The sequence below is a fragment of the Tenrec ecaudatus genome, chromosome 13 (assembly GCF_050624435.1).
Source record: "Tenrec ecaudatus isolate mTenEca1 chromosome 13, mTenEca1.hap1, whole genome shotgun sequence".
NCBI lineage: Eukaryota > Metazoa > Chordata > Mammalia > Afrosoricida > Tenrecidae > Tenrec > Tenrec ecaudatus.
The window spans coordinates 41,686,610-41,830,788 of record NC_134542.1 but is presented as its reverse complement, the minus strand read 5'-3'; the positions used below and the strand labels follow the sequence as shown (position 1 = coordinate 41,830,788).

Sequence of the window (144,179 nt, the reverse complement as noted above, 5' to 3'; positions counted from 1 at the left end):
CCTCATACCTAGTCCCTTAGCACCAACTTGTAAGATTTCCTGTCCAAAATCCTTTATCAGTAGTCATTAAAAATATTTTGTCCAACAAAATATCAAGACAAGTCCTTTTGTAATTCTGTGCTTTATAAACTCTAGAATAAATCTGAAGTTGTGTGAGCATGAGCACACAAGATATGACCCACCCTCTAAGACAGTGGTTCTCGACCTTCCTCATGCTGCGTCCCTTTCACACAGTTCATGTTGTGTTGGCCCCCAGCCATAGCATTATTTTCATTGCTAATTCATAACTAATTTTGCTGTTATGAACCACCATATAAATATCTCATATGCAGGATATATTCTCATTGTTACAAATTGAACATAATAAAAGCATAGTGATTAATCACAAACAATACATAATTATATATTGTGAAATATTTCTAATTACAAATAAATGAAATTTTGTCTTGAAGCATGGTGTAGCATGGGTAACAGTCTTAATATAAAAGTGAACTGCATTGCTACATTTTGCGATGGTATGCGTAAAAAAAACAGTGTCGGTGTGAAGGTTGAGGTAGGTTCTTTCTCACCAGATCATAAGTTATTGGGGCAGTCTGCAAGAGCACAATGAAGATCATCTGTATTTAAGACTTGATAAACAACAAGCTGGAAAACCGTTTCACAGCTACACGTTGGAAATGGAAGAAGGCACAAGACAGTCTCAGAACAGGATATGACTGCAAACTCTTGATCCAGAAGTTTGTAACTCACATGGTAGAGAAATCGGTTCTCGCTGCATTGCTATCATTTTAAGTTCAATGAACTCTTGTGCTGTTTCAGGTACACCTTCAATTTTGACTGTGAATGGGCTTCTAGCAAGTGCAAATGGGGTGTGTCAGATAGATTTGGAAAATACAGTGAAATTTTGCCTGCAAGCATGTGCAAGTGTTCTTTCACAGAAATGATCATCATAATCCTTATCTAGTTCAATGTCATGTGTTGGGGGAAGCCAGCCCCTAACACATCATTACAGGTCCAGTAGGCGCAATTGTACAGCGGTAATAAATAAAGATAATAAAGTTAGAGTATGAGAAATAGGAGTATTGAAATAAATGGATCCAGACACAATTCATGGTAGCATGCTCACCCCTGCTTGATGGTCCATGTGGAGGGAGAGTTTAATGCTAGCCCAGGCTTTTTATCTTCTCTGGGGACATGCAAGCCCCCTAATTACAGGTGAGGACATACATCACAGGAAGGGGTTGTGCTGTAGGTAATACAGTAATGAGAAGGGGTGGTCTAGGGAAATACACACAAAAGAGGGATTGGGGGTATACATGTGACAAGATGGGCGAACCCTAGATTCAAGATGGCGGCCTAACCTTGGTCACCCTTGGGTGGGTTTGACCTCTCTGGGGTCTTCTACAAGGAAATAGACAATTACTCTCCTTATCAGAAGGGAGTGGGCCCTATTTGTTGTGGGATAAACAGTGGTGGCTGCTTGCTCTAGATGACTGATAGCTCTTACAGAGAATAACCCCTGACATACTTCTGATAACCTCCAAGCAAGCAGCTGTTTGGCATATATTTGGGGGAGAGCTTGGGAGAAATCCTTCTGTGTCCCACAATCATGTTCTTCAAAGAAAGTCGATAAGGTAGGCAACATGTAGGTTTTATTTTCATCCAAATTTTTTTTTTTTGCCAAAGCTTAAGTTTCATTTCAATGATCAGATCTTTTCACATAAATTGAGGCATATTGCATTTGGTCCTTGCAGTGATAAATTTAACTCATTCAAATGGCAAAGATATGAATCAAGTAAGCTATTTTCTGCAGTTCACTTTTATCACTGAAAAGTGTTTTGAACTGCAGTCTTGCTTTATGATTAAAAAACGTTTTGAGTTCATCACAAAGCTCAAAACACATTTAAAAATGTTTCCTCTGGACAGCCATCTCACTTCAGTGTGAAACAGCAGAGCATTATTCGGTGCATCCAACCCGTTGCAATTGCGGATAGTCGACTGTTCAAACTGCTCACCTTCACAAAATTGACAAAACTTATGACGCTTTTCATTACTTCTTGTAACTCTTGTGGCAATGTCTTCATTGCTAATATTTGCCGATAAATCATACATTGAGTTCCGATGACTTTTGGTGACTCATTCAGTATCAAACGTTCAAATCCAGATAGACATCCTAGCATAGCTGGAGCACCATCTGTGCAAGTACCACAAGCCTTTTCCCAAGAGATCTTATGCTCTTTTAGAAATTAACCAACTGCAACAGATACATCATGTGCTGTAGTTACTTCAAGAGGTTTGCCAAAAAGAAACTCATCTTTAAAGTTGCCATCATTAATATACCTCACAAAAACCAGTCACTGTGAACAGTTTGCCACATCTGTAGATTCATCAAGCTGGAAGCTAAATATTGGAAATGGAGATTTAATTTCCTGGATTACCTAATCAAGAATATCAGCAGGCATGTCATCTATTCTTCTGCAGTGTCATTAGATAAGGAAATTGCACTCAATTTTGTAACAATTTTGTCTCTGATCATAACCCGAATGTCTTTGGTCAGTGGCAACAGTCAATCCTCAGCAGAGGTGTGAGTTTTCATAGCTCTGCCAATTCTATATGCCAGCAAATATGGAGCTTCAACAGCGGCTACGTTTTGTTTGTGTCAAGTCTGGCTTTCTTGAGCCCATCAGCTTTGCTTCTAAAACAGTTGGTATCCTTGCCGGCAAAGCTCAGATATTTGCTATCAAAATGGTGTTTTAGTTTGTTCAGCTTCATAGATTCAGCTGATAGAACTTCACAACAAGTAAACACATAATGGTTTCTTAATTCCTGCTGTAATTATTGAGGTAAAACCATACTGTAAAAAGTCCTCACTTGGAGAAAAAAAAAGTCCTCACTCTATTTCCTTTTAACATCCTTCTCTACACGATTGTCATGGGATGGTTTGCTAATGAAAATAATATATAACAATAGCCTTAATAATATACAAGATGATACATGACCTAGTTCAATCAATACAGTTCATTAAAGTTTCCTATGATTTATCATTTTTGTATATACCTGTTACTATCACAAGGGGTCAGTATTCACATAAACCACAGCGGAATATAAAGACCAATCAGCATCCAGATTAAGTTCCCATTATACAGATATAAATTTTTTTGCAGTTGACGATTTTACATTTATCCAGTAATTATAATTCATGAAGTGTCACTTTACCTCCAATACTGCTGTTTTTTAACACAGTAGCTGCTTTCAACCCTGTCACATACACGTTATCTGCATGTGGCACCAACCCTGTCACATACACACTATCTGTATGTGAGCAGACCCACCTGGAGACAGAGAAAGCGGTGTCTCGGTTCCTAAGACCAATGTTTTCCAATGATCTCAGGCAACCCTCCAAAGGGGTTGGACCCACAGGTTGAGAACCGCTGTTCTAAGGTTACTCACACCCGCGTCTTTGTCATACTACACATTTTCCTCTCGTGGAGAGGCTGGGGGGTGGTGTGTGTGTGTGTGTGTGTGTGGTGTGCATGTGGTATGCGTGTGTGGTGTGCGTGTGGTGTGTGTGTTAAACCACACTTCTGGCTTGCAGCTGTTTGTAGTCAGCAGCCATGCACTCAGCAACTGTGCTCGTTCCATTAGCCATCAGGGCTCTTTCAATTCCCTAAGAATCACCTTCCAGGAGGGTAAGGGGAAGGTGGGCAAGAAAGGAGGAACAGATCACAATGATCTACGTATAACCCCCTCCCTGGGGGATGGACAACAGAAAAAGTGGAAAAAAGGGGGACAGGTCAGTGTAAGACAAGAAAAAAAATTATAAATGATCAAAGGTTCATGAGCATCGTTCTCACCCTTTGTGGGTGGAACAACCCTTTCACAGGGGTCATCTAAGACCTTCAGAAAACACGTATTTCCGATGGTCTTAGGGAGACACCGCTCCTCTATCCGCCCACATGCAGATACACCCACATCAGAGTACCTGGCGTGAAGGCTGTTACCCATGCGATACCATGCTTCAAGACAAAATTTATTTATTTGTAATTAGAAATAAGTATTTCACAATATATAATAGCTTTTGTGACTAATCACTAGGCTTTATGTTCAATTTCTAACAATGAAAGTACATCCATCCTGCATCAGACACTTACAATTCTTAACAGTAGCAAAATTACAGCTATGAAGTAGCAACAAAAATCGTCTTATGGTTGGGGGGGCACCACAACCTGAGGAACTGTATGAAAGGGTCACAGCATTAGGAAGGTTGAGAACCACTGTTCATGGAGGGAGGGAGGGGGAAAAACGAACTGAGACCAACCAAGGGCTGATGTAAAAAGAAAATGTTTTGAAAATGATGGCAACAAATGTACAAATGTGCTTGACACAATTGATGGATATTATGTATTGTGATAAGCTCTGAGCCCCTAGTAAAATATTATTTTAAATCACCTTAAATTCTCCTTATAGCTTCTCAATTGCATAAAGCCCAAATTTCTTAAAAGGGATAAAAGAAGTTCTCCTTGACCTTTCTGGCTGCCGCCTCCTATACACTACACGTCAGCTAAGGACCCTAAAGACCAGCAACCTTGCCCCTGCTTGGCGCAGCCTGCTCCCTGAATTGTGTACACAAGATGCTCTGAAGCCCAGGGAGGGCTAAATGTCTTAGTAGCTTCCTGGATTTGTGCTAAGCTGTATACAAGGTAGACAGTTAAGTATTTCTAGTTCACTCCCTCAAGTGCTTCCTCAAGTGAACAGCCTTATTAGACAGGAGAATGCTCCTCAAAAGTGGGGTGACAGCACAGTGGTTCCCACCAAGGGTAACTGCTCCCCAAGGGGCGAATGAACTGTCCGGAGGCATTTGGGATTGCCATGAGGGGAGGGGGCACGCCACTGGCACTGCTCACACCCTGCCATGCTCAGGGCCCAACAATGAGCACGCCCAGATGCTCCTCATGCTGATGCTGAGAACCTGGGGTAGCTGCAGTTTCAGCGCTCACCGGATTAGAATTGAAGAAGCACTAGAAACCAAACAACTGGACCTACATGGCTACGTTTGCATTTTTTTCAGTGTTTTATTTAATGAAGAACTTCTTTGGCTCCAGTCAACATTACATTTCCTTATTTGGGAAACCACCCAAAGAATTCATTGCTATGGAAGGGGGCTAACCACACAGTGTGAACGGTACGGAGTCAACAAGATTAAAAATCCGTCTACTGAAACTTTAGATAGAGTAACTTTATTCATCCGGTGGTACTTGATGCTCACGGCACCGTACAACAACTTTAAAAAATACAGTATGAAAAAAATCCACAGCCAGAGATCAATTCCATTAGAGGGCAATGGCCCACAGAAAAACAAACAAAAGCCCACAGAAACCCTCCCACCCTTCCCTAAGAACATAAATTTCTTCCTGTTTAACTCTGGCTTTAAGAAACACTGAAAGTGCAAAAGAATAGGTCTTTGAAAGATAGTTAAAACTTCACATAGCGTCTTTCATGTGTTATCACAAAATGCTTTCCTATTTAATGGCATATAAAATAATTGGTGTGTTTCTCTGAATTTGGTCCCCATTTTTTAAGATCAAAAGACCTCAGCATTTTCCTCACTTTTCTATCCTCAAATTACTTGAGGTCACTCATAATTAAAGTGGTCTCTTTTGCTTCATTCTGCCATAATAAAGCATAATTCTCATTTACAACAAGAGGCCAAGCAAACTAGTTATCCAAGCACTAAAATGGAAAATACAACTACATTTTCCTGGGACTGATTTAAAAATCAAATTCTGACTTTGAAATGTAATTATATCCTTCATGATTATCTATTACTGAAGGTCACTGGTCACCAACTGTGGAGAGTAGCAAGATGTAAAGTTACAAGGGGTCTAGAGAGTTTCTGGATTTGTGTTTATTTCACACGTTGTCAGAAAGTGACACTACTCAAGCAGAAAATGACAACTTCTGCTTGGAGTCCAGCGAGTGCTCAGTACCAAGTTTCTAAAAGGCAGTCAATTCCAGGCTGCTTCTCATCAGATTCCCACACAGAGAGCCCAAGTGTTAACCATCTAAGTCCCAAGCTTCCTAGTCCCAGTAAAAAGAGGCTTCTTTATAGTGGCTGAACCATCCAATGCTAACAGAATGCAGCCGACTCTTAATTTTCCACGAGAGCTCAGAATACTAAGATAGGAAGACAATTACACGTAGAAGGACTAAAAGCAAAGACACTGTTGTCCATAAACTGAAATTTGGAAAAGCTAAAAGTAGATTTAAAATATCTGCCAGAAAAGTGCTACCTTAATGTTTGGCTGTTCTAGCATTAAATGACAATTTGAATTTATGCTTGAAATCAGAGGTTTATTATCTAACTGCTAGATGCAAAATAGCACAATATGTAATGAGAAAGGTCTCGCCCTTTCCTGTTACACTTGGATGCTCAAAGGCAGGAAGCAGGCCACACACACCTGTGCATCCCTGCACCTAAGCGGAGCAGCTGGTACTAGGTAGGTATTCAAATGGTACTTATTTGGCTGGCTTGTATATGAAATAGCAAAAACCCCAACACCTGTCTTACTCGATGAGCCTTACTTAAGCAGCCTTACTCCCAGTATGTAGAAAGCAGCTTTATATCAGACATGCAAGAGGTGGACAGACATGAGTCACTTAAGCCAACGTGTTTGTGAAGCACTTTGAGAAACCAAGAGATGAAAGGCGCTCTGTGAAGTGCAAACTAATGTTTTAACAGTTCAACAAAAGTGCTGCGACTTTTCTAAGGAAACACAGTTGTGCTAGTTCGAAATGAAGCGCCCCAAAGCTACCCTTCTCATTCACTGTCACTATCAACACAACAATGGGGTCCGGTGCCTTCTGACGAAGGTGCCATCAGTTTATGGCATTTGCATTCTGTTAACTACTTTCTATAAACCTGGTAACAAGGAAATTAAGCAAGGTATTCTACACAAACCAATACTTTATCAAATCTCAATTTACAAGTCATGTTCAAAAAACACACACCAATTAGCATTTTGTACACAAATGTTTATTTCTCAATTAAACATTCCCTTTGAACACAAGGAATGGATTCTAAATCTTCATAAAGATGAATTAAAAATGAAGTCCCTCCAGTAAGTGTGTGTAAGTAGCTGTGTTCCTGGCCACTACTGGCATTTACTACCACAAACAAAGACGGGCATTTAGCAAGCATGCTACTGGGCTTCTAGCTCTTCTTCTGTGACCAGCTCTGCCCTGATCTGCAATGCCCAGAAGTTTACACCACCAAATCGAAGCAAGTTTAAGGTGTGAAACAGCTGTGCATTGAACATAAAAGAAAGAAAAATTATAAGATATAGTCAAGTTCATAACGAATGTAGGTATTCTTATCGTCATTGTAGATCCTTGGGTAATGTGCTATGAGAGCGTCCTGTGACCCAATGTAGATGGAGTTGTAAATTTTCCAGTACACATCTCTGACTTTTCTGGCTGGGTGAAACAAACCCTAGGACAATAGAAAGGTTACATTAGTTAAATATGAAAACGTATATACAACCATACCAATTATGAAGCCCCAAACTGACAACTGTACAGAAAATGCAGGGAGCAGCCAAAATCTAATCCCCACCTCAACTCCCACAAGTGTTCATAGCTGGACGAGAACCCTTTCACTGTAGGTCAGTGACTTTAACTCAACACATTTAATTACATATTTCATTGAGAAACCAAAAATCTTTAACTTACCTGTAAACAATATTGCAACATTCTACATGGTCCAATAGCAACTCTCAGGCCCTCCAGGGCTCCCATAACTGCCTGAATTACATGAGGAGATGTCTCAAACACATTGGGCCACACGTAGTTCAACAAGTGATTCAGTGAGTCTTCGCAACCAAATCCATAAACCCCAAGTGACATGTGCTGTACCACAGCACTAGCTGTCTGTCTGTGTACAAGGTCCCTGTGAATTTTTGGAAAAGAAGCCCCGTTAGGATATGGCATTCATTTTACAGGAGACACTCATCTGTCTACTAGAATGTAGATTACTAATTCACTATACAGAGCCAATAGGAAGTCATCCAAACTATCTCTTTGAGAATGACTCGTTGCACTGGAGAACCATTGCTTTAATGACTCAAACCTCACTGCAGCACAAACATAAGCCACCTGTAAAGATGGGTAAGCAAAAAGAATCGGCACACTGCACGTTTTACCGTGCCAGTAAAGAGGGAATTTGTGACTCGTACAAGGAATGATTTGCAGTAACCATCTCATTTTAAACTATAATCTCAAAATATATGAAAGTAATTCAGATGCTAGTTATGTAATAAGTAAACTAAAATTAAATCCTTTACCTTGTCAATTTTATATTCATTCAAAAAGAAAACTGAATTTGGGAAGAGGAAACAGCAATACTTTTTCTCAATTCTACAGACACAAGAACTGAAATTTATGTCACGCAACTGAGTTATGCATTCTACAACTACTACCGGACCAGAAAACACACTCAGAGGTGTATGATGGCTCTTAAAATGAGTTCACAGTCTATGCTCTCAAAAGTGTATTAAGAAAACCAGACAGATGAACCCCTCAGGACCAATGGTGAGAGTGGCAATACAGGGAGGGAAGGGGGGTAGAGAGGGGAACCGATCTCAGGGATATACATATAACCTCCCCTCTCTGGACGATGAGCAACAGGAAAAGTGGGTGAAGGGAGACACCGGGAAATGTAAGATAAGATAAAATAATAATTTATCAATTAAGGGTTCATGAGGGAGGGGGGAGCAGGAGAGAAAAAAGGAAAATGAGCTGATTCCAGGAACCCAAGCGGAAGGCGAATTTTGAGAATGATGAGGGCAGTGAATATATAAGGGTGCTTTACTCAATTGATGTATGTATAGATTGTGGTAAGAGTTGTATGAGCCACAATAAAATGATTTTTTTTAAAAAAAGAAAATCAACTTGAAAAACAAACAAAAGAAAGAAAAATGAACAAAGTCAACTTGCACATACTCTCCTGTTCGTGTCTACTTTCCTCAGCACTGTAATCAAACAGGTTCTGCACTAATAAACTTTGCAAATCAAGTTTTGTTTTCATTTAGGAAGCTCCAGTGGATACACTTCCTTACTATATTAAAATGTAGTAATCTGAATGCAAACGAATAGATCAGTGACGTCACTGTAGGGCTTGGGCTACAGAAGACCACGCTTACCATTACGTTCTCTGCTTCAATTGGACCGATTAATACAGAAACAAGTTAACCAATTCCTGCTCTCTGTAATAAGCTCAGTCTAACAAATACCAAGGCATAAAAAGAATGGAATTTGGAAAAGTCTGGCAATCACGACAATATAAACTTTGACTTTGTCTCAATTTTTAACAAACATTTTAAGTGAAGATGGGTAAGAGTCATATATGTAAATTAATAAAAAACCCAGTCTAGGAGAATTATTAGATGGGTTCTCTAAATCATTACTTAGAATAAACTCTAAAAAAAGTAGAACTGAAATTCTTTTCTTTTGTTTAGTTCAAAGGCACTTACCTATCCATTAAAGCATCTTCAAGTAACGGTGTTACAGCATAAATGTAGTCTTTGCCCATTTCACCAATATATTCAAACAAGAAGGAAAGGGATTTTAAGACTCCATTCTGAACATTCAGTTCAGGAACTCTGTACTCATTCATTAAGGCAGGCAGTACTGTGAAGGGTGAACACGTTTCTGCAACAATAGCTATTGCTACCGTGGTGCACACTCGGTTCTGCCTTTCCTGAACTTTGAGGTTGTTTAAAAGTGTAGCCAATACATCATGAGGTCTGGTGAAGAAAACAGAAAAAGAACTCAATAAACATTCAGAATTTGATCTAAACTGTGGGTTTAAAAAACTTATTTAATTCTAATGGATTCCTTTTCAAGTGCAATGTCCAAGCCTGTAGTTAATTTCCTGAAACCCGAGCACCTGTGTGGGTGGTTGTTGCCTCCTGTCTTCCTCTTTCATGATCCCCCATCGCCCACATCCTCCCTGGGTCTACTCTCCCCCACTTCATTAAGTTCGGTAAGCATTCATTTTGTCCCAAGTTCTTGTTTGTATCACCACTGAAATACACCTTCATCACTGAGGAGCCCAAAATAGGGAGGAGGGAAGGTAAGCATCTACGAGTTCCACCCAACTTTCAGAGATGGCATGAAAATAAGTTCGTAGTTACTAAGTCAGATCTCACTTTCTGTAACTGTTTCTCATAATTTGTTTCTGAAGAAGTGTAAGCAAAAACCCATGGTCTCAGTTATAAATAAACTGACCCTGTGGGTGACTCTTAAGACTATTTCTATTAGATGAAACTTGAATTGTGCTAGTTGTGACAACTGGTTTTAGAGGATTTAAGCAATACTCTAATAAAAATCTGGATCAAAAATATGTGTGGTATTTTAACAATAAATAATACAAAAAATACTTAATACTTTAATCTCTCAATGTACGTCAGTGTAATTTCAAAAAAACAGATGTTCTAATTGTTTCACTTCAACTTAAAATTTGAATAGACATTCTGAAAATTGGAAGTCCAGTGGTTCAGTGCTGTTTCAACTGCCTTACTTCTACCACAGCACAGGGATTACATATGGACACAGATTGAACTGGGAATGGAAAGATGCAAGTACATAGAACTCACCCAATGGCCTTTGCAATGTAGCCGAATGTGTTGACTGTGGCTCTACGGATAGCTTTCTTGTGGGCTTTTAAAAGCTCTAAAAGCTCAAAGCAAATCCTCATCCACTCTCTCGCAGAAACATATTCAGCTCCCCTAAAAAAAAAAAAGGTAAAATATTATGACCTTACACTACACTGTCAACCCCAATAACACGGAACTGAAATCACTACAACTTTAAGACTGAAAAAGATACTAAGTAATTATTTACCTGTCAGCAATACGTCCAACAAGATCAATACAATTCTCTTGTACTTTTTCATGTCTGTTCTTTAAGATGGGGGTGAGTCTAGGCAGCAGATCTTTAATTGGTGGGGTCATCTTATGCATACCTATTAAATAAAAGTTAATAAACGATCTATTAATATTTGAATTGCATTCAAACCTTGGCTCACTTTCCTTAGCAATGTAATACATGACCAGGCATAAATATGAACTTACATCTCCTATAAAAGAGACCCCAGATTCTGACCAGACTCAGAATTGTTCGTAACTTAATTTATTAACAACTTCTGATTATGCATAGAAATGAAACAAATAGTGACGTGAATTAAAGAATGATGGATATTCAAAAAACAACAAAAAATTTTTATTTGTTTTGGAAATGTAGTTGTACACTGACATTTGAATATGGGGACAGCTTGTGTTCTGGCCATACGTAACAGTGTCAGCCAGAGATAAACATGTAAAATTAAAGCAAAATTTTCCAAAAAGGGCCCCCTTACCCTTTAACTGCAAAACAAACAGATCTCCAGTCTCCCTGCAATGCAGGGCATACTTGGATGGTAATTACACCTATGAAGAGAGAAAAAAGGAGGCAGCTGGCAGGGGCTCTTGCTCTACCTGGACTGAACTGCTTGCTCTGCATCTCTCTCCATTGTCTTTCCCATGTTCCCTGACAAAATGGTTTACAATTCCCTGCAAAGCAGAGACCCACTCGTAGCCATGTAACTGATTTGGGGCAAGTAGCTTTCTTTATGCATAAATGAATGGGCTGAACAAGGGTTTATATGTAAATGAAATAGTTCAAAGATCTCCTTTACCCCATTAAAAACCTCTTACTAAAAATGAGAAAAACAGTGGCCGTCAAAACTCGTTGGCTATACTGAACTCTGCCTAAGTAATTCCAGCCCATCTTAAACCCCACAAGTTGCTTGCGGCAGTGGGAGTGAATACAGAAACCTTTTGTTTGCTCCATCTTAATGTTCTTAAATAATAAAATAAGCTTTGCTTTCAACACCCATAAGCATTTTCTAACATGCTGTTTTCACACTGGTCTACAAAACTAAATGGATTGCTTGTTTGTTTGTTTTTTAATGGATAGTTTAAAGAGTTGAATTTAAGTACAGGTAATAATCCGCTGGATTAATTTTTCTCCCTATCTTTCAATCTTAAACCAAGCCAAAAACTTGCCAAAATCAACTTACTACATATTTAGAGTCTAAAAAAAAACACAGCAAACTATATTCCATTCCATGTTATATACACAATTGTTCGTAGGGTCTTGTAGCTCACGACTTCAATGTTTTTTGAGGTACTACTTCAATTTCGTTCTTTTTTTATTTTTTACCACTCCAGTTTCTCTTGCAGATTCTAACCTTGACCTTTTAATTCCACTTAAAGTACAATATACTAGTAAATGGGTTTTGGGAAATGTTCGTGACTTCCTAACTATAATCTTGAAGTGGTTAAAAAATATTTCTATATAGCTCAGAAACCATAACCCAATTCCTAAATGATTCTATTGCTTCATTTAAAAACAAAAGAAAACAACACAGTTAAAAACAAAAACTGTCTTACGTGACCAACAAATTCCATACCTATTACATTTACAATGGCCTTCAGTGCTCCAAGAATGCTGCCCAGCACTTCAGGGTACTCTTCACCCAAATACTCATACAAAACAACACCCAAGTGTCCCATCAGTTTTTCCTGTAAGAGAAGAAATGGAAGTTACAATGGTGCCACGCATTAAGCTTTTAGATGAAACATTAAGTAATCGGCTACAACATTTACCTCTTGACAAGTCTTCATAACAACAGCAGTTCGTGAGATCAAGTCAGCTGCCTGTTGCCTAACTTTTGCTGATTTGTTATTTAAACGCCACAAAACGGTACCACAGATCTGAGGCAAATATGGTTTGACTCGCTTGCCAAGAGCATTAACCACTGTGCCAAAGCCATTCAACATTACTGAGTCCTACAAAGAAAAGAGAGGCGAGGCTAAATGAACTCCAGTCACTGCGAACTAGAATTTAGTCTCTGTAACTGCACAATCAAGAAAGTTGAACATTCAAACTTTCCCAATCATGAAAACATCAATTAAAAAAGAATAAGCATCCTGCCCCAATTCTTATCTTTAGGGATAATATTGGTTTGAAAAGTAATGTTTTTTTAGTCAATGGCAATACATCGTAAAAAAGTTATTTTTACCTCTGTAGTCTGTTCTTGGAAAGCATAAAGGATACCATCAATCAGTTGTTCTTCAAGTTTATGATCAATATCTGCTGCTCCCAAGTTACCCATAATTTTCTCAATGGTCTCCATCACCATTTTTCTGTACTGTTCAGCTTCGTCTTTCAGATCATCCACAATCCTAGATATGATTTCTGCGGCACCTACTTTGTTTGCCAACTCCACAGTAGTATCAACTAACTATAGTGCAGAAAACAAAATTTTAATTTATTGCTCTTGTATGGAAATAGGCATCAAATAGCTATCCTGGAGACCCTATCAAGCTAGTAAATATGTTCAACACCACTAACTTCCATTTATTAAACTTCTAGAGCAAAGGTGAGCAGAAATTTTAAACATGAGTCTAAATCAAGGTGATATGAGGTAAAAAAAAAAAAAAACCTATCCATGATTCTCTAAGAGAGGTATTTCATTACCTAGACAAAGCCATCAATTTTGGGTGGACTTATTTAATTGGTTGACTAACAGCAACCACCTTTCACAGTCAAGCACATGTCAACTCTGAGATTATCAGGACACACACAAAAAAGCTTAACAGCAAAACTGGCTTAAAATTAGCCAAACCTATGCTTCAATACCCACACATACACAATGAATGATGTGAAGTAAGCAATTACCTGCCGATAATTTCTTCTATCCAAAGCCATTCTGTGTTGCCAAAAATGTTTAAAAAAAGGAGGAAGAATCTCTGTTTTAATATAGTTTGCTTCTACACCATCTGTTCCACAACACTGTTTTACCACCTGAAATTAAAAATAAATAAATCAAAATACAGTATGGTGATCTCTAAAGGAATACATTGAAATAATTTTTAAAATCTCCCCAAGGGGGGAGAGGGAAGGGAAAAAGAGGAGCTGATACCAAGGGCTCAAACAGAGAGTAAATGTTTAAAAAATGATGAGGGCAACATATGTACAAATGTTTAATACAACTTATGTATGTAGTTAGAGCTATAATCAGGAGGGTGAAGGGAAGTCGGATACAAAGGGGGACCCGATTACAAAGATCGACATATAACCTCCTCCCTGGGGGATGGACAACAGAAAAGTGGGTGAAGGGAGATGTCGGACAGCATAAAACATGACAAAATAATAATAATAATCTATAAATTATCAAGGGTTCGTGAGAGAGGAGGTCGGGAAAGGAGGGGAAAAATGAGGAGCTGATACCAAGGGCTCAAGCAGAAAGCAAATGTTTTGAGAATGAAGATGGCAACAAATGTACAAATGTGCCTGACACAATGGGTGGATGCATGTATGGGACTGTGATGAGTTGTACGAGCTCCCAATTAAATGATTTAAAAAGTTAAATAAATAAGAGCTGTAAGACCCCCCAAAAAATTACAACAAAAAGCAAACCAAATTTATATGAACAAACCTACAACAACGGGCTAGAACAATTACCTTCAGCACAATTTTTTTCATTTCTTCGTCAGGAGATTGAAATTCTCGGATAAGGATTAACATCACTTCCCTAGTATAGTAGTTGGCATATTCTGCATCCATGAGAGGAATCAGGTACCCAATAGCTTTTAAGAAAGCAGCCAGACCCTATTTTAAAATAAGAAATATCCATATTGGTAAATTAGACTTTCATTGCTTTAACATTAAAGAGTAGAAATCACAAGAAATATCAAATGGACTGTGAGGATTTACCTTCCCTCTGTGTTGACGGATACCCTTCCACAGAGGCTTCAGCACAGAATCAAAAGACTCGATGCCGTAAGGAGTTGCTGCTTCAGCCAAGGCAGCAATAGCCAAAGCACTGATGGTCCGCACTTTCTGCTGCTCATCCACAAGACCTAGAAAACCAGACAGAGACTTGACCCAAGCACCATCCAGACCCTATCAGCATGCCCCAGCCTGCGCTCAAAAGGTCCCAACTGTAGGACCTGTTCACATTACACAGAGGTCGGTTTGAGCTGTAATGACTGTTGAAGAGGGTAGGAGTAGAAACCCAACATGAAATACACCTGATTATGTAGCTAGAGCCCTTCTTCCTGTCTTCCCCAACTGGAAGGGCCCTAAGTGCAGGACAGTTGTTTTACTCAACTTACCGTGTTCAATGATTTCAACTAAACTCCTGAGGTGGGGCAAGATGGCACAGCCCATAAGGATAGCTATCTGCTGCACAATCTTAATACCGGTGTGTCTTGCTTGCCAGGACTTCTTGCTTTTACACACAGCTTTTAAGAAAGGCAATAAAGAAGGAATGCCCAGGGCAGATGCCACCACAGCAAAGGCTCTCGCAGTGGTGTTACGGACATACTCGTCCATGTTGTCTATGTCGGGTCTCATGGTGGAGATCATAGTAGCCAGACCAGCAGCCTAAAAACACAAGAAAAACGCTGAGTTGCTAACCCGAACCTCCCAGCATAGAACACCCACAGACATAAAACCCTCTCCTCTAGAAATTTCACATACGTACCTTCGCCAAATTAGAAATGATCTCCCGACCTTCCACTCTAGCATAATAGTCTTCATCAATCAACAGTGGTTCAATAACCACAAGAATCTGGAGGGAAGGAGGAAAGTGTCATTTTCCAGCAATTACTGATGCCATCTATGCTCATGCAGTAGAATTAAATACATACAGGGAATTCAAAATTTTAATGACCACTTTAACCACGCTGTTGACTAATTTTGTTGTTGTCTACTAATTTTAATTACAGAATTTCAGACCCCAGATGAAGGTGACAAGTTATGGGAACCACTAACTGCACTTTGCAATTCTAAACCGTAATTACCATCAGCATGACAAGGCAGGACAAGGTAGCGTTTTTTTCTCACACTACTTTACCAAGCAAATGAAAGAGGAAAAAAAAGCAGTGACTCCTCACTATCCTTCTTCAACACTTCCCATTTATGACTACGGTTAAAAAATCTAATATCCTACTATCATGTGCACTGAGGATGTACTGCTGGCATAAGGACAATCTAGCAACGATGAGCTCTGAAGTACAATGGCACAGTAACCCTGGCTGTGCTGCTTAAAGGGTGTTCTTGTCAATTAGGGTGAGTCGTAATGATGTGATCTGCTCACTGTGTAATGATGTGTTAACTTTCCATTCAGTGATCTGATGTGGTCATTCACCAACTTTGCATAATGCTGATTTTGGCAATAAAGTCACACCTATAAACACACAGCCCTAGTAAGGCTTATGCAAAGAGAAAGGCCTGGAAGAGTATGAGAGTAGCTTCCAAAGGCAGAAATTCTCTCTTCCTATCATGAACTTATAAGATCAGCTTCAGAATTTATAAATTTCACAAACTAGCAAAAAATGGCATGAATTCCTTGTAAATTAAAAAATAAAAACATCAAATCAGAACAAAAACATGGGGGAAGGGAGACAGTGGTGAGTATGAGATGAAAACAACAATGTACAATTGATCAGAGGGTTGTGAGGGGTCGAGGGAGAAGAGGAGCTGATACCAAGGGCTCAGTAGAAAGTAAATGTCTAGAAAAGAGTGAAGGCAACATATGTACAAACATGCCTGATTCATTCAATATATGGACTGTGATAAGAGTAGTACAAGCCCCCAATAAAATGAAAAAAGAAAAAAACCTAACATCAAATCATTAGAAAAACTACTTGAAAAATACCTTGTGTACATATGGTCGAACTAAGTCATCAAGTTTATATAATATTCTATCAATGACTTTAACAAGTAAATGACGTTCTTGATCCTCAAGTGTAGGAGACATCAACAGAGGAAGAATCTGGTTAAACAAAGGACCAGCTCCAAATTCACGAGCTTTATCAGTAATCTGACGCAATGCAGCCTAAAAATAAAACAAAACCCACAAGATTTAAGAAAAGGTGCCTTCTTTATAATCAAAGATTTTAACAAACAAGTTATTTCATGATTTCCTATAGCTTAATAAACAGCACAAAGAGTCTGCGTTTTACCCATCAAAAGTAAAATAAAGTTTGACCTGCTCTGACAAAAACTCAACCTTCTTCAAACTCCAAGAAAAGTAATTTAGCGCAACAATGAAACCAGAGGGTAAAATATCCTAATTCCTCCTAAACAATCCACCTTTTTCAAGAAACATACAATGCTAACAAAGAGCCATGGAGTGGCTAATACAATTCCCCATGTAATTCTTTCCACGCATTACCTCAAAATCTTAGTATTTTAAAGGCCTCCGAGGCAAAAGGGAGAACATTTTCCAGAACGCTTACCCGCAAAAACATAATGAGTGTAATGAGCCGATGCCCTGCTTCTCACCTTTCTCATTGGAGGAGTTCCGTTCTTTATCTTTAAGAGTAATTTCATTATTTTTCTCTCTTTTTGCTCTTCAGGACTAAGTGTTGACTCATCAACATCAACCTGATAGTATACAGAAAAAAATCCCAGGGTGAGTTACTGCAATTTGTAACTGCCAAATAAAGTCTACATTTTCATTTCTGCCATCATCACTTACCAATAGTTTATCAAAGTACTGAATATCATCAGGTTTCAAAAATGGAAGATTTCCAGATGGCTGGTCATTAACACTCTTCATAGTCCTATCTTCAGTTTGCATGTGGAAACCGGTCATACCACCTAAAGGTGTTGGGGTCGCTGTCAGTTTCCGAGCTGGAGTTCGAATAGGAACATAACCAGCTGGAGGTGGAAGTACCTAATAAAGATAAAAAAAGGCAGTTGTGAATGTTCACAGCTGCTTAAATTAGGGGCCGCAACCACCCGTCCCGTTACCCAGTCAATTCGGACTCAAAGCAGCACTATCCGTACTGCCAATGAATTGATTCTGACTGATCTAGGACCTACAGAGACCTACACAGACCTTGTAAGACAAAGTAGATTTGCTCCGTAGGGTACACTGATATGAAAGCAGGTGGTCTCTTCTTCATCTTTCTCCTGCAATTGGTGGCTTCAAACCACAGACCTTTCAGCAGTTAAGCACTTTAAGGAACCTAATAGCTAGTATTTGCACCTATTCCATACTCCCAAAATAATTCTCACCTACCTAGTAGTTTAAAGAAGAAAATTAAATTCACATGAAATGCTAGCAGTTATTACCTTATAGCCTTCTGGGAACATAGCATCTAGTTCTTCATCAGAAAGTGGACGGTTTCTTTCATCAATTTCCCTCTCCCACCGCCAAGCCTGAAGCTGTTCAGGAGTCATACTCATTATGTGACCTAGCAAAAACATGACACTGCTTCAAAAATCTAGACTACAAATTTGTATCACTAAACAGATCTTTAGATATAAGACGTTTGACATGAACTCTAATACTTGATTGACTTTATAGTATAAACTCCAACCACCGCTCTCATGATGCTAACCAACAGCATTACTAGCACACAGAGAACCAGGAAGACGTCTTCAAACTACTGTCGGAAGAGGAAACAATGACTTCCCATCAGAGCTTCTACCTGGAGTAGGAGTCGCCATGTTCATGGCTGGTGTGCCAATCGGTGTTTTTCCGGGGGTCAAAACAGGAGTGCTTCCACCCATCTGACTAGCTGGTGTTTCATCCCAACGGGACTTTCTTTTACTGGCTCCTGGAGTTGGTGTTTCACCGATGGAATCTCCACCTCTATCTGTTCGAGGGGTCTCAGCCCATCCACTTCCATGCCCAGGAGTATCTTTAAAGAGAGAAGCAAAAGAATTTAGACTACAGTTCCAATGACTGTTGAAACAAGGGTGCTTTTTAAAAAAAATCATTTTATTGGGGGCTTGTACAGCTCTTATCACAATCCACACACATACATCCACTGTGTCAAGCACATTTGTTCCCACCATTTTCCAAACATTTTCTTTCTATTTGAACCCTTGGTATTTCCCGCCTCCCCTTCCCTCCCTCATGAACCACTGATAACTTATAGTTTTTTTTTTCATGTCTTTACTGACTGCTATCTCCCTTCACCTACTTTTCTGTTGTCCGCCCCTCTGGGAGGGGATGTATATCATTGCGATCAGTTTCCCCTTCCTCCCTCTACTGTCCCCTTATCCTCCTGGTATCACTACTCTCATTATTGGTCCTGAGGGCTTTATCTGCCCCGGATGCCCTGTGTTTCCAGCTCTATCTGTACTGTGCACATGCTCGGGTCTAGCTGGATTTTTAAGGTAGAACTGGGGTCATGATAGTTGGGGGGAGGGGTCATTAAAGAAGCAGAGGAAAGTTCTACGTTTCATTAGTGCTATACTGCACCCCGACTGACCCTTCTGTAAGGAGATGTCCAATTGTCTAAAGATAGGCTTTGGATATCCACTCTGCATTTACCCTCATTCACACTGATAGGATATTTTGTTCTGGGTCTTTGATGCCTGATACCTGATCTCATCAACACCTCATGATCACACAGGCTGGTGCGCTTCTTCCATGTGGGCTTTGCTGCTTCTCAACTAGATGGGTGCCTGTTTACCTTCAAGCCTTTAAGACCACAGACACTCTATCTTTTGATAGCCAGGCCCCATCAGCTTTCTTCACATTTGCTTATAATGACGTCGTTTTCAAACTGCTTAAATGCTTAGTATGTTCTTGTTAAGAAACAGGACATTCCTAAGAGGGTCTCCACTTTGAGTTTTCATGTTCCATTTCACATTTATCCACCTTTTAATTGTTTAGTGTTGTTTCTATCCCCACTCAACACAACACCAATATACAACAATAACCATGTATAATACCAGAACCCTCCTAGCCTTGATTCATTTCCTTTATTTCTCCACACAGCTGAGCCAATCTGCAGTTCAACCTGTAATCGCTTTTCTCTTTTATTACATGAGAAGTACTCTTCGATTCAGTAATATTTACACAACTTTAATCAAGCAGATTTACAACTGCATTTTAACTTGCCACGGTGATTTTATTTTTCAAAAGCAGCTAATAAAAGCTCAGCTTCATACTACCTACACAAAAAGCAAGATGCTATAGTCTACAAACTTTACTCCCCCTAAAGGTCTTCCCAATAGTAATAACCTTAACCCATTTCAAGGCAAAATACGAAAGGGGGGGTTCAAAAGTTTGTGGACATTTTTCAGGATCCTTTAATTCCATTTTTCAAACACTTTTTGAAGTCCCCCTCTATTAGGCATATAAAAAACAAAAAGCCAAACTCTAGGCTATCAAGTTGATGCTGACTCACAGCGCCATGAAAACTCGAGTTTTCCAGACTCAACTTTATGTTAGAAGAAAACCCTGTCTTTCTCCTATTTAACAAAACCCTGTTCCCTATGTCCCAAAGCAACTAGTCAGTTGCTTGTTAAACCAAGGCTACAAAGGACAGATCTTGAAACACCCGGTTTATCAAGTCAACATTTAACCAAAACAAACAGCCAGGCTCCACACTAGAAGTACCTCGCTCTGTTTTGGGAGTCTCGTCCCATCTGTTTTTACGAGCACTGGAAGTCGCGCCCCCGTGGCCTGGTGTCGCATGGCCTGGAGTATCGCCTCGCCCAGGAGTAGCAGCTCCTGCTGGCGTATGACTGGGTGTAGGGTCCCATATTTTTGAGCCTGGGGTTGCTCCAGGAGTCTCACTTCCCTTCGCACGACCTGGTGTCTCATCCCATCTTAAGGAAGGGGTATGCCCAGGAGTCTTAAAAAAGAAAGAAGAAAAAAGGTCACATATCAACACAGAAATAACTGAAAATTTTGTTTAAAACTCTTTTAAACAAATCTACTTCTATGCACTATAACTAAAAGTTAGAGTATATTTCTATATGAAAGATAACTACTTTCTAACAATTAGGTTTATGATTAAATACAAACTTTAAATTTGAAGCTGCAAAAAGCCCTAATCACCCCCCTCCCAAAAAAAAAACAAAAACAAATTATGGAGAAAAGTTTTGGACACGCCACTAATAGCTATGTCATGGAGAAGACTAACAATGATGCCTCTATTTAGCTCTGCAATTGACAAATTTCAGCTCTAATTATAGCAGCGCTTCTTAAAGTGGGGCTTGAAGGAAGGAGGACGCAGGCGCTGCAATAGCATTTTTGTGGTTTTGGTTAAACATGTCTAGAGAGGATTCCCTGGGTAGTAACAAATGGCTAATGCACTACGCTTCAAACTAAAAAGCGGAAGGCTCAAATCCACCCAGGGGTACCTTGTAAGAAAGGTGTGGCAATTTACTTCTGGAAACATAACAAAACATCAGCTCAGTCCAGTTACTGACATGTAATGTAGTGTCATCATGAATAAAAATAAGATCAACTCTAATTTTTATTGTGTACAGGTGTTTAAGCATTTTTGATCATGAACCGATCACAATGATCTACATATAACCCCCTCCCTGGGGGATGGACAACAGAAAAGTGGGTAATGGGAGACATCGGACAGTGTTAGACATGACAAAATACTAGTAATTTATAAATTATCAAGGGTTCATGAGGGAGGGAGGGGGAAAATGAGGAGCTAATACCAAGAGCTCAAGTAGAAAGAAAATGTTTTGAGAATGATGATGTCAACAAATGTACACATGTGCTTGACACAAGGGATGTATGAATGGATTGTGATGAGTTGTATGAGCCCCCAATAAAATGATTTTTAAAAACCCCACGAGATTATACAGGGGGAAAAAATAATTTTTGGACCACCTTAGTAATTGTAACCAGGCAGTACTACATAATCTTAACCTTTTACTTAAGTTTACATTAGTGCAAGGGGGGATAACAGCAGGCCGAAGTGGTCAAAGGTTCCATAGTAGTTAAAAGGAAGTTAGGTAACAAGTAGTGTAGAGCATCGGTAGCAATGATATATTAAAAAAGGCACAGCATAGAAATATCCTATCAACTCAGCAGGTGGTTTAGTGTAAACAAAATAAAACGTCTAATTCTGACTCACATGTTTTCTACAAATTTTATAGTACCTCACACATTTGTTTTAACATTAGATGGCTAGTACAAACAAGACTTTCACCTAGCTTTGTGAGTTAGCAAATCTGCAGAATAACACGGAAAACTTTAAGGCAGAACACACTGTTCTTTTAAAAAAAAATCATGAGGCAGGCTTTAAAACTTTGTGGAAAAATTGAACAGAATTTCTATGATTTTTTTTAAAGCATCCTATATATATTGCTACAGACTGAAATTGAGGAATTCTGGTTTAGCTGTGTATAGATTGTACAAAAACCCATCTGGGAAGATAAGCTATTCTTTCCTGGCATTAAAAACTCAATGCTAGATGTTGCTCTCAATTCAAATTATCAGCAAGCAAAAGGGAATTCCTAAATTAAGAATTGTATATTAGGTTACTGTATTTCAATTTCTAGTTTAGGAAAATATGCGGTAGGACTTGAGCATTGTTTTGCTTTTCTTGATCTGTGAATAAATCTATATTAGGCTCAGCTAGTGTTGTTTTCAGGCTAGTGTGGTAGAGACAGTAAGTCACTGAAATGGCTAGAGCATAGGTTCCCAAACTTATTTGGTCTATTGTTCTATCAGCAGGAAAAAAAACAAACTTACTCAGCACCTAGCCCCCCCCCCACGCTGTCCCCCCCTGCACTTCAAAGGCTTTTGGACTACAGCCCAAGGTAAAAGTGTAGAGCAGCGGTTCCCAACCTTCCTCATGCCACCACTCTTTCACAGTCCCTCATGTGGTGGGGACCCCCCCAACCATCACATTATTTTCATTGCTACTTCATCACTGTCATTTTGCTACTGTGATGAATCGGGTGACCCCTGTGAAAGGGCTGTGGGACCCCCAAAGGGGTCATGACCCACAGGTTGAGAATCACTGGTGTAGCATGTGCTTTAGCAGCATCCCTGGGATGTCCAGCAGCCACCGGGGGTGTTATTGCCCATTTTGGGCAACAGTATGTTAGAACTTGAATATATGGTATTATTAAAGCTAGGATATGGTGTCAGGGAAAAAGTTAATGTAGGATGACTTCTAAATGACTGTGTGTGGTAGTTACATAATCTGGGGACAATTTGCGAGGATTATGAGTGAAGGGGTGGAGTCTAGTCTGTCAATCAGACACAGCCAATGAGGCCTGTGTGTGGGCATTGTCTTTCCCTGAGAATTCTGGGAAATCCCGTATTCCTTCTTGGAGGAGGGAGACACTATCTCTCACTCTGCCCACTTCCTGGGAGACACTGCAGCTGACAAGACACATGGAACTACACTAGTGCCCTCAGCTGGAGAAGTCACAAGGACATAGTCTGTTAAACCAGACCTCTGAAGCTGGAAAAGCCAGAGACCCTTGCCATCGCTGAGATGCTGACACCACAACTGGATCGAAAGACGGTCTACCCACTGGCCAGTGATCACCCTGCATCTGGCGTCATTGCATGTGTTTCCTGAGTCTAAAGAGGACTTCTTATCGGTATCAGACATATGGGCGAGTATCAGACTTACGGGCTTGGACCAGACTGGGTTGGGATGCTTTCTTCATGTACTATTACCCTTCATATAAAACTCTCTCTTATACAAATAAGAGTTTCTATGGATTTGTTTCTCTAATCTACCTGGACTAACACTCTGTCATAAATGTTTGGTTTGAACCGGACACGAGACAGACCAGATGAGCAAGTGAAAGGAAGTGGGTTAGTAGAGGAAGTCAGCAATTTTACTATAGAAATACTGACTTTGAAATGCATAAATTGGACTTTCACATAAAAAGTCAGGCTGTACAGATTAACCATTTGAGAGAAGAAAAAAAGCTAGATTTAGAAAAATTGGGGAATTGTGTGTATAACGGGTTCCAAAAGTTAATGGAAAACAACAGAATTGAAAGATAATGGACTTTTCCGAGCACTTGGGAGCCCCCTTGTTCATAGAACAGGATTCTCTGGGCAGAAACAAAATCCTGGGAAGCGGGTGTAGAAGGAAAAGAGGTCCTCATACAGCGCACTAGCGCACTCACTTCTAACACTCCGAGAGGTAAGGAAGACAGAGGACTGAGAGGGAATAGCCAGGAGAGTAAGGAGAGAACCAAGAGTGCACAGCCTAAAAGAAAATGCGGCTTCAAGTCAGAGCTAACAGGAAGACTGACGACGTGGTACCGGCAAACAAGGGGAGACGGCAAGAATATGCACCCAATTCAAGGCATTCTGCAGTAGAGAGAGAAATGGGATGGTAGGTGAAAGGGGGTGTGAGAGCCAAGGGATGATTTTCTGTAGGATTATTTTAGAGAGTGGAGTAACAGAAGGTATTGAGTGATGGAAAAAGGGGAAAACTGATATTACATATGAATTTCTAAGCAAGCGTGAGGAAATGGGAACTGGAGCTTAGGCAGGTACTCAGTATCAGGTGGTCCATTTGCACGAACAGTTCATATGCAAACATGTAGAAAAGCAGGGTGGATGAGGACAGAGGTGAAAAACTCCATGGTGGGAAATGAGATTTTCTTTGGTTGTTTTTCTTTTGAGGGGAAAATGAGTAAAATCAGCTGAAGAGGTCTGTCAGGGTAAATAAAGTCTAATGATTCAAGGAATGTAGCAGCACTACACACCTGAGGGGTTAAATCAGATGCATAATTATTCATCTAGTAAATGAGGACCACCATCATCCTGTATCCAACCTGCACACGGGATGCATCTGTTATGTCTGAAACATCTGTTATGACAGAGAACATCCTCCCTGTCTCCACCTCAATCACAATGTTTCACTTTTTAAAACCAGGACCATCCTTCCTCTACAACAGAGAAAATCCTTGTCAATATAAAAAAAATACCTCTGCCTGATCCCAACTCGACAGCTTTTTGGGAGTGGCACCAGGAGTTTGGTCAGCTGTCTGATCCCAACGCCGCTTCCTTTTTGATGGGGGCTGGGATGCTGCTGCCCCATTGACGACTTTTAGTTCTCCAGCTTTAGCTTTTTCTGCTAACTGTTGTCTAATTTCTCTCTGGAAAATATTTGAATAAACAGTGAGTATTTGTCCTTCACACGTCTTCTACATAGTAACTTCTTTGTTAATACTACAGCGATTTCCGCTTAATACTTTATTGTATGCTGCACCAACTCTTCTTTCTACACGATTCTCCTTTTCTAGATTCTCACTTTCTCACAATGTCTTTCTGCTCAATAAACAAGAACCTGTAACACAGGTGACCCAAATGTGTGTGTGTGTGTCAAGTAAACCACCTTCATGTTTTCAACACTGAATACTTAAGTCCCTTTGAATAAATTTCCTTTAAAACTCACTTAAGTAGCAAGTACAAAAAAGTTAAGATAAAAAGTGGAACTAAAATTATGGATTACAATCATGTAAACCCGTACAAGGGTTAAGTAAAGAAATTATAGCTGTAAAAATTCATAGAAACAAAACAAAAAATCAAAATACAAAGCTCGTTTCTCAGCGTACCCTCCCACCTAGGTCTCCACAGTTCTTAAGACAGTGAGTGTTTGCACTCCTCCAACCTCCCTGGTCTCCGTCTCTTTAAGCCTTCCTTGTCTTTCAAGGAATAATTTTGGGGAGGTGATAGAAATTTGGAAGAGGTTCTTAATTTCTACTAATATTATACCACTATGTGTACAATAACAGAAAGGGAAAGAAATGTGACAGTCTTTGAAGTCTCAATTTTCTTTACATTCTTTCACAACCATTAAAATGAGCAGATTCATATCTGTAGGAGCCCCCAATAAAATTAAAAAAAAAAAAAGGTTCACACCTCTTCTTTAGTCAAATGCTGTTCTCGCATTACATCCATGTAAGTCCTGGCATTCATTTTAGGATCAGGGGTCTTCCCTCCTGCAGAAAAGAACAGCAATAGGACAAGAGTACAATAAATAAAAGATAATTAAATTCAGTTGATTTATCTGCCCTGCTCTAATATTAAAGTTATTTTGTAATCAATTAATTTACTTTTGATGGAAAACTTTAATAATTATACATCTTACTTTTTTATTGAGTTTTGCTGATCAATTTAACCTGTTTGAACACAAACATATCTACAGCAGTTTAAAACAAATATTTTAATGCATATAAAAACAAAATGACAGCACAGTTTAGTCTTCAGAAGTGATGGGTTCCTGGGTTGCTAATCCGGAATACGTACACTTTCGTGCCTTTGTCTCCACCAGCAGTTCTGACTTCAAGCAGCAGAATAGAAGCCTAGAAAATTATCTCTTTACCATTAGTAACACTTTGGAAAGATATTTATATTCAAAACATTACCTGTTTCAAGCTGTTAAAATCCTGACTCGAAATAACTATGCTTAGGTAAGCTCTTTATACAATTTTCTAAAATAGTGCATAGTTCAGAAAATCTTTTAAAAATATGCCTAGCATCTTACTTCTGTTGTCACTAAAAAGGGCTTCATGTTTTTTTTTTCCTTAAGTTTTGACCCAGAAACATACTATATTTAATCTTAAGGCAGTATAAATTACAACTGGAAACATATTGTGTGAAATACATTACTTCTACCATTAAGATGCACACAGAAGAAAAGTGATGTACAAAGAGATGTGTTATAGTCTCTTGGATGAAGTTTCAGTATTTGCTTTACAAACTTCAAAATATTTTAAAGAAGCCCGAACAATATATAACAAGATTCACAGAAGCACACTATGCTTTAGAAGTGTGGAAATTAGCTATACACATAGTATAGCATCATTGTGATTTAGGAAAATAAAATAAAATACTAAGACATTTCCTAGACTGAAGATCATGCCCAATTGGCAGTGTCATTCTTTCTGACACTAGCTCTGATAAAGACTTCCTTTGGAATACTTTTTCACCATAATCTAGAGAGGATGTGTTGAACTGCACCCTTAAGAATGCAGACAGGACTGGCATATAGCAGTACTGCTGTAGGAAAGAAATTAAGGACAGTTAGTATGGGCCTGTGAATTCTGACATACATGTTTAAATCAATTACAATTAAGCAAGTAAAAAAAAAGAATATCCCTACTAATTCATGCAGGCTGAAAGTCTAATTTGTATACCTGCAGCAGAAGCTAATTTTAAGAAACAGGCACCTAAATTTTGATTGTGAAACTCACTCACCTGAGGAAAGCTTCCATCAGGCTCACTATTGCCCCTTGTGCTGACCTGCACACTAAAATTAGCAAAACAGATTCCAACTATGAAAACTATCATAATCTTTGTCTATATAACTTGGGTTTCCCTTTAACTATGCTTAGAGCAAAGTAGGTGCATTTACTAAGCTATATTTAGAGCAACATGGGAGGGGCACTACTGTCAGGAAGTTTCTCAAAAACAACATTCCTAAAAGTCTAGGAATTTGAATGAAAACTTTCAATAATCTGAAAGTATTTTTGAGCAGAAACAGACATTTGTCAAAGTATAGAAAGCGTACCCAAAACAAAAGTAAAAGAAAAACCTTTAACCCTTTGCGTTTCTATGGCATTGGCTCATTATTTTCTTGTCCTTCTACCTGGAAAGAAAACTTGCATTATAAAGATGAAGAATACGGCATCTGTGACTTCAACCCAATCTATACAAATCTATGTAGTAAGGGGGAGTTTTTAAATAAAAGTAAAAATTCATAAGCATGCCAAAAAAAATCAAAGGGCTAAAGACAACTTAATACAAATAAATTTCTGAATACTTATAGAAAAGTGGGAAAGAATTACCATCTGCAAACGGATCAAGACGCTCTGGGGAAATTATCATGGTGCGCCTATGCTTTTTGTATTCATCTTCCCGGTCTGCAATCTTGGGAGGTCGGTGCTCAGCAAATGGGTCATACTGAAAAGAAGCACATCTCACTTATTACTCCCATGTTATTAAATAACCAGACAGAACATTACAAAAATACAATCATTACAAAACGTGGAACATGTTTAATAAATGCCTACCAACAAACTAGTCGGTATTATTTTAAGCGTAAATGTTAACGTGAAAAAATAAGTCTTATGGAAAGGATAATATACATGGCATACATTTCTATAGTTCACACACCCTTAGAGAATTACCTTTACAAAATAAACTTAAGGATAATTTCAAATTATTCCTAAGTCAATAGTGCTCAAAATATTCTGTAGTAGTTAGATAATTTTATGTCAACTTGAAGATGCACACAACGTAGGGTGGAATCCAACTGTCTATCAGGTCACAAACTGATGGTGCCCCCTTGGGGGATGCGGCCGCCTCACCAGGAAGACATTGGGAACCGCTCCACCTTCCAGCTTGCTGGGACTCTGGTGGCCACCCTGAGAAACATGTCCTGCCATGTTTCCACTGACCTTGGAGTCACCCGACTCTGCACTTTCCAGCCTGCGATCTTGCATGCTACACCACTGCATGCAGCTACGTCTGAAGAGGGACTGAGGCACTAAATATCACACTTTGGGACTTGAGTTGGACTGGGCTGGGGCTCTTTCTTAATCTATAATTACGTCTTAATATAAAACTTTTTCGTACACATATGCAACTATCACTGGATTTGTTTTCCTAGTCAACCCTGCCTAACACACATTCCAAAATTGATCCCTAAAATGTATGGATTTTCCATGGGAACTGCCAGTCACTTTTCTCCAAATGAATGAAATATACTTTCAAGAGAAATTACCTGTTCTGTAGACTGTGGTATATCATTAAGCAATGCCACAGGGGCATGGTATCCAGGCTTCTTCTGACCAAGCAAACTTGTAGATGACGAGTAGTCATCATCATCCTGCAATAAAATCAATGACCCCACAAAAAGCAGTGAGGGGGCAAAAGGTCAAATTTGAAAATAACAAAGATGAACACCAAGACTCACATCAAAATACTATGTCAGAAACACATGCTAAGGAATGTGTGGGCCCTGCTCATAAAACTTACACACACTATTTACAATTCAAGCTATTAAATTTAGTTCTTTATACTTTTGTTTACTGTAAGTTAATTAAAACAAAGAAATTAGGAACCAGAAAAAAACTAAGTATACTGCTTTCTCAAAAAACCTATGAAATCTGTTTTCAAATCTGGCAACTAAGGAAGAAAATGTTTCTATTTTAAAATCTCTATTTTCCTTTTTATTTTTAAAAAGTAGTATTTTAAACAAGATTTAACAACAGAAACAATAAAAATAATTTTAAATGTGCAAGGGGCCTTCAAAAAGCTTGTGGAAAAGAAGATAATGGAATTTTATCCATGAGCCTTTAAGTGTCTCTGCTCCACCCGTTTCCCTGACCAAACCAAAACCAGACTCACTCAAGACAGGGTAGAACTGCTCCTGTGGGTTTCTGAGACTGTAACTCTTTCTGGGAGTAGAAAGCCTCACTTTTCTCCCAAGGAGCAGCTGGTGGTTTCAAACTGCAGTTAGAGCCCAACTCTAACCCACCAGGGCTCCTGTTTCCTTTACCAGTATGTTTAACAAGAAAAATGTTACACTGTATGTATTGCATTAGTAACGTAAAAGGTGTGTAATGCTGAAACATTCTCAAGAAGATCATAACACCTCCCAAGTTTTATTTTAAAATAGAAATTGCCCCCTCAGCTACTGGGACATATAGTGAGATTCAGTTACTTACTTAATACAGCCCTTCTAGCCATAATCCTTTTGATGATGTGTTATAAATTCTAGCCTCTGTGACTACTGCTTGGAGGGAATTCTGTTACAGGATTAAGGTGGATGGTATCCAGAGCACCCTGTGGGTCATGTCCCCTTTGGGGGTGGGGTGGGGCTGAACGACCCTTTTTACAGGGGTTGCCCAATTCACAACAGTAGCAAAATTAGTTATGAATTACCAACAAAAATAATTTTATGGGTGGTGGTCACCACAGCCTGAGGAACTATATTACAGTCACGGCACAAGGAAGGTTGAGAACCACTGAACACTAAACTAGGGGATGTGATTTAAAACATGATCCTTTGTTTTCCTGGGGAGCATGATCTACTGTAAGATAAAAACCGCATACCCACCAAAGCCTTCCCAGATTTGAAATTTCATAGCAGTCACTCTATAGCAGACATTTCCTTAAATTGTCTATGAAACATTGCACTAATATGCAGAACCCAAGGGGGGTATATAAGTCTACTGGTCTTGGAAAATTTGAACATTTAACACAATTTTAATCTCCAACTCCTTGGGAGTGGCCTGGTATTGTCTTCTGAAAGAAATTATTACTACATATAGCCATCAAGTTAGGACATGGTAATCCAAAATATTATTCCTTTTAATTGGCTTCTATAAATTTTCTTTGGGACTAAAACATTTCTTTAAAAAAAACCCAAGAAAGATTAAAAAGTAGCAAAGAAAAAAATGACTTTAACTTTGTATTTCATCAATATATTTTAAGAAATAAACATTTTAATAAATCTATATACATAAAATGTTATAGTTTGTCTATGACTAACTCATACATACAAACATAGATATATATTTACCAAATAAATGTGGATGTTTGGGATGGCCTTATAAAGCAAGTGACTCGACAGACTACATAAAAAGCACTTTGAGTCACGGGGGAGCGGGAAAAGGAGCTGATCCCAAGGGCTCAATAGAAAGTAAATGTCAAAAAAAAAAAAAAGTAAATGTCTAGAAAAGATCGATGGAATATATGGATGAATATATCGGATACAATTGATGAACGGATTGTAATAAGAGTTGTAAGAGCGCCCAATTAAATGATTTTTTTTAAAAAACAACCAAAATTTGACCCAAAAAACACATTTTGAGAAATCTTATTTCAAAATGAGAGGTGGTCATTTTTCAGAGCAATTGAAAAGATACAAAAAGGTATTAATGGACAGTCCATTCATACGAGATGAATGGCGGGGGTGGGTGTGGGGGGAGCACCAAGTACCAGTCTGAACCAAAAAGTACAGACAAGACAATTCACAATCAAACTGCTTCTAACATGGGCTACTTTAGACATAGCTCAGGTGTACAGATTCAGCACTGATTTCGGGAGCAAAACCTTCAGAACTGAGTACTTTCAGTAAAGTTTCAGAAGCTGAGGGAGGACACCTATAAAATTTTTCTGGCAGGAAACATTCTCCCCTGAATAAACCAGGTGACCCCAACAACAGAAAATTCATTTATGTGTTCCCATACCCACCACAAACCTCCAAAAAACCTTGTCTCTTGTATCAATAACTTACATCTTCAAGTTCTGTTGCAGCAATTGATGTCACGTATCCAGCAAATCTGCTGTCACTTCCACCATATATTTCCTGATCATAATAACCTGTAGAATCAAGGCCCACTCCTTGAGCTTCATCAAGAGCAGCCTTCTTGCCTTGAATTTCTCGAATCTGAGCTTCAATATCTAAGAGAAAGGAAGTAAAGGTTTCTTAATTTCATCTTCCAAAGAGTTCTCAACACAATGCATTTCTCTACTATGTATTATCAAAATATCTTGCTAAATACAGAGTCTTAAATAATGTGGGTTAGTAAAACTATATTAAGTACTATTTTTCCTAATTTTTAATATATATCCCATTTCAACAGATAATATAGAGTTGCTTCCTCTCCCATCCAACTACAAATTGCTCTCACCTTACCAACTCATTTCGTATAGATGGGCTGTCAAAGCTAATCTATAAATTAGCACTAATTCTAAACCTTTTCCCAACTGAAGAGAAAGCACACACACACCACACACACACCACACACACACACACACACACACAAATGTTGGTTAGGGAGACCCAACACTACACTCAAAAAAATCAATTCTACCTGAACATGAAAATAAGAGTTTATCAAGAGCGCTTTTCAAAACTCAAATATAGGCTGGGGGAGGGTGGGAGAAGACCACCTAGATCCTTGTTAAAACATAGCAGACTTGAGAAGAACCTAAGTGTCTGCACTTCTAACAAGTCCCTAAGCAGCATCTTAGAGATGCAGAGGATGAAATCATTTGGTATCCTTAAACCAGTCTACCCCTTCAACTTGTAAAAACATTCTTTCCAAACACAAAATGGCTTTGTATTACAAAAGTACATAAAGAATTCTGAAATTACAAAAGTATATAAAGAATTTATATTGTCAAATGATTGTGGTCTAACAAGTGGCTGTTTCAATTCTTCCCAGCCACTAGCTTTGCCCATACACACCAGGCACTGAAAGCAGCTCATTTACAAACTGCCTGACCCCAAAGGAAACCTCAAATGCCCTCGCAACGAGAGAGAAAACTCTAGGTTCTCCCTCAAGATGGCTATGACTTTTTTAGACAGAAACTTGGTCTCATACAAGCTGAGCCACATTTCCCCAGAAGAAAAAGAGTCAAAGGTCCCAGGAATTTAAAATGGGCCTACTTCCCCAGAATAATTTATTTCTGAGGACAGCACTGAATCTGCAGCTCCGGGAGAGGGGCATGTCTGATCAGAGCACAAGGGAGCAAAATGAAGGGGGAGGAATAGAGAGTAGAGCACAGCCTGGCCCACCAAGTCTTGAGGATGATGTTCCTGCTCAGAGCAGTGAATCCACAGAGGACCATATGGCCGGCCCCACTATGAGACACATCCCTCCACTGACCCATAGCCCTACAGGGGACAACACTGGAGACAGCGTGGAAATTGTGCCCATTTGATCCCACCACACCGAGGCAAAACACTAAGGGCGTGGAACAGAATAGCAAGGGAAACAGAGCAACGAAGTCCCCAGAGAATACCAAGAATGGGGCCATGGCTTGGCACCCCAACAGACTCGAGTGGAAAACACACCTAAGGACCAACAAACAGTCCTTGAACTAACTACAAGCTTTTCTTTCTTGTGTGTTTTATTTTGTTGCTTGGTTTTGCTCTGTCTTGTTTTTGTGCATGTTATTATCTCCACAGGTCTGTCTAGATAAGATGGGCTGGATGAACAATCTGGAGGAGAAAACAATGGGACCAACAGTTCCAGGGGGACATGGGAGAGGGGAGGCAGGCGGGAAAGGTAGTGGTGGTAACAAACCCAGGGACAAGGGAGCAGCAAGTGATCCAGGTCTGTGGTGAGAGGCCTAGTGGGGCGTGGCCAAGGGTAATATAACCGAAAGGAATTACTGTAACCCAAATGAAGGCTGAGCATGATCTTGGGACAAGAGTAAAGTCCCAAGGATATAGAGGAAAGAGCTAAGAAGTAAAGGGCATTTATAGAGGTCTAAATACAGGCATGTACATATGTAAATATATTTATATATGAGGTTGTGGAAATAGATCTATGTGCATATATTTATAGGTTTACTATTAAAGTAGCAGATGGACATTGGGCCTCCACTCAAGTACTTCCTCAAAGAAGAATATTTTCTTCTATTAAATTGGCAATCTATGATGCTCACATGCCTGACACAATTGCTGAAGACAAAGCAGGTGAATAAGCAAATGTCGTGAAGAAAGCTGATGGTGCCCGGCTATCAAAAGATATAGCATCTGGGGTCTTAAAGGTTTGAAGGTAAACAAGCGGCCATCTAGCTCAGAAGCAACAAAGCCCACCAGCCTGTGAGATCACGAGGCGTCGAGGGGATCAGGTATCAGGCATGATCAGAAAAATAGCATCATTGTGAATGAGGGGGAGTATGGGGTGGAAACCCAAAGCCCATCTGTAGACAACTGTACATCCCCTTACAGAAGGGTCGTGGGGAAGAGATTAGCCAGTCAGGGTGCAGTGTAGCAATGATGAAACATACAACTTTCTTCTAGTTCCTAAATGCTTCCTCCCTCCCCACTATCATGATCTCAATTCTACCTTACCAATCTGGCTAGACCAGAGGATGCACACTGGTACAGATAAGAACTGGAAACACAGGGAATCCAGGGCAGATGATCTCCTCAGGACAAGTGGTGAGAGTGATGATACAGGGAGGGTGGAGATAAGGGTGCGGTGGAAAGGGGGAACCGATTACAAGGATCTACATATAACCTCCTCCCTGGGGGACAGACAACAGAAAAGTGGGTGACGGGAGATGTCAGACAGAGCAAGATATGGCAAAATAATAATTTATAAATCATCAAGGGAGGGGGTAGTGGGGAGGGAGGGGAAAAAATGAGGAGCTGATGCTAGGGGCTTAAGTGGAGAGCAAATGTTTTGAGAATGATGAGGGCAAGGAATATACAAATGGGCTTTACACAACTGATTCACAATCTCAGAGACCTTATATAGAGTTGCTATGAATCAGAATGGACTCAATGGCAATGGATTTGATTTGGGTTTTTATTCGTTAATCTCCCAAATCCAGGTCTCACAAGCACACTATGATCAGCAATTTAAATACACACGTCAGTTGCTCTAAAGCAAATCAGACCTGTAACAGCTTCTATAACTTGGGATCCTCATCTTTGATAAAATAAAACTGCCAAAAGCATAAAAAAAAAAGTTCTAAATATGAGTCACAGAACTGCCAGAGGCCTCAATCGAAAGGTGTTTTGTCTTCAAATTCTACATAGCAATAAATATAATAAATATATGTACACATGTAGAAAAAATGAAATTGATCATGGAATTTTTCTATAAACTACTAGAAGCCACCAGTTCAAAGTTTTCAAATCATACCTCCTGATCAACACACACTTTTTCCCCCTTGGAAGACTACATAAAAACCTTTCAGTCATTAAATGACTGGCTAGAGAGTGATGGAGATTTACTATCATTTTCCTTAGGGAACTGGTTGAGCTTTTAAAAAAACAAATATGAAAAAAAAAAAAGAGGACCTGATGCCAGGGACTTAAGTGGAGAGCAAATGCTTTGAAAATGATGAGGGCAATGAATGTACAGGTGTGCTTTACACAGTCGATGTATGTATGGATTGTGATAAGAGTTGTATGAGGCCTTAATAAAATGTTTAAAAAAATAAATTTAAAAAATAAACAAATAATAAAAAACAAGTATGTACATGTGTCATGTTGAAGTAAACTGTGTTTTCTAAGAACCACAAATGCTACAATTATCCTGAGCCAGGCAGGAAACATAATTGGGTAAATCAGGGTAACCATATAGTCTGCAACTTCTGCTCCACACAACATAGGGTTTTAAACGAGTGAATGCTGGTTCCACCTCCTGCAGAGAATTTGCGTTTTCAGCCCAGACATAATGAATCAAAATCAATACAATGCACAAACATATTACCCCAAATATTAAAATGCAAGAGCCCATTAACACTCAATAACAGTGCACAGATCAAAAATACAAAAACTCAGCAATTATTTTTAATGAGTTTTGTGCTAAAACATTACCACTCAAATACTTGAGAGTAAATGTGTATTACTATATTCATAAAAGGTAACTTTGTGTCTGAGATTCCATTTTCACAAAAGTTGTGGAACCAATTGACCAAACTCTCTCACTGGCTCCAATTCACAGCAACTTTGTAGAGCAGGGGAGAACTGCTCCTGTAGCTCTTTACACAGGCTTTCTCCCAAAGAGCGGCTAGTTGTTTTGAACTGCTGTCCTTGTGGTTAGCAGCCCAGTGAATAACCACTGTCACCAGGGCTCCTTAAGAATCGACAGTTGGGAAATGGATTAGACTGTTATCATTACAGGTTTTTCCAACATTTATCTATTACCTAAATATTTCATACATGTATATTCAGATCTGCTTAGTTTTCAAACTATTCTCCCCCCAATTGTAAAATTCCACGGCTTCCACATTTATGGATATTTTGTCATCTCTAGCTCCACATGGTCAAAATTATCCAGCATTCCAAGTTGTAGCTACACTTACATTCCTGCACTTCTTAAATGCAAGCAGCTTAAAAGGGAGCACGACATACACGATTGCTCACAGAGCTGGTGACAAGCATGAAAAGCAAACTGAAGAAAACATGGAGGAGGAGGACAGAGCACAGGCCCAAATGTTAAGTTTTGAGGAGGAAAAGACTCAAAAGTTTATGCTTATCTCTCCCTACAGCAATTATGACACTATTAATACTCCCTCCCTTTTAACCCTTGACAATTCAGACTCCTTGTAGTTCAAGAAAGGAGCCCCGGTGGTGTAGAGGGCTATGTGAACTGAGCTGTTAACCACAAGGTCAGCAGTTCAAACCCACCAGTGGAAGATGAGGCTGTCTGGTTCTATCTAGTCTTGGAAACACAAAGGGCCAGTTCTACCTTGTTCAAGTCAGAATCGTCTGGATGACAGTGATTAGTTCAAAGTATCCAGATAGAAAGTCACTGTCTGTGGTGTCCATGTATTTGACTGACAAAAGAACGGGCTCCCGGGGATTGTCATTTACTAACCAGTGCCCATAAACCTTCTAGTGTTTATGCTATTGCTCATAGCAATAAGATTCCCTTAATACTGAGTACCCCATCGTAAAGATGACCTACAGGGAATTCACCCATATGCAGATGTACAGGTTTTTCTGTGTGAAGCACAGGTTTCCAGATCACTGGAGTATAACCTAAAGGGAAGATCTCGAGCAGCGGTTCTCAACCTTCCTCATGCCGTGACCCTTTAACACAGTTCCTCATGTTGTGGTGACCCCAACCATAAAACTATCTTCATTGCTACTTCATAACTGTAATTTTGCTGTGAAAAGGTCCTTCGACCCCCCAGAGGGGTCACGACCCACAGGTTGAGTACTGATCTAGATAGTGGAAATGGCTCACGCACTTACTTGCCAACTGAAAGGTTGGCAGTTTATTTCAAGTACCCCCAGAGGTGTCTTGGAAAAAAGGCTAGTTGCCAGTATCTGCTTTTTTTAAAAATCAGTTAACTGGAACTCTATGGCGCACAGTTCTACTCTGACAAACACAGAATAGACTCTGGCAGAACAGAAGGATTGGGGGAATGAAATGGAGAGGTGAAGAGAATAAGAGAAAATGGGGTTTATCAGAAGGTAGCAGAGAGAAACCTAACATGGATTCACAAATTACTTAGGCTCCTGGATGAAACCTCACTAAGACTTTTCTCCAATTTTTAGCAAAATAAGTTTGTGGGGAGGAGTTTATGGGAGGGCTATTGGCTGCTGCTTCTAAAGACTTCAAAAGGAAATTGGGATTCTTTATCTCTTGACTCAACTCAAACTCTTTGCCATTGGGTTGATTCCTGTCACTGTGGGTTTCCGAGACTAAATCTTTAGGGAAAAGCAAGTCTCATCTTTCTCCTGAAAGGCTCGCCATATGTAACCCACTGTGTCTCCAGAGCTCCTTTGTTTCGACGGTACATTTTAAAACGCAAAACTGAAGTCATGCATTACCCAAAATGCCAAGGTGGTTAAGTGGCTTGGTACACTGAGGGGGCGTGGTGGTGGTGCTGTGTGTTTAAGGAATCAAAGTACTATTTACGTTCATGAGATTTGCATTTACCAAAAAGCCTGCAAGACTCATACTAAAGGAGGAGCCATGAGAATTGTCAAGATTGAGATTTTTCTTATATTGGTCTCACTTGTTATTTTAAGGCATGCAAATCACTGTGTGTCTGTAAAAATTATTTCAGGGTAATGTTGAAGATTGGGTTAGAAAAACTTACATAATTTTATAAGATATAAAATACAATGTATATACCTTCCATTAAAAGTATAGTGCAAGGGTACCAGAATTTGCACATCTTTTGTTTAAACAAAGTCAGATTCGTGGTGACCTTGTAAGACACAGCAGTGTTGCCCGAGACTATCTGTGGGTGTCCTTGAATGTATCTTTACATGTTAAGTCCCCATCAAAGAACAGCAGCAAAATCAACATACAAGATTTGGGGATAATCCATTTTTCCTCTTGCAAAACAAAGAATGTTTATTGAACAATACAAAAAAACCTCAAGGAGATCTGGTGATCTATGTGTTGGGCTGCTAACCGTATAAAAAAGATTAACAGCCCTAGCAACCCAAGGAAGTTACCCCTCCTTGTTTGCCAAAGCCAGGAGCATGTGAAGAACTGCTGGATGGTAAGATTACATACATTCCTAACTGTAGACATTTCATACAATACGCCACACAGGCAAATCTTCAACATCGCACCTGACCTGAATAAATCCAGATCTTTTTGTATTTTAATCCTAGAAAGTATAAGCCACACTGAGGAGGGTCTTAAGGAGAAAACAAGCTGTTTAAAGAGGATGTAGGAGCTAATCCTAACAGATATTTCTATGACTCAATTAACGAATCCATAACCCATGAAAATAACCACATATGAAGATAGTATAATAACCTACCTCAGCTTGAACTCAGTATTACTTACACCTCACAAAATTCAAGTATAAATTACTTGTACAGTCATTACTTTAAAAATTAAAAGACATAGCAAAAGAAATGTCTACTAGCTACTTTATTTAAAGCAAAAGTATAGTCATTAAAATGCAACATTATGAATTTTTTAATTTTTAATTCTTAATCAAATCTTATAAAATTCTCATGATCCCAACCAACCAGCTGCCATCTAATCAATTCTGATTCAGAGCAACCCTATAAGCCAGATGAAACCTACTCCAGGTTTTGGGGACTGTAACTGTTTACCGGAGTAGAGAGTCTCACCTGTCTCCCTTGGAGTGGCTGGTGGGTTCAAACTGTTGACCTTGTGGTGAACAGCTCAACTTATAGCCCCAGAAGCCACCAGGGCTCCTCAGAGTGAGATGGAAATTCATGTCCTCTTCATCTCAATGACTTCATTAGGCGGTAAATCCTTACAGGGGCAGAAAGCCTCATCTTTCTCCTATGGAGTGCGGATAGTGGCTTCCAACTGCTGACCCTGCTTGCAGTTAGCAGGCCAACTGTACTCCCTAAGCCAGTTCAAGTCTTCAATGATTTTACCTCAACTTAACAGTTCTTCCTCTCATCTCAGGAGGTAACGAATGAGTTCTGCTTCCCTCCCATCACAAGACTACCTAATTCCTTCAAAGGTCAGTGAAAACGCACCCTCAGCGACACTCAGTAAATCCAGTAGCAGTATCTTGACATTGATTAAATAGTCAAGTATCCATTAAGTACCAGATACTGGACATTTCAAGTACAGTTGCAAAGAAAACTTTAAACATTCTAAGTAATGTACTAAAGATTTATACTGAGTGCTACAGTCAAGAAATTAATTCTACTCTAAGTTATGATGTTGGCTTAACAAGTGAAAACAGAGATGGATCCTGAAGAACTAGAGCCCCCCAGGAAAATTTCAGGAAGAGAAGCTTTATAAAAGTTTTCTATTAAACAGTTATCTTCCATTTTATTTTAGCTCTCTTGTGGCACTGTGGGTTAAGTCCGGAGGTGCTGGCTGAAAGGCTGTTCACACCCCACAAGCACTCTTTCTTCGGGGAAAAAAAGAGGCAGTAAGAGTCTATAAAGATTTACAGCCCAGGAAACTCTAGGAATCAGTTCTATTCTGTCCAGTAAGGTTGCTATGAGTTGGAATCAGTCAGACTGAAGTGGATGGGTCTATTTAAGAGTTCCCCTTACTACATGCAAGCACCTTGAAGGCAGGATATCTGTCCTGATTTTTTTTTTCCACTGTGCAACCCACTTCAGTGCCTGAAGCCTATGGGGTAAAGCCAGGCAATGGTTCGGGGTTACAATTTGCTTTGGCATGGGACACTATGAGAGGTCCATGGGATTGGACCTGCCATAAATCCAAACCCATGCCATGTCCTGATATTTTTTACAATACTGAAACTTGGCCATTACACTGAATATTCTAATACATTCTTTGTGTTATCAATTAATTTACATTAATGAAGTAACTCCCAAATAGCAATTCTGACCAGTAAACAGACATTTTCTACTAAGGCTGGGTTTCTAAAATGTAAGATAACAGAATCTTGATATTCCTATCAAAGGGCTATCTTGGGATGAAAATCAACCCCCCAACTCACTGCCAGGAAGTTGATTCAGATTCATAGCAACCAAGACTATGAATCTTTATAGCACAAAGTCTCATCTTTCTGGAAGGTTTGAACCACCACCAACTTTGTGGCTACCAACCCAATACTCAGCCCAATGCTACACCAGGGTGCCTTTCTCTTACAATGAAACTACCAGTCAACAATTCATCAAAGGCACAAAATAGTCCAAATGAATAATCTACTCAATAAGAAAGATAACATACATTTTTCTACTTCTGCTATTCTAATTACACCTCACATATGATTAATGTATTCTAAAATCTAGAGAAAGGATGCTTAAGGGCACCTGCGGATTAAAACTCTAGTGTTAAAATCCTGTGTACCAAACATTAAATGAGGTCATCAATTTATCAGGAAACACCTCAAACTGCAAAGATCTGGACTTCAGGTTGACCCGACTATTCACTACCATCTTCACATTCTAGTCCGAACCTAGCTACCCAGTTAGTTACCTTCTATGTCCTTACCTACCTCTCTCTCTTCAACGTTGCTGCGGAGTACTCTAAGGCTTTAACTTCCTCGATCCACACTCCCTAGTTACAAGATGCTCTGTAGATGTCCTCCCCTCGTGGAGAACTGATTGATCTTTCTATGAAATTACCCTAAACACAATCACTCAATTCTCCAGATGACCAGAATATATATCTAGCTTATACTTCAACAGAAGCATCAGTCTGGCCGCTAAGCCGTTAAGACTGTACAATTTGTGACGATCTTATCGTTATCCTGTTACCTATTACAGGGCTGCTACACAATGAACAGAAGCGTGTGAATAAACGTGACTCATTCTCTTGGGAGCTTTGTGTTCAGTGAAAAATTTGGATTTCCTATCAGAAATCAAAAGGAATGCAATTCGAGTTTCCCACGTTTCCCCGTTTCAGAAAGGGGACCCCATTTCCTATCACCCGAGTCCGTTCTTAATACCCTTGGGAGACTTCGGTCTATTCCAATGTTATTCCACAAAACGATCAACTAGTTTGAACAACGAAAATATATTAACATACCTTCACCCTCTTCTACCTACTTCTCCAATTACCATTCTCCAAAAAAAAAAAAAAATAACAGCGCAATATTACGCTAAAAGTACTGAGTGAGGGGTTTTTTGCTTTTTTTTTTGCCCCAATAATTTCGTCCAAAAAAAAAAAAAGCCACCTAGACTCACAGAAAGACACACACATCACCCAAGGTTGGGCCTAACAGGCCTCGGTTTAGCCAAGCCCGATTTAGCGCTGCCTGGAAAGGGGTTGCCGCTTTTCCGGAGCTTTTCCGACTTTCTTAGGCACAAACTATGCGGCGACGCTCCCCAAAGCCAAGTCAGACTTTCCTCCCACGCCCAGGAGCGGACTGCCCGGTAAACATGGCATGCACCCGTTAACAGTAAGCAAGGAGCGCCGCTGAATTGGGCGGACTTACTGATCTGTAGCGAACAGATGCCAGAAGAAAGTGTTCACTACGACCTAGGCAACAGGCACAATTAAGCCAGTGGGTCTCAAGATTGGGGAGTTTAGTCCCTGCAACGCCCTTTCCCGACCCCCTCGCCCTGGAATCGCCTCTGGCAAGCCGTTCCTACGAGGCCTTCTGGCCAGAGAGGCAACTCGGAAGCAACAGCACCCAAGCACGGAACAAAGCGCCTGTCGGCGGTGGAGAGTAGACGCCATTACACGGGGCAGTGGCCTGCGCGGCTGACACCGAGGCGACGACGAAAGCCGCGAAGCGCGGGCGGGGCCCCCCACGGGAAACACGCACGGAAAGAAGCTGGGGCGTAAGGCAGCGTCCTCGGCGACCGAGCAGCGCGGAAGACAGCAAAGCCAAAGGAGATCGCTTACCTTCGTGAGTCTTGGCAATCTTCGCCATTTTGCTCACTCGAACACACAGACGGAACTGGCGCTCCTAAGCACTTCCGCTCGCCGCCGACGCCACGGAGAAAAATAGCTGGAGGCGCCCACTGCGCAGGCGCAGAACGGGAGCGCGCGTACCGTCTGCTGCCACGTGACAGAACAGCCGCGAGTTGCATTGTGGGAGTGGGAGGAGCCCGTCACGGCCTTCCCGGTGACCCAGGAAAGGACCGGATGAGCTGTATTTCTCGTAACTGTGCTTTTGCCCTGGCGCGTGTCAACCACCAGCACGGTTAAGAAGAGACAGGATACACAACTTTACTGGTTTCAAGATTGGAAGACTCCTGACAGGCCTTTATCCCTCTTCAAAGTCACCGGAAGGTGTGTGGGAGCCAGAGAAAAGTTTGCTTTACAATCTGGCTCGAGTGTTGCGCGGCTTTGTTACGGAAATAGTCAAAACAGCCTCGCCCTCCGCGCTGTAATTTAGGGTTTGGCTTATGAAAAATAGCCTATCATTTAGCTAAGAATTTCGTTTACGACATAATGTACCCAAAACATTATTGAACCAATAAAATAGCCACGCAAGGAAAATTATTGCCAGACCCATTTAAGAAATTAGTGAAAACCTAAGTTAAGATTTTTTTTTTAACAATTTATTGGGGCTGATACAATTCTTTTCACAGTTCATACATATACATACATCAATTGTATAAAGCACATCTGTACAGTCTTTGCCCTAATCATTTTTTTCTCTTTTCTTCTTTTACATTTTATTAGGGACTCCAACAACTCTTACCACAATCCATACATATACATACATCAATTGTATAAAGCACATCCATACATTCCCTGCCCCAATCATTCTCAAGGCATTTGCTCTCCACTTAAGCCCCTTGCATCAGGTCCTCTTTTTTTTTTCCCCCCCTCCCTCCCCTTTCCCCCCTCCCTCGTATGCCCTTGGTAATTTATACCTCGTTATTTTGTCATATCTTGCCCTATTCGGGGTCTCCCTTCCCCCCTTCTCTGCTGTCCCTCTCCCAGGGAAGAGGTCACATGTGGCTCCTTGTACCTAAGTTAAGATTTTATGTACGTTGTTGAAGTCCCCTCAGTTGTTAAATTGCAAGCAGGACCGTTGGTTGCCACCCAGTCTGTATAGGCTCTTAGGAAACAATTGATCCTCAGCAGTAATACTGATGAATTACCTCCCCAAATTTTACACGTCTTTCCTAAACTAGGAATGTTAATAGATCAGGGTGTCCTGGTTCCAACACACACACACCCAACGTAGCACTATACTACATGCAATATACGTTATCTTTTACTCTCACATTTGCCCAGGATTTCGGTATTAAGAATAGAACTCAAAGGAAAATTTGGCCCAAGAAACAGACTAGGGAAATAGATAGGGATCCTTCAGAAAAGAAGCTGATGAGGGGAGACGCCAGACAGGGCAAGATATGACAAAATAATAATTTATAAAATAGCCGGGAAACCGAGCTGATTCCAGGAACCCAAGTGGAAGGTGAATTTTGAGAACGACGAGTGCAACGAATGTATAAGGGTGCTTTGCTCAATTGATGTATGTACGGATTGTGATAAGAGTTGTATGAGCCCCAATAAAAAGATTTATTAATTAAAAAATATATATCCGGGGCTCATGAGGGAGAGGGGCTTGGGGGAGGGGATAAAAGAGGACTTGATTCAAAGGGCTTAAGTGGAGTGCAAATGCTTTGAAAATGATGAGGGCAAAGAATGTACAGATGTGCTTTACACAATTGATGTATGTATGGATTGTGGTAAGAGTTGAATGAGTCCCTAATAAAATGTTGTTTTTTTTTAAAAAAGAAGCTGTTGAACTCAAATTCAACGGTCCAAACACTTAGGAAAAACTGAGTACAAAAATAAAAACAATTGAGTACCAAGAAAAGTGGAATTATTAGCAAAAATAAAAATCAATTTGATCAATTTTTTTAAATCACGTTTAATTTACATTTCCCTGATTATGAGGGAATCGCTTCTCGGCCTTTTGGCTAAGATCAAGTGTAGTACCTGATTATGAGAGTAAACAATGGGATAAGGGAAACAAAAGGATGTCGCTTATGATACAAATGATTTTTTAAAATCTAATTCTTGTGTTGGTGGAAGGGGCCATGAATACTTATTAAATCGGTATGTCAAAATTTACACTTAAGTTACACATATTCTTTTATTATACATGCAAAACAATATATTTTAAAATTCACATAAATAAGGAATGAGAGTAGGGAGTTACTAGTCACTATGAATCAACAGTCAAGCACTCATGTTGACAAGCAGAATCACAAGAATACAGTATTTCTTGGCTCATACTTTAAAAAAACTAAATTTGTATGTATAGGATACTTTCAGATATGAAAAGATATGAAAGTTTAAAGATATTAAAAGCATCTATAAAGTGTATGTTTTTGTTCTCTTTCCAAGATAAACTGACCACTTTGTACTGTGTACATTTTTGGGGTCCTAAGGTATTGTATGCATTAATAAATCAGAGGGATATTTAGACTGAATAGTGAGATTTGAGAGAATTTTCCAAAGGTCAAAGAAAACTCCTTTCTCTTACTTCAAACCAACCAGACTCCCTGCGACTCATAGTGACCCTATAAGACAGAGTAAAATTTACTCCCTCTAGATGTCTGAGACTTTAAATCTTTATGAGAGCAAACAGCCTCATCTTTCTTCTATAGAGCACTTGGTGGATTTGAACTGCTGAACATGGACATACCAGCTAAATATGCAGCCTACTATTGCCACTAGGGCTCTCTAACTTGTCTTTAATAGAAGAGTGAAATGGCCATTCAGATAATTTTTTAAGACAGGATTTTAAAAAAGAAGTTTGTGTTCTATTTTTTATATTAATAAATAATCAAATATTTACATACCTCCTTCATTCCACCCGTCTTGTGAGTTTGTGTGTGTGTGGTGGTTGGAGTGATGGTGCTGCCTTCAAAAGTTTCCTATGGTAAAATCACCACAAAGTTATAGTAGTGAAGGAAAGATTTTATTTGGCAAATGCAGGGAGAAATTGTTGTGGAAACAGGAATATGTGTCATCAAAACAATGTCTGCCTGATTCCAAAGAACATGACAAAGCCATTGTTAACTATAAAATTATTTCTAAATGTCATGGTATTGATTCCAACTCACAGCAGCTCTATGCACAACAGAATGAAGTTTCCTGGAATAAAACATTTCCTGGTCCTGTGTCATCCTCACAATTGTGATTAGACTTGAGTCCACTGTTGAAGCCACATGCCAATACCATCTCCAAAGTTCTTGACATCAAGTCTTTGCTGCCCTTCCTTCTAAGGAGCATTCTGGCAGTACTTCTTTCCAAGACAGATTGCTTTTCCTCCTGGCAGTCCATGTTATATTCAATATTCTTTGCCAACACCATAAATCAAATGCGTTAATTACAATGAGTAAAAGTTTTGCCTTTTTTATAAATTTGCCAAAAACTAGAAAATCACTGATTTTTTTTCAATAATAATTGGTACAAGCTTCAGGAATGCCTTTTATTGTTCCAACAAACCTTACTAGTTATGAAAAATCAAAGGAAGAAGATGAAAATATGTAACGTTGTCCTCTTATCTTGTTTAAGAATGACATTCCCAGGCATGTTCATCAGTCCCTGAAGCTGCTTGAGTGAAGAGAAGCCTCCAGCCTGACATCTGACTCATAGACATGGCACTTGACCCACCTCCACAACTGTGTGAGTCATTTTCTTAATATAAGCCTCTTTCCCTAGATATCCATATATCAGCTTCATTGGTTTTGTTTCTCTGGAGAACCTAGCCTATGTAATGAAACCGATAACATCATTTAAAATTGTAATTAATAAACAAATGAAAAAAAATGTAAATTGATTAAAACCATATAACAACATATGACTTATAAGTAAATCATTCATCTAGGGAGGAGGTCTGTTGGTGGTCATTTGGGGAGGACACCTGAATTTCAGCATCAGTCCTCTGGCTGCCTTGAGCACCCTAACAGGGACTGTAGTGTTCCCAAGGGAACAGATATACCCAGGGTTTTTATTCCTTAGAAGTTGTAGCAAATTTATTTGTTAATGAAAAAATAGGAGCACACTATGCTGAATTACATAAGTCAATCACAAAAGACTATTGTATGAGATCACTACTATAAAAGCTCAAGAAAAATCTTCATATACAGAAACAAGAAAAGTATCCTTTGGTACCAGAGTTGGGAGGGGGAGGAAGAGCAAATCTGAAACGATAAGGCAAATACGTAATAGCCTGGGTGAAGGGGATTAAGTGGTGGTTCAATCCTGGGTCTGCCAGATGTGACACACAGTAAGAGGGGGGTCAGAAACCTATGATGAAACCAAAGGCAAGGCTACAGACATGAATAGTGTTACATGCACACTTCCATGATAACAGTCATCTGGTGGGGTGTGTGGACACATAAGCTACACATAAGCATGAGGCTATACCCACAAATATACAAAGGGGCTTAATAACGTTTACAGAAAAAAACTGAGAAGATAACAAACGGCGATAAAGACATGAAACACCTCATGACAGGGAAGGAAGGCCCTGTGCGGTCCTAACACAATTTCATGTCAACTTGATAAACAGAGTGAAGGGTGGAGTCTAGCCTGTCAATCAGGTCACAACTTGATCATACTTCCTTGTGGGTGTGGCCTTCTCGTGAGAATTCTGGGAACTTCCTCTCTCTCTCCTGAGAGGCGGCCACATTCTCTCTCTGCTTCATTGGACCTGGAGATGCTTCCACCATCACTGGACCCACAGGACTTTCCATCCATCAGCCTGTGATGTAAAGATATCTCATACATATATGAGTGTCTGGGTTTGTTTCTCTAGTCAACTTAGACACAAACAACCTGGAAACTATTATGCTTAGTGAAGTAAGTCAGTGACCAAAGGACAAATATTGTATGAGTCCACTACTATAAAATAGCAATAAAATCTTAGGGACCAATTCCTGAACAAAAGAATAGAAGGCTAAAACCAGCCATGACCCATCACCTTCCTTATTCACACTTCACAAGAATTACCTTGAAGGAGACCTCACATTGTCCTGGGTTACTCTTTCAAGAGGGAAAGGGGGAGGGAGAAGACCATCCACTTGATGCTGTACAACATTGAGACGAGGCTGTGACAAATCAGTGAGCCTTCCACAGGAATGGAAGAAGAACCCTACAGGAAAATCAAGTTAAGACCCAGAGGAGGGGAGCATCGACATTTTGGAGGAGACGCTATTTCTTTTGGTGAGTGTGGTAGGTGAATGGGGAGAAGCAACCTCACATTGAGAAGGGATGCTAAACAATGATTGTAGGGAACTAGGGGACAGTGGACCAGATTCCTGGGTAGACACAATGAATATGTTTCTACCCAACCTAAGTGAACCATGCCATGGACTCAGCACTATGATGACCTTGGACACTGACCATGTCGGCAGCCTGGCAATAACCCAGGGCTACATCAGAAGAACTTAACATAAAGGCCCAGCTAGATGAACTGAGCCCTGCTTCAAAGTTGCCTGTACCCTTGGACTGAGGACTGGGGAACTTGGATCAGAGAGGAACCAAAGAGTGGCTGCCCTCATCGGACCTTGGGGAAACCTCCAGCCTGTGGGTATCCAATGGGAAGGGACCCAGAATCGCCATATATTTAGTACTCAGTGCCCCCCCCCATTTTATTGATATGAAAGGTTTTGATCTGTTGGGCAGGGATCTGCACTGGGAAGAGTTGATCCAGGACAGTTTCCCCCTGGCACCGGTCCCCATGCTTAGGGTCAACAGAACTCAGTGAAATGGTTGCTCAAAGTGTGCTGGGAACTGTCCTTGCATGAACTGCTCATACCAACGGTGTCTGGAGTGCTATGTCGTTGGAAAAATTGTTGCTGTCATCAGTGCAAATCACCTGATACCCTTTAGGGATGATGGACAGTGTTTTATTTTTTTTGTTTCTATGGTTTTTGTTTTCCTGTCTTTTGTTTGGTTGGTTGCTGTTGTTGGTGTATTTGGTATTATAGGGTTTTAATGTTGTCATAATATGGCCCCAAAAGTAAACCAGAGTCATTCATAACCGTGGACAAGATAACCCAGTTCAATACTCACCTTCATGAAACAATCACTGAAGAGAAGGGTGCTACTGCAAAGTGTGGTGAAGAAAGCAGATGGTGTCCCACTATCAATCAAAATAGTGTCTGGGGTCTTAAAGGCTTGTATACAAAGAGCAGCCATCTACGTGAGGCATCAACTAAGTCCACATGGAAAAAGCACACCAGCTTGTGTGATCCAAAGATGACAATACAATCTAAATATGACAAAGGGAAAGTATTAGAGCTTAGATTGTGAACACCCAATTTGTAGAAGGATATGGAGGACAGTGGGAACCCCAAACTCAGTGTGGTAGATCAATAATTGTTTATCAATTTGAGGATTAAGAGTGTAGGGGTGGAGTCTAGGCTGTCAATCTGGAGATAGCCAATGAGACTTCTGTGTGGGCATGGTCTCCTGAGAATTCTGGGAAATACTGTATTTCCTCCGTGGAGTTGGGAGAGTCTCTGCTCACACCCTGGGAGACATAGCAGCTGACAAGACACATGGGTCTACCCTGATGCAGCCCTGGGTGCTGGAAAAGCCATGCAGAGACCCCTGCCAGCACTGAGATGTTTCCAATGCCACTGAATCCAAAGATTTTCTACCCATTTTTGGCCTGTGATCTTCTACATTAGGCATCATTGCATGTGTTTTGTGAGTCAGAAGAGGACTTTCTAGATTGCTGTCGGACATATGGGCTAATAACGGACTTATGGACTTGATCTGGAATGGGCTGGGATGTTTTCTCAATGTTCAATTGCTCTTGTATATCAATATCTTTCTTATACACATCTGTGTATCCATGGATTTGTTTCTCTAGTCTACTCAGACTAACACACCCATCTGCAAAGTATCTAGTCAAATTAAGCCTCTGGCAGATTCCTTCTAGCAACAAGCAAGGGTCTGGAACAGTTTTACTATGAGACAGAGATCATTGTAAACTTGGTTATGCTGCATTGAACTTGATACTTGGTCAGTTGATCTCCCTCTTGACCCAATCTGAATCTGTTCTAGGCTCAAGTATTCATTGCTTTTTCTATGACAGAAATTTCTTCCCTGGATTTTTAAATATTGATGGTGGTCATGTCTTTCTCATTTCTCATTATCTTTACATTATTATTATTCTCTCCTTGCCACTTTATTTTGTTTTTTATAGTTTCTGTTAGGTTTCCCAATTTGCGAAGCACAGAAGGAATAGATACATAGAGCTTACAACTGATGCAAGAGTTTTTTGGGAATGTGGGGTTGGATGAGGAATAGGGAGGGTGAGGGAATGTGGGAGCAAACAATGAATGTGGGAGGGGGGAGGGAGCCCTAGAACTGATTGTGATGATGTATACAGAACTCATTTTAAAGGCGATTGAACCATGAAAATGTCTAATATGTGAGGTGAAGGGGAAAGCGTTGTTGCCTAGGGTGCACTGAGTTTTTGCCAGTGGTGGAGAATAATTTGGGAAAGGGTATTGATAGTGGCTGTGCAGCACAAGGACTATAATCAATGACATTGAACTATACAAGCAGAAGCTGTGGAATTGGAGAATGTCCTGTTGTGTATATATCTGTCACAATTAAAACAAAACAATAATTACATGACTAACAATGACTACAAGGAAGAAGAAAATGTTCTAGAATTTCAGATGGTGACAACTGTACAACCCTTCTTAATATGATTGATTTATTGAATTGTATGCCATATGCATGAAGTCCTAATAAAACTGTTATAACTAATTGATTAATTAAAAGAGTGACAGTCTCTGAAACTCACAGGGACAGTTTTACATTCAAGGAGTAGCAGGATGAACATGTCATTGTATTTCTGGGAACAGCTTAAATGCCCAACTGTAGAAAAATGGATAAAGAAACTGGCGCAGACACACAGTGGTATCCTGTGCATCACTGGAAAACACAGCGATGAAACCAGCAGACACTCACGGCATGAGACCAGAATGCTGCACGAAGGCACTCAGTGACTAAAGGGCCAAGGCGCAGGAGGCTCCCCAGGAGGTGGCGAGGGCGGTTGTGTGAAGCGGTGGACCAGAAGGCTTACAGGTACGGACTTGATGAAAGGAAGGTCCAGCTCCACAATAAGGAGAAAAGCAATGGCGGTGAGGATCGAGTGGGGCGGGCTGCGGATGAGGGCAGAGTGGATGGTCTGAAACGTAAATCTCCCACCGAATTCTCACTCACATGGCACAGTTATCAAAAAATAAATAAATCCATTCACATCTAAGTTATACCCCCAAAGGACCAATCGAATTCAAAAGCTAATTTAGAAGTTCCCCTGCTGGATGAGTGAGGAACACAAAGTCCTTTTCTCTGGTTCATCATGCCTGTCTTCTCAATCGTGTAGGCAGTGGGTGTTCCAGATGGTGCACTGTCCTTTGCTCCCCACTTTCTTGGTGATTTCCCAGTCTTACATTGAATTGGAAGGGGGGAAAGAAATAATTCAATGTAGAGCACTGTTTTTCAGATTTTCTCTGGACCATAAAACAAGGAATTAGGGAGGAATATCACCGGTCTGCACAGTGTTTGGCTGGAACCCATGTGTACTTTCATTGGATGCCTGCCACCCGCCAGCAAACTCTCAGCCGATGAAGGAGCCCTGGTTGGGTGGGACCGCGTGGGGCCGCAAGGTCTGCACTGCAAACCCACCAGCCAGTAGGTGGGAGAGATATGAGGCCATCTGCTCCCATAAACCTTTCTGGCATTGGAAACTCTATGTAGGACCACTAGGAGGAGAATCGACTTGTTGGGAGCAAGTTTTCAAACACCAACTGCAGTTCATACAAAGAGCCAGCAGATGTCACGGTTAACCAAATGATCTTGTGCTTGAGCAAGCTTAGGGCTGTAGGGCAGAAAGGGTACCGTTTACCAAAGAAATTCTCCTTGGACAATCTTGGCAAACCTTTGAAGACTGAGCAGGTGTATTATTATGACGGAAAACATCCCTTGGCACAACTTTTCTAGCCTTTTTTCACCAATGCACTTTTCACTTTTTAAAAACGTCATACTAAGTCCTCATGATTGCCCTATGTCCTAGGAGAAAATCTGTCAAGTTTATCTTTTGGATGTGCCCCCTCCCCCCAAAGACTTGCCAGAACCTTCTGAGCTGACCTCTGGTACTTAAATTTGCCTGGCCTGGTAGATCCTCTTAGAAGCCACTGTTCACACCTTAGTGTGAGCTGTTTTATGTTGTTGATGTTGTGTACCATCCAGTTAATTTCTGACTCATAGCAACTTTACAGAACAGAGACACTGCCCCACAGGTGTTCCTAAGCTGTGATCTTTATGAGAGCAGATGGTGAGATGGGTCACTTTCAGATGACCGTCTTATGATTCAGTGGGGCCCTGAAAACGTGTTTGGACGCTAATGGGTGACTGGTTAGTTTTGCCATCCAAGGCTTAAAAGGCATGCTTTGAAAATGATGAGGGCAATGAATGTACAAGGGTGCTTTACACAATTGATGTATGTATGGATTGTGATAAGAGTTGTATGAGCCCCTCATAAAACGTGTAAAAAATTAAAAAAAATTTTAAGGCACCTTCCCAGATGCGGAGGGGAGACCTGACTGCAGGGAGGAGGAGAAGGGAGTGGAGGGTATCGCTTGCACTGGGGCTTCCTGCATCGGTGCTTCCTGGACCTAGTAGACAGAGAGTGGCAATACCAGAGGACCAGAGAGAGGCCTGCGGTGGGCATGGCTGAGAAGAGGTTGTCCTAGTCAAAGAACCTTATCCTGAGTCTTTCCTGACAAACCAGTCATCATGCGTTTCATCTGAGTTCTGTATGGCTCTTGAAGGGAACTCCTGAATCCAGCAATGGAGGAGAGAGCTCTGTGTAAAGGCTGGTTGGTGTCAGAATTGTTAACAAGGTTGGCAAGAGTCTGACCCCGCCTTATAGGAATCAGCCGTGGGCTGTTGGTGGTGATCCCCTCTCAGAGAAGGAAGTGTGTCTCTACACCCCGTGCCATTTTCCCATAGCAGATCACTGGGTCTTTTTGCCTGTGGAACCACGGGCTGGTTTGAACCTCCAACTTCCATTAGCAACCAAACAACCTCTCTGCCACCAGCACTCCGCCTGAATTAGTTTACTCGTTATTTTCCTAGTTAGAGGAGTTAGTGTAGTGGTTACGAGTTGGGCTGCAAACCTTAAGGCCAACAATTTAAAATAGCCAGCTGCTCCTTGGAAGAAAGATGGGACTTTCTACTCCCATAGAGCTATGGTTTTGGAAATGCAAAGGGACAATTCTAGCCTGTCCTACAAGGTTGCCATGAGTTGGCATTGATTCAGTGACAGTTTGGTTTGGTTTTCTAGGTAAGGAAAGTTAAAGGCTTAGAGCTCATTTTAATTCACAATGGTAAAATATATTGGTTCAATGCACACATAATAAGTAATGTCTGAGTACGTTTCCCGGATAGCTAAGGGTACATCGTGCCTTGAATGCTGTGATTTGTCTTTTGAGTTATCAACGTGTCTAGGCCATAGTCCCTGGTTATTCAAGCAACACCAATGTACTGCTGGTGTGAAAATTGTGGTAGATACTAAGTTCCATAGTCAATTGACTTTAAATTAAAATTATTATATATAATCTGGGTGGGCTGGTTTCAATCAGCTGAAAGTCTTTGGGGGCGGAGAGGAAGCTTTCCTGATAAAGAAATTCAACTTGTAGACAACACAGTCTGCCCATGACAGAATATTCCAGCCAACCCTTTTGAACAGACTACCCTGCAAGTTTGAACTTGCCCAGCCAGGTCCCACAATCACATAAACCAGTTGCTCACAATAAATTTATTTTTGACTGGTTCTATTTCTCTGTTGAAACCTGACCAATGAAACCTCCAAAGGTGAATTATACCATTCAGTCACTCTACGGGAATTTGCTCGGGACCTAGGTGATGCAGTGAGGGACATTGAGCTTGGAAAGACCTGTAGCGCTACGTGGTGAGCTGACATGACTCTGGTGTGTACTAAGTTTTTACCACGTACATAGAAGTTCGGGAGCAGGTTAATGGGGGAGGGGCTCCCCATTCATCTACATCTTGGGGTCAACGTCCTTCAGATCCCAGTGCCAGGGTGAGTCGACAAGGAAAGCTCTACTGTTCCTGCAGAGCTCCAAGTTTACACTGTAGGTGAGAGACCCTAAGGCAAAGGATGTGGGTTGGTTATACCGGAGTGCAGGGAAGCGGGAATAGAGTGTACAGAGGTGCCTTTATTCAGCGGTACTCGGCCTGACCCTTCTGTGCCAAGCTTTGTCCAAACTCACACAGCATGGCAGTCCCGTGAGCATGGGTGTCTGACCAGAAAGAACATTTCTACCCCACTAGGAACAAGATGAATGATTTTTGTACGATTATGTTGTCTTAGGTGGTCATAGAGAGAGAAAGTTACGGTGGGTCAGGACAGTGAGGGACGCCTCTCACAAGGAGACAGGACCCATTTTCCCAGCCTCATTATCCGACTCTGGAGCCCAGTGACTCAGCTAGGGCAGTCTGGAATCAGAAAGGCAGGCCCTCCCAGCAAGCTCCCATATGCCCGACACTATTTTAAGTGGTGATGGCTGCTAGCGTTAGGTGCCACAGTGACAGTTCCAACTCACAGCCACCCTCTGCACAACCGAACAGCACACTGCCCTGTCCTGCGTCGTGCTCACAGCTGCTGTGTTTGAGCCCGTTGGTGGAGCTACTGTGGGGACCCATCTCTCTGAGAGTCTTCCTTTTTATTGCTCACTGTTGGCAGGAATGCTATCCATGTCCACGGACGTGTCTCTTCTGATAGCAGGTCCAAAGTACATGACACAAAGTCTCACCAATTCTGGCTGTACTTTTTCCAAGATAGATTTTTACATTCTCCTAAAAAAAATTCAACATTTTTTTACAAACACCATAATGCAAAGGCATCAATTTTCCTTCACTCTTCCGTATTCATTGTCCAGCTCTTTCATGCATACGAGAAGTTTGGAAGTATGATGGCTTGGGCCCTCTCAATGGCATGTTTGTTTCTGAGCGCTTCAAAGAGATCCTTTGCAGATGTGTCCAGTGCAATGCAGTTTCTTGATTCATTTGACTTGTGCTAATTGTGTATGGTGGCTTAAGTGTTGAGCTGCTAACCACAAGGTGAGCAGTTCAAACCCACCAATCATGGGAGAAAGATACAGCTTTCTGCTCTTACTTTCTCTCTGGGATTCCTGTTTCCACTCCTCTAACCCTCTAAACCAGTGGTTCTCAATCTGTGGGTCGCGACCCCTTTGGGGGTCAAATGACCCTTTCACAGGGGTCACCCAATTCGTAACAGTAGCAAAATGACCGTGATGAGGGAGCAGTGGAATCATGCTGTGGCTGAGGGAGGTGGCGGCGTTAGGAAGGGTGGGAGCCGCTGCTCTACATGCTATCCTTGGGTAGATGCTTCTCTCGGTCGCAAATGTTTGATTACTGCCAAGCGTGCGCACTTTACGAATGCTACCGTTCCCTTTGAGACCAGTCTATTGCTTGGCTGAAAACTGAGCCCCCGGCAGTTTGGTATCGTATCCTGCCTTCTCTCGCTGCCCTTTGAAATTTTCTATTCAGATCTTTGTCGTTTCTTCCTTTTTTGGTTAGCTATTCTATATTCAAGAGCAAGTTTCAGAGTCTCTTCTGACATTCATATTGGCCTTTTCTTTTCCTTTTTCATGACTTTTCCCTTTCTTCGTATCTGATGTCCTTGGTGTCACCACTCGTTTGTCAGTTTCTCATACTGCCGTGGCTTGTCTATTGTGCCTGTTGCGGAAAGCTCAGCCACCAGTCGTTCAAACACCAGCAGGATCACCAAGCGCATCAGCAGAGCTTCCGGACTCTGATGGAGTCGGAAGGAGGATCTGGTTATCGATGACTTTAAACATTGGTCAGTGAAAGCATTGTTTTAGGTACTTTGGATAAATTTGGAACAAGACATTGTCCTTGTAGAGCGGATACTTTTTAACCTCCCGGCGGTAATCCCAGTGGGGCTCCAGGTAGACATTAACTGTCAGAGCGGTAACCCCGAGCCATACTCGGGATGACCTTGCAGAGAAGGCCCTTAACAAAATGACTGACATCATATAGACCGCCAGGGACGTTAAGGGAGAATCACTAAAAATGTGTGTGTGCATGGGTGTGTATCTGTGTGTATAATTTCAGTTATTTCCAAGTACCATGAAGAAAAATCAAGCAGAATAAGGGGAAGTGGACTACATGGCAGGTCAGGATGGAAAGAAAAGGCATCTTTGAGGGATGGTATTTGAGCATATACCTAAATGAAATGAGAGTGGAGATGCGAGCAGATACATAATAAAACCATAGAAAACCGGCTATCAAAAGATATAGCGTCTGGGGTCTTAAATGCTTGAAGATAAACAAGCAGCCATCTAGCTCAGAAACAACAAAGCCCACATGGAAGAAGCACACCAGCCTGTGTGATCACAAGGTGTCAAAGGGATCAGGTATCAGGCATCAAAGAACAAAAAATCATATTATTGTAAATGAGGGTGAGTGCAGAGGGGAGACCCAAAGCCCATCTGTAGGCAACTGGACATCCCCTTGCGGAAGGGTCGCAGGGAGGAGACAAGTCAGTCAGGATGCGATGTAGCAAAGATGAAACATACAACTTTCCTCTAGTTCTTAAATGATTCCTCCCCCTCACTATCATGATCCCAATTCTACCTTACAAATCTGGCTAGACCAAAGGATGTACACTGGTAAAGATAGGAACTGGAAACACAGGGAATCCATGACAGATGAACCCCTCAGGACCAATGGTGAGAGTGGCAATATTGGGTGGAGGGAAGGTGAGGTAGAAAGGGGGAACTGATTACAAGGATCTGCATTTAACCTCCTTCCTGGGAGACAGACAACAGAAAAGTGGGTGAAGGGAGATGTCAGACAGTGTAAGATATGGCAAAATAATAATTTTTAAATTATCAAGGGTTCGTGAGGGAAGTGGAAGGGGGAGGAAGGAGGCAAAATGAGCTGATATCAAGGACTCAAGTAGAAAGGAAAGGTTTTGAGAATGATGATGGCAACAAATGTGCTTGACACAATCGGTGTATGTATGGATTGTGATGAGTTGTATCAGCCTCCAATAAAATTATTTAAAACAAAAACCAAAAAAACCCACCGCTGTCATGGAAAGTGAAGCTGGGAACCAGGAGATCACCGGTCAGGGTGTGCAGAATCACAGGGATTCAAGGTTGCAGGAGCATGGCAGGATGCCAACAGCTCTCAATGACAGCAGGACACCCTGGTCATTGGCCCTGGAGCCACATGGAGAATCCAAGCAAACAGGAAGACAGCGGGGCAAGAGAGAGGGGCCGTTCTCCTGGGTGTTTCTTGTAGAAAGGCTATCTACAAAAGGAAGCATCCTCAGGCTATGACCTGATAGATAGGTTGCAGTCCACACAGGTACAAGTTGACACCAACCCTAGCCATCACAGTTGCCAGTTTTAATCAGCATCTCACTAGGGCTTCAGTTCCAGGCATAGCTACTGCAAAGGTGACACCATTGGAAGGAGCTTAGTGTATTTGAATCAGCCAGAAGGTCAATGTGTCTACAGTAAAGCAAAGGTGAAGGTATGCGATGGGGCCACAGGTAAGTAAGGCCTAATCATTCAGGGCTCTGAGTCTTCAGTCTTACTGGAGTATGAGAGCAGTGGTTCTCAGCCTTCCTCATGCTGTGACCCTTTCATGCAGTTCCTCATGTTGTGGTGACCCCCCCAACCAAAAAGTTATTTTTTTTTTCCCTAGGGGGTTTTCAGAGAAAACTTGCTAGACAAATTCTAAAAGAGCTGTAACACTCATAAAGTTATTTTCGTTGCTCCTTCATAACTGTAATTGTGCTACCGTTAGGAATCAGATGACTCCTGTGAAAGGGCTGTTCAACCTCCAAAGGGGTCGCGACCCACAGGTTGTGAACCGCTGCATTAGATGGTGTTAAGCAGGAAATAAGGGTGATCTAATGTATGTTTCTAAATGGTTATTCTGGCCACTGTGTGGAAAACATTGTACAATTATGCTACATATTTGTAGTGTTTCCAATAAGCACACAGAGTGGGAAATTTAAATTAGGCCTATGTAAAAAATAAATGCAGATGGCTTTAGAAAAATGCAAAATTTAGTTATTAAATTCTTACCAGATGTTTGGTTTCCAGTGATATTCTCCTAGATGGTAGCTTGTCTTGTCACTTTCTTTTAAAAATCATTTTATTGGGGGCTCTTACAACATTCCATACATCAATTGTATCAAGCATATTTATATGTCTGTTGCCATCATCATTTCCAAAACATTTTCTACCTGAGCGTTTGGTATAAGCTTCTCTTTCCCCACTCCCTTTCCTCCTTACACTGTCCATTGTTCCCCCTCCCATCCGATATCGCTACTCCCACTACTGTTCCTGAGGGGTTTATCTGTCCTGCATTCCATGTGTGAGAGCTCTTATCTGTACCAATGTGTGTCCTCTGGGCTAGCCAGATTTGTAAGGTAGAACTTGTAAGGTAGAACTCAGTCATGCTAGTGGAAGGGAGGAAGCATTCAAGAACTAGTGGAATGCTGTGTTTCATCAATGCTGTACTACACCTTGGTTGAAGCATCCCTTCCATATAATCTTTATGTGGGGGGATGTCCAATTGTTTACAGATGGGCTTTCGGTCTCCACTCCAAACTCCCTTGTTTGCATCAATATAGTTGTTTGTGATTTTTTGATACCTGATCCCATTGACAAATACCTCATGATCACACAGGCTGGTGTGCTTCTTTCATGTGGGTTTGTTTCCTTGATGGCTGACCGCTTGTTTAACTTCCATCCTTTAAGACCCCAGACGCTATATCTTTTGATAACCGGGCACCACCTGCTCTCTTCACATTTGCTTATGCACCCGTTTTATCTTCAGTGATCATATCAGGAAGGTGAGTATCAAAGAGTGCCAGGTTACTACAACAAAGTGTTCTTGTGTTAAGGGAGGCCTTGAGTAAGAGAGGCCAAAGTTTGTCTGCTACCTTAATTTTTAATATATAAGAATATGTACATTGACCTCTATCCCTTTCATTATAAATTAGTATATTTACATAAATACATGCCTATAGCTATACCTCTATAAATAGCTTTTGCCTCCTATTTCCTTCCACCTTCCTTCTATCCCATTATCATGCTCACCCTCCATTCGGCTCTCAGTAATTCCTCTTGGATACATTACACTTGATGAAACCCTACCAGGCATTATACACACTCCTTACCATCAATTTTAGATATTTTGTTGTTGGTAAAGACTTGATAAAGGAAATATTTTGTATTTTTATGAGGTCCCATAATTTTGTCTTTTGTGTTTGTGCGTTAAAAGATAGGCCTGACAATGGTGTCTTTGGTTTATTTTACCCCTAAGAATTTTGTAGTTTTGTTTGTACATTTGGTTCTCAATCCATTTTACATTTGTTTTTGTATAAGGTGTGAAGCATGGATCCTGTTTCACGTTTCTGCATATTGAAATCCAATTTTACCAGCAACACTTCTTGAAGAGACACTTCTCTATCAAACGGGTTTAGAATAAAACCCTATAAAAAGTTAGTTGGCCATAAATGGGACTCTCCGTTGTAGTCCATTAATCTTAATGTGTCTACTGTTATTCCGGTACTAAGGCGTTTCGACTGCTGGAGCTGTAGGTTTTCAAATTAGGACGCGAGTCCTACTTTGTTCTTTTGCAACATTGTCTTGGCCATCCAGGATCTCTTGCCATTCTATATAAAGTTGAGGATTTATTTTTCCATTTCTTAAACTATGCTTTGGAATTTTGGTCAGGATTGCATTGAATCCTATCAATTATTTGGGGTACTATTGACATCTTAATAACACTAAAGTTTCCAGCCCATGATCATGGAGTATCTTTCCATCAAGTCTTCTTAAGTCTCTTTCTGCAATGTTTCCCTCAGCCCTTCACATCCCTAGTTTGAGTTTATTCCGACTTTATTCTCTTAGATGGTACCATAAATGGAATCAGTAGTCTTCAACTTTGCTAAATTTATTAGCACCAGTATATTTCTTTTAGATTTAGGATTTTCTCTATGTATCACATCATTCATAAAAAGAGTTTTACTGCTCTTCCCCCCCCCTTGTTTGGGTATCTGTTATTTCTTTTTCTTGACTTATTCTTCTATCTAGAACTTCAAGTACAGAGTTGAACAGAAAAGGTGAATGCAGACATCATGTTCTTGATCTAAGGGAAAGCCTTCAGTCTTTCATCAAAATACAATTAGTATCATGTTCACTGTGGGGTTTTCAAAAATGTTCTTTTTGTCATGTCAAGGAACTTACCTTCCAATTTCTTGTATTTTTTATCATAAGTGTTATATTTTGTCTTTTCTGAATCACTTTAGATGATAATGCTCATAATTTCTTTCATTCTATTAATGTGGTATATTACACTGATTGTCTTATGTTGAACTATCCTTTCATTCCTAGGATAAATCCCACATGGTTATAGTGGTAAATTCGACTTTGTCATGGTGAAACGTCCTCCTCCTAGACTGTTGAATTAGTTTGCTAATATTTTCTTGAGGATTTTTGAAGCTATATTTATTAAGGGATATTGGTCAATAACTTTCTTGTGGTATCTTTATCTGGCTTTGGTATTGGGATAATGCTTGATTCTTAAAATGAATTAGGAAGTATTCACTTCTGGTCTATTTCTAGGGAAAAATTTGGAATAAATTGGTATGACTTCTTTGCTTGTTGGAATTTGCCAGTGAAGCTGTCTAGTCCTTAAGTTTTCTTTGTTGATTATTGATTCAATCTCTTCATTTGGTATAAAGTCTTGTTCTTGTAGTGGGGTTTACAAATCATATAATTCTGCTGTGGTCTATGAGGAATGCTTGTATTCTCTATTTGGGTTAGTCTGGATTAACTAAAGAAACAAATTCAGGGATATTAATATATATGAGAGCTTTGTATCAAATAGTAATTGTATATTAAGAAAACATCCCATCCCAGTCCAGATCAAGTCTATAAGTCTGATATTAGCCCATATGTCTGATACTAGTCTATACATTCCTACTCAGAGTCTTGCAACACATGCAATGAACCTGAATGCAGAAGATCACAGGCTGGTGGGTGTAAAGTCTTGTAGATACAGTGGTGGTAGAAGCATCTCCAGGGCTCTGGCTGCCATCAGTGTGACTCCATGTGGCTTGTCAGCAGGAAGATCAAAGCAGAGAGAGAGAATCTGGCCCACCTGGGCGGGGGAGGGTATGAAAGTTGGGGGGGGGGGAGTTCCCAGAATCCTCATGAGAAGGCCACGCCCACACAGAGACATCACTGGCTATGACCTGATTGACAGGCTAGATAGACTCCACCCCTTCACCTACACTACCCTCAAATTGACATGAGATTATGTAATGACCACAGTATTGTAGGTCCATTTTACCAGCTGTGGAATGGATTCATCTGGTTAAGTCCTCGAGCAGGGAGAGTAAGTCAAGTTGTTCCCCTTTGCTAGGAACAATCTAACCATACCCATCAGAATAACCTTCACCACAATCAGTCCTCACCAGACGTGTGGGAGGGCTTCCAATATCCAAGTGTGCAGCAGTGAGAACCTCACAAGGTAGTGCTAACTTTGGTGACTGTTTTTTTTGCTCAAGAATCTATTAAAAAAAACTAACTCATTGTCATCCAGGCCATTCTGACTTGTGGTGAGTCAGAATTGCCCAAGAGACTAAATAAATCTTGACGTGCATTGTCAGCCTCATGTTTCCCCTGCAGAGTATCTGGTGGTTTCAAACTGTTGGACTTGCTGTGAGCAACTGAAATGTGTAATCCAGTGTCAGCTACCAGAGCGCCATGTGTTTATGAGGTTGCTCTTAATGGTACACTTTGACTGTTTTTTTTTAAATCATTTTATTGGGGCTTGTACAACTCTTATCACAATCCATGAATACATCCACTATGTCAAGCAAGCACATTTGTATATTGCCAACCTCATTCTCAAAACATTTTCTTTCTACTTGAGCTTTTGGTATCAGGTCCTCTGTTTTTCCCCTCTCTCCCCACCCCTCCTCCCTCACGAACCCTTGATAATTTTAAATCAGTATTATTTTGTACACTTTGTGACTATTTGACCTTGACTTATGCGATGCTGGATTGGAAGATGCACTCCAAGCCCGAGGTGGACTCAGGACATGTTTTAACTCCATTTAGCAGCTAATGCACTCAGTGGTCTCAGTGTTTCATTGGTACAATGTACTTAATGGCGATGTTTGTATCTGGGCTGGGACTTAAAGATGTAGAAGTGCTTATATGTGCAAACTGCCTTAAATGACTCTATGGACTGTATGTGATAAGATACTAAAACAGTACTCTGAAACAGGATCGCTCTTGACATGCTCATTGCAGCGGAAGGGGAGTATTTACTCGAACCATAGTAAAACCCAATGGTCTTGACAATCGTGCGAAGATCCTCCTCCATGTTAAACATATACAACACGTGCAATTTTGTCATAATGATCCCTGTTCTCTCATTAAATTACAAGTAATTGGTTTTCCTCTTGGGGTTCATTAAGGGTGAATTTTCCACTTTTAGAATCTTCATATTCCTCAGTGTTCGTATTGTTTTAATTGTAAAATGTTGTTTTACTTAAATGCATTTTACAGAGAAAGTGCTGTTTCAGAACCATTTGATCCTCTCTATGAAATTATGATTGTTTGTCCTTAAGAATAATGTCTTTAACTATCCCTACTGGCTGGGGCCTCTCACTCAAGTTCTGATTCATTCCTTCAAGGACAAATGACTGATCCAAATATTTCAAAGAATTGGAACCTGAAGTTGATCTAATTTATAATGTCATTAACCCCCATACTAAATTACCCTTTCCTTGATATTTTTAACTAGCTACCTACTAAGATTGGGTCTTCACTACTTGATTCAATTTTACAAACTGGATTTTCTCTTAACCACAATATTCTAGGAACTGATCATTTATGAAAATTTTAAATACTTAAGTACTCCTTGCTATATTAAAAGGTCATGTATTTTGAAGAAATGTAAATTCTTTTGTGAAGAGCTGCACTGGCTGATGCCTCTCTGCCAATTATTTCTACTAATTCGTTCATGTGTTCCCATACCTCTTCTTTAATAAAAACTCTAAGAAATAAATGAATGAATAAATAAATAAATAAATAAAGCTCTAGAAGCAGAGGTCCAAGCTATGGCATGTTGCAAACATCAGTGACGGTGAACAGATGACTCCTGGCTTCCTTTCATGGGTAATATCTGTGGTCTTAAAAGCCTATTTGGAATAGGTGGCCATCTAACGTCGTCCTGAAGATTTGATCACAAGGGGGAATTGTGAAGGACTTCAGAAAGTAGGTGCTTGTCCTGAGGAGCTCTGCCACAGATGCAGGCTGGGCTCCATTTCTTCTTTCTTCTGCTGACTGCTCTAGCCGGTGTCAGCTCAGAAAGCCTGCAGGTGCCCTCCTCCTTTCTATCCCCTCTCCTCACCACTGATGCCCAGAAAGAGCATTCATTCAGGCTGGCCCTTGAAATAGACATAAATTGTTCAATGAGTCAGACTTTGTAATTAGTAATGTTTAAGGGGTTATGCTACTGTCTTATTTGGGGTTTTCTGTCTTATTTGTTAAAGCATATTTTGTAAGTATCAACCAATCCATCTTCTTATTTTAAGATCCTGGAGCCTCTGTATTTAAGCTCTGAAATTTCCTTTCATTGCAGTCCTTTGATGAATCATTATAAAGGACTAATCCTGAGTTGTTCTGTTTAATAACTTTCAGTAGAGGCTTGTTTGTTATTTGAAAACTTATGTATTCCGAAGGCATAATAATGGTTTATCCTTTATGTGAAAAGCGAGCATCTCAGAAGCATACAGAACAGTATTGATGGTTACATTTTACCCATGATTTTATTTACTCTGTCTTATAAAGTACATGTACCATGACGTTTCTCACTTTACAGATGAGGAAACTGGCTTATAAAGGTTAAATAAGGACTTGAGAACATTGAAAGAAAAAAGTCTGAACTTGGCGACTGGACTGGTTTCTGAAATGAATGAATCAAAGCAAAGCTGTCTGGTTTGCGTCGGATAGGGGCACTCCAAACATTCACGAACACTAATTTAAATGTTTATCAAGTCTAAATGAAGGCAAATAGAATTTCTGCCCTCTTCAAAAACAGAGTTCCTTACGCAGAGATCTGACCTTGTTGCCTTCACCACAACCCCTTGGGGTAAGCACAGCAGGTATTAGACAATCATTAATGAGCAGGCCTCTGACCGCTGGACTTCGCAGTTGGAGCAACGGCGGCGGGTCGTGCTCAGTACTCGGCGTTTCGGACAGTTACATAATTAATACCCGGAACCCGGGGCTTCTTCAGGGACTGGACTCACGCGCCGTGCTTGGCGAACGGAAGCAGCGCCACGGAGAACTGCAGCCGTTGGTGAACTCCTAGGACGGAGCCCAGCTTCGGAGGCGGAGGAAGCGGCCTCGGGCGTGACGCGAACGAGCACAGGAGGAGACCCGAGCTGGGCCGCCCGGACGCCAGAGAGGGGTGTGTCCTCGCAGCTCTGTGCCCACTGACTGGCCGGCGGGATGACGTACGCGTTTCCCGTCAATCATAAGGGAGTGGGAGCGTGCGTCACCTTTGGGTAACTGGGGAGGGCAAAGGGGCGTGCCTGTAGGCGCCCGGGGCCCGCCGATTGGCCGCAAGGTGCCGGAGCCGGGCCGCGCGGCCTCCGGAGGGAGGATCCCCGGCCTGGACCGGGAGGTGGCCGCCGGCTTCAGTGAGACAGCCATGGCAGCCCGGACTGGTCAGAGAGCCCTGCGCAGGGTGGTCGCGGGATGTCCTCCGAAGTCGGCGGCAGCAGGCGGAGCTCCGGTTCCGGCGCAGCGTCCCGCGCGGAACGTCCGGTAAAAAGCACCCGGGACGGGGCGCGGGGAAGGTCTTTTTCCGCTGGGTCTGCTGATGAGGGGACGGGGGTCCTTGCAGTGAAGCGAGGCTGGATCGGGGCGTTTCCGCGTCTCCGGCGGGGCAGGGACTCAGCGCTGGGCGTCAAAGCCACTCCAAGGACGCGCGCATCGCGTCCTGATCCCACGTCTCGCCGGCCGCCGCGTCTTCCTCGGTGTCTCCCTGCGCTCGCGAGAGGCGGCGAGTTATCGGCGGGGCCGCTTTGGAAGCCGCTCGGCGTCCCGTGCCTGTGGGCCCTTCCGGCGTCCACCCGGCTGCCTGCTGCTGCTGCTGGAAAGTTTTAACTGGCGTGGAGGGGTTGCTGGCAGCTGGGTGTGAGTTTGTGGCCTGGCAGCGAGCCCCTTCTGTTCCTCTTTCGTGCCAGACGGTCAGATGTGCTCTCCCAGTTTCTTAGGAGAGTTCTTTGCCCTCGCCATTGGGTACTTGCAGAGAGCTTCATGTAGCTGACCTAGGAAGCCTGGCGTTGCCACCCCCACTCCCCTTTACTGTAATTTAAAAGTTTTGTAACCTTGAACCGAATCCGCCTTTGCTTTTCCTGCTTGGTTCCTTATGGGCGTTGGGGGTGCGGATGCAGGTAGAGCAAGGATTCTTCTTCCACCACTTAGTTTCTTTTTCAATAACTTACTCTCTAACGTGACTTAAAGTTAGTGTTGAAAATCAGTTCTGGTGTAAACACTACAAAGTGAGGAGGGGAGAACAGCCCAAATCCAAATGATCCCAGGATATCCAGGTCAATGAAGAATCTTGACAAGTACCAACAACACAGTCAATTCTAATTATTTTTAGGCAAATATGGATTAAAACAAATAAAACATTTTATATCATTTATAGATCATTAAAAACAACATGTCGCTATAGTTATAGAACAGCCAACTGATATTATAACAATAGACAAACTAATGGAAGAGCAAAACAGGCTTTAAAAATACTTTTGCCTTTAAAATGAAGTTCACATAACATTATTCCAGTACTTTTTACTTTTATATATAAATATTACATATTACATGGTATTCCTTAGGAAGTGAATTAATTCTAAAATCTCTTCTATAATAAGAAATAATGTCATCGAATCTTTGAAATTTTAAAATCAAATACTTGTGACATCCTAGATAATTAAGAATTCACACAACTATCTTTACCATATTTTCCTTAGTGCTCATTTCTTAAGCTGTTATTTCTAGTTGAATATAAAGAAAACCAAGAATCTTAACCTTTAAAAGGGCCAACAAGTTCACCCATGTAATCCATATTTGATTGTTTTCCATTGAATTTTAACAAAAGTCATGTAGCCTTTTTTTCTTTTTTTAACTTTTTATTGTGAACTGGCCAAAGAGTTACAAAGCAGATCAGTTTTCTTTTCTTTTTTTAGTTTGTAAGATCATTTTTCCTTTTTTAAAAAAATCATTTTATTGGGGGCTTGTACCATTCTTATCACAATCCATATATGCATCCATTGTAGCAGATCAGTTTTCCATCAGTGATTCATATACAGTCTCATGAAGTCTTGAGCTTAACTCTGTTTTTGCCTTTAGCAAAAGCCCGTTGACATTTTATATAAATTGTTTTGGTTGTTAAAAAGTTTGATCTTGGGAATCGACTGTTCTGCTAAACCACAGGAATGACATTGTCTTCAGGAAACTGTACTTATATATGAAGGATATGTCATCCGGCTGCCCAGTCCCCATTTTAAATATCATTTGTGAAGACTTAATTTAATGAAATGTCTTCATTTTGCCCCAGAACTTTCCAATGGCTTCCCATTAAGTGTAAATTCCAAGAAGCTTTGTCCTGACCAGACTGTACTTAGCATGGTCAGTCTGTACCTGTCTCTCCAACATGATCTCTTGGTGCTTTCTACCCCATCCTTGCTGGACTTGTTGCTATGTGGAATGTGCCCCCTCACTCTCTAATCATTTAGCCACATATGTATATACAACGGGGCTTCAAAAATTTGAACTTTTAAAAAATCATTTTATTGGGGGATCATTTAGCCACACATATGCAACAGGGCTTCAAAAATTTCAACTTAAAAAAATCATTAAAAAAAATCATTTTATTGGGCTTTCACAGCTCTTCTCACAATCCATACATATATCCATTGTATCAAGCACATTTGTACATATGTTGCCATCATCATTTTCAAAACATTTTCTTTCTACTTAAGCCCTTGGTATCAGTTCCTCATATTTTCCCTCCCTCCCAAACTCTCCTTTCCTCCTGAACCATTGATAATTTATAAACTATTATTTTTTTCATGCCTTACACTGACCACTGTCTCCCTTCACCCACTTTTCTGTTGCCCTTCCCTCTGGGAGGGGGTTATATATCAATTATTGTGATGGGTTCTCCCTTACTCCCCCATCTTCCCTTACCCTCCTGGTATGGCTACTCTCATTATTGGTCCTGAGGGGTTTTATTTGTCCTGGATCCCCTGTGTTGCAGGCTCTTATCTGTACCAGTGTACATGTCTGGTCTAGCTGGATTTATAAGGTAGAATTGGGGTCACAATAGTGGGGTGGGGAGGAAGCATTAAAGAACTAGAGGAAAGTTGTGTGTTTCATCGGTGAAAAATGTGAATTACTTGAAGCCCCCTTCTACATGCATACATATTTCTCTTGGCCTGGCTAACTATTATTTATCAGCCAAACCATCACTTTAGAGGCTTCCTAGGCTGTTCTGCCTAAATGAGGTCCAAATATATCATCCCGTTCCCGTGCCGTATCCCAGGATTGTTTAATCCCTGTGAGACATTGTGTTAGTCTGGGTTGATTAGAGAAACAAATCCAGAGACACTTAGATGTAAGAAAGAACTAAGAAAACAGCCCAGTCCAAAACAAGTCCATAGGTCCAATATTAGTCCATATGTCCGACACCATTCTGTAATTCTTCAGACTCACGCAACACATGCAATGACGTCAACTGCAGGAATATCACAGGCTAGCGAGTGGAAAGTCTTGTGGATCCAGTGGCAGTGGAAGCATCTCAGCACTGGTGTGGGTCTCCACATGACTCCTCCAGCTCCAGGGCTCAGGCTCCATCAGTGTTGTTCCATGTGGCTTGTTAACAGGAATGTGAAGCAGAGAGTGTGTGTCTGGCTGCCAGTGAGCCATTTATCTCCATCACACCTCCACATGAGGTCATTAAGCTGCGACCTGATTGACAGGCTAGACTCTACCCTTCCTCAACTGATAGTTTATGTAACTGCCACAGATATAGTCAATTCATGTGGCCCTTCAAGCCACAATTCCTTATATGATATAGTATAATTCTAGACTCTATACCTATAGGTGTAATCCTATTTTAGAGAATGTTCTCTGCTAAACTACTGGTCAGGATTAAGATAGAATTAAGTCCTGACCTTAGAAGGTATGGACCGAGTCACTCATTTGTTTCCTCGGGGGTATCTTTAGACTACTAGAAGATATGACTTAGGCACCATCCTTTATTTACATTGGGGGTATGGTTAGCCAAAAGACAAAACTACGCCTTCAACAAAACCATTCCCGTGTGTCTAAGGGCCATCCTGGTCAGGGAGAAGGCCTGGGACCATTGGAAGAACACAATCCAGATCAGTGTCTGAGGTGATGGAAGCTGAGACAAGAGCCCCCAGAGACTGGCTTGGAGATTATGGAACTAGAAGACAGAGCAACAGGGGGGCTTCCTGGTCCAGGAAGAAAGGCCAAGAGGCTGAGGGCCAGACAGTCTTGGCTGCTCCCTGAGGAGAGATGGTATTGTGGAGTAAATAAGTGTATGTTCGCTGAGCCTGACTCTTGATCATCTATTAACTTTCCTAACAAACTCCGGCAAGGAACCCTAGTGCTCTAGTGAACTCGTCACCAAGCTGCTACTCCCAAGGTCTGTGCCGTGAACCCACCAGCCATCCTTTCCTTGGGGCAAAGATAAAACTTCTATATATATGAAGACTTAACGTCTTAGAAACCCAAACGGGCAGTTCTACTCTGTCCTATGGAGTCGGCCATGAGTGGGAATCAACTTGATCGCAGCGGTTTTGGAATAAACCGTTGCATAGGTAGTGAATTATTTATTGTGGTTCTTTTCACCAAAGTCTAACTCCCACCCAATGGCCTTTTCCTCTAAGGGTCTGGTAAAAAGGTAGGGAAGATATTGATAGGATTCACCTGTGAGTAATTGGGAACAGGATTCCTTGGAGTTCTATCTTGTGTATAAAGTGAGCCCTCTGAGAAGCAGGAAGAGGAATCTCATTATCAGCAAGAGCCAGGAGTGGAGCTCTCTCGTCCCCTGAACCCGAGATCCCTGCTCAGTGAACCCCCTGGATCCAGAAGACTGCTATACCTTTAGAGTGAAGCAGCAGAACCAGGAGCCAGAGCCTGGACCAGAGTGGTGTGACTTCTCAACCCATGGAACAAGTAAAACTGGGTGATTTTGTGCAAGAGGCTGGCTGGTGGAGTTGGGTACTTATGTGCACTTACTTGGGGAAGCTGGGCTTGCTTACCCACAAAAGTGGAGCTCTGTTGGAACGGGGTGTCTTGGGCACTTAATTTAGGCAGCTGGGTTTGCTTACTTTTAGAGCTTGAGCTGAACGCCTTCAGGTTGAAGCTTACAGTGGAATGATATTCCCGTTGGGCATTTATGCACAGACCTGAAAGAACCTTGTAACACATTAACAACTGTATCCTAAGCATTCTTGCTTGCATTACTACCTGTCAACTTCCTTAATAATAAACCCTTTAATTCTGAATTGTGCTTGTGTGTTGTGTGGCCGTTGCAATGGATATTTGAACCTAGAGAGGTAAAATAGAGAGGGTGGATTAAGATAACACAACCACCTTAATTGTATTGGCTGTGAGTTTTTCGTGGCCATTGTAATGACTTATTGAACCCAGCATAGAAGGAGAGTGCTGTGGGAGGGATGATTGGTATCAATAGAGTAAAGTAGGATGGTGGGGAGAGGCATGTCTGACGCCTGCTTGCCTCGTGGCAAGAGAGGCTAGAGCAGATCAGAGATGGTGGCCCTCAAATCGTTTACTACACCACAACTAGAATGAGTTAGGGGCCTTCAGGTCAGTTTGGACTCACAGCGACCCCATGTACAACAGAACAAAGCACTACCTGGTCCTACACCATCCTCACAGTTGTACTGGAGCCCATTGCTGCAGCCACTGTCTCCCAAAAGGCCCTGCTCATTTTTGCTGACTCTGTTAAATGTCAGGTTTTACACCATTTTCTTCCTAGTGCAGGGTGCAACTGGATTTATACTCAATAACTAAAGGTTGGCCAGCCTAATCCACTTAGCAGCACCGTGAAAGGAAGGCTTGTTAGTCTGCATCTGCAATGCAAAACATTACAGCCAAGACAACCCTGTGGAGCAGTCCTGTTCTACAGTACGGAGTCAGTCAGAGGCAACAGGTTTCTTATTCCTAATGTCTGGTACAGTCAGACACACAGTAGCTGAATAACTAGCTGAAGGAATGAATGCATTGGAGTATAAAGTAACTTCAAAAATTTTTTATCCCGGAAAAAGGCAAACCAAACTCGTCGCTATCAAGTTGACTCTGAGTCGTAATGACCCTGTAGAAGTAGACGGTCTTTAGAGGATGATGCTTTGTAGAAGTAGACAGCCCCGTCTCTCGCCCACACAAATGGGAAGGCTGATAATATTTAGGGAGTAAAAATATTTGGGGCATCTGTTCTCAAATACTCTAAACAACTGACTTTATAACTATCCAGATGCATATTTTCACATACATGTGTACACACCCACCACATCTGTATGGGAATGGAAATTCGCAGATTAAAGAGAACCGTGAAACAGTTTCTAGCAGGGCCACCCTTCTCCAGTCTGAAAGCAGCATCTAATTCCCAGGTGTGTTCGTGTGGATCAAGCTCCTCAAGCCCATGGCACTTAGAGCTAAACAATAGACTGATTTTAAGGTGAGCACAGTCACCAGCGATGGCAGCATCCCTTGGAACAGACAAGCAGATCGAAGAGCAGCAGTTGACCAGGGAAAGAGCTCAGGCCAGGAAGGGTTAGGAAAAGGAGGAAGTGCTGTTAACCTTGTACAGATTGCAAGCATTATCACATATCAAAATGTGTATGAGTTGTTGAGAACCAATTTTCTCTGTACTCTTTCAACAAATCACAATAAAAAGGTTTTGTTTGTTTAAGACAGGAACCCTTAAAAATTAAAAATGCTGCAGCTGTGTCAAAGTCAGTGCCTGCCCCACCCATGGCAGGCACCTGCCCAGAAGGCTGCCGCAGAGACTGTAACTCATGGGCCCTGTTCTTCTCTTCTGAGGCTCAGGGATACATTGTTTTTTCTTTTCTTTTTTTTTTAAAACAATTTATTAGGGGCTCATACAACTCTTATCACAGTCCATACATATACATACATCAATTGTATAAAGCACATCTGTACATTCTTTGCCCTAATCATTTTCTTTTTTTCTCTCCTCTTTTCTTTTTTTACATTTTATTAGGGACTCATACAACTCTTATCACAATCCATACATATACATACATCAATTGTATAAAGCACATCCATACATTCCCTGCCCCAATCATTCTCAAGGCATTTGCTCTCCAGATACATTTGTTACAGACATGAAAAAAAAATTTTTTTTTAAAGGAAAGGAACCAAACATTTTTTTAAAAACACACTGCAAAAAAAAGAAAGAAACGAATCCTTTCTTAGAATTCTCAGCTTCCATGTGTGAGACCCATTTGGTTCCCAACAGAGCCACTGATGGTCTGAGCAGATTTCAGCAGAGCTTCCGACGAAGGCAGACTAGAGAAAGGCCTGGCAGTGTGCGGCCAGGGCCAGGGAAACTCAAAGATTCTTAGTGGTCAGATACTTGGTTGAGTGAGTCACTGGGAGCTGAGAGCCAACTTGACAACAGTGCCTCAGCTGGGAATACAGCCTGAGTAGGAAAGATTAGATGAGAAGAAGATGAATATTCATGAGTATTCTAGCAATCTTATGGCAAGAGTATTGTAACACTGCTGCAGACTAAAAGCTACCTTTTCAGACACTTCTAACCTATATGCATATATAGATATTTAGGGAATACTCCACATGTAGAAAGACTTAGAAAATGTAATATGTATTTTATAGTTTGTGTTTCTGTGTTTGCTTTTTCATTTTCAAAATTTACTCTAAAGCCAGTAATTTTTTTTCTTTTAGATATTTAGCTTCCTGTGGGATATTGATGAGCAGAACTCTCCCACTACATACCTCAGCTGTGCCTAAGGAGATCCATGCAAGAACTTTCATCAGAATTACGGCACCTTTAATCAACAAGAGAAAAGAATATTGCGAGAGGAGGATAATAGGGTCTGTGTGTAATAATAGTTCTGCAAGCGAGCCGGTACAGGTTTCTGTGGCACAGCATGCTGCTCTGCCTCTGCATTCTCTTCTTACAGACTCACCTCGATTTTTCTCAGGCTGGACTTCGGTAGCCCTGGCTGTGTTGCGACTATTTGTTAAAAGAGTATAATAATGCAATTTTATAGGCTATAGATGCAAATCTTGATATATAAAGGAAATAATTTGTTTTAACTGTTTATGATCTGCATTTTGTACATTGTTCTTTTTTACAATGACAACAGAACTGATACATTGAGGCAAATATGTTTACCTAGCTCTCTCATATATGATTACCGAGAAAAATACTTGTACACCTACTAAGAGGTTCTGGCTATCCAGAGCAGGGGTCAGCATAGTTTTTTTTGTAAAGAGCCAGATAATGACACTGTTCCACTTTGTAGTCTTTTAAAATTACTCAGCATTGTTGGTATATCTCCAAAGCAGCCAGCTGCAGTGCATAAACATGGGCTTGACCGTGTTCTTTTTTTAATTCATTTTATTGGGTGCTTGTACAACTCTTATCACAATCCATACATCCATCCATTGTATCAAGCACATTTGTACATTTGTTACCAACATCATTCTCAAAACTTGCTTTCTACTTGAGCCCTTAATATCAGCTCCTCATTTTTCCCCCTCCCTCCCTATCCCATCCTCCCTCAGGAACCCTTGATAATTTAGAAGTTATTATTTTTGTCATATCTTACACTGTCCGACATCTCCCTTCACCCACTTTTCTGTTGTCCATCCCCAGTGAGGAGGTTATATGTAGATCCTTGTAATCGGTTCCCCCTTTTCTACCCTACCTTCCTTCTACCCTCCAGGTATCACCACTCTCACCACTGGTCCTGAAGGGATCATCTGCTCTGGGTTCCCTGTGTTTCTAGTTCCTATCTGTACCAATGTACATCCTCTGATCTAGCCAGATTTGTAAGGTAGAATTGGAATCATGATACTGGGGGGAGGAAGCATTTAAGAACTAAAGGAAAGTTGTGTGTTTCTTCATTGCTACCCTGCAACCTGACTGGCCCATCTTCTCTCTCTGACCCTTCAGTCAGGGGGTGTCCAGTTGCCTACAGATGGGTTTTGGGTCTCCACTCTGCACTCACCCTCATTTACACTGATATGATTTTTTGTTCTTTGATGCCTGATACCTGATCCCTTCGACACCTTGTGGTCACACAGACTGGTGTGCTTCTTCCATGTGGGCTTTGTGGTTTCTGAGCTAGATGGCTGCATGTTTATCTTCAAGTCTTTAAGACCCCAGACGCTATATCTTTTGATAGCCGGGCACCATCAACTTTCTTCACCACATTTGCTTATGTATACATTTGTCTTCCGTGATAGTGTTGGGAAGGTGTGCATCATGGAATGCCAATTTAATAAAACAATGTGTTCTTGCATTAAGTAAGTACTTGAGTGGAGGTCCAATGTCCATCTGCCTTAATACTAAACCTATAAATATATGCATATAGATCTATTTCCCCACCATCCTATAAATATATTTACATATGTATATGCCTGTATTTAGACCTCTATAAATACTCTTTGTCCCCTAGTTCTTTCCTTAATTTCCTTGTACTTTCCTCTTGTCACATTATCATGCTCAGCCTTCATTTGGGATTCAGTAATTCCTCTTGGTTACATTACCCTTGCTGAATCCCTACCAGGCCTCTCACACCCTCCTTGCCACTAATTTTGGATCACTTGTTGCTCCCTTGTCCCTGGGTTGGTCAACACCACTTTCTTACCCCTGCCTTCCCTTCTCTCATGTCCCACCGGAACCATCAGTCCTGTTGTTTTCTCCTCCAGACTGTTCACCCAGCCTATCTTATCTAGATAGATCTGCAGAGATAATAATGTGCACCCAAAAAACAAGGCATAGCAAGAGAAAGCGACAAAAGAGAACACAGAGATGACAACAAAAAAAGAAAACCAGTGACCCATAAAAGAATAAATTAATTTAAAAGAAAAACATTTTAAAGAAAAACCTGTAAATAGATCAAAGTCTGATTTTTGACCTCTAGGTGTGTCCTCCAGTCAAGTCTGATGGGGTACCATGCTCTGACTCCAGAGTCTATCCTTTGCACTCCCTCGGGAGCTCCCTGCTCTGCTCCCCCTGTTGCTTGTGCTGCACGCTTTTAGTGTTTTGCCTCGGTGTCCCAGGGTCAGTTCGGGCCAATCCTGACACTGAGTCTCCAGTGTTGTCCCCCATAGGGCCTTGGGTCAGTGAGGGACATCGTGTCACATAGTGGGATCAGTCATATGGTCCACTCTGTGCATTGGCTGTTCGGAGTGGGGATATCATCCTCCTGGTCTCTTGGGCCAGGATGTGCTCCACTCTCTCTTCCTCCCCATTCACTTGCTCCCATGCAGACTGTGTTCTAATAAAACTTTATTTATAGAATAAAATGGTTTTGCCAGATTTGGCCCCTGTTACAGAGGTTTATATAGGAGCCCTGGTGCTTTCAAGGCTATGCATTGGGCTGTAATCCACATAGTCAGCAGTTCAAAACCCTTAGCATCTCCGTGGGACAAACACTGGACTTTCTACTCCCATAAATACGGACAGTCTTGGAAGCCCACCAGGCGTCGCTGTTTGTCAGCACTGACTTGAGGTTAGTGAAGAGGTTCACATAGTGAGGACATTGCGGTGTGTTGACAGCTAGCTACAACACAATCTCCCCCATATGAGAATTTCTCGAGTGGGGTCTTCATTCCCAAGAGATCATTTAAGTGTTACACGAAGCCGTGTCAAGTGCACTTCCTTCATTTTAATCAATTGCTTTTCGCCGTCTGATTTTTCTGTAGTAAAGGCCTTTCAGCAAATGCATAGCTCTTGTCATTATATTTCCCTTTTCTAAGAGTTCCTGGGTGGTGCAAATGATTAGGCACCCAACTGCTGCTCCAAAAGCTGGCAGTTCAAACCCACATAGACGTACCTCAGAAGACAGGCTTGGCAGTGTACTTCCAAAAGATCATGCCTTGCAAACTCTGTGCAGTCAGTTCTGTTCTACAACACATGGGGTTGCCATGTATCTGATTCAGCTTTTGAGTCACTGTATTAGTTAAGGTAATGATAGTTACTATATCCAAATAAAACCCCAAAGCTTGTTTCTTTCTCAACTCTTCTAATTATGTAATTTAGGTGCCCAGGCTTTCTCCAGCTCATGACTCTCATTCCCTCATCTTCAGAGTTGGTTCACAAACAGCGGCAAGTGACATGCATTACTTCCACTCAGATGTGGCCAATAACTCATGATGCAAGGCTGCTCGTACTAGGTGACATGGAGTTGGTCCCCTCAGTGCAAGACACTGCAACACTGCCCTGTCCTGCGCCTTCCGCACAGTCCTTGCTGCAGCTGTCAGTGTATCTTGTTGAGGGTCTTCCCTCCAAAATGAAAGCTTTTGCTGACCCTCTGCTTTACCAAGCATGATGTCCTTTCCCAGGGACCGGTCCCTAATTGTAGTGCCTTTAACAACAATGGGATAAAGGAAACAAATCTTTGAATAGGTAGCCATCTTTGCTAAAAGCTGGTAATCCAAAGATACATTGTGAATTTGTCTACTTCACTTTTGAATTTCTAGTAATAACCACCTTTCATTGTGTACCTGCCTTTGATGGGCACTTCTGGGTGCTTCACTTCTTTCAACCCTCATAAGAGTCATGTGAGGTAGGTATATGAAATGTAGAATTATGGATATGAAGAAAGTGGAGTTGATGTACATTAAGTGTCATGACTCCAAAGCTTTTTTTCACCCTACCATATTTACTTGGTTTCCTTATCCATCTTATGCAAAAATTCTTATTACACATTGGTCTTATTTCCCCCTCTCTCCCATTTGGCCTAAACACAGATAATCGTAATTCCTAGCTATTATTACGTGCTTATTGAGATTATATGCTAGAAACTATTTTACTTAACAATGAAAAGAGCCCTATAAATCTATTTTTATATTTTTGGGTAAAGAAAACATAATTGGGAGGTTAAGCAACCTACTTAGTCACATGACTACTATGGTTTTGAGTTTTTATTTAAATATAGTCCTTTCTGACTTACAAAGTGTTTTTACCCTTTATCATGCTCTACTACTTTTTTTAGTCTTTATAGACTTTTTAAAAAGTTCTTAATCATTTTATTGGGGGCTCTTACAGGTCTTATAACAATCCGTAATTAAATTGTATTAAGCACACTTGTACATACGTTGCCTTCATCATTTCCAAAATATTTTCTTTCCATTTGAGCCCTTGCTATCAACTCTTTTTTCCACTCCCTGCTCACCTTATAGACAGCTTTTATGGCAATTAATTTCTGTGCTCTGATATAATTGCATTGGCTAATACTTCTAGAACAGTGCTCATTATCAGTGGTAAATCCTAGCATTGAGACTTCATTTTTCCCTCTTCCGAGAATTAAGAGAATTTTACCATGGGTCAGGGAATTGTACAGCTTCTCCTCTCAGTTAATGCGGCTGTAATGGAAGTCTCAAGAGTAAACTGCTCATTGCCGTCATCAGCTGCTTTCTAGTCAAGTCCTACTGACAACAGCTCGATTGCCTAAGGATCAACATTTGATTATTGTAGTTTTTTTTTATTTTTTAAATATATTGCTAGATTCTCTATGATGATATTTTGAATTTGTGTCTGTCCGTATCAAGTTGAAGATTTTTTTGTATGAAGTTTTTTGGATTTTGGTCAAGATTTCATTGTGTCACAGGTTGCTTTGCATTGTATTGACATCTTAATGATACTAAGTCTCCTGCTTCATGCACATGGAAGTCCACCCTTGTTATGCAGAACTCTGGACCAATTATTGCAAGACCATTCCTTTTTTTGAGAAACCATAAATCCAGATGTTTAGGTAGACTCTATTTTTAAATGTTGGCAACTAATTGAAAATTATATATGTAGGCAAATCTGGTCTGTGTGCTGCCAGATTATGAACTCCACTTTCTGTATAATCAGTTCCCTTTTTCCCATGTTGCTTTGGAAGTCACTCATTTTAGAGTGTGGCTCCATACATATCTCCAGTGCTCCATACTCAGTAAACTTTATTGGTATGCATTTAAAGTTGCTCACTGTGTAACTAGATGCCACTGACACCATTTTCTCTTTCTCTCTCTCCAAGGTATTCGATGCAGGAAATGTATGATGTAGTATCAAGAGTTGAACATTACAAGCATTTTGTTCCTTGGTGCAAAAAATCAGTTATCATATCAAAGAGATCTGGTTATTGTAAAGCACAATTAGAAATTGGGTTTCCACCTGTGCTGGAGCGATATACATCAGTCGTCACCTTGGTGAAGCCACATTTGGTGAAGGTAATAGTATTGTTTTTTTGTTGTTTTAAATATTCCTAAAATGTTGGTTGTGTCACACTTTATTATACATGTTAATGTGATAGCTTGAAAAGATTTGTTTAAACTAATAGCAGAAATGGTAGTGATAAAGTCCAAATCATGTTCTATATCTCTTACTGGTATTATTTTATGCAATATTAGTATTATTCTTTCCAAAAAGGAATTCTACCACACAAGTGAAAAATGTTTTCGTTATTGTAATATAATATTTCATAAGAAAAATATTAAATGCATTACAATTAGAGGGAAATTAAAGGAGACATAAAACATTGCTTAATAGATAAATCTTTGGAAAGTTGAATGCAGTGATAAAATGAAGAAAGCGACAAGATATCCATGTGGAGAGCATTAACAGGGTCATTTGGCCTGCTGAGTTCGAGGTACGATGAATACGAAGTACCATGATGTGTGCTATGCATCCTATTCTCTTACCCGTCTTACAACAAGGTACTTACGTGCAAGGGCAGTAAGGATACTCAGACTTAAAGTCTTAACTTCATAGAAAATAATACCCATTCCTTTCGCATTCCTACAGTTGGGTAGTGGTAGAGGACTTTTATGTACACAAGACTAAAAGGTGACATCATTTCCTGGAAATTGACCACAACTCAGTGCCCTGTCAGCTCTTGGTTATGGGTCGACAGGAGTACAATTCTCACAACAGGCGTATACTGTCCAGTTAAGCTTAGAGTTGCAGTCTGCCCTATTCTTACTTCCCCGGCTTGAAGTCCACTTCAAATAATGAAACTGGTTCCAGCTGTTGCCTCTGTGGTTTTGGAGATTTTACCGACTGCACTGCACTGCCTCTCCGATAGCAAGTATTTATTGAGCTTTTATTGGTGTTTCACTTCAGTTACCTATGTAATCATCACAAAAATCCTTTGAGGTTCAAGCATTTTGTTCACCTTGTTGTAGTTGAACAAACAAAAGCTTACTAAGGTTCATTAGGTACCTAAATTCATATTGCTAAAGATAGAGCCAAGTCTCCAGCTCAACCAGTTTTCTAATCTCTAACTTCACTGTCTTATCAAGCTTTTTATATCTTAGTTGACTATTCTGCTTTTATCTACAACTCTGAAAATCTTATCCTCTCACACTCATCCCACCCCAAACTGTCTTCCTGTTCTGGTTTCCCAGGACATGAGAATGAAGTCAAACTCTGTAATATTGTACACAGACCATACACAAGAGGACTTCAAAAAGTTTGTGGGAAATAGAATTAAAACCTAATGGATAGGATGCCTAGTAGGGCTTAATCAAGGGCTATGTAGCAGCGAGGAATTACTAAACCTGAATGAAGGCCAAACATGATGATGGGACAAGAGGAAAGTAAAAGGAAATAGAGAAAAAAAAACCAGGAGGCAAAGGACATTTATAGAGGTCTAAATATAGACATGTACATATGTAAATATATATATATATATAAAACATGAGGGGAATGGAGCTATATACTCATATCTATATGTTAAGAATTAAGGTTGCAGATGGACATTGGGCCTCAACTCAATGCAAAAACACTTTGTTTTAACAATCTGGCATTCTGTGATGCTAACTCTTCCGACAAGATCGCTGAAGACAAAATGGGTGCATAAGCAAATGTGAAGAACGTTGATGGTGCCCGGCTACCAAAAGAGATAGCATCTGGGATCTTAAAGGATTGAAGATAAACAAGTGGCCGGCCATCTAGCTCAGAAGCAACAAAGCCCACATGGAAGAAGCACACCAGCCTGTGTGATCATGAGGTGTCAATAGGATCAGGTCTCAGGCATCTAAGACCCAGAACAAAACCATACCCAATGTGAATAGGGGGCGTGGGGTGTTAGGAGCATGGAGTGGAGACCCAATGCCCATCTGTAGACAATTTGACATCCCCTCACAGAAGGGTCACAGGGAAGAGATGAGCCAGTCAGGGTGCAGTATAGCACCGATGAAACATACAACTTTCCTCTGGTTCTTTGGGGCTTCCTTCCCCCAAGTGTCATGACCTCAGTTCTGCCTTACAAATTGGGTCAGACCAGAGCATGCACACTGCTACAGATAAGAGCCCGAAACACAGGGAATTCAGAATAGATAATAAACCCTTCAGGGTCAACAATGAGAGTAGAGATACCAGGAGGATTAGGGGCAGGTGGGGGGAGAAAGGAATTGATCACAAGGATCACCTATAACCACCTCCCAAGAGGGGTGGGAAATAATGGAAAAGTGGGTGAGGGGCGACGCAGCACGATGTAAGTTATGAAAATAATAATCTATAATTTATCAAGGGTTCGTGAGGGAGGGCAGGCGGGGAAGGTACGGGGAAGAAATGGGGAGTTGATATCGAGCTTAAGTGGGAAGAAAGTGCTTTGAAAATAATGATAGCATATGTGCAACTGTGCTGGACACCCCGGATGAAGGTATGGATTGTGATAAGAGAGCTAAGAGCCCCCAATAAAAGAAAAAAAGAATTTTTCCTTTTAAAAATTTATTTATTTTAATGGGATTTTCCCATAAATTTTTGAAACCTTTTTGTATTCTATTCTTTACCCATGTCCCCACACCATACTTCATACTGTGGCAATGCTATCAATCTGAGAATTCCTTGACTATTCTATGCAGTATTTATTCCACAGCTCTGTAACGTCTATGTTGTCTTAATTTAACAGTGGGTTTATCAGTCCTTTAAAATTCACCTATCTGGTGTCTCTATCTTTTCACTTATATAAATAGTCGGACCTGTGTCTTGACTCCTTTGAGCATTTTGCGTGCTATATTTACTTTCTTATCATTGTATTGTCCTTTCTTATTTTTTTGGGGGGGTCATTTCTTTGTTCAATTGAACTTTCTGACAAAATTGAAGACCTTGATGGAAGGGAAGTATCTTTTCTGGCTTTGTATCCCATCATCAGTAGCATCACTATTACTCCAGTAATGGAATCAAGGAGGTTCCTGGCTTATGAAGACCACACTTTTTGTGCAGATAGTCTTCAACCTACAATGGGAGTTCCATTTTAACAACTCTGACATAAGTCTTAGTTTTTGTTTTAACTTCTCATTATTGCCTTTCATTATCAGTATCTATAATTTCTATTTTTATTTGGAAAGAGACCAAGGGATTACTACATGGTTTAAAATCAGGAAAACTGCCCATCAGCATTTTATTCTCTCACCATACTTATTTACTTTGTGTTGAGAAAATTGTCAGAGAAGCTGGAGTCTATGAAGGTCAGGATTGGAGGAAGGCTTATTAGCCTTGCTTGCTGAAAGTGAGGTGGACTTGAAACACTTGCTGATGGAGATCAAGGGTTGTAGCCTTCAGTATGGATGACAGCTCAATGTAAGGAAGCACAAAATCCTCACCACTGGACCACTAGGTAAACATCATGATAATGGAGAAAAGATTAAAGTCAAGGATTTTGTCTTGCTGGATCCACGGTCAATGCTTATGGAAGCAGCAATCAAGATGAGATGATACATTGCATTTGATAAATCTGCTGCACCAGACCTCCTTAGAGTGTTGAAAAGCAGGGGTTACTTTGAGGACTAAGGTGTGCCTGACTCAAGCCATGGTATTTTCAATTGCCTCATATGCATGTGAAAGTTGGACACTGAATGAGGAAGAGTGACGTATTGAGGAAAGGATGCTGAGACTTCATCTTAGATACGTTGGACACGTTGTCAGGAAAGACCAGTCCCTGGAGAAGGACATCATCTTTGGTTAAGTAGAGAGGCAGCCCGGAAGTCCCTCAACAAGATGGGTTTTACACAGGAACAGTTCTGAGCACAGGAGTGTTTTGTTCCATTGTGCATAAAAGGTCACTTTGGGAACTGACTTGAGGGCACTTAACAAGAACAACAACATTTGGAAACATGCATAAACTAACAGATATTTTTACACATAAAAGCATACACAATCATAAAGTGCTCCAGAGATGGAAGAGTTGGCACTTTGCCATGTAACTCCACTGTGGAGGACTGGGGATTCTCCGGTGCTGAGAGGTGTTTCCAGTGAGAAATCAGTGAGGGTTGTCTGTGTTCTCCTTCATATATTTCGTGGTAACACACCACTGCTTTCTGAATCCACCTGCTCATATTTTTAAGCAGCTGAAGCTCCTGGTTTCGTTTAGAAGACTTAAGTGTCTAAGCATGTTCTCAACAGGAAATCATTAAAGTGAACATCTGCAGATGATAACGGCAGATTACGTGCTGCATCATTGTATGTTGTTCATATACTAACACTGAGGTGCTCACAGGACAAAATGGATAGCTAGAAGTAACAGTTCTTCATCACTCGATTGTACATGGACTGTTATAAGTGGAGGGTTACCTGTATTCTGGAATGACTGCAGATCGAGAGATGTTCATAATGATCCCAGAGTAGCTTTCCATATTGCCCAGGAGAGAAGAATTTGCTTTAGGTGAGAGTAGGAGGATCTTCACAGCAACCTGTGATGAGAATTACATTCTCAACTTTATGAGGCTTAGGGAGATTAAGAACTGGAGATGAAGTCTGATTGTATGTGACTGATTCTAAAACTTATTCCATTATAAGCTACCTCAATGTACCAATTTATTGTTTCAAGATGTATTTGAGAATAGCAAACTATTGCTTAGTTTTCTAGTACTGCTATAACAGAAATAATAGCACAAGTGAATGGCTTTAAGAAACTAATATCCACCCACCTGCCCCCCAGTTTTGGAGGCTAGAAGTCTGAATTCAGAGTGCTAGCTCTTAACTCAAAAGAAGTCACTGCTGTGGAGTCCATTTTGACTCATAGCAACCCTTTAGTGCAGAGTAAAACTGCCCTGTGGGTTTCTGAGGCTGTCATTCTTTACAGAAGCAAAATGCCTCATCTTCTCAGAAGTGGCTGCTGGTTTCAAGCTTCTGACCTTGTGGTTAGCAGCTCCTAATGCATAATGCATAATACTGTATAAGTTCTGCTTTCAGTTGTCCCCGGGTTCAGGTTCTGAAATACCTAACTTGCATATTTGCCATATAATAAAAATCGTTATGACTTACAGGAAGTCAGAAATTATCTGAAACATTTTCTTTATTTTGTTAGGGCCTTGTTTTTATTTTACCGGTTTTATTAGCACTTCATCCACGTGTCATACAATCCAGTAATCCAGTCAATTATCACCATATTCTTATTCTTTGTTCTTTTCTTTTTCTTCCTAATTGTGGCAAAAATATATAAAACAAAATATTCTCCAATTCCATAACTTCTACATGTATAATTCAGTGCTACTGTTTATACTCTTCATTATATACAACCATTATATATTTTTCCAAATTATTCCACCACCATTAACATAAAACTCAATACCCCCTAAGCAGCAATTCTTTGTATTTCACCCATGGTAACCATTTATCAAGTTTGGTTTCTTTTTTGTTTTTAGTGGTTTTCTTGATATAATATTCATGTAACACACTTGCATAGTTAAACCGCTTTTAGAAAAAGTTGTATATACATCTTCACAATCAGTTCTAGTGCTCCCTCCCCCAAAATCTGTATGTATTTCTATGTATTAGCTGTCCAAAATGTGCCTGTAACTTAATGCTTCCGTAATTCTGGCAGATGCTAATGTGTAGTGATTAGATGCCCTGGAGATTTTTGAGCATATTTAATAGAAGCAATATTCACTATTAATTTAATCCTCAGTGGATCTTACTGCAGGTTCACAATGCGAACATTAGAATGGGTAGTTGATCCAGAACAATCATTAGACTCTCATCTTACAGCTTCTACGGCGTTCACGTTTCCTGTTAGGTGTGGAGCCGTTAGCGGTATTATCCCGGTCAGAGCATGCTAGTGAAAATCTGTGGGTCTTCACCCTCGATTCCTGTGTGCAGCGCTGCTGCACGTCGCACAGTTGTGGTTGGAGGAGGGCGCTTTACCAAACGGAGTATTCCGAGTCTTTAGAAACAATTTCCCATAAGCAATTTTTACGTGATTGTAAATAAAGAATAAGATAAAGCAGAATGTATGATCCTAAAGCAGGATAACTTCCTGTCATTGACTCTTGATACTTAAAAAAATTATATAGCTGTTAGCAACATATATATATATATATATATATATATATATATATATATATATATATATAAATAAAACCAAACTCCCTGCCATGCAGTCTATGCTGACTCATAGAGACCCGCTGTGGGTTTCCAAGACTGTAACTGTTGACAGCAGTAGAAAGCCTGGTTCTGCTCTTGCAGAGCTGCTGCTGGTGTTGAACGCGGCCAAGTATGCAGATTGCAGGCCAATGAGTGGGAGGTGCGGGTGGGGGGGTAGGGTGGTAGTGGTGGTGGTGGTGGTTGTCTGTGTGTATGTGTATACCAGCCTACTCCTTTAAAGATTTACAGTCTCAAATCCTATAAAGCAGTGGTTCTCAACCTTCCTAATGCCGAGACCCTTTAATAGTTTCTCTTGTGGTGACCCCCAACCATAAAATTTTCTCTTTTTTTTCCATAAAATTATTTTCAATGCTACTTCATCACTGTAATTTTGCTACTGTTATGAGTCGGGTGACCCCTGTGAAAAGATCATTCAACCCCCAAAAGGATTGCGACCCACAGGTTGAGAACCACTGCTATATAGGAGCTTGGTTTTTAGTCAATATATATATGAGATAACTTCAGAAAGTTTGTGGAAAAATTCTGCTCTCTTTTAATTCCATACTTTAAAGAAAATGTTTGTTTCTTCCCAGTGACTCAGTACAATGTGATTAAAATTTTTTGATATAGTTACTATTTTAATGATTTGTTTTACCCTAAATGAATTTTCAGAAACTTAACATTTTAAAATACAAACATATCTGAATCAAGTTTTGCTTTTTAAGTCTTTCTAGTTTGGATGCAACTGATCTTCTGTATCATGTTGTTTAGTTGTCATTGAGTTGGCTCCAGCTCGTGGGGATGCTGTGTGCAGTGTAAGGAACTGTTTGCTGTCAGTCCTAAGCCACCTTCATGACTGGTGGCATGTTTACATTTATTCTGGTGGCTGTACAGAATGCCTTCTAACCTGGGGGCTCATCTCCCATCACTGTCTCAGACCATGTGTTGTGATCAGTAGGGTTTTCATTGGTTAGTGTTGAGGTAGACCACCAGGCCTTTCTTCCTATTTTGCCTCTGGAAGCCCCACTGAATCCTGTCCGCCATGCGTGACTGACTTTACTGGCCCCAAACGCCAGTCGCATGTCTAGCATCAAAGCAACACACAAAGCACTATTGTAGTAGGACAAACTGACAGATGAGGGGTGATTCTTTATAGGGCCTGACCGTAATTTATTCAAAAGGATTTAGAAAATAGAGGAAGTTAGGAACAAAGCTGTGGGTGGCTTTTTTAGTTCTTTGGCTTCCAGTTTGATTTGTCTGTGGCAAGATCCAGAATTTGATGAGAAATGATCCTGAGCTTCTAGCCCTGGAAGAAAAAATGACTCAGTTCACTTTGTGGGGGAAATAGTTTACTCAATACAAGTCATTATTTTGCTAATTTATACCTGGGGGGGAGGGACATAGCCTGAGGGGAGAAGCAAGTCAGAATTTAAGGGTAACTTATGGAGAAAAGGAGGAGAGAGGCTCAATCATTTATTAGCCTCAGGGTATGCCAGAAGAACTAAAAATTTTAAGACTTAATTTGGGAGAGGCAGTAAACTCTGAAATAGGAATTTTTAAATTTTTCTGCCTCTGAGAGGTGGTGATAGAAATCCTTGGGGTCACATGTCCCATGGTGTAATGAGGCCCAGAAAGCATCTGGGGTACCAGTAGATAAAAGTCCTAGCAGAGTAACAGTGAATGTGGTTCTGACCAGTTTTTCAGACTATAAGTGATACCACTTAAGTGGGTCTCAATAGTTGTTTTATATAGTGATATAAAATGGAAATACCAAAGTGCACCATGCTTAGTATGACTTTTGTGCCTTACAGTGTACCCACCTATAAAAGGGGGCTTCAAAAAGTTCATAGACCTTTTCCACATACTTTTTGAAGCCCCCTGTGTATAAAGCATCCATTAGCACTAAGTAGATTAAAAAATACGTAAATGGGTCCAAACCAGGACTAACTAGGCCAGACTTTCAAGAAAGCTGGAGCCAGAGAGGTGTATGAGAATAAATTGTTCAGGAACAATTGTGATTTAACAAGAAAGTCTTTGTATATACAAGGGAGGATTGTCCAATTATCCTAGGGACACGTGCCAAGTGTTTTACAAATAGTTTGGTCATCGCACAGTGATGGTATAATATAGATGTACTCATTTTAGAGATTAAGGAAGTATGGTTCAAGATCAAATTGAAAATAGCAGAGCAGGAAGACTCTTAAACTGCAAGAAGATGCAAGAAAATCCCTCCCTGTTTAGTCCCTGAATGAGATTAAATAAGTGGTAACAGTGGCAGAGAGAAGAAATGCTACTCTTGGGGACCCCAGAAGAAAAAGACTTATATTGGCAAGAAATTATTTCCTAATGCCAAATTTAAAAATTAAGAGGGCTTCCCTGACTGTAAAATTGTGTACTTATCAATAATTTTAGATTCTAACCAATACTATGTGGTAGCTTACTGATTTTGCTTTTGTGTTCTAGGCATCCTGTACAGATGGGAAACTTTTTAAACATTTGGAGACTGTTTGGCGTTTTAGCCCAGGTCTTCCTGGCTACCCAAGAACTTGTACCTTGGATTTTTCAGTAAGTCTCCAAGAAAGCCCTTGATTTGTTCCACATATCCAGTGGAGAAAGGATAATCCACTTAGTAGAACCCAAATGCCATGATTAATTTTATGTGGATCGAGATTACGGAAGCACTTTAAAACATCTCGCATTTCTGGTATTGAATCCTTTTTTTTCTGTACTGAACTTTATAGAAAAAATGCTAATGAACTTAAAAAATTTTTTTGAATCTTGAATTCCTTCTGTTTTCTAATGTTTACAAGAGTTTGTAGAATACATGCCATCACTTTACTACCAGTTTGATAAAAATGTTTAATATCATTATTTATATACCCACTTTTCACTTTCCCAGTTAGGCTCTAAAAAATAAGCCATTGTGTAAAAATTGGTGTTATGGGACCATATTACATCTCAAAATAGAGGATCATTATAGTCAGATGACATCATTACATATATAACTGCCAAGCCACTGAAAATCATGGCCAACCCAGATTTACATTGAACCTTTTGTGTGATGCTGAAAACCTCACCTAGATGCACCCACAACAGCTTGTTAGACACTGGCCACCCATCCCATTTTAGAGGGTATCACTATTCTAAGTGGAGATGTAGTAAAAGATTTTCCTAAAATTATCTGTTTTCCTACAGATTTCATTTGAATTTCGCTCACTTCTACACTCTCAGCTTGCCGCCCTCTTTTTCGATGAAGTCGTCAAGCAGATGGTAGCTGCGTTTGAAAGGAGAGCGTGTAAGCTCTATGGGCCGGAAACCAATATCCCGCGGGAACTAATGCTTCATGAAGTCCATCACACGTAAAAGGAACAAAGAACTGGTGCTACCTATTTATAACTTGTTCACTTTGGGAAGTGCTTTCATCATTTGCTTTCAGAAGTCAGAAAGCATTTGTTAAATCCAACTTTGATTATAAACCTGCACTATTGAAATTTTGCGCACAGAATATAGGACGTGCACAAAGAATTATTTCTTCAATCAAGTATAATTCAAAGTATTATGTACATTAGCATGTTCTCCATTTGCAATACACAGGATGTCACCACTCTTTCTGGAATACTGACATCACTCCTCTAGCAGGCAGTGAACTGTAAATTTAAGCCTTTTAATTATTACCTACCTTCAAGAGGTTAGGTGAAATACTCATGCCAGACGGCTTACATTAACCATAACACATTTAAGTTATTAAATTCAGAATATTTGTAACTTATTATAGAACCTGTTATGGCCTTAGGATATTTGAATAATCAACAGATATTTAAAGTAAAATTTCAACTTAAAAAAAGTTAATGAAGGTTACTGAAAACTTTGGGCATTTTTAAGTTGGTCTTAGGAGTGGCAGAAACGCAGTGCTAGTGAGGTTAGTGCCCAGAGTATTTTTCTTGGTAAGGGCCCAACGTAAGCTACTTTTTTAGTAGTGTGCCGCCCTCTCGAGTCCTTTGGCTGTTCTATCAACAGTGTGTCAAATTTTGTCTTCAACAATACTTAAGATAGTTGATGTCTCCAGTACTGTTGCTAATTTACTATTTATTGTGTACCCACTTTCAATAATGTATTCCTTTTTTTAAAAGACAAATCAGTGTAAGGACTGACAATAACTTAATAAAGCTAATTTGTGTACTTTTTTGTAGTTATTTGAAAAACCTTTACAGACATTAAATTTACTTAAATGAGTAACAACTATATACCTATATACATATGCATAATTTTTTTTCTTTTTATTGGGGGTTCATACTTTTTTAAAATCATTTTATTGTGGGCTCATACAACTCAACACAATCCACACACCACACATCAATTGTATAAAGCGTATTTGTAATTCGTTATCATTCTCATAACATTTGCTCTCCACATAAACCCCTGGCAACAGGTCTGCATTCTTCCCCCTCCCTTGTGAACCCTTGATAATTTCTAATTATTTTGTCATCTTACTGTCCAACATGGCCCTTCATCCACTTTTCTGTTGACTATCCCCCAGGGAGGGTGTTATATGTAGATCCTTATAATTGGATCCCCCTCTCTACCCCACCCTCCTGGTATCACCATTCTCACTGATCCTGAAGGGATCATCCGTCCTGGATTCCATTTTTTATTTGTACCAGTGTACATTTGGTCTAGCCAGATTTATAAGGTAGAATTGGGATCACGATGGGTGGGGAAGCACTTAGGAAAGTTGTTTCATTGCTGCTACCCTGCACCCTGACTGGCTTGTCTCCTCCCCATGACCCTTCCCTAAGGGGATGTCCAGTTGCCTGCAGGTTGAGTTTTGGGTCCCCTCATTCACAGTATTTCGTTCTGATGCCCATTACCTCATCTCTTCAGCACTTCGTGATCACACAGGCTGGTGTGCTTCTTCCAATGCATTTGCTCATACACACGCATGTAATATAGTTCAAAAAGAATTGGACAAATCAGGGCAAAACCATTTTCCATTGATCATTGCCCCCCCTACCCTAATTATGGTGCTACCCTGTGACCAAGGGGTCCTTGTAAACAGACATGTCTGGTGCTTAATGTACCTTTATATAATTGAAACGATCTTCTTTCCAGATAAACGCTTTCCCAGAACGTTTATAACTGATCCAGTGCCCTGTTGTTTTTCACTGCCCCAAGCATGATAGGTGCCCATTTCCAAGTTTTTTGCTAATGTAAAGGGATTTCCTCTACAATGGTCACACATAGTGCTTCAGCACCTGACTCACAAAACTTCAGCAGCAGCCTCAGATTGAAGGGAACTTCTGACCTATAGCAGGTCCAGGTTTTAAAACCAGTAATAGTCCTTACAACAGGTAAAAATAAAGAGGTATAAAGATTCTGCCCCTTTGCATCTCACAAATTACTATCAGCTCCAACATACACACCCAGCTTCCAAGTACAGTGAACTTTAGTGCGTTGTTCCAAAATGGAAGCCACTAGACCTTATGCTGGGGTTTTATAGCAGTAATCACAGCCTACACAAGACTGCCCTCTTTAGGACCAGTTGTCATGATTCCCATTAAGATTCAGTAAGTTTTGCTTTCCCCTCTTATTACAAAAGAACCATGAAATACTGTGGGTAGAATGTTGTAAACATGCCTAAACCCCAGCCCCTTCAGATGGCTTCATTGATTTGATCTTACGGAAAAATTAACACGACTTTAAACAAGGTTTTATTACAGAAAAGTTGTCACATAATTGAGTATTTCTCTACTTTGTACACAATTATTATTCCACAGAAAGGCTGCTTAACTTCTCATCTAATGATGGCAAGCACTAAAATCCTGATTTTAACAGAATAGTAGAATAAATGCCTCAGTGATTTCAGTTGAAAGCAGTACATTGGTAATGGCTCTTGCACCCAGTATCAGGAATGTACAAATGTCTTTTTATTCAAAAGTACAAAATAAATTATCTATAGGCATGGACATGACAGCAGTAAACCATTATGCATTATCAACTGAAATCAGTAACTGATGGTGATAGGGACTTTCTCAGAACAGCAGCCAGTCTTCTCTTCAATTTCTTCTCCTGAACTGACTTCTCTGAAGGTTTGGGTGAGGAACACTGCCTGGAGCTTCCTTGTCACAGTTCATCAAGAAATAGCAAAGCACGATTCTAACAACTAGAACATGCCACCTCCCATGCCCCCCATGCCTCCGCCCATGCCGCCCATCCCACCCATGCCAGGGTCCTTCTCTTCTTTAGGAATTTCTGTGACGACCACTTCCGCTGTGGTCAGCAGGGAGGCTACGCCAGCAGCATCCAACAGCGCAGTTCTTACCACCTAGGGAAAAATGATGAATGAGATGTTACTTTTCTCTCAAAAAATTGGAGTAAGAATTAATGACTTTGATTTGTATTGTTATGAGAATATTTAGGGTATGGTTTAACTATTTACCTTGGTTGGATCAATGATTCCTTTGTCTACCATATTCACAAACTCTCCCATCATAGCATCGTAACCAACTTCTGAGGAACTCTGCATAATTTTCTCAACTATCAATGATCCTTCAACACCTGCATTCTTAGCAATGGTCATTGCAGGGATTTTGAGTGTTCTTTTAATAATCTCAATACCTAAAAAGAAAATCAACTTTAGCCCATTAGTTCCCTCCTTTCAATATTTTGTTGGAACTTCATCCACACATTGTATAAATCCAGTTTAATTATATCAAGAAGGGTTGTACAATTACCACAATCAGCTTTAGAACATTTTCCTCTTCCTGGTACCCATTATTCATGTATTTTTCTAATATTCATGCATCATAAACTTCCATAGTTAAATCATATTTAAAAAGAGTTGTACAAACATCACAATCAGTTCTAATGCTAGTTTTCAAAGTATTACATTTCTACTCGTGAGGGCAATGACAGGAAAATCTCAACTAGGAAAATCCATTAGTGAAATTCTTCTCGAAACCTTATGCTTTGTTATCATTAGTCTACTTATGTAATTCTGGATGGGTGTGTGTTCCCTTAGTAAGCAGAAAAGATTTTCAACATTGACTTGTAAAGCAATGTCTTACCAATTTTTTGATCTTCATTTGCTGGAGTTAATGAGTTCAAAGCCGGAATGCAGCGAAGCAGAGCACAGCCGCCTCCAAGAACAATGCCTTCTTCAACAGCCGCTCTCGTCGCATTGAGGGCGTCAGTCACTCTGTCTTTCTTCTCATTCACTTCCACGTCACTCGTCCCACCCACCTAAGGATGCAAAAGAACTTCAGTTAGGATAGATAGCCTCTTAAGATCCACGATGCTGCCAGAAAAGTCAAAGAAAGCAGCTTGTTAACTGAGAGTAGTACTATAAAAGGGTTACACTCCCTGTCAGAAATGCATTTGTTTGTTCCAAGTGACTGCATGATGGTTAGTGTCTAAGGGAGCGACGGGAAAGTTCCCTAGTCTGCCACTAACCTATGGGAGAAAACCTTACTTCAATGGAGCTTTAAAACAAAAATGACTCAGCGGAGAAATACATTCTGTGTAAAAATATCTCTACAAGGAAATTATTTCCTCAAACATTTGTCTAGGTACACAGCACTACTGGGAAATACACCAGAAACAAAATAATTCTTGCAAAAAAAAAGGTACTAATTCTTGGGCTTAGAAGCCCAAGTGCCATCCAGTGCACCTCACCTTCAGCACAGCGACTCCATCGGAAAGTTTTGCCAGGCGCTCATTCAGTTTTTCCTTTTCGTAGTCACTTGTTGTGACGTCCAGCTGCTCAATGATTTCTTGAATACGCTTTTCAATTTGAGCCTTGTCACCTTTTCCTTTCAAGAGCATGGCATCATCTTTGGTCACAATGACCTCTCCAACTTTTCCTAAGTCGTGAGGCTGAACGTCTTCGAGATTCAAGGTCAATCCCTCTTCTCCAAATACCTAGAGAAACCGTCAAACCAGTTATAAGGCCGTCTTTCATCCTATTAGTGTGTGTCTTTCTTGGGCTACACCAGTATTTTTCAACCTCTGGGTCGTGACCCTTTGGGGGGGGGTTGGATGACCCTTTCACAGGGGTTGACCAATTCCCAACAGTAGCAAAATTGGTTATGAAGTAGCAATGAAAATAATTTTATGGTGGGGGGGGTCACTACAACATGAGCTGTATTAAAGGGTCACGGCATTAGGAAAGTTGAGAACCACTGGGTTACACTACTGGCAATTAGGTCAAAGGCATCTTTTTTAAAAGCCCAAGAGAAAGGGATTAAACCGCTTGAGTGATATTTCATTTAAAAATGCAAATTAGCCAAAAAATGTTAGACCTGGAAGTAAAATTTTACTCAGGGAACAAATTCACATTTATTTTACTTACTGCACCACCAGTAGCAATTGCCATGTCCTTAAGCTGGTTCTTTCTATTATCACCAAAACCTGGAGCTTTGACTGCTACAACCTGAAGACCAACTTTTAGCCTGTTGAGAATAGTAGATTATGAGGGTTAACTTTTTTTTAAGTTTCTAGTTTTCTTCCAAGTTCTAAAACCCTATGAACCCTGTCCTTTTGCTTCCCAGTGGCCTCTGAGTCAAAGTAAACAGGCCAAACAACTGTTTTCCATTCACTTATTCATATGTGCTAATATCTGTATAGCTTATGTCAATAACCTTACAATCCAGTTGAACAGCTGAATCCAGGATGCAATAACTATTTTCTTAATAGTGAGTTTAATTACTATATAATAATCATGGAAATACAAATTAGTGAGAAGTTGGGTCTTTTAACAAAGGCACACTGGACACCAACTTGAGAACAAATGGTAAAATTGCTCCATGCAAACTCCACAGATCTACTACTTTCAAATCTGGCTTCAAATTTCAAGCTTCTACTATAAGGCTTCTCTAATTCAAAGCGAATCCATACTCACAAGAACACTCTATGAGAAAGAAACTCATTTTACAGGTTTGGGGCAGAACAGGGCATTCAATCTCTAAAACATGCCAGCTCATTTCATTTATGGCACATGAAACATAATTCCAGTAAAATAAGACAAGGCTCACTCCTGAAAACACAGTTCTAAAAATAAGAGGATGTATATTATTGTGTTAATGCCCCAAATCTCATGAACACTAGCCACCTTAAAGTCGCAGGTGTTCCATTACCAATGTAAATATGCTGGGTAAAAACATTAAAACACTTGATCATTAACCAACCACTACCAACAAAGTTGATTCTGACCCTATGTGCTTAAGGAAATTGCTCCAGTGTTTTTCATAGCTGGTAACTTTTAGGAACACCACCCTCATGATTCCAGTATGAATGCCACAGGAACCTACCATATATATTCACATGTAAGCCGAGTTTCCCGGCACACTTTTAATGCAGTGTTTGTGGTAAAATTAGGTGCCTCGGCATATATGCGCGTCAGCTTATACTCGAGCATATGCGGTAGGTTTTCAGAATGGTCACTGCTTCCATTTCAGCCATAATCACAATTCCAAAAATACTTTTACCCAGAAAAAAAATTAAAATGAAACCAAACCGCTCATGTATTTTAGCATCATTCAAATACACACACACACACAGTGGGGGATGGGATACAGTTCACTGGGCTGCTAACGGTCTGGTGGCAGTTAAAAAGAGTAGCTACTGGAGACCAAGGGTCAGAATCCGCTGACAGCAACTGGTAGTCTATACTGATAAGCTTGGCGGGCTCTATTAAAACAGACAAAACCACCGAAATTGTTAAGTGGTCCTGAGGATTTATATAGCCCATTTGTATTACCATACTACAACTCCAGATACATAATAAAAAGATTTCAAACAATGCAAGCCATTCTCTCATTGAGCAGTATAAAAATCATCAAATAGGATCGCCCAGTACCTATTCAAAACGAGGGTGCTTAGAGCTTCTCCGTCAACATCTTCAGCAATTATGATCAGAGGTTTACGGTGGGCATTGGCAATTTCAAGAGCAGGGACAATGGACTGGATGCTAGAAATTTTCTTCTCACTCAATAGAACATAGGCATCCTGGAATTCACATTTTTGACCTATGCAAGAACAAACCAAAGTAAAAAAATAAATGTTTGGCAACCTATGTACAAATATGCTTGATATAAATTATGTATGGATTGTTAAGAACTCTTTAAGGACCCCCAATAAAATGGTCTTTAAAATAAATCAACTTTTAATACCATTCTGAAATCTACAACTCATTTAAATGGGAAAAGTATAAACTAGAGTTTCTGTAACTTGGGAGGGGCGGTTATAAACAAGTCTGTCCAGGGAATGGTCTATTATATAAATCACAGTTACCTGTTCTGTGAATGGATTTCTAGATGTTATCAAAATTGTATGTTTCTTTCTTTTTACAAAGACCCAATCATTTCCTTACTCAAAGTGGCTGGTTGAATTGTATTGCTTCTCTTCCATTTCCCAGGTGCTCTAATGAGGTAGTTATGCACTGGGGTGCTAACTTTAAAGTCTGTTCAAACCAGCTAGCTCCTTGGGAGAAAGCTGGGGCTTTCTATTCCCATATAGAGTTATAGTCTTTCTTTCTTTTTTATTTTTTTATTTCCCCCCCCTATAGTCTTTCTTTCTTTGAGGTATAAAACCAAGACCTACAGTTGACACATTATTTAACACAATAAAAACATTTTAACGTTTAAAATACTGTCTTGCTCTTACCTTTGGCTGTATTGATAAAATACGGCGAAATATAACCTCGGTCAAACTTCATTCCTTCAATAATTTCTAATTCATCATTCAATGTTTTTCCATCCTATGAAAAATAAAATTAGGTGTATAAACTTCACCAAACAAAACTTGTATGCACAGACCTGTTTAAGAGATTCTGTTAATCATAAGGAATTGGAAGATCATATAAATGCCTTAGAACATTTAACTTTACTCCAGTAAAAAATTTTTTTTCCCTTCCCCTCCAAAAATTTTTAAAATGTGCATTTGAATTTCTATTACTAGAAAACAGTATCATACTACAACTACATATGAAGGAATAAAATTAAACACTCAATTTGAAATATACATAGATTGAAGTTTTCTATTTGGAAGACTCAATTTTAATCACTTATCTCAAACCAAAATTAAAAAAAATACCTTTACTGTGATGACACCCTTTCTTCCAACCTTTTTCATCGCATCAGAAATGATGGTGCCAATTTCTTTGTCTCCGTTTGCAGAAATTGTAGCAACCTGAAATAGTTATTTTTGCAAATGAAAAACAAAAAACCCCAAACCATTCCTATTGGACACTCCTGCAACAGCCCCTCCCATGTTAAGTGCCGTTTTTGTGGTAAAATTAGGTGCTACTGGTTGGCTTACCCTCGAGTATATATACTCGATATACTGATGGGACCTAATACTGTGAAAAAGAATGAAAACACAAAACTGGGAATAAATGGTAGAACATAATGAACACGTAACATCACTTAACTTTACAAAAGAACAGCTCAGTGAAGTAAAATGTTTCCTTACATGTATACTTACCATAAGCAAAAAGGTTTTAAAACACGGTCACAGGACCCTTTTCAGATTTTTCAGCAGTAAGAAAAAAACACTTCCAATGTTTGCAATTTTGGTAGTGTTGCTTTTATCTTCAAGTGGCATGTGATTATGAAATAAAACCACGTGTTATAGCTTACTTTAACCTATCATGCAAAACTCTTACCTGAGCAATTTCTTCAGGAGTTGTCACAGGTTTAGATTGCTTCTTAAGCTCAGCAATTACCGCATCAACAGCTAACATCACACCTGGTTTAATAAGTGTAATATCGATGTGAATGAGGGGGGTTGGAGACCCAAAGCTCATCTGTATGGACAATTGGACATCCCCCGCCAGAAAGGATACCAAGGACAATTCAACCAGGGTGCAGTACAGCACTGACTAAACACTCAACAGTCCTCTAGTTCCCGAATGGCTCCTACCCACCTTTACCACGACCCAGTGCTACCTTCAAACTTGGCTAGACCAGAATAAACACCGTTACAGGCAAGAGCTCTCAAAACATGGAATTCAGGATAAAACCCTCAGGTACAGTAGTGGGAGTATGGATATCTGCCACATCACCAAGTTTTAAGTTTTTTTTTCTTTAAATGAGCAACCAACTTAAATCTCATTTTCTCCTTAGCCCAGAACATCAGTGCATATTATGAATACTGGGCTGCTAACGGGAAGGTTCACACCCACTAGCTGTTCCACAGGAGGAAAACTTGGCTGGTCTGTCTCTGTAAATAATTTAGTCTGAGAAACTCTACATACCAGTGTTTCTCAAAATGGGTGATAACGGCCTTTGGAAGGCACAGGAATGAAGAGGAGGCAGGGGCCCGCCCTTGCGAAAGCAGATATCCACCTACACTTTATCTTGATTACAGGCTATAATGCATTGGTTTTTAATTTTGAGGGGGTTACTGAGTACTATTTCTCTAAAAAGAGGATGGTAGGTCCAACAAGGCTGGGAGCCTATGCTATAAAGGGCCACTATGAGTCTGAGTCAACTGCAATGCAAGTTGGGTTTGGGTTGATGAAATAAAGACATTCCTACCTCTTCTGATTTCCACTGGATTAGCACCTTTGCTAATCTTCTCAAAGCCTTCCTTGGCGATAGAGCGTGCCAGTACCGTGGCTGTGGTGGTACCATCCCCGGCCTCTTCATTTGTGTTATTGGCAACATCTTGGACAAGTTTGGCCCCAATATTCTTGTATTTATCCTTTAAGTCAATGGACTTTGCAACCGTGACACCGTCTTTTGTTACTTTAGGACTTCCCCAACTCTGCTCAATAATCACTGTTCTTCCCTAGAATTGTGAAGAGAAGCACACACACTCTAAGTCAGATATTTAGATTAAAACGGAATGAAGTTCTAATAGGGCAGTTACATGAAAGCCTCAACATCAGACGTGTTATCTCAGTCCCACAGCATGAATCTCAAGGGCAAATCCAAGTCTTACTTTACAAATGACGTCTTACTCAGCCAAGAGAAAAAAATGCTCTGTGAAGGATATCACCTTACCACAATAGAATAAGTTAATACTAATTTAGTAGGTGATCATGAAATCCCAGGATATTTTATCACATCATTTATATGTTATGATTAGTCCTGATATCTTTGAAATTAATGGCATTCACTTTAAAATTATGTATCAAGGCCAAGAACAATCTGGCCCTTCCAGGCTTAACATTAAACATGGTATAAGGAGTACTGGACACTCTGATTGTTAATGTTAAAAGTTGCTACCTTGTGTTCAGGAGGCAAGCAAACACTCCTGTTTTAGTTTTGGATCACTTTGATCTGAAGTGAAAAGTGACTCTACCACACACTACGGTCAAAAGCCTCCTCAAAATAGCCCTACTTTTCAATCTCTGCACAATGGTGAAGACTGTAAACTATTAATGTGCCTCAGAATAAGAGGAACAGTAAAAAACACTGGACAGAATTCACATCCAGAAACATAGTTGTAAGTATTTATGGAAGAGAACAAGTTTTACTCTTCCCTCTATACTTAGTAGTAACTCCTGGGAAATGATGCAAAATTTAACTCAAGTAGAAACCACCTTGAGCTATAAGTCACCACTCAATTACCAGACACTGTACGACTTGACAGGTTTTGAAAACGTGGCTGAAGTAGTTTAAGCTATAAGAGCATTACATCAGAGCAAATAAGGAAAAACCCCAATATTTTTGAACTTTTAAATGTGAATTAGGTTTCTGATAAAATTGACACCAATGAAATGTTCAGTAGTAGTTTGATGTGACTTTGCAGCAACACAGGCTCACTCCTCAAAACACTAAGACTATACTCACAGTACAATAAAGAGACTGATACCTTTGGCCCCATAGTAACGGCTACAGCATCGGCTAAAAGATCGACGCCTTGCAGCATCAGGGCTCGGGCATCTGCACCAAATTTTACATCTTTGGCATAAGCCCGAGTGAGGTGAGGAGCCAGTACCCGGGACACTGGCCTCACTTGACGAAGGACTGCAGGTAATCGGAGCATTTCTGGAAGGGGGAAAAAGCAGGTGAGTACTAGCACCACTCCAACATGCGCTGACCGTACCAACGCGCCACTTGAGCACCGGAAGGAGAAACGTGAGCCCAGCCCCCGCTAGCCAAGGCCTGCCACCGTTGCCTAACTCCAGCCACTAGCACAAAGTGGAAGCAGGAGGCCGCCATAGCAAAGAACACTTATCTCTTTCCCCAAGGCCACCTCACCCAGCCGTTGAAAACGAGTTAATGTTTCACCGCTAAAATGGGCCTAGGAGGACACCCATCCCAAGCGCGCTCCTAAATACCAAGTCAGCGGCACAGAGACTTCCTGCAGTGACCCGGGAAGTCAAAATATTCCTGACGTTGCAAAATGCTGCAGAGAAGTGTCTGCATGTATCCATCCGGAGTTACTGTATCTGAGCAGCCCCAGGGCGCGAGGCAGGGGGGCAGCTCGGCCCACTCGGCCGGGCCCCACGTGTCTTCCGTCAGGACGCCCCGAGCAAGGTCAAGGGTAGACGCGCCGTACCTCGGTTGCCGGAGGAGCAGAACGCGAGTCCCACGCGGCAACCCCCGCCCTCCCAAGGCCCTGCGGGCATCCCGGGCCGACTGCCCCGTAGGGCCCACGTGAACGCACCCCAGGTTCTGCCAGGGACAATGCCCGCCCTCCGCTTGAGATCGCGACCCGCACTCGGCGCCGCCCTGGAGCAGACCCCGCATGGCCCGATGAGGCCTGGCCCGGCGGGACCGGGCCTGCGGCGCCGTGGGGAAGCCCCGGCCCTCGCCCCACGGGCGGCACGCATGGCGGGCGGCAGCGAGGGAGACGGGCGTGGGCGATGGGGGCGTCTGGGGGGGGCGCCGTGAGGCAACCGCCTACCTGCGGGGCGGCCGGCGGGCGTGCACGCGGAGAGACGGGCCGACAGCGGCGAGTGAGGGAGCGAGTGCAGGGCTCGCACAGCAATGAGGCCGTGTCCCCTCCCTCCGCCGCACCACATGTGCGGCCAGCTCCCGCCTCCCTCCCCCGGCGCAGGCCCCGCAATCTGTACGCGCCGCGCGCTCGCCCCGCCCCCCCCTCCCCGCGCAGGGCCGGGCCAGCGGCCTCAGCCGGCTGCACCTCACCAGGCTAGTTCCCGGGCCGCGCTCGTTTCCAGAACTTTCCAGAAAGAGCCGCGCTCTCCGCGGGTCAAGGGCTAAGTTGCGTCATTTCCGGGGGCGGGGGGAAAAGGGATCGTCCTTTCACCTCTTCGGACGGCCTAGAAAAGCCTAGAAAGAACTGCTCAAGTCTTCCGCCTCTCGGTCCTGGCGTCAGCCGCCTGCGCAGCGCCCTCGGGACGAATCGCTGGCCGCGCAGGTGCGGCCGCCCACTGGCGGGGCGGGGCGGGGCGGGGCGGGGCCTGGCCGGGGCGGGCGCGCCTGCGCACTGGCCCGCCCTTGCCCACGTTCACGTGCTTGCGAATCCGATTGCGGGTCTCTCCTTGCAGCGGCGCAGCGTGAGAGGAGGACTTGCAGCGGCCACCCCAGCGTCATGGTGAGTCCCGCGTGGCTTGCGGGCCGGCGTGGCCGAGTCGGTCTTAGGCCCAAGAGGTGCCCGGACAGCCTCATTGGGTTGGGGCCTGGCCGGAGGGACAGGGTCACTTAGTGCTCGCTGCTCACCTAGACCCTGGGGAAAGGAGCCCCTAAGGAGAGGTCGCCCCAGGCGAATGGCGAGGGCCTAGCTGACCCTCCCCAACCCGAGGCGCTGTTGGTGTGCGTGTCCTCGTGCAGCACACGCGTGTTGAAGAGGGCGGGAAGCCTGGGCACGCGGGGCGTCCGGTTAATTTCTTGCTGGATCTTTTTAGGTGTGTAGTAATCTCTAAGCGAAAGAGCATGGCCCCAGGGGCAGAGAAATTATTCATTTCCTGAAAGTCTCCATAAAAAACCTGCGAGTAAAAAATTTGACCTTGGAATAAGCTAAGTTGCCCTTAAAGCTGGTGTACCTACTACTGTCCAGGAGAGCAACTACGACCCCTAACAAGGATGGGAAACGAAATGTGGAGTAAAGGGCGGAACATACAAATGAGATCCTTGAATCAGTTTGCTGGTTACCTCAGGAAGATGAAATGTGTCGTTAGAAATGCAGCGTCTACGCAGGCATTGAATGTAATTTTTTTTAATTTCCTACAAATATAAAAGGCTTCTCTTTACAGGCAGGACAGGCATTTCGAAAGTTTCTTCCCCTCTTTGACCGAGTATTGGTGGAAAGGAGTGCCGCTGAAACTGTAACCAAAGGAGGCATTATGCTTCCAGAAAAATCGCAAGGAAAAGTCCTGCAAGCAACAGTTGTAGCTGTTGGGTCCGGCTCGAAAGGAAAGGTAAGCCCAAGGAAACTCAACTGCCATCGAGTCGATTCTGACTTCTAGCCACCCTATCACTAGAGAGCTGCTCTGGTGGGTTTCTGAGACCTGCTGGGGAGCAGAGAGCCCTGTCTTTCTCCCTCAGAGGGCTCGGTGATTTCAAACCTGTTCGGTTTAGCAGCCCAAATTGTAACTCAGTATACTGTCACCAGGGCTCCTTGATTGTGCAATGACTTTTATAGGATGCTGGTTTCTAAAATACTAAAATTGCTCATAAAGTGAAAGTTACATTATACTTCAGTTAAAGTGCCGGGGTTTTAAGAATCTAGAGGAAACTTGGTTTCTTAGTGCAACACTAAGATGGAAGTGGCTCTCATCCTTATCATTCCAGGTATTCTGCATCTCATTAAATAGAACTGAAATCTCTTAAGTGTGTCAGAGACACAGAGACAATAAATGCCCTTGCAGGTCAAATATCTTAACTGCATTGTGCAGTTGCCTCAAGTTCTGGTTGCACGTCTATTTGCATCTGTCCCCTTTCCCCCACATCTAAACTTTGAAGGAAAGGAAAGTGAATTACCAAAAAAGTTGCCCTCAAACTTATTTTTTAATTCTGCATGTTGTAAATAACCGTGCTTTATGTGGCTCTAAAACCTGGCTTATTTCCTATAACCAGGTTAATATTTAGCTTTTCCAGTGTAACTCCTTGAACTTTATACCAAAATCAGGTTTTGATGTAAGCTATAGCATGTGCATCAATTTTAAAGTGTCATTCTTTATAGCACTGCTGATGACTGAATAATTGGTTGTAGAATGAGTACTGGGGCAGGGGCGGCCACTTTAAATTTTTTCAGGTAGATATGGTGTTAATCATGAATGTTTTCCTCAAACTTATGTGAAGCACCCTTTGTTTACTGCTGTGTGTAAGAAAATGCTAGCCAGTAATTACATTACTTGCCCACAAAATGCATTTTAACTTAAGTGAACACACTTGATTATAGTGATTTTTAAAATTAAGTATTTTTCAAGCTAATGATAAAAATCTTTATTTCTTAGAGTGGAGAGATTGAACCAGTGAGTGTGAAAGTTGGAGATAAAGTTCTTCTGCCTGAATATGGAGGCACCAAAGTAGTTCTAGATGATAAGGTATGTAGAACTCTTAACTTTGGAACTAATGTATTTGTCATCAGTTTTTTAACTGATACTTTCTCTGTTTACAGGATTATTTCTTATTTCGAGATGGTGACATTCTTGGGAAGTATGTGGATTAGAGGAAGCCACTGTTGAAATGGCATCATGTGAAGCTGCCCATTCCACTGAAGTTCTGAAATCTGTCATCATGTAAATAATCTCCATGTCTCTCTTTTATAATAAACTCATGATATGCGGTGTCGCTAAAATTTTGTTTCTTTGTTTTAAAACATTTCCAAATAAAAATATGCAGACCAGTGGTTCGTTTTTGTGTGGTGACGAAAGTGATTTTAGGGTTCTCTTAAGTACTTTATGTCCCTCTTCCTCTACAAGGATTTTGGGGGAAAGTGGTTTTCTGGATAGATTAATTATCTTGTTTGCTTAATTTTTTGGTTTTTTGCAGGATAGTGTTTTCTGTTATACATGATAGATGGATTTTTACACATAGTTTAATTATTATCGTATATACTTGAATATAAGCCAGGGTACCTAATTATTACCTGGGCAACCAGAAAAACTGATTGACTTGAGTATAAGCCTAGGGTGGAAAATGCAGATGCTATTGGTGAGTTTCAATCAAAACAAATGAAAATAAAATTACTAAAAATTGAGACATCAATGGGTTTATGCATTCTTTTGTTTTTTTTACATTTTATTAGGGGCTCATACAACTCATCACAATCCATACATATACATACATCAATTGTATAAAGCATATCCGTGCATTCTCTGCACTAATCATTTTCAAAGCATTTGCTCTCCATTTAAGCCCTTTGCATCAGGTCCTCTTTTTTTTTTCCCCCTCCCTCATGAGCCCTTGATAATTTATAGGTTGTTATTTTGTCATATCTTGCCCTATCCGGAGTCTCCCCCACCCTTCTCTGCCGTCCATCTCCCAGGTTTATGTATTTAAACATTTATTTTAAATAAAAGGACAAGTCATTTAACAGTAAACCAGCACAGTAAGTGGAAAATAGGTTCAAGAAAAAACAATAAGGTATCAACAATATCTTAAGAGTACTACCCCTGAGCTCAATTAGCAACCAAGGTAAAATAGAGTTAAAATCCTTCCAAACTATTCATCTGTATTCCCAATGCAGAGCTTCAGCTGGTGTGAGGTCATCAGACACTCCTCACTGGGGTACTCGTGTATAAGCCAAACCCCAGTTTTTCAGCACGTTTTTTGTGCTGAGAAACTTGGTTTATACACGAGTCTATACAGTAAGTATATAGTTGGTACTAATAAAAAGTAATGAGTTTATACTTGTAATTTTAAATGTCTTCAAAAGTTTTCAAACAAGCTCAATGATAAGTACTTTTATCAATCCTGGAGTATTAATCCTAAGTGGTTATTGTTACAGAGATGCCTATATCGATACTCTAGGGACTACATTTTGCAGATGAAGACATAGGTGTTTTTTTTAAACCACTGCCTTCTGTTACTATGTCAGATACTTGGAAGCACTTAACATTTAAATTACTAGTGATCCCAAGTGGAACTTAAATGGCTGGCCCTTACATGCTCATTGCTGTCGAGCCAGTTCTGACTCCAGCCCTGTGTGCAGAACAAAGCTCGGTTAAGATTTTCAAGTCTGTTGGCCTTTCCAAAGCAGATCACCAGGCCTGTCTTCTGAGGTTTGAGTCCATCCTTCGAATGGTTGAACTCTTCAATAGTGCCACTCAAGCACTACTGATTCAGATTCAAATCCTTTAAAGAACTGCCCCCGTGGCTTTCTAGGCTTTCATCTTTATGGGAACAGGTGCTGCTACATCTTCATAGCAGCTGGTGCACTTAAATCGAGACAGTTCAGTTAGCAACCAAGCATTTAATAATCATTGTCAGACCAGGAATTCTTTATCATGGTCCTTCTGCATCGAATGTGTTGGATTTAATAAATACAGAACTAAGAAGTAAAATATCTTGCTCTAGTTGATGCAGTTAGGATTTTTACCCAAATCTAGTCAGTTGATAGTCACTAGACTGATCACTCAGCTCCCAGCTATTTGTCTCAGTGGGCAAACTAGTTTGTTATAAACTATTTTGTGATACCTTAAAAGTTATGTTTTAACAGTGTACTAATGATATGATGTATGGGTGTAGTTAACATGTCCCTCTAATATCTATGTAATTAAACACATTTAGATAGATTTATTTTGACTAAAGTTACCCAAATGGGTCACCAATGTCCTACTATGCCTTAGGCACAACTAGATAATGTACTCTGAACATCATAACCTTGTGAGTATGTCTAATGAAAACTGAGAGATGAGGAAATTTACCCGAGGCCATGTGGCTGATAAGTTACAAAGTTAGAAATCTAGTCCAAAGGTCATGGCTTTTCCTGTTAAGCCCCCTGCTGTTTGCAGTAGACTCAAGCACATGAGTTTTGAGGTCTAAGGTTACCAGGCTTGGTTTGTCATTGGAATTAATTACCTGGTACACATAAGGTTTTAGTGCCACGTGCAAAACCTACTGAACTAGGTGGATGAGTTTTTGCCCCACAGACATCCTCCTACTTCGGTGACACTTGTCAAGCAGAACTGTTCTTTTTTGTTACTGAAAGTGCACAGAAAAACCAGTGCAACAAATTTCTGTATGTGCAATTCAGAGAGAATTACCTACTTCCCCTCCTTATTCCTCTGTCAACATAAACTCACTGTCCTCCAGTCTTGTTCTCCAATCTTTCCAGTTGGTTTGCTTACGGAATTGTTTAAAGGAGCACTATGTTCCAGGTAGGTGTTTGCAAATTAAACTATAGATGACTTCTGGAGATGTTTTTGGTTAGTAGTTTAAAGGTTATGAAAAGGCTTTAGATTTTGGAGACAACCTTGATAAAATAGGGGAAATAATTCTGACATTGAGAAAACAAGCCAAAGATGATACTGGTAGTGAAGAACAGTGCTTTAGAACAGAATAATATTAACCTGGGATGGGGGTAGGGGATCATTTTTTTTCAATAGAATTTAGCACTGATTTTTTTTCATTTATTGAGGGCTCTTACAGCTCTTTTAACAAACCATACATCAATTATATCAAGCCTATTTGTATATATGCTGCCATCATGATTTTCTATTGAGTCAGTGTTACCTCCTTTCTCCTCCTTCCCATCCATCATAGCCCCTTGATAAATTATAAATTATTTCATATCTGACATTGACCACTGTCTCCCTTCCCCCATGGTTTCTATTGTTTATCCCCCTGCGGGACTGGGGATCGGAGGGGGGAAACAGTTATGTGTCAATCATAATTAGTTCCCCCTTCTCTCCCTACCTTCCTCCTGCCCTCTTGGTATTGCTATTACCATTCTTGTTCCTGGATGCCACGTGTCCTGAGCTTTATGTCTTCTCTTTATCTTTGCACAAACTCCGCTCTAGCTCACAGTGAAAGGCAGGACTGGGGTCATGATAGTGGGGGGTTGAGGAAGCTTCAAGGAACCAGAGGAATACTGTTTCATGTACCCTGATTGACTCATCTCTTCCCTGTGACCCCTCTGTGAGGGGATGTCCCATTGTCTAAAGATGGGCTTTGGGTCTCTGCTCTGACCCCCTCGTTCTCAACAATCTGGTTTTTTTATTGCGCACTCACAGACACCCCTCTAGACCCTGGAGGAGGCCTTGTGGCATTGTTAAGTCGTGTTGGGGTGTTAACTAAAAGTAGGCAGTTCAGACAGATCCAACCAAAGACCGAACTTGCTGCCATTGAGTCAGTCAGTACTGAATCATAATGACCCCGTAAGTAAAGAGGCTAGAATGGCCCCTTTGGGTTTCCGAAATGTGAACAAGGGATTACAAAGCCTCTTGCTTCAAACTGCTGACCCTGTGGTTAGCAGCCCAACCCATGGTCCCTATGCCGCCAGGGCTTCATTTAAGACAGAGATTAGGCGAATAACTTCTGAAAAGATGTTACAGCCTTGGAAACCCTATAAATAACTGCTAGGAGTCTGAATCAACTCCATGGCAGTGGATTTGGATTTGATACTCTAAACCATTAGTCTGTATTCTTTCAAAATTGAAAGGAACCATAGTAACCCTCTGAGAAAGGTAGGTATTCCTTCTTTGTGCACAGAAAAGTAAAATTATTTGCTCAAGCTATCACAAATTTTAAGTGGGAGAGTTGGAGTTGAACTTAAATGTCTGCTTTCCACAATTCCACCAATAAGGAATTTGTGGAATAGTAAAATTATCAGGAAGCTTTTAAAATTAATATTACTGTTACTCAGTTTATGGTTTTTTGTTTCAGAAAATATGAATACCTTTCTGTGGTAGTTATATAATGTTGTCAATTTGAGAGGATAATTGTCAGGAGAAGCCAGCCCCTAACACATCATCACGGGTCCAGTAGGTGCAATTGTACAGCGATAATAAGTAAAGATCATAGTAAAGTTATAGAGAGTATGAGAGAAAAGAAATATTGAAATAAATGGAGTCAGACACAATTCATGGTAACATGCTCACCTTGACCCTGCTTGGTGGTCCACATGGAGGGAGAGAGAGAGATCTTTAATGCTAACCCAGGCTTTTTATATTCTCTGGGGACATGCAAGTCCCCTAATTACAGGTGAGGACATACGTCACAGGAAGGGGTTGTGCTATAGGTAATACAGTAATGAGGGGGGTGGTCTAGGGAAATACATGCAATAGGAAAAGGAGGGATTGGGGGTATACATGTAACAAGATGGGTGGATTCTAGGTACAGGTTGGCAGCCTAACCTTGGTCACCCTTGGGCGGGTTTGACCTCGCTGGGGTCTCCTACAAGGAAACAAACAACTACTATCCTTATCAGAAGGGAGTGGGCCCCACTTCTTGTGGGATTAACCGTGGTGACTGCTTGCTCTAGATGGCTGATAGCCCTTAGGGAGAATGACCCCTGATCTACTCCTGATGACCTCCAAGTGTATAGTCATTTGCAAGCAGTTAAGTTTGACATATATTTGGGGGAGACAGCTCGGGAGAAATCCTTCTGTTTCCCACAGATTATGAGTGAAGGGGTGAAGTATAGCCTGTCAATCATAGTATAGTCAATGAGGCCTCTGTGTGGGCATGGTTTTCCCCCAAGGATTCTGGGAACTCCTACATTTCCTCCTTGGAGGAAGGAGACAGTTTTTCTCTCTGCTCACTCCTTGAGAGATTTTCTCCTGACAAGACACATCACGCTACGCTGATAGACCCCTTGACCTGGAAACTGGAGGAGCCATGTGGAGACCCCTGCCAGCACTGAGATGCTTCTACTGCCACTGGATCCACAAAACTTTGCACCCACTGGCTTGTGACCTTCCTGCATTCGGCATCATTGCATGTTTCATGAGTCTGTAGGACTTTATAGATTGGTATTGGACATATGGCCTACATGAGACTTATGGACTTGATCTAGACTGGGCTGGGATGTTTTCTCAATATTCCATTGCTCTTATATAAAGCTCTTCCTTATACACATGAGTATCCATGAATTTGTTTCTCTAGTCTACTGTAACACATTTTCTTATAAAAACTATTTTAAAAATTGGGCTCAAAGTTTTCTGTATTTAAGCTACTTGTCACATTTGTTTCCAGTTTGCTTTCTAACTGGATGTGCAGTTTTTAGTTGCATCTAATCACATCTCATTAACATTGCATTAATGTCCAATATATATCTGCCTTTATGTTTAAATCAGAGATTACCTTGCCTCTTCTTTCTTAAATAATCTATTCTTCCTCCTGAATTTGAGATGGCACTTTATCATGCATTTAAAATGTATATGTCTAATCCTAACTGCGGAGCTATTGTGGCACAGTGGTTATGCATTGAGTTTCTAATCACAAGGTGGTCAGTTTGACTCCACTAGCTACTCTGCTAGATAAAGACCGGGCGTTCTACTTCTGTGAACAGTTAGTCTCAGAAACTCACAGGGCAGTTTTACCCTATAGGATATTATAGGATCGATATGAGTAGGCATTGACTCAGTGGCAATGAATTTGAGTTTTAGTCTTATTCTGTTCTCTGGATGTTTCCTATTTTACCATATTACTTGCTTTTTCCCCTCTTTTAAAACAACTTTGTGAACTGTGTGAAGATTTACAAAGTATACCAGTTTTCTACTCAAGAATTCATAAGCATTTTGTTTCATGCCATTGATTTCAATCCCCACAATGTAATATCACATTTCACTTCCTCCCTATGTTTCCTGGTTCCATGTCTCCATTTTAACCCTTCCTTCCTTCTGAACTTTTCCCTCTGGCACATGTTGCCCTTTTGATCTCAAATGGCTGACCTCTACTGTTACCGCTTACCACATATCTCTATTCGCCTGGAGAATTCCTCCATGTCCACATGTTTGGGGTGATTTCCAGACCTGTGGAGTAAGGGCACCATCTGGCTGTCAATATAAGTGGGATTCGCTGTTTGCTGTCCTGTGCACTAGTAGACCAAAACACTGCCCAGTTGGACTGTTGTGATGCATCAGGTTTATGTCAGCTGTTTTTCAGACATAAACTGCCATGCCTTTCTCTCTCATCTGTCAAAGTCTGGAAACTTCACTGAAACCTGTGCAACATCATCAAGCAAGCAAGACTCCACTGACGAATGTGCACTGGCTAGGAACTGAAGCTCAGTCTCCAACATGCCAGAGCTAACAATGCCCTCTTTGATATAAAGAGCTATAAAGTTCATATCTGATAAAGCAGCCCCTCCTTGTATTCTTTCATGCTGTACAAAGGGGTACCCCCCCAAAAAAACAGAAAAAGCTCTACCAGGCAGAGCTTTCATAGTATGCAAACACCCCCAACAACTCCCTCTGAGTTAGTGCACCCAGTGGCATCACTGGGAAAGGTTCTCTGTCTCTGGTCACAGTGAATTTTTCATAAAAGCAGTGTTGCTCGAACCTCGTTTTTGTAATGGCCAATTTGAGAGAACGTTATGGGTGTGACATTTTGTTTCCTGCTTCAGAAAAATGTCGCAGAAACTGTTGTGATGTTGAACACAGCTTACAAGGACAGCACTATGGGAAAAACTCAAGGGTACTTAAGTGTACTCAAGAAAGGTGAAATGTCAATTGATAACAAACCTTGTTCTGCATGTCCATCAATTGCACTAATGCATGAAAATGTTAACCAAACTTTCTATGTACAGGTTCTGAAAAGATTGCATAACAGTGTGCAACAAAAAAGGCCTGATTTATGGCAGACGGGGGACTTGTTTTGCCACCACAAAAATGCACCTGCTCACACAGCCATCTCAGTGCACCAGGTTTTGGCAGAAAACAGCATGCCTCTCGCCCTATGCATCTTACTCACCTGGCCTTACTCCATGAGACTTCTTTTTGTTTCTGAGAATGCAGAGGGGCATGAAAGGACAGCAATTTGACTATCTAGGTGAGGTGAAGAAAAAAATACTAGGAAGGTGCTGTCAGCCACCCAAACAGATGAGTTTGAACAAGAATGTTCCCAAGAATGAAATTGCAAATTTGAAAACTGTATTAAGCATAATGGAGAATACTTTGAAGGCAATAAGGTTGTTTTGTAAAAAGAACTGTAAATATATGGCTTTGAAAAAAAATTCTATTTTGGGGGGGGGGGGCCCGGTGTATTTGGCTGTGACATTTTTAAGATTCTTTAAAAGGATTGCCAGATGGCTCTCCAAAGTGACACCAGCTCTTGCTTCTTCCAGCAAGTTATTACTGTTTTTACTGCATCCACAACAAAATGGAGTTTTGAATGTTTGAACTTGAGAGTATTTAGTCTCTAGTCAAGCTGTGCAGAAAGGCCTAATCAAGCCTGAGCACTAGGCCTGTAACCACTGTGGGAACAGCTTAGCTCAGCTGCCCTATCTGACCTCTTCTAGCTGCAGTAGGGAGGAGAATCCAGCTCCTTACCAGCTAATTGCCAAGGCAGAGGTCAGCCATGCCACTCTCTAGCCTTCTTTTAACCCTGCTCTGACACCAACCATTCATTCATGACACTCTTCCTCCAAAACGGGATTGTAATCACAGGCACAGAGGCTAGAGTTCATAAGAGGGCAGAACAGTGAGGGAGCATGTCTAGAAGGGCCTGTTCCTTGACTACATCTCATACTACATTATTAGTTTGGGGAACTTTGACAATTCACTTAGTGCCCATTAGCTCACAAATTCACGGTAAACCTAGGGCTAGATTTGCCCCTTAGAATTTTTGAGTCAAGCTCCTTACATTTTTCTTAAACTTTCATTTTAATTTGCTTTTTAAATAGGTATATTCTTGTGTAGTTCAAATTGAAAAACAGACAAAACGAATTACACTGAAAAGAGCCCTTCCTACCCTTTTCCCCAGCCATTCCTTGCCAAACCTGGAGACAATGAGTGTAATGGTTTCTATTCCTGTTTTTGGAAATTGTGTGTGAGTGCGTTTTAGTATATATGGGATCCATATATGTAAATATTCATTTTCTTTGATCTAAATACAAATAATAACAATCTAAATAGCATTTGGCACCTTTTCTCATATTAGCAATCTGCCCCTCGGATTAATCTATAAAGTTCATGGGTAACTTTTAATTTTCTTTATAGGGTTATAATGTTACATTGCATGGTGAACTATAATGTAAGCATCGTCTATTAATGGATATTCAGGTTATTCTCATTTTTGCTACTAGAACCACTTCTAAAATGAATACACAGACATGTATTGGATTTTAGTCTCTTTCTTACATATACATACACATATAAATATCTTTCTTCACAGAAATTCTATCAATATTCCTACTTGCCATGTATGAGACTGCTCATTTCTTTTCTTTTTTTTTGAGACTGCTCATTTCTTCCCAGCCACAATGATATGAGGTGCTAGAAAAATTTTTATTTTTGTCACTCTGTTAGTTGTATTTTTAAATTTATCATTATGAATAATTTACCATTATAAACATCTCATGATGTTCACCCTTATTTACTGTAAACTGCCTGCTAACATTTTTGTCCATTTTTCAACTGTCAATGATTTCTTTGACATTTTGTGTGGCTAGTCCTCATATTTTCCCTGTTGATTAGTTAAGTTTAATTTTGTTTGGGCTTTGAATTTACGTGACATTAAAAAAAAATTTTACGTTTCTCAGCACTTTGCTCAGTATGTAGCACAAATTATATAACTTAACTGTTTTTCCAGCTTAAGAAAATTCCAAAATGAGAGTATCATCTTGAATAGATATTTTTTAAATTACCTGTGATACTTTGGATTTATAAAATATTTTTTCTAAAAAATATATTTTTTCTAAGACTTCAAGAGGCTTCTATGAATACTTAATCTATTTTTATTCTAGCTTTTAAACTCTAGTGGAAAAGAGCTGCTGTGAATATTTTCATTTCAAATGGAGGAACTTATTTCCACTTGTTTGTCCATATTGCCTTTTAAAAGACAGCTTCTTTTCCCGAAATAGGCACGCAAGCCATGCATTACATATAATTGCTATTACCATCTTTTTTCACCTTCTAAAATGAACCCTGGTTATAAACGTTTTTGTTTGGAGGCCATAATCTGTGTGCTGACAGGAAAAAAAATTGCAGTTTAGAAACAATTTATCCCTAAAGAGCAAGGTTATTGTGACCAAGGCTAGGTTGACATCAAAATATTACTTTACAAAGGACCTTCAAAAGAGTATGAGCATGCATTTTGCTGCAAAAAAACTAGTGTTCTTGAACTGCTGACCTTGTGGCTAGCAGCCCAGCAAGTAAACCCCAACACCATAAGGGACCACAACTTGCAAAGCCTACAGGGCGCTTTTATTAGGGTCAGTGTTGCTAAGCGTTAGCAATGGGTCTGCTTTATCCATTTTATCTCTTGTTCTTTCCTGAAACAGTGTAACAAACTGGAGATTAAGAGAATATAAAAAATGTGCCCCCCAATAAATAGTTAAGTGTTGTCAAGAGAAATTACCACACAACTGTGAAATTTGAAGCGTAGTCCTTGCATTAAGTGAGGTGGGTTTGTCCACTGACCCACCTACCCAGGAACCTGCTCTTTCATAAATCCACCTGATGTCACTCTTAGGGAGGCAACCTCTAGCTGCCCTTAGTCCTAGGTTCCCACAGTACTTTGTGCATGCTGTATGAAATTTGGTGATTTGCATGTCCGTCCCCCTGGGAGACTCTAAGCAATTTACGATTAAAGCCCGGGCCTTTTAACACTTGAGCCCCAGCACTCCCTGCAGCTGTGGAGGCGGACAGCTGCCAGGTTGAGTGCATCTCTGCTCCCAGTGACCCTAGGTGTGCAGAGTCAAGATGTGCTCCCTCCATAGGGTTGTTGTTTTTTAAATAAATAATTTTATTGGGCTTTCTTGCAGATCTTCTAACAATCCATGTATCCATTGTATCAAGCTTATTTGTAATATGTTGCCATCATCTTTTTCAAAATATTTTCTTTCTACTTGAGCCCTTGGTATCTGCCTTTTTTCCCCTTCCTCCCACCCTCATGAACTCTTGAAAAATTATAAATTATTAATATCTTACATTGTCCAATGTCTCTTTTCACCCATGTTTCTGTTGGTTGTCACCCTGGGAATGGCGGGGAGGTTATAATACATTGATAATTTTGATTGGTTCCCCATTTCTCCCCCAACCATCTCCCTACGCTCATTGTATTGCAACTCCCATTACTATTCCTGAGGGGTTTATCTGTCCTGGGTTCTGTGTCCACAGCTCTTATCTGTACCAGTGTACATGCTCTGGTCTAGCCGGATTTGTAAGGTAGAACTAGTGGGGGTGGGGGAGAAAGCATTAAAGAACTAGAGGGACATTGCATGTTTCATAGGTGCACAGGGTTTTCAAGACTGGGACCTTTTGGGTGCAATTTTTAAGCCTGTCTTCAGAAGCACCTCTGGGTGAGTTTGAACCACCAATCTTTTGGCTAATATAATAGAGCTTACCTGTTTATACCTCCCACGGACTCTACCTTCTACATAAACCCAAACCAAACCCACTGCCAGCAAGTGAATTCCAATTTATAGCAGTGCAATGGAACAGAGTAGAATTAATTGCCCCACAGGGTTTCCAAGACTGTCAGTCTTAACTTGAAGAGAGTGTCACATTTTTCATCCATGGAGTGGTTGGTGGGTTCAAACCATTAACCTTTTAATTCGCAAGAGAATGCTTTAATACTGTACCTCCAGGACTCCGGGAGTGGGGCTTCCTAAATATGTTGGATGAATAAATCTCATGATATTTAGGAGCTAGTGCTGGAGATGTAGGATTAAGATCTTAAGAATTACCAGTCTGTACATCTATGTTGTCTAAATTAAGTCTCTATTTGATCTCTAGGTTCTAATGTCCACTGCGATGGCTACACAGAGCTCACAGACAAAATTCACGAGTTACAGGTTTTGTTACGGAAGTCAACAGGGTGGAATGCCAGTGAGAAATACTCAGGATAGGGTTGTTCTTCGAGACATGGTACAACATTCTTTCAGGGTTGCTAAAAGATGCCAGCAGGCATACCACACTTCAGGCTGTAAGCCTCGACCAGAAGACATTAACTCAAGCTCTGTGGGTCAACAAGTCCAGCTCCCCAATTAAGGGCACCCTGTTAGATCTCTCTGGAGCTAGATCTATACCTCGGTCCTTGGCTCCGCGTGAGAAAGAATTCACACTGAAGCCTGGTTCGTGATCCCAGTGAGTTTTATGAGAGTTAGAAGAAGTTTCAGGTTTACACAGCACCATTAGGACTCCTTCGGAACACGAGCCTGGCTGGAAGTTGCTCGGTGTCACGTGAAGTGTCGCTCGACTCTGGGCTCCTGCCTTTTCAAGAATTCCACAGGGAGGCGTGGTGGGCACCCCTAACTGACCCCATTGGCTGAACTGAATTCACCTGGCCTAGGTGGGCCAATCCAGGTTCAGTGCCCACCCATGCCTACCAGCGGGAAACCTGAACCTCTGAGCATGTGCAGTGCGCCACTCCTTTGTTTCTGTAGCTTGGCCCTCTGGGCATGCGTTAAGGGACATTCCCCCCCCCCCCCCCAGCCCTATGCTAACCTACCTAACAACCCCACTCCACAACCAGTCTCCTACTCAGAAGCGCTCAGCTTGACTTGCTCATGGGCTGGAAGTCCACCACTGTTCCATGCCCTGGCTCCCGGTTCTGCTGCTCCTCTGATGTAGCTGTCTTCTGGAGCCAGGAGGGTCACTGCTCAGGGATCTCAGGTCCAGAGGACATACCACTCTTGACTCCTGCTGGTAAAGAAATCTCTCGGCCTGCTTCCCAGAGAACTCATTTTATAGGCAGCAGGGTAGCATAGGTGAATCCTATCAGTATCTTCCCCACTTTCTTACCAGACCCAAGCAGGAAACGGTCAACTGATGATGGTTAGGAACGCGGGCTAGAAGAGCCATAGTAGTAAAGTAGTCACTGCCCTGGCAACATCTTCAAGAGAAGGAAGCATACTGTAAGCCGAATGCCCATTCTCACATCCTTTAAGCGAAATTCCAAGTCACTGACAATCATTCACCTTTGGACCCCCTCAATGTAGCCAATCTTTCCTCCCATCTGGAGCCCTGGAGGCACCCACTTCTGGGGAGATAGAGACTGTCGGCTCCCATTAAGATTCACAAAGCCTCAAAAACCCTGTTTAAAGTGCCTCACTCGCTGCAATCGAATAGAGCACACTCATAGTGACCCTACAGGACCAAGTAGAATCGCCCTTGTGATATTCAAGATTGTAACTCTTTACGGGAATAGAAAGCCCCTGTGGAGTGCCTAGTAGTTTTGAACTAGTGACCTTGCAGATAGATCACAGGCCAACATGTAAACTACTGTGCCCCAGGGCTCCCTTATAAAGTGCTTGCAAGTTGGCATTGCCTCGATGGCAATAGGTGGGTTCCTCCACTCTCGATTAACATCTTTGATGGCTGTTGGTGACATGACTCTCTCAGCATGCTAGTAGATCTCAATACTATATTAATGAATTTTGGGATCACTCAACTGTAAGCACTGTACCCTTTCAACTGTCTTCCCAAGCTGGTATCCTTAGGCTTCCCTCATCCCGAACCAAAGATTAAGGTGTCTAAGAAGAAAGTTTTCCCAAAGGGCTGATTCCCTATCTTAAAGGAGCACTTAAAACGAGCAACGGAACTTGGAATCCTAAAGATTAAAAAACTCTTTCAAGGACGTTCATTTCCTCCTGCTGACTTGCAAAACACAAGCTAGTTCTAAGTCAGCCTGACGCTCAATACCAGATGTCCACCCTATCAGAGATAAGAGGCATCTGTGTTTTTCTATCTATGGAAACAAACTTGCAATTGAAAATGTCCTTGGCTTTGAAGTCAGCAGATGGCGGAAATAACATTTGACACTCCAATCCCCGGTCTAATTTTGAGATTGCGTCGGTTTTTGTACAAAGTCTGTGGAATTTTCCCAAACTGCCGGCCTAGTTTCCTTTCTGATTTCCTAAGAGGGTTGAAACGGGGACAGAATTATGTCTTTTTAGGTAGGTGCTTAAGGAACCCTAGTGGCACTGTCGTTAAAGCCACTGGCTGCTAAACCCAGGGTCGTAGATTCCACCAACCCACCAGCCTCATTGAGGGAGAAAGATGGGCCAGTCTGTGTTTGCACCTGGACTTAATGAAGTGGACGCCACGGTGCAAAACTATATCCTCACAAAGTAACGAGCCAGGCTCCTCCAGTGAGGCCTTACACACTACGTCCGTCGTGCAGGCCTGTCACAATGGCACAGCGCCCACCTTCGCGCCGGCCCGCAGACTCCGGGTGGCTCACGGGGCCACCGAGGGCCCCAGTCATCCCGCCCGCCCAACTCTCCCTCCTCTGCGCTCACACCTTCCGTGACCGCCTGCACCTCCCCGGCAGTTCCCGCAGGTGCCCCTCCCGCCGCCGCCGCCGCCTCGGCGCCCTGGACTCCTCCCCCGCGCCTCGGCGGCTGCGGCTGTTCCGCCGACCGCCGCCCCTCCCCGGCGCCGGCAGCCCCGCCCCGCCCCGCGGCCCCGCCCCCGTGCAAGCAGCCATCCCCCGCCCCCCCTTACATCCGGGTACCGACTCCAGCCGCACAGACTCTGGCACTATGGTCATGGCGGAGGGGACGGCAGTGCTGAGGAGAAACAGACCGGGCACAAAGGCTCAGGTACTGTCTCCCCATTGTCTCTGGCTGGGAGCGCTTGGTGCCCAGCCGCCCAGCGCCTGGAGGCTCGCTGCCCAAGCGGCGCTGAGGCCGGGCCTGGGGGCGGGCGGGCGAGGGCACTGGTGCCTGGCCTGCTCTTCCGGAGCCGTAGGTCCTCAGTTTGGCCGAGGCGGCGGCGGCGGCGGCGGCCTGGCGGAGCCGGGACTTGGGGCTGGACGTGAAGGGCGCGTGAGGGTCGGGGCCTTCAGGGGCCTGGGGCGGGCAGCCCCACGGAGGCGGCTGCCTGTTGGTGGCTGCCTTCGGACCTCCACCTGGTGGGTGCCGCAGGGGCGCGGCCTGGCCAGGTGGAGACCCCTGGGGCTGCCTGTGAGGCGGGAGGGGTGCAGACGCCGCCCACCTCGCACCGCCGCGGCTTCTGCGCCCACGGCGACGTACCTGCCCCGCCGCGCGTCCGCCGCCCCGAGGGGCGGTCGTTTACCATTCATCGCGTTTGTCTGGGACCACCTCTGCTGCTGCTGTCTGGCGCTGCCAGCTCCGTGGTCAAGTTGTGACTTGTTAGATGCCAGCCCTCGCGGGACCGAGAATGACCTGATCAGCCTTGCAACTTTTGGTAGGGCAACTCGTTCTTTGGGATGAGTTGGTGCTTGTTCGGAGGTAATAGTTCTTGAGCTTTGCACAGGATTGGATGCCCTCACAAAAACAAATGGGCGTTTACACGTCATTGGCTTGATCTGCCCAGCCAAAATGGCTTGCTGGCAAAAAGATGCTCTGAAGAGATGTGCTTAAAATGTCATCTCTAAACGTGATACAAGATGACAAAAGAAAACGGGAAACAGCCACAGCTCTGGCTGTGTCTGAGAAGAGATCTTCATTGCACAGAATTCAAGGGAGAACTCTGAAGAGGAGTTGACCAGTCTAGGCACCTTCCTGGATCCACATGAGGAAACTGAGTCCCGAGAGTGGATTGGATTTGTTCAAGGTTACAGATCGTTCTTCTTTCACACATTGCTTCTAGTACTGAACTTCAGAGGATTTGTTTTGAAAGACTTACAGAGTGACATTAAACCAGCAGTCACTTCTGTTGAGTTTTGTGGTCTTAACTACTGTATAGTTCTAGGCAATGTATGATGTATGTATGCATTCTCAATCGCCCCCCCCCATCCAAATTCTTCTAAATTCTCTCCTGCCCCTCACCTCTTATGTCTTTCATTTTGGAAACATAATTTCTGATCCTTAAGTGATCAACTTTTGTATTTCTATATTCAGAAATGTACACATATTCTAAGCTCTATTCACATTTTTATTAACTCAGTTTCTTACATTCGAAAAGCTAGGAAACAGTATTGAAGATAATATTATAACACATCTGTTTGCTATGTTGTCATCAGTAAGTCACATGTAGGAAATCTTTACTTTTTCCACAATGTCATAGATCAAGGTTGTAGAATAACCTGTAACAGAAAAAGATTAGTTTAAAAAAAAACATGATGCTTAAGCAATATCCTCTCCTATTAACTTGCCGGTCACATTAATTTCCTGCAGTAAAATAGATGCATTTAGAAAACCAGCCATGTAGGCTGAGTATCTTTCTACCTTTCTTTTTTTTAAAGTTGGTAAAAGATTGCTATATTGTTATATAACTAGTGTTCAATAAGGGTTTGTTGACTTAATTAGGAATATTGACAGAAGGTGTGATACTTGGTTCTTTTTGTGTCTGAAATATGTCAGTTATGATGAGGTAAAACATTTAATTTCCAGTTAATTTTTTATATCTTACCTATAGATCATTGTATATGGTTTCTAAAATTCTATAAACACCCTTAAAATTATAAAGGAAGGAATGGGCAAACTGGATTGTTGGAAACATGATTTAATGTAAATTTTATAGGAGGAATTTAAAGATTACTGTTTAGATGCTGAAGAATCCTTGGTGGTCTATAGAGTTGCTATGAGTTGGAATAGACTCAATGGTAGTGAGTTTGGTTTTTGGTAAGTTGTTCAGATGCTAAGGAGTCCTACTGGTAGTGGGTATGCACTGGGCTGCTAACAGGAAGGGCAGCAGTTTGAAACCACCAGCCGCTTTGCAGACAGAGTTAAGTCTCATGAACCTACTGAAGCAATTATGCTCTGTCCTTTTAGAATCAACTCCATGACAGTAAATTTGGTTTTGGTTATTGAGGTGCTATCTTGGAAGATAATCCTTGCACAATTTCCAGAAGATTGTCTTTATCTTTTGATATATTTTCCATAATCAGAAGATTATTAGTTTAGCTTATTCCAGATAGCATGGCTATAATTTTTTTAAAAGGTATTAGACGTTTAAGATGTTTTAAAATGATGTACCCATTACCTACCCTCAGAATTAAAACATTGCTAGGATAGTTGAATTCCCGTGGGTCACATTTTCCTTCTTTTTCTCTTATCCCCATCCCTAACCAGTGTTGGTGATTTGGTGGTTGTAATTCCCTTTTTGTACTTTTATTTATATATGTGTGTTATATATAATATATATACTATATGGGTACGCACGCCCCCCCCCCCCAATAAGCATGCTTTGAGCTTTCTTAAACTTTTATCTATACGGTATTTAGTATGTGGAATATGTATTCTCCAATTGCTTTTTTGCCCAAGATGTTTGGAGACATTTATGTTGATGTGGATTATTGGCTAAAGTACTTAATGGTAAAGTTATTATGAATCATCTCCAGAAATGTTTAGAAGCAGTGCAAGATGTTCCACAAAGATAACTCCTCTTAAAAGGTGATTTTACCTGTCAAGGCGAGGGGGAATGTGGAACAAAAATTTCAAATTCTTATAAAAGCCATATTTACTGGACTCGTTGTGAGCAGAGGAGCCCTTGTATCTATTGCCATGGAATAATCCTTAAGTCATGAACTAAACCTACTCATTACATCATCTTTAAACAGCAGTTTAGCCAACTGGGAAGGAATATTCACCTTGAGAGTACACTCTCTTAAATAAATAATAAGATCAAATTGATAGCAGTAACATTAAAACGGGAGAATTTTAAAGGACAGTCTAAATGAATGGAGGTGAAGCAATGAGTATCAATATTGAGGATGGTGCCACAATGCAATAAATGTGATTAGTAATGTCATTGTACTATCTATGTTGAATGGGTATAGGTTTTATGAAGTATATTTTCAGTGTTAAGACCAAAAAATAGGCTGTTATATTTAGATATATAGATGACTACTTTTTGAGTGTGTATTTTGATTTAGAATTTTAAAACTGTGTTTGGCATTAGATAATCTTTTCAATGACTGTCTAAAATAATATTTATGGCACAGTAAATTGGCTACTAAATCCCGTTCATATTAGATAGAACCCAATTCATTTGATGATTGGAAAGAATGTTTTGTTTTATTTTAGGTGCACCCAAATAACTTATTAACTGTTAGTTACCATAATTGGAGAAGAATATGCTATTTGTAATATAATTAAGTAAAATCTTGATGTTCATTTAAAAATATTGAAAAGATTTTCTTTAACTTTGCATATTTATAATCACCTTATAAAGCTCTTCAGATATTTATTAAGAATTGAAATTATGTTTTGCATCTTCACTGTAACTGTGTGTGCCTTAACCATAATTTTTTTTTAAAATACAGGATTTCTATAATTGGCCTGATGAATCCTTTGATGAAATGGACAGTACATTGGCTGTTCAGCAGGTAATAGTAGTAATTTCTTTAGAAACTTAAGTAATCTTTCTTAAGCATTTTATCCTCCTTGACATAATTAGATATCCCTGTATCTTGGCACAAATTGGATCCCATTGAATTAATGAAATGACCACTTATAGCTTTTATCAACTTTCATTTTGCTTTAGATAGCATATTAAACTATAATCATACTTAAATACATTTCAGTGTATGTTAAAATGCACCAAATTGAAATGTCAAATTGTATTTTACAATGAACTTAATTGGAAATGAATAATATACTTGAGTAACGAATATAGTAGAAACAAGTAATACTTGAGAACATTTATCTAAGCTTTATGTTTTAATTTCAGTTACTATTCTCTTTTTAAAAAGTTCCAAAAGTTCTTATATAATGAATAAAATATGGAATTTCAAAAGGTAGTTTGCATAGCTAGTTACTCAAGATTGCATTAAGGAATTAATTTGAGGGGAGAAGGGGGGGAATGAGGAGCTGGTACCAAGGGCTTAAGTAGAAAGCAAATGTTTTGAGAATGATGATGGCAATAAATGTACAAACATGCTTGATAAAATGGATGTTTGTATGGGTTGTGACAAGAGTTGTACGAGCCCCCAATAAAATGATTTAAGAAAAAAAAGCTGATACAGAGGGCTCAAATAGAAAATGTTTGGAAATGATAGTGGCAACATATGTAACAATGTGCTTGATACAATTGTTGTATGGATTGGTGTAAGAGACCCCAATGAAATGATTTTTTAAAAAAAAAAATCAACAGGCTTCATGAATTCCCCGAAGAATCTGATAAACGTGGTCATTATTTCCACAGAGGACAGTTATAAAACCACAGAATTTAATTCAATTTAAAGAAAATACTATCCCTCATTTAGTGATAAAACAAACATGTAAACACAGGGCATACAAAGATGAACAGGGCAGTCTTAGAGACTTGGACACAGATTTCAGGAACTGTGTTCTCTTTAAATGACCTTTTAGAAAAATTGAGCTCCAGCCTAGCATCACTTCTCTTCAATATACAAGTTCAGTCTATCCAAAAGAGGAGTTTCTAGAACCAAGTAGAGCAGATGTTCACACCACACTATCTACAGCTAACGCCTTGCCACCAGATATCCTGAAGGGTGAAGGATGCAGAGAAATAAAACCAAGAGAGTCCATCACTGGAAATTGGTATTTCTTTTACGTTTCCTTTAAATTCGACATCACATATGCATACATAGATAGATAAGCTATAATGTATGTATGTTCTTAGGTATCTGATCATACATGCTGATGAAAGCAGTTTTCTAAGTTTCTAAACCGAGGACTAACCTTTTAGATTCTTCCACTAGTATATCGTAATATCTCCATTAACCAAAGAGAAAATGGGTTTGGAACAGGGAAGTAGCTCAGATTAGTAACAAGAAAGCAAAACTCAACCCTTGATCAGTTTAGCTCCAAATTTTATGCTCCTCCTGTAGTACATGTGACATCTTGGTAAATGTATAAAAGAAATGCATTCACTTACAAGGAAAAGCATGGACAAAGCAGAGGCCAAGATGAATAGGATCTTCTCAGGTGCTAGGCTCCCTACTAAAAAAACAAGAGCAGTAGGACACTCTGCTTTCCAGTCTTGCCCCTGATTGCACTCCCAGGCCAGGATAGTAGACCTGTTTAAGGGTCATTGTTAGTCTTGACATTGAACAAGTAAGGGAGAGTCTCCCTTTCCTGGGTCTACTCCTCATGGCAGGTTGCTGATCTGCCTATTATTTCTGTGATTATCTTAGTACCTATATTGGCTACTGACTGAAGCACAACTTTAAGCTTGGCTATGAACAAGGGGAGTCCCTGGGTGGTATCAACTGGGTTAACATGCTTGCCTGCTAATAGTGAAGTTGGAGATTTGAATCTATCCAGAGATGCCTTAAAAGAAAGGCCTAGTTACTGAAAACCATATAGAACGCAGGACTGAGCAACATTTTTTCTGAAACACGTGGCTGTCCTCAAGTACACAGCAGCGAACACTAGTGCATGAATAAGAAACTGTTTAAGTAACATTTTTAGAGAGAAACTGCCATAAAGAGAGGCTTTTGGGCTGTTGATAGCCAGATAGTAAAGTAGATAATTGTCAGCTTTCAAAGAGCTCCAGGGAGTGAGCAATGGTTACACATTGGGTCGTCATTTCAAAGGATTAAAGGAGGATGCTGCCTTCTCCGATAAGGACTCACACTCTCAGAAACCATAAGGACCAGTTCTCCTTTGTCCTATAGGGTTGCTGTGCATCCACATAGATTTGGGGGCACTGGGCTTGGTTTAGTGTAGACTGTATTATTTGAAGATCTTGGGAAATAATTTTTTTTTACTATTTAAAACCTGTCATGCATGGGTTTGGATTTGTGGCAGGTCCGATCCCATGGGCCTCTCACAGTGTCCCATGCCAAAGCAAACTCACCCCGAACCATTGCCTGGTTTTACCTGGTGGGCTTAAGGCACTGAAGCGGGTTGCACAATGAAAAAACAAATAAATAAATAAATAAAACCTGTCTTCGTGATGTTCAAAACACAGCTCATCTTGCAGTCAGAAGCCTAATGCTTAACCACCGTGCCACCAGGGTTCCTCTGATAATCTTAGCAGTAACTTAATGGTAGCATTTAGAAGCTTCAGGATAGATTAAGTATGATGCTAAGAAATTTAGCACAAGAAGTGGAAGAACATCCGTGGATAGTTTGTTGCCTTTTAAGAATACGTGGTTCACAGGCAATGTAACCCAGGGGAATTACTAAAACCCAAATGAAGGCTGAGCATGATAGTGGCACAAGAGGAAAGTAAAAGGAAATAGAGTAAAGATGTAGGAGGCAAAGGGCATATATAGAGGACTAAATATAGGCATGTACATATGTAAATATATTTTTATATGATGATGGGGAAATAGATCTATGTACATATATTTGTAAGTTTAGTATTAAGGTAGCAGATGGACATTGGGCCTCCACTCAAGTACTCCCTCAATGCAAGAACACTTTGCTCGATTAAACAGACATTATACCCACCTTCCCAAAATGATCGCTGAAGACAAATGGGTGCATAAGCAAATGTGGTGAAGAAAGCTGATGGTGCTCGGCTATCAAAAGATATAACGTCTGGAATCTTAAACGCTTGAAGGTAAACCAAGCGGTCATCTAGTCTAGAAGCAGCAAAGTCCACATGGAAGAAACACACCAGTCTCTGTGATCACGAGGTGTTGAAGGGACCAGGTATCAAGCACCAAAGAACAAAAAATCAAATCATCTTGAATGAGGGGGACTGTGGGTGTAGGCAACTGTATATCCCTTGGCAGAGGGGTAGTGGGGACGAGATGAGTCACTCAGGGTGCAGTGTAGCATTGATAAAACACAACTTTCCTCTAGTTTTTAAATGCTTCCTTCGCACCCCCCACTCTCATGATCCCAATTCTGCCTTAAAAACCTGGCTAGACCAGAGGATGTTCACTGGTGCAGATAGGAACTGGAAACACAGGGAATCCAGGACAGATGAACCCCTCAGGACCAGTGGTGAGAGTGGCGATACCTGGAGGGTGGAGGGAAGGTAGGGATAGAAAGGGGGAACCGATTACAAAGATCTACATATAACCTCCTCCTTGGGGGATGGACAACAGTAAAGTGGGTGAAGGGAGATGTCGGGCAGTGTAAGATATGATAAAATAATAATTTATAATTTATCAAGGGTTCATAAGGGTAGGGGATGGGGGAGGAAATAAGCTGGTTCTAAGAGCTCAAGTGGAAAGCAAATGTGAGAATGATGATGGCAACAAATGTACAAATTTGCTTGACACAATGGATGTATATATGAATTGTGATGAGTTGTAGAAGCCCCCAATGAAATGATTTAAATTAAAAAAACTAACATTGTTCAGTCGATCAGTGATTTTTTAAAAATACCTTTGTTGGCATATGATTCACATCATACAACTTAATCATTCAATCATATTAAGAGTTGTATAATCATCACCACAATCAATATCAGAAGAGTTTCTTCTCACTGTTGTTAGCTCTCCATTGCCCCCAACCTCCCCTGCCACCCTACTAGTTAATTATTAATCCAGTTACTGTCTCTGTAGATATATGTATCCTGGATTTCTTTCATTGTTGTTGTTTTATCCTGGGTTTCATATAAAGAAAATGGTGCAAAACGTAAACAGGAAGCAAACAAACAACCCAAGGACAAAACGGTACAGAAAAACCTCAGTCAAAAGAAAGCAGAAGATATTAAAAACTGAAACAACTTTAAAAGGGGTCAAAAGAAAATCAAATAACTATGTTACATTTTAACCTAACTATATCTGCCATAATTTTTACAGTACTCTGTCTGATAGCAAGGCTATCCATATCCCTGGACTATGGTCATAGGGGATTCACTAGATAGTCCATGTGGGCCCTGCAGATGGATTGTGAGCTTCTACTGTCATTCATAACCTTCTGCAAACCAAGTATTCCTCAGGATTTAAACTCTGATACCTCTCCTTTAGATTTGCATTTAATTATTTACAATCCTTGGATCACATAGGCTGGTGAGCTTCTTCCATGTGGACTTAGTTGACACCTCACTTGATTGGTTACTTGTTTGAAGACAAGCCTTTAAGACTTTCTGATAGCCAGCCACCATCTCGTTTTTTCACCACATGTTGTTAAAACACCTGTGTCAGTGATTTCTTCATAAGGGGCGAGCATCAATCAGGGCCATGTCTTAAGAGCAAACTGTTCATAGATTGAGGCCGGAATTAAATGGTAGCCCCAGATCCATTTGTATGCCTATGGCTTATATATGTGTCTGGTTCCCTTTGAGACATTATCTTTTTTTGGGAGGAGACAGTATCATTTTATGATACAGAAAATATAACCTTTCCTTAATTTAGCCAATGGTGTAGAATTTAAAACACTGTTGAGAAAAGGAAATTATTCTTGCACAGGCCAGCCTTTTTAGACTTTAGTACAGGAATTGTGGGCTTGAACCAATCAACTAGTATATATTGGGCTTATTCTATGTAGTTAGCATTGAGTTAGGCTTCATGGAGGATTGAGTTAGACCTCATGGAGAATACAGAAATAGAAACTTAAAGCTACATGATCTGAGATTGAGAAAAATTAAGAGGACAAGTATTTTTTTCTTTTAAAAATGGAAGTTGACTGTTTTTAGAAAAATATTTATAGTAGATCATATTAAATGTCTACTTGTGCCATACTACAGTATGTTAAGTGCTTTATTCAGGGGTGCTTCAAAATATAGAAAAGTGGAACATGTGAAGCATATTATTTTTTTCTCCCCCTCCCCCAATGATGAGGTAAATACTTACCTATTTTAAAGGTCACAAGATTGAAGCGTAGTGAAGTAACTTGTCCAGTTCCCATATTGGCAGAACTCACACGTAAACACATAGACCAAAAGTCTGCCTTCCATATAACTATGCAATGTTGTCTCTATGCTGTGTATTTTCTGTTCCTTGTTCCTTTCTCTGAAGTCTGCTTTTTGTGATAAAGCCTAGCCATTTCAACTTTCTTTTGATTCCTGTTTTTTGCTATATCTTTTTTTACCCTTATTCCCTTAACCTATTTACTATGTTTGAAGTAGGTTTCTTATAGACAGTCTAAAAGTTAGGTAGGTCACTTTTTAAACATGTAGTCTGACTATCTTTATTTTTCAATTAGTATATTTAGACCAGTATAGTCAAGATAAATATGTTTGTATATGTGCCTAACATTTTATTACATTTATTTGGCTTGTTACTTTGTGTGTTATGTTCTTATGTTTCCCTTTACCTGCCTTTTTTTTAGTTTATTTTAACATTTTTTGATATTCCATTATTATACATCTGTGTACGTTTGACTATATCTCTTCATTTAATGCTTTTAAAAGTTTTTCTCAGTCTGTCCGTCGGTCATTGCCATTAAGTCAGTTCTGATTCATTGTGACACAATAGAATGCAGGTAGAACTACCCTGGTGGGTTTCTGATATTGTAACTCTCTGAGAGTGTAGAAACCATCATTTTCTTTCAACAGAACAGCTGTGGCTCTGAACTGCTGATCTTGGAGTTAGCAGCCCACTGCACAACCCACTATGTCACCAGGGCTCCTTAAAGATAAGAATACTAGGGATTACAAAATATGTCTTTTAATTTTTACTGTCTATTTAGAATGAGTCAGCAGTGTCATTTAGAATGAGTCAGCAGTGTCAGCAGGGCTTTGAATGAAGAGTGGAGGAACGGCAATCACCTGCGAGATAATGGGCGCTCGTCCTGAAGTTACACCTCGCTGGGGTACCACTGACCCGTGTATAAGCCGAACCCTAGTTTTTCAGCACAAAACGTGGCTTATACACGAGTATATACAGTATATCCCCCTTCTGTATCTTCCTTAAAGTTGTCATCAATATTAAGTCTGCATACATTAAGAACCTTATCAGACAATGTTATATTTTTTACTTTCAACTGCTAAACATCTTGAAGAACTTAAGATAGTATTGTTAGCTGGGTTGGTTCTCTGGCTACTCTGTATGCAGAGCAGAACTCCATAGGGTTTTCAAGACTCGCTCCTATGCAAGCTTAGCTCTAGGCCTGTCTTCAAAGGGCCCTCTAGGTGAGTTAGAATCACCAACCTTTTGCTGGTAAGTTAAGCATTTAACCATTTGTGCCACCAGTAATGTAAAATACAAATGAAAATACAGTAGTGTATATATAGATCCCAAAAGTTTCCATTTCTGTTGTTCCTTCACTCCTTGCAAATTTCTCATTTATTTCCTCTTATCTGAGAACCTTCCTTTGAAATCGTTTTAAAGCGGTCAGCTGGATGAAATTTCTCTTTAGTTTTATTTATCCAAAAATATCTTTAACTTACCATTATTCCCGAAGGATATTTTTGCTGGCTGTAGAATTCTGGGTTGACATTTTTCTTACTTTGTGAATTTTAAAATGTGCCACTTCACTGCATGGTTTCTGATAGAAACCAGCAGTCATTTGTATTCTTTAAAAAAAATCATTTTATTGGGGCTCTTACAGCTCTTATTACAATCCTCACATCCATCCATTTTGTCACGCACATTTGTGCATTTGTTGCCATCATCATTCTCAAAACTTTTTTTTTTTTGCTGGAGCCCTTGGTATCAGCTCTTTTTTTGCTCTCTCTGCCCTACTTCTCCTCCCTCAAGAACCCTTGATAATTTATAAATTATTATTTTTTTATGTCTCACGCTGACTGATATCTCTCTTCAACCACTTTTCTTTTGTCTGTCATGTTTTATGTAGATCATTGTGATCATTGGTTCCCCTCTTCTCCCCTACCTTAACCTTACCCTCCTGGTATCACTACTTCATTATTGATCCTGAGGGCTTTATCTGTCCTGGATTCCCTGTGTTGCCGCTCTTATCTGTACCAGTGTACATGCACTGATCTAGCTGGATTTGTAAGGTAGACTTGGGGTCATGATAGTTGGGGTGGGGTGGGGGTAAGTATTAAAGAACTAGAGCAGTGGTTCTCAACCTTCCTAATGCTGTGACCTTTTAATACAGTTCCTCATGTTGTGGTGACCCCCCCCAACCATAAAATATTTTCGTTGCAACTTCATAACTGTAAGTTTGCTACTGTTATGAATCGTAATGTAAATATCTGATATGCAGGATGTATTAGGTGACCCCTTTGAAAGAGTTGTGTGACCTCCAAAGGGGTTTCAACCCACAAATTGAGAACTGGTGAACTAGAGGAAAGTTGTATGTTTCATCAGTGTTATACTGCACCCCAGCTGGCTTGTATCTTCCTTGTGACCTTTCTCTAAGGGGATGTCCAGTTGTCTACAAATGGGCTTGGGGTCTCCACTCCACGCTCCCCTAATTCACAGTGATAAGATATTTGGTTCTGGTTCTTGGATGCCTGATACCTGATCCCATCAACAACTCACGATTACACAGGCTGGAGTGCTTCTTCCATGTGGACTTTGTTGCTTCTCAGCTAAATGGCCGCTTGTTTATCTTCAAGCCTTTGAGAACCCAGACACTATTTCTTTTTATATCTGGGCACCATCAGTTTTCTTCACCACATTTGCTATGTATCCATTTTGTCTTTGGTGATTGTGTCCAGAAGGTGAGCATCATGGAGTGCCAGGTTATTAGAACAAAGTGTTCTTACATTGAGGGAGTACTTGAGTAGAGGCCCAATGTCTGTCTGCTACCTTAATACTTAAAATATAAATATATGGACATATATCTATTTCCTTATTATTTATAAATATAATTACATATGTACATGCCTGTATTTAGACCTCTATAAATGCACTTTGCCTCCTAGTTCTTTCCTCTATTTCCTTTTACTTTCCTCTTGTCCCACCATCATGTCTAGCCTTCATTTGGGTTTCAGTAACTCCTTTTGGTTACATTGCCCTTAATCAAGTTCTACCAGGCATGGTATTATTTTTATATAAGTCATATATTGATTTTCTCTGATTTCTTAAAGATTTTTTCCCCTTTATCTTTTAAGGACCATTTTGGCTATACTTCTTCCAAGATTAATTTGTTTTTTCTCTTGGCAGTCTATGGTATATTCAGTGTTCTCTTACTAAGTCTAGTTCAGCCCTCCTTATTCATAGTCCAAATCCACATTCATAACGCTGTATCTAAGCATGGATTTCTTTGGTTTTATCCTGTTTTATCCTCACTTAGGTAAATCTTTAAGGTTATATATTTGCCACACTTGACTTTTCAGTTATTACTTTGTTAAATAAATTTTTCCAGCACCACATTCTCTTTCTTTTCTGATACTCTGTTGTCCTACAAGGTGAGCTACAAATTCTTCATACAGAGCTAATAATGATGAGTACAAGAATGAAGAAAATGTTTTAAAGTTCATTGTGGAGGTGATTGTTCAATTCTTGATGTGATTGCATTATTGAATGTATTAATTATTTGCCAATAAAACTGTTGGGAAAAAATTCATCATACAAATTTGGTACCTTGTTGTCAGGTTTTTCGTTCCCCGCCCCCCAGTGACTATTTATTCATTTTAACATTTTATTAGGGTCTCATACAACTCTTATCACAATCCATACATACATCAATTGTATAAAGCACATCTGTACATTCTTTGACCTCATCATTTTCAAAGCATTTGTTCTCCACTTAAGTCCTTTGCATCAGGTCCTCTTTTTTTCCTCTCCCTCCCTCTTCCCCTCCCTTATGAGCCCTTGATAATTTATAAATTATTTTTTTGTCATATCTTGCATCAGACAGGTTTTTAATGTTTTAAAAATCTGTTTGCTTTGTTGTTCAATTTTTTGTTAATAATGAAGAAAAAACCATTAGGTAACCCAGGGATCTTAGATTAAATCTTTTATCTTTGCCTATCTTCAAGTTTATTTACTCAATTCTGCTATTGAGTCTATCCAGTGAAACTCTGTCACTGTATTTTGAGTTCCAAAATTTTCACCTTCTCTTTATATCTTTTCTTGCTAATACTTTGATCTTTCAACTTTTACTTCAAGAGCATTTGTAATTTCTTAAAGCATTTTTCTAATAGATGCTTTAAAGTATTTGAAAGATATGTTCACATGATCTTTGTATACCAAATAATTTTGGATTGTATCTTGAACAATTTTAGTATTATGCTGATAATCTGGTTTTATTTAATCCCATGGAGACTGCTGATGTTTTTGTTTTAATAGTCATATGCCTTGTTTATTTATTTAAATTTAATTTGACAATTTTATTGGACACAATTCAATAGTTTATCATTTTAAGAATTGTACAGTATTATAAAATTCACTTGATTAATTCTATTATAATAATGTATTATATTAATACATGTATTATTCCATAGTTCAATCACATGAAACAGAATTGTACAGTTGCAGCCACAATCAGTTTCCAAACATTTCTTTTTCTTCCTATGCTTGACATCATCTCCATTTTACCATCTCCTCCCCCACCCCCCACCCCCACCCCCCCGCCCCTGAAACCCTTAGTCTACTTGCTATCCCTATAGTTTCAGCATTCTTGAGTTTTATATACTGGAAAACAAAAACATTTAATGCAACTTCAAGAGGGTGACCTCTGATGACATAACACCTCTGAGATACACTCTAATATGAACAAACCCAGACAAGACAAAACAAAAATATAGGAAATGTTGAAAGCCAGATCAGGTCTGGCATGCCTGTGGAGGGTGGGGGAAACCACCTGACAAAGTTTTAACTGTTCAAGTCAGATTTATGCCTTTGATCTTCTATACTCTTCTCTCCAATGCACTTTATTCAGAAACCCCTTTCTTCCCTTCCTTCAATTGTGGATCGAGAGAGTTCACTGGAGGCTTGTTTCCTGTGTAGGTCCCACAAATGCACCTTGGGCTCCCACTGCCATCCATAGCCTTCCGCCCCTGGGTTTTCACAATTTAGGCTCTTATACTAGTCCTCCCCTCAATTTTGAATTACATGATTTACAATCTTAGTGACTGATGATGGTGTGCTTCTTGTGGATTTAGTTGATATCTTGATTAGATGGCTGCTTGTGTGGACACAAGCCTTCTACATCCCAGATGCTATTCTGATAGCTGGGCACCATCTAATTTCTTTGCCACATTTTGCTATAGCACCTGTATTTTTTGTGCTCCCTTTCTGAGTGTGAGTGTCGAGCATGTCCTGCTTATTTATAGGCTACAAGTTCCAAACTGCTTTTTGTGGGCTACAAGTCCAATGACATTTCGGTTTTCAAACCCTTGGCAGTGCTACTTGAATCTGTTCTGTGTGTGTACCACCCAATGGTTAGCAGAAGTCGAAGTTTCTGTATTAGCTTCGTTATTAAAGTTCGTAGTATGATAGAGCTACAGGTGCATAGATCAGAGGTATGCTTGTTACTCCATAAACAGCTTTATGAGTCACTATTTGGAGTTTCCATGGAGATGAAAGTTTCCTGTCTTCAGAGTTTTGTCTCTGGTAGTTTTCTGTTGCTACTTGCTTTTGCTGCCTTTGTAGATTTGCCTGGAGCTAAAGCTGAGGCTTTGAGAGCCTGGAAAAAGAGGAAACCCTCGGGCAGTTCTGCTTTGTCCAACAGGTTTGCTATTTATTAGAATTGACTTGGTGGCAGTGAGTTTGTATTTATGAATTTTATACCTCCATTTTATCCACCACTTATATCTGTCCGTTGTACTGTGATGGCTTGTGTGTTGCTGGTGCAAGCACTACTCATCTTCTTTCTCTGTAGTTTTACTTGATAAATGAAATCATAAACTATCTGTTGCAGTTATATGTTCTTTGTCTATATCAGTGGTTCTCAAGCTGTGGGTCATGACCCCTTTGGGGGGTAAACAACCCTTTCACAGGGGTCACCTAAGACCATCAGAAAACATATTTCCGATTGTCTTAGGAACTGAGACACCGCTCCTCTATTGACTCCAGGCAAGTCCGCCCACACGCAGATGCGCCAACATACAAGTACCCCGTGTGAAGACTGTTACCCATGCTACACTGTGCTTTAAGACAAAATTTCATTCATTTGTCATTAGAAATAAATATTTCACAATATATAAGTACATATTTTTGTGATTAATCACTATGCTTTAATTATGTCCATATCAGATATTTATATGACAATTGATAACAGCAAAATTACAGTTATGAAGTAGCAACAAAGATAACATGAACTATATTAAAGTGTCATGGCATTAGGAAGTTTGAGAACCACTTTTCTATATTCTATGAAAATTACAGTTTTCAATTTTGATCCCAGTTCTAATTCTGGTAAATATGCATGTTGGCATTTATGTAGTAGATCTTGTCCCAAAGAAGTTGAATTACAGAAGAATAGGTAAAGGTTACCTCCTTTCTTTTCACTTGTTGATTATGACTCTGTACTTCGTTCTCTATTTAATATATAACCCAAAAGTCGAATAGAAGAATCATTAAGTATTCCAAAATTGTATATATTTAACTTCAGATTTACCAAGTAGCATAATATTTCATTAACCACAAGAAAAAATTTTTTTCATAGTATATTCAACAAAACATAAGGGCAGATTGCTCCAATATTGACAAAATTCTTGAACCACCTGAAGGCCAAGATGAAGGTGTATGGAAGTATGAACATTTAAGGTAGGTTCTTCTAAGATACCAAAACAATAGTAATACTTCTAGTAAAAATAACTTGTTTTATTGAGATGAATATTACTCATAGAATTCACTATATAACTACAGACCAAAAAGCCAAATTCTAATGCTCTTGTGATTTCAATGTTTTAAGGTTTTCAACTTGGTTATCTACTGAATATTTCAGATCAGGTTATATGTTACCACTTGTGGTTTCAAAACTGGTTGGTTACTTGTACAATAATTACTTTAAGAGCCTGCCTCTAACATTATAATGTTTATAGATTTTGACCCAATTATCTTTTTTACCTAGGTTTTCTTCTTTTTTTTTACCTAGGTTTTCTTAATCCTAGTTCTGAAGCACAAATGCGTTGTTTCCATTTTCAACTCATAAGTAATTTATTTCTCTATAGAGGTTCACCTCTAGGAGTCCTGGGTGGCACAAAGGTTAAGCTCTTTCCTACCACCAAAAGAATAGCATTTTGAACCCACCCAGAGGCATCTTGGAAGACAGACCTGTTGATCTGTTTCTGAAAGATCATAGTCTTGAAAACATAATGGCGCAGTTCTACTCTGTACATGTGTGGTTGCCACGAGCTGCACTGACCTCAGAGGGAACTAACAGCAGAGGATCAGTTGAAATCTGCAGTTTGATCAACTCAATACTTACGAATTGTTGCCAACTTTCTTTGATAGAGATTTTTTTCAAGAGATCATTTTGGATGAGAAAATGTCTGATGAGTAAGTAGAGTTTATTTTAGAGGTAGCTACAAAGGTTTTTTCTTGAATTTATTACCCATCCAGTTCAAATGGGGCTGGGGATGAATTCTGAATTTAAAATAATACTTTCTCTACATAAATAGATTACCTTTCCTGTGATTAAGACCTCAAATTATAGACAAGGCACTCCCCCCACCCCAGTAAGGCACTTTCCCTCTTTTTGCTACCATCTTATATTGATATCTTGATATTGCTAAGACATAATGTATAGCAATTTCAGCAGACTTATTTCTCTTCTATGTCATGGTTTTGCTGGTTTAACTTGACTACTAGATCTACTTTAAAAAATAAGTGCATCTTGAAAAGTGTGATAAAGGTATGAGTTTGTGGGTATTTTTCCATTCGTATAACCTAGGATGGAGGACACTGGTGGATCAGTGGTAGGATTCTCCCCTTCTGTACAGGAGCCCCAGTGTGATCCCCAGCTAATTGACCTCAGCACAGCCACCACTCATCTGTCACTGGAGGATTCCATGTTACTATGATGTGGAAAAGATTTTAATATCTGAAATTAAATTTTAATTTCAGATAGAGGTGGATTAGGATGAAAGGCCTGACAATCTACTTCCAAAAATCAACCAGTGAAAATGATTTAAATTACAGTGATCTAATATTATTTGCAGTGTCTCCATGAGTCAGGGTTCGGTTTGATGCTAGCTAACAACACCATAACTCAAGGTAGAAAACTCTTATAGTATATTCTCTGATTTATTTAACCTGCCTTGAAAATATTTTTTACCTATCTGTTGAAATGAATGATGAAAATAAGCTGGTTCTTCCCCTGCTTTTTTCCTCCAGTCCCCGCAGCATCATTCTTAACAAATGAGGACTTTTTAGTTTTGTTTCTTCTATAATAAAAACCAGTTGTCAAAAATAGATTTTTTTAAATCCAAAGATGGAAAAAATATTAAGCTAACAACAATCAAAATAGAGCAGTGGTGGTGATATTAAACTTCTGATAAAATGGACTTAAAGACTAAAACCAGCATAAGAGACAAAAAGGACATTAAAGGGTCAGTTGAACAAAAGATATAACCATCATTCCTGAGTACCCAGTGAAACTCTCAAATTGCATAAATCATACTCTTAACAGAATTGAAGAGGGAAATAGACTATAATAATAGGAGTTTAGCACATCACTTTCATTGAAGGATAGAACTAGGAAGAAAAGTAGAGATGCAGAAGAACTAGACACAGATCAGTCAACTTGACCTCAAACACACCTCTAGAGGAATGTAGCATAGCATTTCAATATTCATTCTTTTTAAGTACACATGGAACAGTCTTCAGAATGGACCGTATGTTGGGCCACAAACCAAGCCTCAATACATTTTAAAACATCAAAATAAAAAGACACAAATCCCAGTTGTCATGGAGTCACTTCCAACTTGTGGCCTCCCGTGTGTCAGAGGAGAATTATGTTCTATAGAGTTATCTTTGTTTTTCTTTTGAGTACTTTACTGCGGTATAGGTGACAGTTTACACTACAAATTAGCTTAATGATGTTACAAGCTCCGTAGGATTTTCAGTTGCTGTTTTTTTTTAAAGTGATCACCAGGCTCTCCTAAAACTAAAGTTTCAATTAGCAAACCAGCGCTTAATTATTTGTGCACCCAGAGGTAAACCCAGGGACTCCATCAGGGTTTTAGCATTGCTAAAACTAAAGTGTTTTCATCTATTTGGTAATAAAATGTTGTACTTAAACTATAGGAACAATATGGTAAGCTAAATTTTGTAGGTAGAACTTTTAGAGGGAATACATGTAGTATTTTCACAGCTATAAAACAAGTTATCTTTGTGATATAGAATATTGCTTTCTCATTCTGCTATCTCTAACACTACTAGCCAAATGTAACATAATTTTCTCCATTCTTCCTTTATCAAAAAAATAATTTACTACTGCTGTTTTCCAGGTATTGCTCTCTATTTTATATTTCATAGGTGTGTCAATTTTAATGAGGCTGATACAGCATAGAAAAATGCACAAGATAAAGTGACAAAAGATTATACAATTATGTGTGATATCCCATTACTGAATCTTTGCATAGAAAAATGTGTATATAAGTAATACTTACCTTTAGGGAGGAAATGATAGAATTATTTATCTTTTATAATATATATTTGATGATCTTTGATTTTTTTAAGCAGTGTGTCTTATAATCAGAATAAAACTTGGGAAATGAATATGAAAATATATTTTTTCTGGGTTTTTAATATGTATATGTATATGCATATACTTAAATTCTTATACCCTGGAATCTTGCTCTGACTACATTTATATATTCTCTGTGTGTTTATTTATACTAATGTTTGACTATTTCCAGAATTATTTTATCATTCATAGTATCTCTAAAATTTTCCTTTTATGTGTATAAAGTTCAAGTGAGCACCTTTGCCATACCTGCATTATTTCATTAGCATATATTCATAGAAAAATGATTTAATCAAAGAGTAGTTATTTCCTATGGGCTTTGGTGATTATTTCCAGATCACTCCCCTGATAAATTGTACTGTTTTCCTTATATGCACATAATCAATTTACAGAGCTCCAGTTTTAAACATTATTGGGGCTGATGGGTTTTGTTTTTCATTCTGAAAATCTCTGGAAGATTTTACTCCCATGTCAAGTCAGGTTTTTTTAGTAATGGTTGTTGGGAAACTGTGGAGGGTGTAATTGATGGGATTCTCGTTTTACAGTTATGTTCTAAAACTAACTGAAGATTATATATGATGTTTTTTCATTTATGTATTTGCATTTTTAGGCAGTTCTGCCTTGAGCTAAATGGACTTGCTGTCAAACTTCAGGTAATCTTTTGTTTAAATTAAAGCTGTAGTCAAAAGTTCAATTATTTTTATGTTTTTGTAACTTAATGTCTTACAAGGACTCAACCAAAATGTCTCATTATTTTCTTCTACAATGTCACGTGGTTATTTAGTACCCAGATGACACACTTTTTCATTACTTTGCATTATAAGAAACATAATTATTTTTAACAGAGTGAGTGCCATCCAGATACATGTACTCAGATGACAGCAACTGAGCAGTGGATTTTTCTTTGTGCAGCTCACAAAACTCCAAAAGAGGTGAGGATTTATGAAACTTGTTTAGGTTCTTGTTTCTGTCATGATTTCTTCGTTTGCTAAGGGAACTGTTGGTAGTTGCTAGTTGATGCTTAATTTATTAAGCAAGTCAGTATTCTCTATATTTTATTGATATTTCTTACCTTTTATTGAAATCCACCACATATAATTTGCATATTGATTGTACATCAAAGATGTTACCCATGCTGCTGTTTTACTCTTACATTTTTGTTAAAATGAGAGAATAGGTAGCAGCAATTTTTTATAGAACAATTTCATCTTTAGATGAAATTCTCTTTATAGAATTTGTTTCATCTTTTAAATGAATCCTTTATATCATTTGATACCCCATTTATACTCATTTTTTTCTAGGTGTTTCAAAAATGTCCTTGACATTTCTTTGTGTTTCTTTTAATCTGCATTCACTTTTAATCTGGAGTCGTTCCCTTTTACTTGACAGTATACTCATTGAAGACACTGGGCTAGTTCTGTAGAATTGCAAATCTTCAAACAGCTGTTGTGTTGACATGCTTCTAAGGCTTAAAGACAAGTGCCTTTCCAGTTGCAAAGTCAATAGATAATCTGATGTTCTTTTGCTTGAAAAGGGGTGAATTCAAAATAAGGAACATTTGATACGTATCTAAATGAATAGTACAGATTTGGTAGTGATTTAATTCAAGGTGCTACCTACAATGTTTTATAATAGTTAATTGAATCAATATTAAGCTTGTGTATTAGGTCATATCCAGAAAAAGCCACATAGCAATTTCAATGAGAATTCTCTGAACTTGGATAAATAGTGCAATGAATGTTGTAATACTTAAAATAAGGAAGCTAAATCAAGAAGACTAATTATATTTTGGTAAATCTTAATAATGCATTCTTTAGAGTGGAAATGCTGTCTAGTTAGTGGTATAATATGTGACTTATTTATATATACTTCTTTATATTTCCATTATCAGATCCATTTATTTCCTTGATTAATTGTCAGTGAGGCAATTATGTGCAACCAATTCCTCATGGGATTTAGATCTTTGGTTTGAAGGTTTGCAGTCATAATTTCTTAGGACATCCCAGTTAATTAGCCTAATAACATTTTTAGTTCTTCTGTTCTATCTCCTGGTTCTTGGTGTAGTGTCTGGCCTTGTAAAAGTTTGCAAGCAGCCATCCACTTGGTCTCTATTCACTTGGAAAAAGAAAGTCAGAATCTGAGGTGGAATTGGATGTGTGGCTTATTGCCTCTGTGAACAGGTTACCTTCTTGGCCTTGAGACCAGAACTAGATGATGCTTAGCCACTGTACGAAGTATATTAATCCAAGATCTCAACGTAGAATCATAATCAAAAGAGGGGGAATGCAGACAGATGTTAAAATTCTCTTGACTTCAGATTTTCTGGAGCCATAGTGGCCAGATGAACCATTGAAACTATTGCCCTGTGATACTCTTTAAACCAAAAACAATCTCCTATTGTCTTAACACCATTAACTCGTGAAAAAGTCTTGTTTTGACCATTTTGCTCTTTTAAGAACTATCTGGGATCAAACTGATGATAGCAGTTTGAAAGATTAGGCAGGAACCTTAGGGAGCAATGAGTTTACATTAAAGAGGGATGAACAATTCAGAAAAGTAGAGTGAGAATGGTTACACAACTTGAGGAATGCAAGCAGTGTCACTAAATTATCCATGTAGATAATCATCAACATTTAAGGGCAGTGAAAACCTTGAGTCTTAAAATTGCAGTACTGTCTGCTGAGGCCAGCTTCTTTGAATTGCTCATATGTCAAGAGAATGACAGTAAGACCTTCAAATGCTTGTTGTTCAAAGAGTTCCTGGGAGGAAAAAGGCATTACAAGATAGTATAATTTTTATATGAACTTTGTGAACCCCCCCTTGCATGCAGTGAGGTTACTATAATACAAATAAAGAAATTTTTAAAAAATTAAATACTTTTATTGGGGGCTCTTACATCTCATTACAATCCATACATTCATCCAGTGTGTCAAGCATATTTGCGCATATGCTGCCATCATGATTTTCAAAGCTTGAGCCCCTGATACCAGCTCCCCATTTCCCCTCTCTCCCCCCGGCTTTCCGTCCCTCATGGACCCTTGATAAGCTGTAGATCATTACTTTCATATCCATTACATCGTGAGAAAGAACTTTAAACTCTTGGGGTAACTACATAGTTAGGAAACTAGGGGGAAAAAAGGTTGCTATTATTGATTAAAGGAAATAGGCATATTTTGAAATGGAAGAGGCAGGGTACTTTGTACCTGCAAGGTCATTTAGTGCACTTGAGAATTAAAGAGAGGCATTTCAGCAAATAGTGCTAATAGTACAAATAGTGATTGTAGGTGACACAGGTGGTAACTTATTATCTACAAGGCCTTTCTATTAAGCCATTTGTAATCACTCCACTAGCATTGTAATTTGGGGGGAAAATAAAGTTTTTATAATAAATTATAGGAGTAATTTCTCATCAATCTGTGAATACACTACATACAGTTTGTCACCTACATTTTGTCCACTTTTTGCTGTTACATTCTGTACAGATCAGGATAGTTACCCCCAAATGAACTGAGGCAGAAATTGTTCTCCAACTCTGAAGAAAAATCCAGAAAACAGTTAAAAGTTTAATGTTACACTGTCATATAATGGCAGTAGTGAGCCACAGGTTACTACAGAGCACTTGAAAAGTGGGCAGTCCAAATTGAAATGTATGTTCTGTGAATGTAAAACATTCTGGATTTTGAAGGCTTAGAACAAAAAGAATGAATATATTTCATTGGGGGAATACTGGATATCTATACAAAAGAATGATGTTGGACCCCAACAACACAAAAATGAACTAAAAAACGGGTTGAAGATCTAAATGTAAGAGCTAAAATTTAAAAGTTCTTCGACAAGCATATAGCCGCAAATCTTTTCTACCTTGGATTAGGCATCGACTTCTTAGTTATGACACCAAACACAAGAAACAAAATGAAATATAAAAGATTAATTGGGATTCATCAAAATTTAAAAATTGTTCAGAGGATACTAGCAAGAAAATGAAGACAAGAGGAGAAAGTATTTGCAAGTCCTAAAAATACACATCTAATACCTAGAGTGATAAGGAATTTTTAATAACCCAACAATTAAAAAGTCCCAGTTAAAAACTAAGTCAAGCATAGGAATAGACACTTCTGTAAAGAGGATACAAATTGGCCAGTGAATACATGAAAGACGGACATTATTAGTCATTAGAGAAATATAACTCAATCCCATGGTGAGATAAGTACTTACCTTTTTAGAATAGCTAAGACAGAAAAACACTAGCAAAGATTGCTGATGGTATTGTAAATTACTGTAGGATTCATGGAAACTGGCAATTTTTCAAAATGATAAACAGAGTTATAGTAAGCAATAGTTTCACTCCTAGGTATATGCTAAGGAAGACTGGAAGCATGTCTAAACAAACTTTTCATGTGGTAATTTTCATAGTAACATTATTCATAAGACAAAAAATTGCAACAACAAAATGTCCATTAACTGATGAATGGACAAAATGTGATTATACTATGGAATAGTATTCAGTCATAAAAAGGGATGCAGTAAAGATTGGTGCAGCAGTCGGGTGAATCTTGAAAACATGTGCATTGAGGTGCCCAATGAAGGTGTCCCGGAACTACCAGGTACTTAGTATTTTAATGACCTTAATTCATTATGACATGCATTGATCTTGTAGGCATGGCTCTCGTTGTGAATGAATATTACTGAAAGTTTTGCCCCTTCTTCAAAAGAAAACACATCAATCAAAAGAACCCAGACATCAAAATGTCACATGATTAAATAGGAAAACCCATAGAGACAGAAAATAGAATATTGATTGTGTAGGACTCTGAGGAGTGGGGAGTTGGGGAGTTACTCTTATGGGTATAGAGTTTCATTTTGAAGTGATAAAATGTTCTAGTGTTTGATAGGAGTGATGATACACAACTTTGTGACTATACTAAAAACTGCTGATTTGCCCATTTTTAAAAGACTATGATATATTAATTTTAAAGTTTCTCATTGATCACTTTATAGTAATTAATTGTTGAAATGATAATATTTTGGCCAAATTGGGTTAAGTAAAAATATCAACAAAACCAGTTTTACCTGTTTCTTTTTACTATTTGGTGTGGGTATTGATAATTTGAAAATTACATGTGTGGCTTGCATTTATATTACTGTCACATCTAACACTGCTTTATATAAACTGTTCCATGGTGCACTTGGATGACCAGTGTAAGAGACACAGTGACCTAGGATACTGGTTTGTGACCACAGCACTGTAATCGTAGCTGGAGAAAGTTTTTTTTTTAATGGATGCTACTCATGATACTATTCTAGGCAATGAATACACTATAAATCCTTATGGCTTTATAGTTATAAAGATACATTTTTGTTATTGGTTAGAAAATGTTACGTGTATTTGCCATGGTACTATACTGAGGCATAATAAAGTAGTTACTAATTTACATAGCTAAACACCAACTTCTTTCTCAACCCTTAAAAATATTCTAGTTTCTGGGAATAGCAAGAATCATTGTTCCTTCTTCTGGTTCTTTCTCCTTTCCCTTTTGTTTGATTTCCTGATTCAGTCCCTATCCTTCCCCTTGATGCTTCTCTCTTTCTGTCTTTAGGGGGATAGGGTGAGGTAAGAACATCACTTAGTAGTTTTATTTTTCTTAATAGAGTAACTGATATACTGTAAAGCAGCATGTTTCATTGTTCCTGACCACAACTTTTGTTAAAAAGATTAGGCCTGTGACTAATGGGTCTAACCAGTTGTCACAGTAGAAACACATTCAGCTAGACTTAAGTGGACAGAAAAGACAAAGGAGAAAATACTATCAGCCTCCCTCTTGGAATTGTGCAGGAGGAAAACTGGCCAAAGGAGCCACAGTATGTGTGAAGAACTGTCCTGGAGCAACTTGGAGATGAACGCCACTGTTGGAAGAAGCACAGTGAACAGAGCTGCCTTAGTCTCAGAGCTGCCTTAGTCTCAAAGGGCGGGGCTGTGGCTCTGAGGTTTCAGAGGAGAGGACCACAGTCTCTTGGATCTCAACGAGAGATTTTATGATGCTGGATTTTTGCTAACTCAATTCTGCAGTCTGGTGCTACCCATAAGGTGTGCCAGGGGCATGGAGTTATCACGCAAACCTACCTTGCCTAAGGGGCCGAAGAATGGAACCTTCTGGGACCACCACTCATGGTCTAGGACAGGGGTCCTCAAACTACAGCCCACGGGCCACATGCGGTGTGCCGAGGACATTTATCCAGCATGCTGGTGTTTTTGCCCCATTTGGTTTTTTACTTCAAAGTAAGATATGTGGGTTGTGCATAGGAATTTGTTCATAGTTTTTTTTTTAAACTATAGTCCGGCCCTCCAACGGGTCTGAGGGACAGTGAACTGGCCCCCTGTTTAAAAACTTTGAGCACCCCTAGAGGAGAATGGAACCACACAAAGCCACAGGAGCAAAGTTTCTGTCCTAGTTGTCCTGGAAGGGTAGGAGGTGAACTGCTAACCAAAAGGTCATTGGTTCAAACCCATCAGCCACTCTATAGAAGAAAGATGCGGCTTATCTGCTCCTATAAGATTACATTTTGAAAATGAGGAGCTGATGCCAAGGGCTCATTTAGAAAACAAATTTTTTGAGAATGATGAGGGCAACAAATGTACAAATGTACTTGACAATGGATGTGTGTGTATGGACTGTGATAAGAGTTGTATGAGCCCCCATAAGATGATTTAAAAAAACAAACAAACCTGAAAGTAAAATTTATCATAAAGTAAAAAAAAATGACAGCTTTGGAAACCCTATATGGGGTTGCTGTAAGTTGGAATGAACTTAGGGCTGTGTTTGGTTTTGAGAGCTATATGTTAATGAGGCAGGATCAGGGTGGGTTTTCTTCTTGAGTCAGAGTGTTACAAGATGTTGTGGTTCAAGTCACTACCCCTATTCAAGTCTTACCCTTTCTTGAGTCAGACCTTTGATCTTACGAGTTAAAAGGAGAGAGGGAGAGAATCTACCAAGAAAGAAGAGCTCAGAGCAGAGCACATCCTCTGGGCTTACACCCCCTTCACTTAGGACATCTGAGACCCTGGAAAGAGAAGACTGAAATAGGCGCTTGGTGGAAATGGCTGATGAGAGCCTATGCTTATGAGAGAAAGCCTTCCCTGGAACTGGTGCCCTCAGTTTGGACGTGAGCTTCCCAAACAGGATACATTTCTGCTCATTAAAGCCATCCATTTTTGTCAGCGCAACCCTAGCTACATAACTGTCTTTTATTGACAATGTGAGTGAGAATGTGGTCTATTCTTGTATCATATGAAAACCTGATAATACCGTTTAAAGGGAAAATAAAGTCTTGTTTATTAATATAATACAAGAAGTCCTCAATTTATAATGTATTTGAGTTATGATGAATTGTTCTTACAATGGTTTGTTTTTGGTGGTGGTTTTGCGTGTGTGTGTGTGTTGCAGCACATGATTTGCTGATACTGTCAGGTGTATACTGGTAGATGGCCAGTATTCTGATTTATAAAGATACTGATAATAAAAGCAATATTGAAATCTAAAAATTCACTTAACCTCAGAATCTATTTAAGATAGAGTTGTCAAGATGGAACCCTGTTTTAATTTGGGGACTATTACATTTTTGTAGTCATTCTGAAATTAAAAGATGCTTTTCTTCTGAGAATATAAATATACTCAGGTCTTATGAATCAGATAGCTGTAAAACATATATACCTAATTTAAGAGGTAGAGCTCTTTGGTAATACATTTTTTTATCCTTTCTTTTTTAGTGTCCTGCTATAGACTACACTAGGCACACACTTGATGGTGCTGCCTGCCTTCTGAATAGCAATAAATATTTTCCTAGCAGGTAAACAAGAACTTAAGTATTACTGTTTTTTAGATTTAATTCAACAAATTGATGCTTTAAAGCTAAAATTAGTTTGCTAATTATTATAATTGTTTTTGTTTTATATTTGACTTGTTCAAAATTATTCTGGTTTTGAAGTTACAGTTGTGGCTTAGACTAGTGGGATCAGCTCCCGAGACTGGGAGACTAGTTTCATTGAGGCTGGTTCCTGCTGCTATTTTCCAAGGTTCTTCCTCTCATGTTCTCTAGTTAGTAGCTCAGCCTCCCATTATCCAGCATGCCAGGACAGTAAAATTTCCCAAGTTGGACTGCTTGTTTTTGAAAGATTCCTTACCTGTGCCTATAGATTTTTAAGATAGGAAAAACCCTGTGTATACTATTGTATTAGTGGTATTTTGAAGAGTCCAAGACCCTTATTTAGATAGTTGTTACTAGGTGAATTGATTTGGAAAAATAATTGCAGGTAGTACATATGAACCATGTAAAGGAAAAATATTGCATTGCCTCAGTAACCTATGTTTTAAAAAAGCCCAAACCAATGCTAAAAATAGGTACATTTTATTTTTTCTAAATAAACAAAATAATCCAGTACTATAGAATAAAACAATAATTCCATAGTTTCAGCCACTCTTAGTTAGCAAAGTATTAATGTCTTCAATTTTTTTTCTTCTGTTTGGAGTTGTTAGATTCATTTTACTATCACAACACAGCACTTGTCGGTAACAGAGTCTTAACATGTGTAATAGTGATTTAAGCACTGTGGTTAGGTAGACAGAGAACTAGCCAGGGCATGAAGAACAGGGATGCCAGACTTTGCCCTGGCTACTTCCTAACACTGGGACCCTGGGCTAGTCACTTGTTTGCTTGATGCTTTAGTTTCCACATTTGTGAAATGAGAAGATTCTTTCCAACTCTGTGAATCTGTTGTTTCTTTTCCATTTCTAGGGTTAGCATAAAGGAATCTTCGGTAGCAAAACTAGGATCAGTATGCCGTAGGATTTATAGAATATTTTCACATGCTTATTTTCATCACCGGCAGATATTTGATGAATATGAAGTAAGTATGTTTCACTAATTAGCCTGGTACATTCTTATCAAAACAACAATAATATATTTTGATGTTATTCTTGGTTATTTTTGTTTTGAATAATAAATTAACACTTTGTTTTCCCTCTCTACAGAATGAAACATTTTTGTGTCACCGGTTTACTAAATTTGTGATGAAATATAATTTGATGTCCAAGGATAACCTGATTGTACCAATTTTAGAAGAGGAAGTTCAGAACTCAGTTTCTGGGGAAAGTGAAGCATGAAGGGAGTCATGCAAAATGTACTGGACACATAATTAGCATTAATTATGTACTGTATATAATTTGACACATCAATCATGTACCCATATTATAGCTTCTTTGTTTAGTACAGGTTTTTGTATGCTGTGTGTTGCCTTTTAAAATGGGAAATACTTTTTAAGTTATTCATGAGCTGTATATTCATTCACTGGTGTGGCACTCATGGTTTTTAAATAAGATTAGTGTTACCTGTTTATAATGCCTGTTAATAAAAGAATTTACAGTTTGGTAAAATTGCTGCTAAACAATCATTGGATCACAATCCTCATCAAATAAACCCATCTGTAAAAAGATGAGTGAGCTTGAGGTTTCGCACAAGCCATTTACTTAAGTAATAACATTTGCCTTTATTTTACCCTGAGTTTAGGTATTCTAGAAAATTCTATAGTACATGCCTAGTTCAGTTTTGACTCAGTATTTCAGGTGTGATATAAAATCATATATAATTCTGTTTATTTTTTGATATGCATACATGATTATATGTATATCTAAAATTTAAAAATTCAACCTGAAGTGTTAGTTGCTACATAAAGTGTATTCTTAGCCTGAATAATTTAAAAGCATTTACCTTTTTGCAATAATGGACTCTTAAGTATAGGATGAAGATGATGATGATAAGGCACATAGCTGATGTTTCTACTGGAAACCCTCTTGGCCCACCTCTTCTCAATTTCCTTACCCCCCTTCCTGAACTGTATTCACTTAGAAGCTTTTCACCAAACTGTTATTTAGTGGTGGATTATATTTATATATTTGTATTAATTGCTTACACATTATACCTCAATATTAGCAATTACATTACACTACAGGAAAAAATGTATTGGCATAGGCTCTTTGTTTTGTAAAATTGTTCTAATTAGAAAAGTCTTTAAAATAGTTTAATAATTCCGTTTAGTAATACTGATCTTTTCCTTTAACCATCTGGGCAGCATTCAGATGGAATTGGAAAAATACTGTAGTATTTATTTTACACCCTTCTCCTACATGCACATTTTGTCTCATTAGTAATTTGCAATAATTCATAGGTTTCAAGGGTGTTGATGAATGGTCATGTGTTGTTTGGACTTTATAATTGTTTTAAGGATTCAGCTGCAGACTCAATAATGCATTTTTTAACAAAGCATTGGAGGTCTTACTGCAAAATTGATTGTAATAAGATACTTCAGGTGAAAAAATTGTTCATACAGTGAAGAAAATAGTGAAAATCTATTTCTTGAACAGATTTAACCAACAGGAGAGAGACTTTGTCATTTTGAAGGGATGTATTGAAACAGATCAAATGTATTCATCTTAATTTTTTTAATATGAGGGAATACTTTATATGATACGAGACAAGTGTGTATAGCAAAAAAAGTGGGAATTAGACATTCTGAGAGTGTGTGTGTAGTTTATGTCTTTCCAAACCTGCCAGTCAGTTTGGCTTTAAGCAGTGCTGTCCTAGCACACAGGTCATTACTGAGCCCAATCCACATTCTGTTTTAAGGAGTTCTGTGTTCACAGTGAAAGAATGTTGATTTTAAAATTATGTTCTATTAATGTCACTATAAACCAGTGGGATAGTAATTTTTAAATGAACTTGCTAAATATTGAGAGGCTAACCTAATGTAATTACATATAAGAATATAACTGCTTGCTCTAAAAGGTGTTTGACAGTGGATTTCTATGCTTGATTACTTTCTTGATGAAGATTTGAACTAAGGCAGTGACAAGGATTGGTGATCTAGTGTAGTATTTTGAAACATTTTGAATAATATGGCTTGGTGTTAATGGGGAAATAAAATATGATTTTTTTCTTACTTATTCCATCTCCCCTGTACTGTGTGTTTGGAGTTGATCATAAAGAGAATTCCCCAAAAGAAAACTTCACTTTGTAGTCTTGCTTTTGTATCGGTATTGACGTCTCATTTGACGTAGTCATTACACTATGAGGTTAATTCATTATGCTAGATAAAACGTAAATGTAACAATCTTATTTTTCCTTAATGCTATGTACAAAATTTTGGAAATGTATTTGTACATACCTAAACCCAAACCAAACCCACAGCCATTGAATTAATTTTCACTCAGCGCAACTCTTTGTCCCAAGAAGTGGCTGGAGGGCTTGAACTACTGACCTTGAAGTTAGCAACCCACTGCTATAACTCAGCACCACCAGCATTCCTTTGAACATACCTATGAAGTATAAAAAAGATTAATGAGCCT

The 144,179-nt window shown here is 40.1% G+C and overlaps 4 protein-coding genes, 4 non-coding genes and 1 pseudogene across 13 annotated transcripts; 5 read left to right on the top strand and 4 right to left on the bottom strand.

Annotated features, from left to right (window-relative positions):
- Window positions 1-7,011: 7,011 nt before the first annotated feature.
- Window positions 7,012-41,718, bottom strand: SF3B1 (splicing factor 3b subunit 1). Of its 2 annotated transcripts, XM_075530039.1 has the most exons (25): window positions 41,584-41,718; window positions 31,116-31,282; window positions 28,596-28,700; window positions 27,658-27,772; window positions 25,730-25,809; window positions 24,793-24,963; window positions 20,474-20,711; window positions 18,549-18,761; window positions 18,190-18,311; window positions 17,591-17,788; window positions 17,395-17,496; window positions 16,766-16,945; window positions 15,590-15,676; window positions 15,219-15,489; window positions 14,818-14,963; window positions 14,566-14,712; window positions 13,780-13,905; window positions 13,121-13,342; window positions 12,705-12,887; window positions 12,509-12,620; window positions 10,900-11,020; window positions 10,653-10,784; window positions 9,528-9,800; window positions 7,729-7,945; window positions 7,012-7,489 (listed from the first exon to the last, which is right to left on the bottom strand). In XM_075530039.1, the coding sequence occupies exons 1-25, from the start codon at window positions 41,609-41,611 to the stop codon at window positions 7,331-7,333; spliced, it is 3,915 nt and encodes a 1,304-aa protein (XP_075386154.1). In that variant the 5' UTR covers window positions 41,612-41,718; the 3' UTR covers window positions 7,012-7,330. The 2 variants fall into 2 exon arrangements, with proteins under 2 accessions (XP_075386154.1, XP_075386155.1); XM_075530040.1 differs by lacking the exons at window positions 27,658-27,772; window positions 28,596-28,700; window positions 31,116-31,282; window positions 41,584-41,718 and adding an exon at window positions 26,117-27,594.
- LOC142425217 (small nucleolar RNA SNORA42/SNORA80 family) lies at window positions 39,364-39,497 on the bottom strand. Its single transcript, XR_012779570.1, has one exon. It is a non-coding gene; the product is annotated as a small nucleolar RNA SNORA42/SNORA80 family (small nucleolar RNA).
- Window positions 41,719-43,602: 1,884 nt separating the features above from the next.
- LOC142425045 (U2 spliceosomal RNA) lies at window positions 43,603-43,794 on the top strand. Its single transcript, XR_012779436.1, has one exon. It is a non-coding gene; the product is annotated as a U2 spliceosomal RNA (small nuclear RNA).
- A 12,674-nt stretch (window positions 43,795-56,468) lies between these two features.
- LOC142425162 (U7 small nuclear RNA) lies at window positions 56,469-56,521 on the bottom strand (annotated as a pseudogene).
- Window positions 56,522-63,438: 6,917 nt separating this feature from the next.
- On the top strand, window positions 63,439-86,670 carry COQ10B (coenzyme Q10B). Its single transcript, XM_075528998.1, has 5 exons — window positions 63,439-63,629; window positions 70,851-71,000; window positions 76,163-76,355; window positions 84,955-85,056; window positions 85,687-86,670. Exons 1-5 carry the CDS (start codon window positions 63,514-63,516, stop codon window positions 85,852-85,854), a joined length of 729 nt encoding a protein of 242 aa, XP_075385113.1. The 5' UTR covers window positions 63,439-63,513; the 3' UTR covers window positions 85,855-86,670.
- LOC142425196 (small nucleolar RNA SNORA5) lies at window positions 69,863-69,992 on the top strand. Its single transcript, XR_012779553.1, has one exon. It is a non-coding gene; the product is annotated as a small nucleolar RNA SNORA5 (small nucleolar RNA).
- Window positions 86,671-88,176: 1,506 nt separating the features above from the next.
- HSPD1 (heat shock protein family D (Hsp60) member 1) lies at window positions 88,177-97,726 on the bottom strand. Of its 2 annotated transcripts, none has more exons than XM_075529935.1 (12): window positions 97,587-97,726; window positions 96,307-96,482; window positions 95,025-95,277; window positions 94,151-94,233; window positions 93,580-93,675; window positions 93,151-93,244; window positions 92,345-92,513; window positions 90,839-90,938; window positions 90,163-90,408; window positions 89,556-89,730; window positions 88,928-89,106; window positions 88,177-88,813 (listed from the first exon to the last, which is right to left on the bottom strand). In XM_075529935.1, the coding sequence occupies exons 2-12, from the start codon at window positions 96,478-96,480 to the stop codon at window positions 88,652-88,654; spliced, it is 1,731 nt and encodes a 576-aa protein (XP_075386050.1). In that variant the 5' UTR covers window positions 96,481-96,482; window positions 97,587-97,726; the 3' UTR covers window positions 88,177-88,651. The 2 variants fall into 2 exon arrangements, with proteins under 2 accessions (XP_075386050.1, XP_075386049.1); XM_075529934.1 differs by lacking the exon at window positions 97,587-97,726 and adding an exon at window positions 97,345-97,490.
- On the top strand, window positions 97,604-143,777 carry LOC142424602 (MOB-like protein phocein). Of its 4 annotated transcripts, none has more exons than XM_075529939.1 (9): window positions 97,604-97,995; window positions 98,654-98,818; window positions 117,687-117,749; window positions 129,757-129,857; window positions 133,394-133,436; window positions 133,629-133,715; window positions 140,549-140,628; window positions 141,574-141,685; window positions 141,810-143,777. In XM_075529939.1, the coding sequence occupies exons 1-9, from the start codon at window positions 97,993-97,995 to the stop codon at window positions 141,939-141,941; spliced, it is 786 nt and encodes a 261-aa protein (XP_075386054.1). In that variant the 5' UTR covers window positions 97,604-97,992; the 3' UTR covers window positions 141,942-143,777. The 4 variants fall into 4 exon arrangements, with proteins under 4 accessions (XP_075386054.1, XP_075386053.1, XP_075386051.1 ...); XM_075529936.1 differs by lacking the exons at window positions 97,604-97,995; window positions 98,654-98,818 and adding exons at window positions 113,951-114,057; window positions 130,548-130,592; XM_075529937.1 differs by lacking the exons at window positions 97,604-97,995; window positions 98,654-98,818 and adding an exon at window positions 113,951-114,057.
- Window positions 120,116-120,247, top strand: LOC142425219 (small nucleolar RNA SNORA42/SNORA80 family). The gene has a single exon (XR_012779572.1). It is a non-coding gene; the product is annotated as a small nucleolar RNA SNORA42/SNORA80 family (small nucleolar RNA).
- Window positions 143,778-144,179: the final 402 nt, after the last annotated feature.

Bases quoted from the DNA above. Each gene is read 5' to 3' on its own strand.
- SF3B1 (XM_075530039.1), bottom strand. From the start codon at position 41,611: ATGGCGAAGATTGCCAAGACTCACGAAG. The intron at 24,964-25,729 runs GTGTGAACCTTT...AATATTTTCCAG, and splicing joins AGCATTTGACTAAAGAAGAG to AGAGAAATTAGACAACAGTT. The intron at 7,946-9,527 runs GTAAGTGCCTTT...AAAAATTCACAG, and splicing joins GAAGATGCTTTAATGGATAG to GGACCTTGTACACAGACAGA.
- COQ10B (XM_075528998.1), top strand. From the start codon at position 63,514: ATGGCAGCCCGGACTGGTCAGAGAGCCCTGCGCAGGGTGGTCGCGGGA. The intron at 76,356-84,954 runs GTAATAGTATTG...TTTGTGTTCTAG, and splicing joins TGAAGCCACATTTGGTGAAG to GCATCCTGTACAGATGGGAA. The intron at 85,057-85,686 runs GTAAGTCTCCAA...GTTTTCCTACAG, and splicing joins CTTGTACCTTGGATTTTTCA to ATTTCATTTGAATTTCGCTC.
- HSPD1 (XM_075529934.1), bottom strand. From the start codon at position 97,462: ATGTGGTGCGGCGGAGGGAGGGGACACGGCCTCATTGCTGTGCGAGCC. The intron at 96,483-97,344 runs GTAGGCGGTTGC...TCCCCCTTCCAG, and splicing joins GCCCGCCGGCCGCCCCGCAG to AAATGCTCCGATTACCTGCA. The intron at 92,514-93,150 runs GTAAGAGCAAGA...GTTCTTGCATAG, and splicing joins TTTTATCAATACAGCCAAAG to GTCAAAAATGTGAATTCCAG.
- LOC142424602 (XM_075529939.1), top strand. The intron at 98,819-117,686 runs GTAAGCCCAAGG...TTTAAAATACAG, and splicing joins GGTCCGGCTCGAAAGGAAAG to GATTTCTATAATTGGCCTGA. The intron at 133,716-140,548 runs GTGAGGATTTAT...TTTCTTTTTTAG, and splicing joins CTCACAAAACTCCAAAAGAG to TGTCCTGCTATAGACTACAC.